Below are 130,904 nucleotides of genomic sequence, written 5' to 3'. Positions count from 1 at the left end.
AATTTTAACTTACAAAAAAAGGTAGCGTATAATATAATAATTATTTTTGAGAGAAATAATATAATAAAATTTTGATTTGTTCCTTTTATCACATTTTTTTTCTTCAGTAGTATCAAAATTATGTATACATATATCTGGCTATATATCTGTTGGAAAAAGTATGAATTGAAATTGCTTTCAGTTTTTTAAACGTCACTAACATTTTTGTGGGTTCAATTCCTCCATGCGTTTTTCATTATTAATATTTTAATGAGATTAAATCTCTCAAATTTGATTGTTTCCATCTATCTACATATATACATACACTATATAAAAGCTGAAGACTTCAACTCTCTTAAAGGTTGACAACTCAACTCAACAAAGATGATGACATGTCAAAAATATAAATGTTTTATTTTATAATTATTACAATAAGAAAAAAGGAAAATTACAAAATTGGGTCAAATGGGAGACCCATTTATATTTTTAACCAACTTACTCAGCTTACTACATATCTAGACTGTTTTTGTGTGTCTTTTTCATAATACCTTTAACCTTTCATCTTCCCCCTCCCCCTTTCTCTTCCTTACGCGAATGGTCTCTCTCCCCAGACCTTTGATCTTCTTTTATATTTCACGAAATCTGCACAATTTCTCTTCATCAACATGTTTTTCTCTTTTCCTCTCTTCATCTCTCGATTCATCTTCCTATTACTAGAAAACGACTCCGTGGTTCTTCATCTTCTTGTTTCTGCTCGTCTCTTGGTTTTTTCTTCTTGCACGGTTCAAAGCAATCGTTATTCTACGTTATTTTCATCGTTTTTCCCAGTTTATCATATCGTTATTGTCGATTTTAATGGCGAAAGACGCAAAAAATGTAAGTATCTACTGTTTTCTTTGTGTTTTTTTTCTAGAAATTCACTTAGCGTATTCCATTTTCGCGAAGTCTGCGAGGAGAAATGTGACAATTTTACTTCACAAAATGATGATTACGCGAAGTCTGCGATGAAAAAGTTCATGATTGTTCCCTCGCAGACTTCACGCAATCATCGATTTACAAAGTCAAAGCGTCACACCATATTGTTAGAAATCTTTTATGAAAATAATTTTGTTTGAGATACCATTTCTTTTATTTTTTTTCTTTTTTAGGCTTTTAGTCGGCCCTATAAATCTGTAAACTGTTGATTCAAGCGACTCTGCACATATTCGCTTACCATTTTGGATCTTTTTGAAGAAAGCCTCGAACCTTTTTAACCATGTTATCATCCAATCATGAGTGTAAAAAATATATGATGAAAATAAATATTAGCACGAGTCTTGAAGAACAAAATTTATTAAGGAAAATGGCCATGTATTGGTAGGCAGAAATCACAAAAGGACAATGAAGAAAAGAGAGAAAAGAAGGCTAAAAAGATAGATGATATATTGAGGAAGAAGGGTTCTTCCATAAATGCAACATGAGAGCTTCTAATCCATTTATGTAAATTAAACAGTTAAGAAGCAAAACTATGATGGATGAGAACGCACAAGAATTATAATGGATTAGGCTCTTTAGCTGTTCTTCGAGGAAGATGAGGTATATCTTTCTGAGTTTTATTCAAACAAATAAGTTCACTTATAGTTACTATTAACTATGTTTTATGAGCTTGACAATATGCACTTTAAAATGTTGAAATGCTAAATTTCTTATTATAAACACTAAATTTCAAAGAAAATTACAACAGGAAGAACTTATATAATTTTTGGTGTTTATATAATAATCATTTGCGGTATTAAATTTCTAATTTAGTTTGAATTGCATTTAATATCTCAAATTCATATAATAGATTAGAAATTCCTATAAATAAAAATTACATAATATGATAAAAAAAATGTTGGAATATAATTTTTTAGGTTTTACTAACAATAGAAATCTTTACGTATCTCAATAAAATTCTAAGAAAAACAATAATATAAAACAAATTTACTACGACATATGTAAAAGGACAAGTATATCGTTTTGTCTATGTAAAATAATAAGTTAATTTTTTTTAGGGAATTTTTTTTTGGATTAAATGGGAGACCTATTTACATTTTTAGACCCATTTGGAACCAACTTACACACATAGACTGTTTCATTTTGAAATACTCATAATACCCTTCATATATATATAACAAACTATCCACCATAAGAACTCACTTCTTTGCTCACTCTCTCCATTCTCTACAGCTCTCTCTCTTCATTTCATTAAGATCCTTCATTTGAATACCTCAATCCAAACCCAACCTTTTTCATGTAAGTATTAGGATAAATTACATCGATGGTACCTGAATTATACCCCAATTCACACTTTGATACCTAAATTACATTTTCTTACAAAAATATACCTCAACTAAGGGTAACTGGACAATTTAATATGTTTAACCGGTCAACACCGGTAAACACAAGAGTTTGACCTTTTTTAAAAAAAAAATTTGACCAAATTTTTTCTTCCATTCTCTCTCTTAAATTTTCTCTCTCTACACAGCCATGGAAACCACTCTTCTCTCCTCCTCTTCATCTACTTACCATCTCAATCTTATTTCAAAACAAGATTAAAAAACCCAATTTCTACAAACCCATTTCAATCCAATCCACAATTTCTAGCAACAAAAAAAGAAGCCGCAGATGCAGTGAAAAAATTTGGAAAAGAGGAAATCTGAATCTGCTACAATTATGGAGTTGAAATATCATTTTTTTTTTATCATTTGGTTACAAAAATCAGGTTCGCAAATACCAGTAATTCATTGATAGTCTAATATGAAGCATTTTTAGATCTTGTACACGACGATCAGATTTCGAGATCTCAATCCCATTTTTTGGTAGAGGTTACCACAACTGGTGTTGCTTGATCTTAATTAAACGAAATTAATTTCAAGAATTATTTTTTGTAAATTTCTGATTTGGTCTCTCATTTGAATCGATCCCTCCCTCTCTTCCTGCCTCTCCCTTTGCGTTCCTCTCTCTTTTTGTCTCTCCCTCTCTTTCTGTCTCTCTCCTCATCCATGGCTATTGTTGATTAAGAAGCTGCTCATGTTGTAAATAAATAAGGCAGCGAAGAAGGTGTGTGAACAGGGAGCCTGGTGCTTACTCCTCGTCGTCTAAACATTTACCCAGCTATGTAAATTATCCTTTCAATTTTCATTAGTTAGAGAGAGAAGGATTCTGGGAATTTGAGAAGATGAATGGACAAGATGAATAACGATAGAGAGAATTTGGGAATTAAAAAGATTAAAGGGTAGTATTTATTTTACTCAAAGGGTATTATTGTATTTTTATATAAGTGGAGTATATAATAGGTCCCTATTTTTAGTTAGTAATGGTCAAACAGCAGTTGACCAGTCATAAACCGGATAAACACACTTAAATGTCAGGTCACCCATATTTAGAGTATATTTTTGAGACAAAATGTAATTCAGGTACCAAAGTGTGAATTAGAGTATAATTCAAGTACCGTTGGTGTAATTTACTCGTAAGTATTATGTTAGTTTCACATTTATAAATCCCTTTTAACATATTGATGTTGTGTTTTTTAAGTTAGAAATTTGTAAAATCTGTATTTGAAGTTATTTTCGGGAAGCCACAGGCTTCGCAGATTACGATTTTTCTTCGCGAAATCATAACCTGCGAAGTCTGGTAGGACATATACATTCTTATATGAAGCGAATTCGCAAACTTCGTAGAATTCACAAATATTATGTTTTTGCGAACACTGTGAATTCGCAGACCGATTATATGCGAAGTCTGCGAAGTGTATGTTATTTCATTGTTTGACACACTATTTTGATGGTTTCCTTGTTGTTTATCATTGGTAGAAGCATGTCAACCGATAATTTATTGTGTGTGATTATGTGGAATGGCCGGTGGAAAACCATCGGAAAAGCCATGACATACGAAAGGGATGAATTGAAGTTGCTTCGGCTGTCAATGGGAATCAGTTTGGAAATGCTTCAAGAGAGAGTATACACTTTTGTTCGTGTTGAGCCAACATCATTTGACGTGCGTTTGGATTTTCAGGTTTGATCTCCCTTGTAAGGACCTCATGACATAAATGAGTGGACAACGAATACATATCCATGTCCACAAAATGCCCAAGGCATATTTTCCTCAACATGTCCAACTGCACTGTTGATGATATTTCCTTCACTTTTTTCATCACCTCAGAATCAAACCTAACTGTGATAGTAGCTTTTTGTATCCAATGTGTGGGGGTACATGAAAGTGATTCCTTTGGTACTCTTCTCAACTGATGTCCTCTTCCTCTTTTTGGAACCAGATTTAGAATGATCAGCCTTCAACAAAAAAGTGATTCAAATTAGTCCATGAATGAATAACTGATTACATTATGGCTTCGCAAATTGGGAATCTGCGAATTGAGAAGCACATTCGTGATACACTTCGCGAATTTATAATCTACGAAACATATTCAGCCACCTATTACCAATTCGTGGATGTGAATTTTCTTCGCAGATTGCGATATCTGCGAAGCAAAATCATCTTCTTGAAGTGGTCGTTTCTGCAAAATGAAGTCCGGACAACTGATTTTAACTATTTCTAAGTTTCATTCGTGCAAAACGAAGCTATAAACTAACCAAAAAACACATAAAAAGGTATAAATCCTACTGATAAATAGCAGGAGAAGTAATATACGATAGTAGAGACAGAAAAACATTAAAAGCTAATAAAAAATCACAAAATAACATACATTTTTGCCGGTTCTTGCCATTGAAATCGATTTGGAAGACTCTGGAAGAACAAATGCAAAGATGAGTGGCTAGAATTCGAGTTTGGAATTGGCGTTTCAAATTCGCAGATGTTCGCGTGATAGATAGGCGGGATCCAAATGCATAAGTTGTTATATATATATGAAGGACATTTTGAAGAGGTGGCCAGTATATAATCTATGTATGTAAGTTGGTTCCAAATAGGTCTAAAAATGTAAATGGATCTTCCATTTGACCTAATTTTGTAATTTTCCCTTTTTTTTTTATCATTATGCATCTTTACTATTTTTAATTTTATTTTTTTAATTATATGAATTTGTTTACCTTAGGTATCTAAACTATAAATTTTTATTTATTTCTTAAGTTTCTCTACTATCTTCTCTATTTTATAAATTTAGTAATAATTACTCTTAATAAATTGCTAAAAATTCAATATCTAAAACTCTCCATCTACTAATTACCATAACTACTAATCAATGAAATAATTTATCTCAAAGCGGCATTGAGTTATATAAATGAGTGAGTATTTTATGGAAAATTCGATACTAATGATAACTAATGAGTTATATGGTGAGTATTTTATGGAAAAGTCGAAATTACCTTATATATAATACAACTTATATATCATTTTTAGCATGCGTAAAATTGCCAGGAAATCATTTTTCCTTTAAAAGTAAAATAATTAAGGAATCACAAAGATAAGTGGATCATTCAAAACGTGCTTATTGTGTTAAAAAAAGGGTAAATTATAAAAAAACCACTGTGATTTGATGTTGTTCCAAAAAAACCATTGTGGTATGTTATTACAAAAAAAAGGACTGTGGTTTGCGCCGTTACAAGGAATGCAGAAATGGAGAAAACGCCGTTTAACTAAGTGACGTGTCAAAGGGTATATTTGTCTGAAAATGTTGGGAGACCTATATAAGCTCCAGAACTTGTTCTTCTTTCCCCAATTTTCTGCTTCTTCTCAATTTCTTCGTTCGTTCGAAAACCTAAAATCAAAATTCCTTCAAATCATGTTGAGTAATTAACATGTTCGTGTTTCTCTTGATGTTTCGAAGTAAACCCCAAGATTTGGAGTTCCAATTTCGCCTAATTCGTGTAGAATTGAGTGAACCCTAAAAGCTTGAAGAGATGAGTTCATCGAATTCAGGGTCTTCTCAAATTTCATTGGGCCAGTGGCAGGAATCATACTGCTTCTGTGGGTTTAGAGCTCCAATCCGCCGAGCATCAACAAAGGTAAACAATGGAAGGAGGTTCGTTGGCTGTGCGAAATATCCTGATCCAGCTGCTTGTCGTTATTTTGAGTGGATTGATCCTGATGAGTTAGAAGTTTGTCGTGCTCGCTTGGATGAACTCGAGATGGAGTTACGGTCTATTTCTGAGGGTAAGAAAAAGGTAGAGATGGAACTCTTGCAGGAGAAGGAAGAAAATGGAAGACTGAGAAAGGAACTTTTGCAGAAGAACGAAGAAAACAGAAGATTGAAATCAGAAAATGGGTGTTTAAAGAAGAAATTAATTGTTATTGGGATTGTATTGATAATTGGATTGATTGTGATGATGATTGCCAGCTTAGAACATGATAGTAGGGTAGATGGTAGATTTGGGTTGCCTTAGTGGTAGGCATACTACACTGTGTAGTTGGATTGTAATCCAAATTTGTAATGCCATTTACCTGTTTGAGTAAATGCTTGTGTGAAAAATGAAGTTGGATTGTAATGCAAATTTGTAATTTTGTGCAACTTATTGGCTTGTGATTTTGATTTTGTGCAACTTATTGGCTTGTGATTTTGTCCAACTTATTGGCTTGTGATTTTTGTGCAACTTATTGGCTTGTGATTTTGATTTTGTGCAACTTATTGGCTTGTGATTTTGTGCAACTTATTGGCTTGTGATTTTTGTGCAACTTATTGGCTTGTGTTAATTGTTACCCAAATGAATTTGGCTTGTAATTTTGTGCAACTTATTGGCTTGTGATTTTGTGCAACTTATTTGCTCCTAACTGTTGGGTTGTTACTTGTTCTTACACAAAAATGTTAACAATTTCATGTCACATAATATGTAAATTGCAAAGGACCTTAATTACATATAATGTCAAACAAAAGGTATTACATATAAGTCATTGGAAAGAACCTTAATTGTCAAACAAAAGGTATTACATATAAGGCATTGGAAGGTACCTATAATGCCAAACAAAAAGTAGTGTATGTATATATGAAGGGCATAAGTTGTGATTACCCTATACACAAAGTGGTGTACCATAAAGGTCACAATTCACAAAATATACAAAATGGGCAGCAAAAAGTAGTGTTCCAATATGCATATCAAACTTGTTAGTAGTCTTCAACATTTCCAGTGAAATGGTCATGCCTCTTGGCTAAATCAGCAAGGTTTGCAGCCCTTCTTGGTCTTTTTGGGACACTTGGCTCAGCTTCATTTGGGTTGGCTCATTTCCTGGAGGTAGAAATTGTTGGTGCCATGAAATTTCTGCCCCTGCCCCTACCTCTGCCTCTGGCTCTCACCACTAGTTCAGTTTGACCTATTGCGGAAGGTTGTGTTGGGGGTGGCTGTGAAGCACTTCCTCTACTAACACCACCAACATTTGCTCGTGGTTGTGTTGGGGGTGGTTGTGAAGAACTTCCAACTACATGTCCTTGCTGCATCATATTACATCAAGAAATAACTAAATTGCACTATTATTCCAACAATCATCAGGAAAACAGCAAATCCAACAAATCCAACCAACTTACACTAGAATGTACATGGTTGGAAGTGGTTGCATTAGGGACTTTTTTAGGCCTGCCTACCTTTCTAGGTGGACTTCCCTGCAAATATAAGAAAAGAAATGTTACATGGCCATATAATGTTGATTATCCAAAATTTGTATAGACTTACTTGAACTTGGTTACCACTCCTTTTGTTGTTTAATTTGCGCTGCCTTCTTTGCCACGGGGTTTCACCTGTAACTCCAGCTTTGCAACCCCTAGCATTATGGCCAAACCGTTGACAAAGCCCACACTTCACACCACCTCCTATCCTCGAAACCTTATGAGGGTTCCTTGGTTCATCAGCCCTCCTATTCCTTCTCTTCTTTAGTCTTCCAGGTGGTTTAAGTACAATTCCAGCATGAATGTCAGGTAGTGTTGTCCTTTCCCATTCCTCTTGTGATGGCACAGGCTTGAATACATGTTGATATACTGCCAAATACGTTGTCTTCAAAAAATATTCATGCACATATTGCTCTGGTTGTTCTCTTTGATACATGATGGTAGCCACTGCATGTTTACAAGGAATACCAGAAATGTCCCACATCCTACATGTGCATGTCTTATCATTAAGATCCACAGCAACATTCTTTCCATAATGACTAACCTCGTACAATTGATCACCTGCTCGAGTGCAGAAACAGTTTCTACTCTCCACTTTTACCTTCTCAAGTATATCCTGGTAATTTGGGCACACATTCCCAGTGTAGTTCTGCATACCAACGAACTTAGTATACTGTCTCGCCATGAAGGCTTTCCTGATCCACTCCAGCAGACTAAATATAGGCAACTCTCTACAAGGCAATATCATCCTGTTAAATGACTCACATATGTTGTTTTGAATTGCGTCACACTTGGTTCTAGGGTCGAAGTGACTCATTGCCCATGTGTGAGGATCATGGTCCATCACCCATTGATGAGCCGCAGGGTCAAATGCTTTTAGTTTCTCCATATGATTTTCCCATAACTTTTTAGTACCAGCTGATGCAGCCTGCCATAAATGGTCTTTGTATTCAACCCATTTGAATCTCATTTTCATGTTCTCGTACATGTGCTTGACACAGAAACGATGTTCCACATCTGGCATTAGCTCCTTCATAGCTTGAACTAGCCCCTATAAAAGAAGAACAAACCATAATTAGTCAATTATAAATCAACACTAACAAGTAAGTACTGATAGCTCCCATTTATATAGTGTTTTTAGGATTAATTTAGATTGTTTTTATTAGCTTCTAGTTAAGTTTTTGTATTAATTTGTTAGTTTTTAGTTAAATTTAGTATTTTCTGTTATTTATGGCATTTTTGGTGTTTTCATGGATTTTCAGGGACCTTTCGTGCATTTCCGAACAAGACCCAAGTCTATTGGAGCATTTCCGGATTATTCAGGGACCGTCAGAGCACTTTTGGGATTCATCAAGGACCATTAGAGCACTTTTCGGAAGCCTATGGACCTAAACGGATAAAAGCCGGAGCAAAATCGCCCCATTTAGGACCTGTCTCGTCGAGACAATACATGTCTCATCGAGACAGGCCCTCGTCTCGTCGAGACACTCCTTGTCTCGACGAGACGAGGCGGGGAAAGGCGCACCATCGCCTTCCCCCTTGCTGGAATGCGTGGATCGGGCCCTAAAAGCCCATTAAACACTTTGTAATTTTCCTTTTTACCCTTGAGGCATTAGGGTTTCCTCCCTAACTCTATAAATAGGGACCTAATCCTAATCTTTAAGGGGGGATTAGCCACTTAATAAATTGGAGAGCCGCTAGGGCTTTCTCTCCTCCACAATGTAGATTTAGCTTTTATTTCAGTTTTATTTTCCTGTTTCTAGATTAGATTTATTTTCTATTTTGTTATTTCTGTTTAAGAACAATTGATGGAAGAAGCTCCAGATCTTCTATTTTTGTAATCAGAATCGACAAGCGGGTTTTGGATTTCTATCTCTCCCTCTTATCTTTTCCTTTTATATTTAATTGAAGCTTTTCCCATTATTCTTATATGCCTATTGCTATGATTAATTTGTCTATGAATTAATCCCCATCCAATTTGGGATGGGGATGAAATTGATTGTAAGAATATGTATGATTAGGGATCTAGGACCTTTGATTGATCAGTTTATGCATTCTTAATGCCTAGAAATTGTTAGGAACAGGATTTATGCTAGAATGAACATTGATAATGATCAACTAGCATGTTTATGTATATAATGTGCTTAATGCTTGTGACCCTGACATTAAATAGGATTATAGATAGATGAGAACCTGATCACGGAATCGTCTATACCGAACTTGTGTAAATCTGACTTCGCTAGAGACCACTAGGAATGAAGCTTTGTGGCTGGGCTACGGCTTTAGCCTTAGTTGTCAATAAACCTAATGCTTTGAATGACCTAGGGTATATGCCTAATCAAGCCGTCACACGAATGCATGTGAATAGGTTAGACAAATCTCGTACAAATTTGTCTTTCACTTAGGACAATTACCTTCAATCATTGGTAAAACACAAATCTGAACTCCCTAAACCCATACCTAGGATTTAATCAAAGGAATCCTCAACCTATATTGTGCCATCCGTCAATTCACCTTCTACCCTGTCAATTGTTCACTTTATTTTGTTATGTATATTTCCTTTAATTCAATTAGTTAGTTATTAAAAACCCAAATCTTTATCCAACCTTCTAACCAATTAGATCATTCTAGGTAGATTTACTAGTTATAACGAATAGTCTTTGTGGTTCGATCTCGTGCTTAGCACAATATTACTTGTTGTGATAGGATACACTTGTCCTATTAAATGTTATATACTTTACGAGCATCAAGTTTTTGGCGCCGTTGCCGGGGACTATTTTGATTATAATTAGATTAAATTTGCTTGGAACTATTTTATTTATAATTAGATTATATTTCGAAATACCCGACAACAACACCATCAAGTGTTGCCGGGACTATTTCGTTTATAATCTGTGCAAACTGAATAGGTTGAAACATTTGTTTAGATTTGTATATAAAATTAAAAAAAAAATTCTCGAAAATTTTTTTCCGAAAAAAAAAATATATTTTTTTCGGGTTTTTCGTGTCGTCTCGTCGAGACACCTGGCTGTCTCGACGAGACACATCAAAAAAAAAATTAATTAAACATTTTTTTGTTTTTTTCTTTTCTGTTGCTTTCTCTATTCTTATGTTTGTTTTCTTTTTTTTTCTATTGGCAGAACCGTCTAATCGGAATACTCACCGACGCCGGATTGATTTTCAGGACTGCAGCTTGGAATTGAAAATTTAGCATCGGAAATTCGGGGTTGGATTGACAAGCCACCCCTGAGGGAGTTTTTCTATCATATTTCTTTTCTGCACTTTATGTTTTACTTTTATGTAATGATGGAAGTAAATGCATGTTGTAAGTGTGGGGGAGGAGATACTAGGATATGATGATTTTTGATTCTGCCATTTGCATGTTTTTAATTTCTTTTTGTTTTTCTATATTAGGTTGCATGTTTTTGTTTTAATTTTAGGATTTCATGCTTTTTGTTTTTGTTTGCTTTTTAATTCTAGGAATAAAAAGAATCATAGGCAGTTGAAAAAGATACATTTAGCTATCCCAACAATACAGTTGACAATGCGCTTAAAAATTTGCACATTCTAAATGAAATTTATGCATGCAAAAAATATTGAACAACGTTTGAGTCTCCAAGGAGTATTATTTGCCTAAAATTGACATGGAACGGAACGTTAGTTGAGGCTAGGATTGATACAAATAACCCTTCAATTGTGAGTTAGAGCCATAAAGATCAATATTTTAGACTCATGATTAGGAACAATTGATCTCTTAGGTGTGAGATTACATTTATTGTCTTTGTGTTCATAGGAATTGCATCCAATACTGGTTGAATTTTGTGTTTTTATTAAACTTGAAATGATTAGGCAACCTAGGTATAGCCCTTTGTGAAATTTAGCCTATTTCTTTGTTTAGCCAAAATCCCTTAACAATTCCACTAGATAAGCTCATTTGAGCCTTTTTACCCATTTCTTTGATCAACCCTGTTACAAACCTTAGCCTTCTTAAATACCATTTCTCACCCAAGTTAAATGACTCAATTTAGTTTTGATAAATCCTTAGACACACATCTCCTTCAAATTCTCGCTAGCAATCATTAAAAGGTTGTAATTTTAATAGAAGAAGCAATCCTTACCCATTTGATTTTCACTCTTTATCCCCTCTATTCTAAAAAAAATCAAAAAAAAAACAAAAAAATAAATAGAGGAAAGGATAAAAGACGTGTTTATATTTTTAGTTGCTTCCCGAAATCACAAACACAACCTTGACCTTAAACCTTCTTATACTTAGCGGATAAAGTGTCCCTTTTGGATTCTGACTTGCTTGAGGACAAGCAAGATTTTAACTGTGGGGAGGTGGTTTATAGCTCCCTAATGCGAAAAATGTGTCATTTTTGCAAAATTTTTAACTATTTGAGTCATTTAACTTTTTGCCTATAAATTCCATTTTTCCTACCCTAACCTTTAGCCCACGTTATAACCCTTAAAGACCTATAATTTTGTTTAATTTTAATGCATCAATTTTGACCGGATGGATGATGCAATCCCAACGTGACCACTTTGTGCAATTAAATGTAGAGCGTTTCCAAAAAAATTTTTACACCCAAACACTTGAGCGTTAGAGTGACCACTTGTGAGCTATCAATTTTAGTCATTTTCTTTCGTTTTCATGAAGTGTTGATCGATAAAACCAAATTAATCAGTTTTGGAGACTCGTCTGAGGTTCATTATGTTTTTAAGTGCAAAATGAGTAGTCTGAACTGTTGTGAATAATAAAGTGTAGTAGATTCTTGTTTTTGTAAGGGAGCTATTTGTTGATTTTTCTCTGTTTTGAATTCTGTCTTGCTTGGGGACAAGCAAGATTCAAGTGTGGGGATGTTGATAGCTCCCATTTATATAGTGTTTTTAGGATTAATTTAGATTGTTTTTATTAGCTTCTAGTTAAGTTTTTGTATTAATTTGTTAGTTTTTAGTTAAATTTAGTATTTTCTGTTATTTATGGCATTTTTGGTGTTTTCATGGATTTTCAGGGACCTTTCGTGCATTTTCGAACCAGGCCCAAGCCTATTAGAGCATATTCGGATTATTCAGGGACCATCAGAGCACTTTTGGGATTCATCAGGGACCATTAGAGCACTTTTTGAAAGCCTAGGGACCTAAACGGATAAAAGCCGGAGAAAAATCGCCCCATTTAAGACCTGTCTCGTCGAGACAATATCTGTCTCGTCGAGACAGGCCCTCGTCTCGTCGAGACACTCCTTGTCTCGACGAGACGAGGCAGGGAAAGGCGCACCAGCGCCTTCCCCCTTGCTGGAATGCGTGGATCGGGCCCTAAAAGCCCATTAAACACTTTGTAATTTTCTTTTTTACCCTTGAGGCATTAGGGTTTCCTCCCCAACTCTATAAATAGGGAGCTAATCCTAATCTTTAAGGGGGGATTAACCACTTAATAAATTGGAGAGCCGCTAGGGCTTTCTCTCCTCCACAATGTAGATTTAGCTTTTATTTCAGTTTTATTTTCCTGTTTCTAGATTAGATTTATTTTCTATTTTGTTATTTCTGTTCAAGAACAATTGATGGAAGAAGCTCCAGATCTTCTATTTTTGTAATCAGAATCGACAAGCGGGTTTTGGATTTCTATCTCTCCCTCTTATCTTTTCCTTTTATATTTAATTGAAGCTTTTCCCATTATTCTTATATGCCTATTGCTATGATTAATTTGTCTATGAATTAATCCCCATCCAATTTGGGATGGGGATGAAATTGACTGTAAGAATATGTATGATTAGGGATCTAGGACCTTTGATTGATCAGTTTATGCATTCTTAATGCCTAGAAATTGTTAGGAACATGATTTATGCTAGAATGAACATTGATAATGATCAACTAGCATGTTTATGTATATAATGTGCTTAATGCCTGTGACCCTGACATTAAATAGGATTATAGATAGATGAGAACCTGACCACAGAATCGTCTATACCGAACTTGTGTAAATCTGACTTCGCTAGAGACCACTAGGAATGAGGCTTTGTGGATGGGCTACGGCTTTAGCCTTAGTTGTCAATAAACCTAATGCTTTGCATGACCTAGGGTATATGCCTAATCAAGCCGTCACCCGAATGCATGTGAATAGGTTAGACGAATCCCATACAAATTTGTCTTTCACTTAGGACAATTACCTTCAATCATTGGTAAAACACAAATCTGAACTCCCTAAACCCATACCTAGGATTTAATCAAAGGAATCCTCAACCTATATTGTGCCATCCGTCAATTCACCTTCTACCCTGTCAATTGTTCACTTTATTTTGTTATGTTTATTTCCTTTAATTCAATTAGTTAGTTATTAAAAACCCAAATCTTTATCCAACCCTCTAAACAATTAGATCATTCTAGGTAGATTTACTAGTTATAACGAATAGTCTTTGTGGTTCGATCTCGTGCTTAGCACAATATTACTTGTTGCGATAGGATACACTTGTCCTATTAAATGCTATATACTTTACGAGCATCAAGTACTAAACGTGACTAACCTTTTGTTGTTCCGATATGAAGACCCATCCAGTTTCTCTAACAGTTCCATAATCATCTTGCAAAACTTGTAGAAACCATGCCCATGATTCTTTGCACTCAGAGTCAACAACAGCAACATCAATTGGAAATAGGTTCTCATTGCCATCTCTACCAATTGCCGCCAACAACTGCCCCCCATCATTCCTTTCAAATGACAACCATCAAGGCATATAATTGGTCGTAGGCCAGAGAAGAATCATTGTTTTTGGGCAGCCATTCTTACATACATGTGTTGAAACAGAACAATCTCCCTAGGAACTCCTACCCCATGGTCTAGCTTGAGCTCGGTTTTGATTTTCACAACAGTTCCTGGATTAGTGACTTTGAGAGTCTCTGCATAATCATACAACCTCTTATATTGATCCCTAACTTGACCAGATATAATTTTTCTCGCCTCGCTCTTAGTCCTATAGCACTTTCGAATACCTCATACCCCAAATCCCTCTTAATCTTATTCTTCAAGTATGCAACTTTCAAATCCTTATCATCCCTCATGTCTTCCAAATACTTTTCACAAAGGTATGAAACCTTGACAAATTTCTCATTGTATTGCCTAGGACATGTATGGTTGAGATTACATGTCTTTATTTTGAAAGTTTGAGTGTTTCTAACCATAGATCCTCTAATCCTGAACTCACAACCCTGGGAATCACATCTCACATGCACCAATGATGGTCCATTCTTACTAAAACAAAATGTATGCCCTCCCTCTATTGCCCAAGCCCTCAAGGCCTTTCTAAACTCCTTAGCACTCCTAAATGTCATACCCAATGCCAAATTTTTAGTCCTTGCATTTTAGTCTACATTAGGTGTTACTCCCTCATCCTCGGAACCTTGCAAACTTCTTAACTCATCATCTAAGTTAGGAGCAGCCTCATTGAACTCAAATTCCACCTCCCTCTTGTTTGATAGGTTCTCATTGCCACCCTCATTATGCATTTCTCTATTAGGGACATTACTTGTACCTATATTTGGAATTTCAGTGTACAAATTACCTTCACTATATAATGACACATCCGCACTATCTGAGTTCTCAGACCCTGAATGAACTTCAATATCACTATCTTCACTATCCTCACCATCACTACCCTCATTGTCCTCTTCACCATCACTACCATTATTGTCCTCCTCACCATCACTACCCTCATTGTCCTCCTCACCCTCATTGTCCTCATCACCATCATTGCCATCATTGTCCATATCAGGACTGTCACCACTTTCTTCCCCCCTACCAGCTCCCATATCATTGTCAAGCCCTACTGCATCCAAATCTATACCTATATCAAGCCCTACTGTTTCATCAAATATGTATCCTCCATCAACACCAAACTCCTCTATTACTTCTTCTCTAGCTTCCACTGCTTCATCCATTATTGCATTACCATCCCCATTTACTTCCCCAACCAGCTCTACATCTTCCCTATTTACTTCCCCAACTAGCTCTACATCTTCCCCATTTACTTCCCCAACTAGCTCTACATCTTCCCCACCTACTTCCCCAACTAGCTCTTCATCTTCCCCACCTATATTCACAATTCCTTCATCAACTCTTTCTCCTTCATGCACTATGGCTTCATCACATACATCTGGACCACCCTCACTATCTAATGACACATCATCACTTTCTGTGCTATCAAACCCTGAAACAAATTCAAAGTCACTGTCCTCACTATCTTCACTATCCTTACTATCATTACCTCCAGCCACACCTACATCCACGTCCTCAACTTGGTGATCTCCATCCACACCTACATTCACATCCTCAACTGGTTCGTCTCCATCCACACCTATTTCCTCAGCTACTTGAACTCCAACCATATCATCAACTAGAGTTAAATCCTCTATCTCCCCTACCATCACCAACTCAAGACCACCAACTTTAGAGCATAAGCTATTATCTGAGTTGGATGCATTGGACTCAGTTGGTGCATGTTCATCACCATCAACCAGATTGACAAAAACATCATCCCTAATCATTGACACGGGTTTAGGTAAAGCTTCAAAATATACATCCCAAGTATCCCAACCCCTATTAGCATCTGCCATGCTAAAACATGATTTATCATCTACGATCTCCCAATAACTCCATTCACCTCTAAGTCCTATAACATGCATCCACATCCTACAACCACCTGTATACTTTAACTGCCTATAATAGTCCAACAATCTATAATACCCTAAATAATCTTTGTCTAATGTAATCTCAGCTTCATCTCCCCCTAAATACTTCATGGAGTCATCAAATGAGGACCACTTGCCTCCATGGTGAAAAACCAGGGTCACATATCTAGCCATCTGCACCTCTTCATTCAACATACCAGCAACAAAACAAACAAACCAATAATAAATAGCTATTGACGACCAACAAAACCATAATATCAAACCAACAACAAACAACAGCCAACACTAATAGCGTAAATAGAAACAGAGAGATGTATCAAATGACACAAACGATAATATACACGACTCGATTCAACTAGAACCCTAACTATTTCAAACAAAACTCGACAAACGATAATATACATGCAATATAACTGTTGATGATTAATATACCCAACAAAAAAATCACAAATCCGATTATTAATCGTACAAAACAGAAAACCCTAACTATTTCAAACAAAACCCGAAACCAAGAACAGATGTAACATAAGAAAAAATCGATTCTTCCATGGATATTGTTAGCTTACCTTGGCTGACACGTAACCCCTTGGAGAGCCTTGAAATGTGGTTGCTCTACCCACTTTGAACAATCGATTCTAACGTCTATCTAATTTCCTCTCTTACGAAATCAAACCCCTTCAGTAGTAGAAACGATGATCGAAGTGCTTAGTGATGAGTTCTTCCTTAGCTAACACTTCGTATTCCGATTAGGAAATCATTCAATGCAAGTGAAATATGGAAAGTCACTGAAGATAAACTCTGTTAAAACAAGTTCTGGAGCTTATATAGGTCTCCCAACATTTTCGGACAAATATACCCTTTGCCACGTCACTTAGTTAAACGGCGTTTTCTCCATTTCTGCATTCCTTGTAACGGCGCAAACCACAGTCCTTTTTTTTTGTAATAACAAACCACAAGGGTTTTTTTGGAACAACATCAAACCACTGGGTTTTTTTTTGGAATTTACCCTAAAAAAATAATGGGTTAATTTCAAATAAATGGTATGTGATTTCCCATTTTGTACATATATGTATCTATGGTTGGTAAAATTTAATTTTTCTAAATTTGACCGATAACGACATCAAAATGAGAATTTTGAAGAATTAAAATTGTTTAGTATCATATTTAATATGGAACCATATTTTTTGTTTTTGAAGTTTTCTCTCTCTAAACATTAAATTTCTCTCTCATAAAAAACAACACCTAAATGACCTCAAAACTAAAAAGTTGAAGAATTAAAGTTTCTTGAAATATTATTCAATTCTTGAAATTTTTTATTTTGAGAATATTAATCAGCCAAATTTGGAAAAATAAATTTTTTGTCAACCATACGTATCGTATCGATCTGCAAAAAAAAGAAAAATGTGAAACCACGGGATTTTATTTGAAATTAAAACAAAAATAAACGATCAATGACTTAATGTCTACATTTAAAAGATTAGAGGTTTAATATATTAAAACATAATTGATCACAACTTATTATATCTATTTAAAAGATCAAAAGCTTTCAATAAAAATTAAATTGATCATAATATTAAAAATTATAAAGCATATTACAGTAACAAGAAGCTCTTGATGAAAATAGGGAAGATGAAGTTTCAGTATTTGCATGTTGATGGAAGACGAAATGGAGAAGAAGAGGAGACCTTTGGCTTTCCTTGAAGAGTTTCTCGATAAGTAAGATATCAATCAAGTACAACAGTTCACAAGAATTAATAATTGCCCAAGGGTTATTTTAGTCTTTGTACAATGACCCAAGGGCAATATAGTCTTAACACAACAATAGAGGATTCTAGAAGAGCACCACCTGTTCTATCATAGGATCAACCACACTCAATTGTTCCCTTAGATCATCACCACCATTCATCACAATGATCATGATGAATGGCTATGATTAAGCCACTTGTCCTATTTTCTTGCTCATTAAGTTTGCTTGAATAGCAAGTCTGCATTAGAATATAAATGTAATAGTTAGATTATCTTTCCTTTTTAATGAGAAATACAAGAAGTTAATATTTCTTACCTCATTCACTTTAATATGGTATCAAAGCAATTGTTTCTCTAAAGGTTCCACCTTTAAACCACCATGGCTGCACCTTTGATAACCTCTAGCAGCCCCTACCATCTGCCCCAAAATGAGACCCCCTCATTGGCCTTGGTATCACAAGTCCTCACCGGACCAAACTACCACCAATGGTCAAGAGCTGTTAAAGTGGCCCTGATGTCGAAGAACAAGTACTCTTTCGTCGACGGCACCATCAAAGCTCCGGCACTTGAAGACGCGATGTATAACCAATGGGAAAGGTGCAATAACATGGTTATGTCATGGATCCATCACGCGTTGTCGCCATCCATTGCTCGGAGCATTATATGGCTCGATAAAGAAGATCAAGTCTGGGCAGACCTGAAGGAACGTTTTGCACAAACGGATTCAATCAGAATTTTGGAGTTGCGCAGAGAAATACACAACCTTAAGCAAGGAAACGGAAATGTTTCAGATTACTATACATGTTTGAAGATTCTATACGACGAGCTCATGAATCTCAGACCAATGCCTAAGTGCACTTGCAGGCAGGCGTGCAGCTGCGATGCTTTCAAAACCCTCCGTGACCAGCAAGATGCGGACCAAGTTATCACCTTCCTCTAAGGGCTTAATGACTCTTACTCCACCATTTGCTCGCAGATCTTGTTGATCGAGCCTTTGCCCTCTCTCAACAAAGCCTTCGCCTTGGCAACCCAGCATGAACGACAAATAGGCCTTGCGCCTGTCAAAAACAATGAAGGAGATGAAAGCAGTATATTCGCAGGGTTCACTAACACTTAGAACAGGCAAAATAGCAAACAGGGCAACTCAAGGTATAACAATAAAAAAACAAATAGCAAAAATTCATCATTGTGCACATATTGTGGTATCACAAGTCATACGGAGGAGATATGTTTCAAGAAGCATGGGTATCCACCGAATTATGGCAATAGAAACAAAGGAGGCCCTTTCAGAACAAATCAACCAAAAGCCAATGCTGCAATAAACCAGAACAGGGATTATGGGGACTCAGGAGAGGGGGATAACAAACAAATGAACACAGAACCATTCTCACTCACCAAAGAGGAGTACAACACGCTGGTTGCCCTATTGTCACAGAAGCTCCCAGGGAAAGCTCCGGCCTCGGGAAGCAGTGTCAATACCTTCGTCAAGGGAGAAGGTTCTGGCAAAGCCCTAAATCCTAACTCTATTTCATCATGTTGGATAATAGACACCGGGGCCACAGATCACATCATTTGTGACACTAGATCATACAACTCATACACAGAGATAGACAACTGTTGGGTAAACTTGCCAAATGGGGAAAGGGTCAAAGCTCAGTATGTAGGCACAGTGTTTCTTAGCCCACAACTCATTCTGCATAATGTATTATGCATACCTGCTTTCGATTATAACTTAATCTCAACCAGCAAACTGTTGGATACAGGGAAATTGTGCATAGTTGTTGAAACACCTTTCCACATAATTTTGATTTGACAAAATGATTTAAGTTAATCCATGATTAAGAGGCAATTAAATTTAAGTTCTTTGATTTAATTGTACTAATATGTTTGTTCGATGTTGAGTATAAGTATAAATAAAAACAGAAGTAAAAAGTAAGACAGGACGAAGTCAGCATGAGAACACAGCACAAGCTGAGTGAAGTGTAACTCAATATAAAGAAAAGTCATCTTCAGAACAAAAAGCTTGAAGATGGAGCTAACCAAAGAAGCTGAGTGGAACACAACTCAGTATCAAAGAAGAGAAGTCTTCCTCTAAACTAATGCTTGCAGACGAAGCTGACCACGGAAGCTGAGTAAGAATATGACTCAGAAACAAAGAACAAAAGCAATGTCAATAAAGTCAAGCTGAGTGTTCGTCAGGACAACGTGATTGATCCGTTTGCTAAAAGACAAGATCCGACAACTGTCTGCACCAATAACAGAAGCTTTGGAATTACGCCCAGAGTCAATTTCGAGATGCATGGGTCAACTGTCCGTTAGCTAAAAGACGAACTGGCGCTAGAAGATGAACCTGCCGGAAGAAGACAAGCCTGATGCCTGCTAATTTCAGATGACAGGATTGGCCTGCAAATCTGAAGCTGACCAGAACAATGACGCAATAGATCCGTTTGAATCCAACAGATAAATCCAGATTCAAATCATTAGAGCTTCAAACCTCAACTATAAAAGGACTAGTTCATTCTTGGATCCTTTGCCGATTGCCGAAAGATACAAGAGAAAAATAGCATACATACAAAGCACATTCAAATAAGAAAAAGATCTTACACCAAATTTCCATTTCTGTGTAAAAGCTAGATTGATTTTGTAATCATATAAAGTGTTCTTCATCTAGAAAGAACAAGTTTGTATCAATTGTAAAATTGAGAGAGTTGTGCTGAGTACTCGGTTTTAAGTACTCAGCGGTAGAGAATTTGAGTGTTCGGTAATAGCGCTTAGTAGGAGTTGAGTAGACGAATAGAGGAAGGTACTCTTGCATATTCAACTGCCTTGTAAATGGTTTGTGCTCTACCTTTAAAGAGCTCAGTATTGGATTGAAAAAGCCCGGAGGAACTCTGGGGACTGGACGTAGGCGGAGAGGCCGAACCAGGATAAGTCTTGCTGAGTAATTTCTAACTCTCTCAATATATTTTTGTATGTGTTGCTTGATAAAATTGCTCAGGATATAAATTGTAAAAGCTGACACTGAGTAATTGTGGTGCTGAGTTGGAAGCTGACCTCGAGTGTTAATTCCCAACTCATAAGTAAAACAGTTCTAGTCAGCATCTGACTAAAACTGTCTTACATCTCTCGGCCGTGCTGACCAAAATAAAGTCAAATAACTTAAGAAATAATTAAGTCAGCATAATTAAATGAAAAAGTTACATTAGTTCCTAACCCCCCTGGAACTAATCACACGGGACCAACAATAGTGATAACAGGTTCTGTATGTGCAATACAGGACACAACAAGTTGGAAGAAGATTGGCTTGGCTAGAGAGCATGAAGGTCTATACTACTTGGAGTACCTAGTCCCTAATTTTCATTCTGTTTTTTCAATCAAAGCTGATGTATAGCATTTACGTTTTGGCCATCCCTCTTACGAGCGATTAAAAGGCCTTAACCTCCCTTGTAATGATTTTGATTCCTTCAAGTCAATACCATGTGACATTTGTCAAAGAGCCAAACAAAGAAAACAACCATTTTCATTAAGTCATAGCATGGCAAAGAAGTGTTTTGACCTAATTCATGCAGACATTTGGGGTCTAGTAAAAGAGTCACATGCTAACAAACATTACTTCTTAACCATACTTGACGACCATAGCAGGTATACATGGATTACATTAATGCAAAATAAGAGTGAAGCAAGCACTGCACTACAACTCTTTTGCAAGTATATCAACACCCAATTTGGCACAAATGTGAAATCAATCAGAACAGATAACGGGCCAGAGTTCATCATGAAGGAGTTCTATGCCATAAACAGTATTACCCATCAAACGTCTTGCCCCGAGACACCACAACAGAACGGCAGGGTCGAGAGAAAACACCTTGACATCATGAACACAACGAGAGCGCTCATGTTTCAAAGTGGTTTACCCAAAGAATACTGGTCAGAAGCAGTCAGTCATGCTGTTTATCTTATAAATAGATTACCCTCGACACCCATTCAGGGACAGACACCTTATGAATGCATATACGGTGAACAAAGTAGCCTAGAGGACCTCAAAATTTTTGGTTGTTTGGCTTACGCCTCGTCACTTGACCGGCACAAGACCAAATTCACAAACAGGGCAATCAAATGCATCTTCCTAGGCTACAGACATGGCACCAAAGGCTTCAAACTTTTAAATTTAACAACTAACGTCGTTTTCTTTTCCAGGAATGTCAAGTTTTTTTAACAACATTTTCCTTTCAACAATCAAACAGCAATCGCATCATACTGCAGTGAGGAAGAATTAGACACCTTGCACTTGGCATTTATGCAAGATGATGAAATTGACATAGAGGAAGATCATACATTGCAAGACACAATACAACAAGTAGATATCACACAAACAAATGAGAATCAGGGCACAGAAGATATCGCAACAGGCATCACAACCGAGCAAACACAACATGTGATAGACAGGCCTCAACGGGCACGACAGCCGCCATTTTATTTGAAGGATTATCACCTGGCCTTGGTAAAAGGCTCTGCTTTGCCTTGCCCCACGAATTCCCCGCATGGCCTCTCAAAGTACCTTTCTTATGAAAGGTTATCCCCCACCAAGTGCCTCTTTTCCATTAATCTTACATGCCACCGAGAACCTGCAAACTACACAGAAGCCAAATCAGATGAGAACTGGCAACAGGCCATGCAAAGGGAGCTTAATGCCTTAGAAGAAAATCGCACATGAGATCTAACAACATTACCTGCGGGTAAGAGGCCTATCGGATGCCGATGGGTGTACAAGATCAAGCACAAAGCCGATGAGAGCATTGCCCGTTACAAAGCCCACCTCGTAGCCAAAGGCTATTCACAGCAAGAAGGGGTCGACTTTAACGCTACCTTTGCACCTGTAGCAAAATTCACAACTATTAGAGTAATATTGGCAATTGCAGTCTCAAAAGATTGGCACATACAAGAGCTGGACATAGATAATGCCTACTTACACGGGGAACTCAATGAGGAAGTTTACATGCAGTTGCCTCCCGCGGTGAGCTCAAACGGTTCATAGCAAGTCTGCAGACTTAACAAGTCACTCTATGGTCTCCGACAAGCAGGCCGCCAATGGAATGCCAAGCTTACATCCACCGTCCGACACATGGGGTTCACTCAGTCCTTTACCGACCCATCTTTATTCACCAAGCACGAAGGTGACCACATTATAGCCTTACTATTTTATGTCGATGATGTTATTTTGACAGGGAGCAACATGTAAACAATCAATATGACAAAACAACATCTCGACAAATCCTTTAGCATCAAAGACCTCGGAAATCTCCATTACTTCCTTGGTTTCGAGTTCGCTCGCAACAAACAGGGCATTCACATGTCACAAAGAAAGTATATGTTAGAACTTTTACAAGAAATGGATTTTCTAGACTGTAAACCAGCATCCTCACCAGCACTACCAAACCACAAACCACCCCCAAACACAAATATCATCACCGATATCACATCCTACAGAAAAATTATAGGCAAACTATTGTACCTCACGAATACAAGACCAGACATCTCATACATCGTAAATCAACTCTCACAGCACCTCACCCAGCCAAATACCAATGATCAAAACAGAGTTCACAGAATACTACGGTACCTTAAGGGGACGGTCGGCTTAAGCCTCTTTTTTCCTGCATGCAACGATTTACAGCTCCAAGCCTTCACCGACTTCGACTGGGCCACCTGCCCGGAAACCCGCAAATCCATCACTGGTTATGCCGTCTTCCTCGACACTTCCCTTATCTCATGGAGATCGAAGAAACAGAACACTGTTTCCCGCTCGTCCTCCGAAGCCGAGTACCGAGCCATGGCGTCCACCTCTTGTGAGATTCATTGGGTCCGAAATCTCCTCAAAGATCTCCGACCAAGGCCTCTCTCCTCTTCTGCGATAACACCTCCGCCATGCACATCGCGCAAAACCCAGTTTTCCACGAGTGCACAAAGCACATCGACATCGATTGCCATATGATCCGTGAACTAGTTCGGGCTGACCTCATCCGTCTCATGCCGATCTCCACAGCTCTACAACTCGCAGACCTTTTCATAAAGGTCCAACACTCACCGTATCTCCATTTTCTCCTTGACAAACTCGGCTTGAAGAATCCCTATCAAATCTAGTTTGAAGGAGGCTATTACAGTAATAAGAAACAGAGAAAGCTCTTGATGAAAATAGGGAAGATGAAGTTTCAGTATTTGCATGTTGATGGAAGACGAAATGGAGAAGAAGAAGAGGAGACCTTTGGCTATTCTTGAAGAGTTTCTCGATAAGTAAGATATCAATCAAGTACAACAGTTCACAAGACTTAATAATTGCCCAAGGGTTATTTTAGTCTTTGTACAATGACCCAAGGGCAATATAGTCTTAACACAACAATAGAGGATTCTAAAAGAGCACCACCTGTTCTATCATAGGATCAACCACACTCAATTGTTCCCTTAGATCATCACCACCATTCATCACAATGATCATGGTGAATGGCTATGATTAAGCCACTTGTCCTATTTCCTTGCTCATTAAGTTTGATTGAATAGCAAGCCTACATTAGAATATAAATGTAATAGTTAGATTATCTTTCATTTTTAATGAGAAATACAAGAAGTTAATATTTCTTACCTCATTCACTTTAATAAAGCACTTAAAATGTCAATAAAAAATGGTCAATGACTAGAAAAATACTAATAAAACACCTAAAAGATGTTTGGGAAATATTTCTCCACTTTGAGGATAAAATAATTGAAATTAAATCAATACATGAGAGAAATAAGTCCTATATAGACACCTTTGGTAGATAGATTAAAATGAATTAGAGAAGAATAATGAGATGAAGACATAGATTATGGAAAAAGAGTGAGTTAAAAGACTCCGCATAGAGAAAAAAAGACTCAAAGGAAGATCCTTAGAGAAAGAAGACTCAAATGAAGATTTTTTATAATAGAAAAGTTTTAGACTACAAATTGAAAAGACAATAACTATGAAACAGTTTGGTTTTTATTTTGTACTTCAAGCGCAGAAACGGATCGGAACAGGTGAAGTCACCAGACGAAGAGTTGCTTGGGTTCGATGGCATTTACTGGAGTCGTCATGGATTAAAGTTAACACTGACGGTGTAAGTAAAGGGAATTTAGGCTTAGCATCCGCAGGGGGTTTAATTAGGGATGAGCACGGTCATTGGAGATGGGTTTTTTTGGTAAATCTTGGTGTGTGCACGACAATTTTAGCCGAATTATAGGAATTGTTTTTTGGTATGAAATTAGCATGGGAAAGAGGGTATAAAAAGGTACACATGGAGCTGGACTCTCTAACGGTTCTGGCAATGATGAAGGAAGAAACCAACTGATACCACCCGCTTGCTTGGCTTCTCTTACAGTGTCAGGAATACAAAAATCGGGACTGGGAGCTGAAATTAGAGCATTCGCTTCGAGAAGGGTATCAGGCTGCTGACTGGATGACGAATTTCGCAGGATCATTTCCGATGGGTCATCATGAGTGTGATGTGCCTCCTGTAGGCCCCCAGTGTATTCTTCGAGAGGATCGGATGGGCCGACACTCGCTTAGAATAGGTTGATTTGTTTTTGTTTTGTTCTCGGGTTTTAGGCCCTCATTCGATTACCAAAAAAAAAGTATTTAATTAAGAATGATAAATTTGTTGATAACTATTTTCAAAGAAAATCAACTAACAACTATACACAATAGAAAAGTACACATTAAGTTATCAACTAAGAATTGCTATTTGCTCTTTATTTGTATTATGTCTTTTAACTCTTAAACATATTTTTGTTGAAGACATGAAGCAATCCAACATAATTATGATATTTTACTATCATTTTAAGGAAGGAACTTGTGGAAACAATATTAACTAAGCAAAGGCATTCCAAACCCTATCAATACAGCTTTAGATTGGAGATATACGAGCATTAGCACATATACTTACACATTCAGTTTCATATAAATAGAATTATATCTTAAGTTAGATATAAAGGCAGGCAGTTCTATTTTCTTCATTAGCCACAAAATCCATTCATGTGGGTTCCCATATATATATATTTCTATCTAAGTACTCTTGCAGATATCACATCTGTGGGAAGTAGTGCTTATTTTTTCAGATCCACATGAATAACAGAAAGATGCTCCACACCTGACACAACAAATTTAATTTCACTATTACCAATTGTTAGGATTACAGGATCATATAATAAAAATAAAAATCTATCTATCAAACTCTCTGAGATCTGAATAATGCAATATCATAGATATTTGATTATATGTTTTAAATAAAGATGATAAGAAATTGCAAGTAAAAGAACATGAAATTCACTAGAACACAGCAACTCATCAAAGAACAGAAGATTAAAAAAGTTACCTGCATTTCATATATCTGCAACCAGCAATTCTCTCAACAAAGATCCTACATCTAGGGCACCTCCTCCATTTCTTGTTTCCTGCTAGCTTCAACAGCATCATATCTTCCTTCTCCCTCTCATCCTTATGCAATTTCTGAAACTCCGAACACTCAATCTCCGCATGCCAAGGGACTTTACATTGTGCACAAAACAATCTCCTGCAATTAGGGCACTCAGATTCCCTTACAATCTCGCTTCCATCATCAACTAACATCATTGAACAATCCTTATAAGGGCAGTAAAATTTTTGAGACCCAAGAATTAAGGCTTCACACAAAGCATTGCCCCACCTATCAAACACTTCCGGAGGTAGAATCGAACGACAATCCTGGGGTTCTAATAAGCCAGAACAATTTGGAACTGGACATGAAATTTTGGATATATTCTCTTGTAATTTCGACCCTATGTAATTGGCCGTACAATCCTTACAGTAAGAATGAGTGCAACCTTTGATGGAAAAGGACTCATCTTTAGGCTTAGGATCATAGCATATTTCACAGAGGAATTCCGGTTTTGGCTTCTTTCGGTTCATCTGTAGTTTTGGGAAAATAGGGATGTGTTCCGATTCCGAAATGGAGTCCAATTGCATCTATTTCATCCCAATTCTGGAAGCGCAGAAGTCCCTTTTGGATGTAAGTGAAAGAAAGACTCTTCAGTGACACTAGCCATTAATTTCATCTTGTTTTCACAACTTGTTTGGGTTCTCGAAGTAAATACAAAACATACTGTATGTATATAAGTTAAAATGGCATAGAATTAGAAGAAGTAATGAAAATGAGATTTAAGTATAATGACACATACTATGTTGAGTAATAAATAGTCTTTTGGGATAATCACATTTTTTTTGTAAGTATTAAAATTAGGGTTAATTAAAAAAAGAAAAATCTTCTAATTTTACGAATCAGTCATTGTGGTAATTTTCGTCGCAAAAAAAGACCAAGGTTTGCTCTGTTAGTAAAATCGCGGAAAGAGTCCTAACTCCATCTAATGTGATGAGTACATGACATATTTAGGGGGGGTGGTGTAACAACACAAAATTTTGGGATCTTATTTTCAATTGTTAAAGTATTATAGAGATTTAGAGTACTATAGAAATGGATATTGCATGTGGTACCATGTGGAGAGTTGGGGTATGAGGAAATAAAGGATGAAGGAAACATAGGGTATATGCTACACATGAACAAAAAAAAATGATGATTGGGACATATTATGAGGTCTCTATTGGTTGTGGACATGAGTGAATGGGTAAGAAATGTAGTAGTAGTTCAGATGAGGGTGAATTAGAATTAGAGGAGCTATGGTGGATGAGAACGAGGAGTTAGTTGATGATGTAGGGGATGATGTAAACGAGGAGTTAGTTGATGATGTAAATGACAATGTAGGTGAAGTTGGTGATGATATCTCAATCCCAAATCCTTATCCATTTATTTTTTGGCCTAGCCCCTTCTCAGCCCCTTAAACTTGTAACTTTTTTTCATTTAGCCACCTAAACTTAGAGTGTTCCCATTTAGCCGCTTAAACTCAACAAATGAGACACATTTAGCCCTTATAACCCTACATGGCACTTACGTGTCACTTGTTGCCTTCCCAGCCCCTTAAACTTGTAACTTTTTTTTCATTTAGCCACTATAACGGTAAAATTTCACCACTTAAAGTATCACGAAAACCCTCAAATTCGGAAAGATTGTTTTATGGATGTCCAAATTATGGGGTTAGTTGTTTAATAACTTAATTGGTTATGATAAATTAATAACTGCATTTGACGAATTGCTAATTTTTTAAATTTTGATTTGGAAAAAGAGGTCAAAAGAGTTACAATATTTGAGTTTAAGTGGCTAAATGGGAAGACCTAAAGTTAAAGTGGCTAAATGAAAAAAAGTTACAAGTTTAAGGGGTTGGGAAGGGGTTAGGCCTTGAATTTAAGTGGCTAAATGGGAAGACCTAAAGTTAAAGTGGCTAAATGAAAAAAAGTTACAAGTTTAAGGGGCTAAGAAGGGGTTAGGCCTTTATTTTTTAATTACATGTATCATTTCCATTATCCTAACGGGTATATGTTTTACATTCTATACCCGTCCCATTTAATTCACAGGTACCCTTACCCGTTAAAAATCAATAAATAAAACAAAAAAATATTACAAATTTAACAAAGTATAAATTTAATAAATCATCCATCTAAAAATTGAACAAATGAAACCTTAATCAATAAAAATAAAGTAGTTTAGTGGTATCAATTAATGGTCGAAAAACAAAAGGTTGATGTTCAAATCTCACATCTTACATCTAAAGCACAATAATATTTTTTAATATATAAAAAAGTTATGACGGGTACCGGGTACCCTAAGGGGTCTTCCCATATCCTTCTCATTACCCTAACGGGTAATGGGTACCTGCGGATAGAGTACCCGTTGCCACCCCTAATGTGGGGGATATAATGTGGAACAACATCAAAATGCACAATCTAATGAATTTGAAAATCAATCTCATAATGAACCAATTTATGAAACACATAAATATACATTTTATTTTTATTTCCAAAAATCAGTTTAATTTTTTGGTTTTATTTGTTGTGATAGCAACTTCCATAGTTGTTTCTATTTGATATATGATCCTATTCCGGTTATAAATAGAGGTGAGCATCGATTCGATTAACAAACCGAACTTATAACTTCTACACATGGTTCATGTTAATCTATACATATATTGTATCTTGGAAGATGATAATACATTGCAACTAAATTTATCCTAAAGAAACTCATATAATCAGGTTTCACATTACTCCATTCTATTTTCGATTCGTAAAAAAATTTAAATGTTTCTGTAATTTCTATTAATTTCTTGTATTTTCAGTTTTATTATATTTTCTTACTTTTTTTTTAACATATTTTTCTACTTTTAATTATTGTATTCTATTTAGGGGTGTGCAAAAACCGAACCGGACTGAAATAACCGACTGGACCGATACATTTTGATTTTTCGGTTTATTAGGTTCGGTTTTGTTTTTTTAATATTTCGGCAATTTCGGTCGATTCGGTTTTTAAATCAAAATTACCGAATTAATCGAACCGACCGAAATAAATTAATTTTAGTTAGAAATTATATTTATTATTACATAGTTTATGTACTCGTTTACTTTTTTTTTGGTAGAATTATGTACTCGTTTACTAATTCTAATATAATAAGTTAATTTTAGAATTACTTTTTGCTAATAATAAATAAGTTGTTTTAGAATAATAAGTTTCTTTCGGTTAATAAGTAATAAGAATTGTTAACAGTTGGTTTTTTTTAATTCCATTCATTTTTTAACAACATCTCACACACAGCTAAAGTGAAAATACAAAACAAAAGCATAAAAAGACATCATTTTCTTGTTAATATAATACTATACTAATACTCCGATCAAAACTTTAATTAAATATTTATTTGTTTTTGTAAAAATTAAATCCCACTATTATTCTCTTCATCTCTCACTCAAAACCACTATTTCTTATTTTACTTTTGTTGATAACACACTTTCATAAATATTTTCATACAAAAGAAAAAATTAAACGAAAAAAAGAAAAAAACCAAATAACCGAACCGAATAACCGAACTGACCGAATTATTCGGTTCGGTTATTTATTGTTATTAGGTTAGGTTCAGTTTTTATTTTTAGAGCTATTCGGATTTCGGTTATTTTGGTTCGGTTTTTAGACAGAACCGACCGATGAACACCCCTACTTCATTGGTTTTTTAATTAATAATTACTAACACATTCTACAATCATATATATTTCACGACAATGGTTAAATAGTCACATGATGTTATGGACGTGTATGGTACGTAAACTGCTATTACTCTGCTACATCAATTTGAGTGAACTTGATTATATTAATACGATAGTTAATTCATCGGAAATTGAAAAACTCAAAGTTCTAAACGTGACATAAGAATGGTGTTATGGACGTGTATTCAAATGTAAGCTGCTATTACTTCACTACATCAATTTTAGTGAACCCGATTATATTAATATGATAGTTAATTTCTCGAAAATTGAAAAACTCAAAGTTCTAAATGTGACATAAGAGGATTTTGTTGCAATTAAATTGTGACCTAATAAGATGTAATGTAATATGCAATACTAAATTAAATAAAAACAAACACAAAACATGTTTCCGAACAACTAAAATTGTTTAATTCCATAAATAAGCAAATTACATCATAAATATGAAGAGACATTCAAATCATTTCTAGTTGATTTTTAGCATTATTTATACATATTTTTGCTTTCTCTAGACGCTCAATATTTGCTGTAATATTGCTCCGAGTTTGTTCAGCAATAGAAGCAAGTGTGTTTAATTCAACCTCAAGTGCCGCAGTTGCTTCCATTTTCTCTGCTTTCTTATCTACTAGATTTACGAAATACATTTTCCGTCGTTTGAGTTCTAATTCATACTTTTCTAACAACTTTTTGGTATCTCCAATACGAGCTTGGAGAGGAAGCATGTAAATTTGGGCCTGAACTAACTCAATCTCAAGATCAAAAACAACAGTTTTAGCTTCAATTGATTGGCTAACAAGTTGATCATAGTGAGATACCAATTCTTCAGATTGCTTCCATTTATTCAGCTCCTGGTCTGCAGCATGCAATTCTAAACAATGGCCAATGTAGGCGCGGACATTGTTATAGAAAGCTAGGTATTCAGCGTTGAGGCCTTGGAGAAACCCAAAGATGTTGTTTGCTTGAGTTATTATGAGGCCTATATCACTTGGATTTGCCATTAATAAGAATGACTTGAGTGCGTTCTTCACTGAAAGAATTAAAGGTGTATCAACCTCAATTGCATCTTCTGTCAATTGAGGTGGTTTAGACAGTGTATACACCATGTTTTCTGAACGAAACGAAATATCATCAGCGGCTTCGTCAATAGTAGCACCATTTCCATTCAAATCTCCTTCATCGTCAGTGACCTCACTCTTGGGTACTGTCACAGTATTCGAATTAATCTCCACTCCTTTAATTCTGATTTTAATGGCTGGTCCGCTACCACTCCGAAGCAATTCCTTTCTCTTTCGTTTATCCTGAGAAAAAACAACAATAAGCAATTGAAATAATAATAATCCATTAACAGCCAAAATTTAATGGAAAAAAATGGAGTTATGGAATCCGAGGCGAAACAGGTGAAAGAAATGTTATCAGGATCAGGAAACAAGAAGTAATAATCAGAATTAGATCTGATGGTGAAGAAAATAGACGAAGAACATGAAAATTTCTTAAGCAGAATTTCGAAAAATCTGAGATGAAGTTCAATCAGATCTTGTCATCAACGAGTCTAATTAAATAAGAACACAACGATTGTTTCAAAAAAAAAAAAAAAACACAACGATCAAATTGTATAACAGGATAAATGATTAAGAAAGCTTACCGAAGAATCATCCATGGGTTTTGTGGATTCGCTCCTAAATCCAGGGGAGAGATCTTGGTTCCTCTCCATATCTTGAGAATTCCTTTGTATTGCAGCCAAACAGAAAGATTAGCAGAATATATAGTAGTTGGATACCCAAAACCTTCCCTTAAACCCCAAAGATAATACCCAAAATACCCTCCAAACCATTGACCAAAAAACTAACTTCTGCTCTTGCCAGCTCAGCCTCACCTCAACTAAGCTGTCATTTACTACTGTTGTTTCCACTCTCTACTGTGCATTCCAAAACATTGTTGTTCTTACTTCAAAAAAAAAAAAACATTGTTGTTCTTGATTTGTACACTGTTTTTTTATTTTTATTATTATAAATGAGTTCCAAATTTTCTATTATGGTTTTCACTTTTTTTAACATATGAAACTGTAAACTTTTACCATATCAAACAAAGATCAAGATTTACATCAAATAGCCTTTCCACATGACTATTGATAATACACAAAATTTTAATTTTATAGTACTATCAGAAAAAATTAATTAGTAAATTTTTAATTTTACAGTCAACACATGTTGGCCCTGTATGGTAAAGAGCGTTTTGTGATAAAAAGAGCGGTTTTGACCAACTTTAGCGGTTTGACCACTGAAACCGCTGATTGAAGTGTTTGGTGGAGAGAGGTTTAGGAGAGAGTTTTGGGATGAAAACGCTAATTTAGAAAAAGCTCATTTTAGGAGCTTTTTCAATTAGCGTTTTGCAATATTAAAATTAATGGACTTCTTTAACCCTAATTATTTTAAATATATTTTTATGTATTAAAAAAAGAAATGCCCTTATTTGTCTTTTTGCATAAACCGCTATTATCAATCAGCTAATTTTTACCAAACAGGTCTACACAAACAGCTAGTCAAATCAGCTAATGTAATCAGCTAATAGCTAACAGCTAATGTAATCAGCTAACAGCTAATTCCCAAACAGGGCCATTATGGTTAAACATTTCATATGATATGATAATAATGAGTAAAAGTGATTTTGGTAAAAAATATATGACTGTTGATAATAATTAGGGGTGCACAAAAAATCTGTAAAACCGAAAAACCAAACAGAAACCAAACCGAAAATAAGGTTAACCGAAATCAATGGATTAGTGTACGGTTTTTAATTTTAAAAATAATGGTTAATGGTTAATGGTTACGGTTACGGTTTTTGTATTTCAAAAGCCGTGGTTAACCGAAACCGACCGAATATCAATTAAATATTAAAAACATCTAAAATATATATTTATTTGTATTTATAGATAATTGTATATTATCACACTTAGAAAAAAAATACAAGGTCAATGATAAAAAAAATTTAATAAGAAACACTAATTATTTTCGATGAAAGACTCAACTCATACTACCAATTTGTCACAAATTAGATAATTAGTGAAATTAATATATCTGAATCAGGCTTAGTTGGTAAATCACGAAGAATAATAATTCTAGTCCAAAAAATAAACACAGTAATTTGATGTTGTATAGAGTTGTTGTAAGTTAAAATTTAAGGGTCTGTTTGGTTTACCTGTTGTTACAGTTTTCTATTTCTTGTTGTTGTTGGAAAAGTAGAGATTTTCTGCATTTGGAAAAATAGAGATTTTATACTTTTCGAAAAAGCTACTTTTCAGGTATAAAAGTCAAATAGTGTTTCCCTAACCAAACACCTAAAATTCTCATTTTTAATATGAAAAGATAAACACAAAGTGAAAATTGAGTAAACAAAAAACTCCCGATGTGTCCAAGCCATAGTCTATAGTCCACACAGACACAATGCACTGTTAATTTCTTCAATTCGTCATTGACCCACCATTCCGCTCACAATAAAAATTAGAATTCTCTTATTATTTTTATTTATTAATGATTAGAAACCGAAATAAAATGTTAACCAGCCGAAATAATTGGTTAACCGGTTAGTGGTTAATCGAATTTAGTGGACTAGTGTACGGTTAGCATTTTTTAAAAAACGATTAAATGGTTAACCGACCGAATTAACCTTAATGGAATGGTTAACCGACCACGTGCATCCACTAAAAAGTGATTTTGGTAAAAAAATATCTGATAATTTTTTAAGTCTTCAATGGAGAAGCTTAATGGATTTCTCTAATTTCTAAGGGGCGGGTAATGAACCCGGATCTAATCAATAAATTTAGGAGTAAATTTTAAATAAAACCCCTGTGGTTTCACTATTTTTCAGATAAAGGACTGTGGTTTATTTTTTGTCAAAACAAGGATTGATGTTTTCAACTTTAGCAAAATAAGGACTTTTTCGATTGATACTATTAAAATCACCCTTGACGACTTCAAAAATGACATATTTTAAGAACTACTAATATTCTAAGCAACTTTAATTCTTCAACTTTTTTATTTTGAGATTATTTAGCAAATAGAGAGAAAGTTAATGTTTAGAGAGAGAAAGTTCCAAAAAATATGATTTTAGAAAATCGAAAATGTAGTTCCATAGAAAATATGACATTGAACAACTTTAATTCATGAAAATTTTCATTTTCAGGTTGTTAAAGATGGTTTTAATAGCATTAATCCAAGTGCGAAACCTTAATCCTTGTTTTGACAAAAAGTAAACCACAGTCCTTTATTTGAAAATTAGTGAAACCACATGGGTTTTATTTAAAATTTACCTTAAATTTAATATGTATATGCAAGTGAAACCAGGTCATGCTAATCAGTTCATACATATTCATGCATAACTTGTTAATCTAACTTGTGCATATATATCATATTCATGCCTAACTTATTGAGTTCATACACAACCTTTTATTAGTCAGTTCATACCAATATTCATACAAGCTTCATGCACATATATTCAATCACATATATATACTCAATAAGTTAAAGAAATCTTCTCATGTTATAAGCATGAACTGATTAACCATCTCTCCAATCAATCTTCCTATGTACATAAACATTCTTATTATCCCTGCAAATATTATATTCAAATAAAAAGGAAATCAGATCAGTTCATAATCCCGAATGTTAATTTATATTTGCAAATAAAAAAAAGCAAGATTTACCTTTCTTAGCATCACCTGCAATAGCATCACTAAGCATATTGCCCACCTGTAAGATGAAAACCCACCCTTTTCATTAGTGAATCTCACAATGAATACAGTAAAATCAGTGTATCTAAGCGAGAGATCTAATCTTTTCAATGGTAAGTCTGAAAATTGATAGATCCTTATTCCGGCACCTGAAATCCACATCCACAAGAATAAATGAGGAAAATAAGATTAAGAAACAATAGAACTCTAATACATCGAGGAACTAAGTAAATATGGCTTACCACTACCGTGTTTCGATCTCATTCCCAATGATTTGGAATGTAGGAAGCAACCATGGAGATAGCCAAAGAGAGGGGTGAGAGAGATGAAGCCTGAGCTGAAGGCGAAACCTAATTTATTCTCTAGGTTATGGTTTTATCGTAAGGCCATATGTGAATTGAGCGTGTTTACAGTTAAGCTTTTCAGATGATATAATTTAAATATACTGTCACGAAAAAATTCAGATGACACGAAAACAAATGTTTGTCATATATCTTATGTCATGTGAAAGGGAAAATGGCAAAGTGTTGTGTTTCAGGTCATTTCCTCTATGGAGATATTAAGGTCAACTCTTGTGATCTGAACACACTGTTGTTTGAATTTGTCAATGTATTCCCTCAAGGGCTGATCTTCTCCTTGTACGAGGTCATACAATCTCCAACATACAATCACTGTGGGATGCATCCGGTAAATTTTGCATAAATTTCGCGGCTCAGCTGCTCCCATCCGTCAACTGATCTAGTTTGGAGGGACTGAAATTAATCGAATGTTGGGCCTTTGAGGGTTGTGGAAAAGACTCTACAAATAATCCCTTCGTTGGTGTCACAAACATCCATTAGCTCTTTGTATTATCGCACATAGGCTTCAGGATTACCTTCACCTTTATATTATGTTAATATGGGAGCTTTGAACCTTCTGTCTTTCTGATAACTGAGGATCCATGCAGTGAATCGTGAATCCCTGTTAGTGGGTCTTTGCTTGTTAATCAAATATCCTAGTTGCTCCAAAGTTTCCAATACCCGTTGGCGTATCTCATCTTTCATGCCTCTATCCCCACGTTATGGATGGGTGAAATATTAAGTTCCGCCACTTCTAAATCAATCCACCAAAGGTTGTCAAGGATTCCCCGTGAGGATTTGGGTGATCCCTATGTTGGGGTATTCTTTGTCCAGAAACTGGATCAAACTGCCATTGCTCTCTTGGTACCTCAAGTCTGCCTGGTTCTAAAAAAAAGGACTCATCGAGGGTTTTTTCCTTTGTGAGTGATAATCGTGGGGTTCACGTTGTGAGTTGTGGGAGGATTTGATGCCCAAGGTGGCATGAAGGAGCTATGATCCACAAATGAGCCTATAATTGAACCATCTTGTAGGACCGTAGGTGTAATAAGTGGTACGATTTTCCCACACTCTTGGGTTGGTACTTTTGGATCCATTGAGCATATTTCCTCTTGGGATATTATCTGTCGCTGACCGTGTTCAATCGTTGGCGCATCTGAAATGTTTCTTAACGTTTGCATCACGCGATCACTAGATTCTTAGTCAAGTGAGTTACTACTGCTATTCTGAGATCATATAAGAACGATTGGGGTGATGAATCCCCTTTATCCTGTATTTGTATGACGGGATCATTAATGCAATAAGGTGAAATTGGTCTACCTTGGGTGCCCGTGTTTGGGGTAACTCCTATAGTGGTGTTTCCATCAGTGACCCTAGTAGTGGGTGGTATTCCATCTGTGGCCATATTTGCTCATGAAAACTCTAAATATCTGAGAGTTCCACCTTCACCACACTAGTTGATAACTTGTGAAATCTCCTTGACCGGAATCCCTTCCCAGTAAGGTGTCGTTGAGATCGACGGGGGACACTCTGATGTCAAAGTTAGTATAGTATTTGAGAATGTAATAAGAATAATCTCAAAAGTGCTCTAGAGCTAATAAGTGTACCTTTGATCCCAGGAAATTGTGGTATTTATATAGGTTTCTGTAACCTATAGCATTGATGGCAGTGAAGATGAATAGTTGTGCCTTTATTGTTCATTTAATGTTATTTACTAACGGTGTAATTACCTTCAAGAGGCGTTGTGAGCACGAACTTTTTCCGACCCTGGTGATGAATCTATGTTACACTCTTGCTAACAATTTGTGTAGATGGGCTCCACACGTCACGTTGTGCGGGATGCGAGCTAAGACATGGACCCCGTTGTTTCTATGTTTCTTAGCTTATTTTATTTCGTTTTTATCAAAGTCAATAAGTTTAATCTTTCTAAGATTTAAAAAGTTCCCGCCTGACACGTAGGTCACTGATCGGTTACAAGGTCCCTGATCGGCGACCATGAACGGTTTTCGGGTGGCTTCTAAGCAGTTTTTTTTGCAGTTTTGAGAGGTTTCTCCACTATTTAAGTGGAAATAAACCGACATAACTGGGGGACAACAGTTTTTATCCAAAAAAGAAACAAATTTGGTGAAAAAGAGAGATATTCAAGCGAAACTACTTGAAAGTGAGTGAAACTACACAAAATTGCGTGAAAAAAGAGTGATTTACACTATTTTACACCAAATTAGCCCTTTTTGAATGTTCCTACACCCAAATGAAACACTATTTCAAGTTATATAGTAGAGAAAACACGTTTATCACAATTGTTTCTCGTTATTAGTCGATTCTGAAGTCACTACACTTCCAGAATTTATAGTTTGGGTTCAAAATCAATCATTTACTGGTGAATTTCGGTTCATACACAGAATTCCACTTTCTGATCCAATTAATCTTTTGTTGCATGGGTCCAAGTTACTGCTCAAGTCTCAATCGCGTGTTCATCAGTCTACCATATGTAATAAACTGGAAAAGTGCTTTAGAGGTAACTTTTGAAGAGATTTAAAAGCATATCCCTACTGCTTGCAATTTATTTATTTCATCTCTGTATCTTTCTATTCTTGTTTTGGGTTTTGACACGTAAAATAGGGGGTCTGTCCGTAGGACAGTCACCGATCGGGGACCCCTGTCACCGACCGGGCACCATGTGTTAGATCAGTGACAGGGCAGACAGACAAGCCCATGTTTTTATGTCCGGGTAGTTTAGTTTCGTTTCAGTAAATTTATTAGCTTATTATTTCTGTTAAATGGGGCTAAAATCAATTCCGGGATAAACGGGTATTTTCATCACTCAAATATTAAAACTGATTAGATGAATGAAGTAGGTTTTAGATATAATTGCATGTTGTTTGCTAGACTCTAGGATTAAATTACTCTTATTTGATTGAGTCCGGCGTTGTAGTTAAATCCGAAAGACGGGTCTCAATGTCCTGCAGCTAACGTTTAATGTCTTGCAGGTTTAATAGATTTTTTTTAGGGCTGGATCTGATGTAATAGGGCTATGTGTGCCATTTGTGTAATTGATGTAATAATTTTATATTTCCAGTATTTATTTATCGCTTTCGAACGTTAAACGATATTTAATTGAAACTGGATTAGAAATATTATGGTATTTTAATAAAGACAAGTCTACGTGTTTATTAATCAGACCCTTAAACCGTTTAAGTCACGAACCTAACTCTGAAGAGGTGGCATGTTGTGAGCCCGTGTGCTATCTAAACTTTTGACATGTTCCCGAACATTAAAACTTGGATGACGACTCTGAAATAATTAATCTAATCTTCAAACATGATAAAATGAGTTAGAAAAATAGTCAAAAGAATGCATACACCAAAAGGGACACGCTAAGGGTCATCTTTAAAACAGTAAGTGATGGTGGCATGTAAAACCAGAATCCCATTTGTCGAAATCCTTCACGAGAGTAGGGTAATCGGGTTTCGCGGCTGCTCACAGTGGCAACTCTGCGGGGGAAAAGTAAACGACTTAAACAACATACGGGTCTGGCGATTAATGAATCTAAAATTTTCTTTTATTAAAATATGTGTATTGCATGACTTCACTACACTTGCACGGTTTGCACCATTACCCTATCAGCCCTGTTTTGTCAATGTGTATATTCCATATGTTGATGGAAGCCTTGAGTGTACATGTTTGGAGCCAATAAACTCTTTCAAACCTCTATTCACCAAACACAACTATCAGAAGTTTGACTAGTCAAAACCGTTAAAGAAATTTAAACCTCTAATTTTACCAAATTTTTTTTTACCAAATAGAATTTTGGGCTAAATTGATCTTCCATGCCAACTTTGAGGACGAATTTCAACCTTTATTCAATAAAAAAACCATTAACTATTACTGTTGCAGGTTGTGCTTTACTTGGTAGTACTAATACAATAGTATAAAAGTATATTTAAGGATTTGAATAAATTAAGGAAGGGCAACAATGTAACAACATTATATTTCGGTCTTCTATTAAAAAAAGAGAAACAAAAAAACAATCGTTTGAGTTCAGACATACACTTTTGTTTTGTTGTTTAGGTTTTCTTTGACATAGATATATACATTTTATTTTGATTTCCAAAAAACAGTTTTAATTTTGGTTTTATTTGTTGTGATCCTACCATTATAAGAAAAAAGAGGTATTAGTAAGCAAAATTTTATAAGAGTATAAAAATCTCTTGATAAAAGTATATATAATAAGAGATAATTCTCTAATTATATTATTAATAAGCAAAATATTTTTTTGTTTGATTTTGTTAAATATACCTCTTATTAATTGATTTTAAATTAAAACCTTTATTGTGTTTATTTTGATAAAAAAAATAAAATCTCTTATTAATTGTAATGAAAATTTTTATCACTTATTAATTCTACTCATAACAATTAAATCCCTTATTAATTTGTTTTCAATTTTTTTTTCATTTCACCGCCAATATACATTGAGTATTTCCCTCCACAACTTTTTGGTAGTATCTACATTCCCTCCACAATTTTTTAATAATATCTACAGTATTCCCCCCACAATTTTTTTATTCCCGTAAAATCCTAGGTAAAATATTACTTTTACTTCTAACCTAGCTTTCTCTCTCCAACTTTTTGCTCTCTGAATTTCTCTCGTCTCTACTCTTTCGATGGAAAATTTCATTTGCCCTAAAACCCCCTTTATCAATCTCTGCAGATTTCTCAATCTTGTATAAGGATCACAAATTTAACTTGCAAAAACCCATTTCATCCACTTAGTCAATCTGGGATTCAAGCTTCTTTGTGCTGGAATCTTCTCAATCCGTACTCACCTGCTAACTGGTCCCGTAAACATCCATGGTGAACCACCAGGTCAACTCAACGGACATCACCTAAAGCTGGAGAAGTAGATAGTTCTTTGAGTAGGTACTTTTTCAACACTTATTGGCTATTTGTCTGTTTGGATTCCTAGTTTGTTGCTGTTTTTTTTTTTTTTTAATTTATTACCCAAACAATGGATGATATGCTAAAGCTAGAATTAGGTTGGTTCTTAATTTCTAACTCAGTATGACTGTCTATATTTTATGTTTTTTCCCCTGTGTATTTACATGACTTGAATTTTAGTTGGGTCTAGTTTTTTGTTTGCATAGTCTCTTCCTTTTGGTGCCATTTATTTTGGTGGTGAGACTTTGGTTTTGAAAATATGCCTTCAGAATCTTATTTGAGGTACTAGGTTATTTTAATTTGAATGATTTATTACCAAGTGAATGGAAGAGAACAAACGGAAGAAGTAGAGTAGTTATGCCACTTATATTACAAAATTCATTTGTTGTCCGAAAATTAGTACAACATAGTTGTGTTGTTATGGTTCTGAGTTCCAAGAAGAAGCAAAATTCTGCATTTCAGTTAGATTTCATTTTTTCTCAACAGTTTTGAATGGGGGATTGGAAGTGAGAGTTTAAATCCTAGTAATGTGGGTCCATTATCCTTCACACATTTGATAGGGACTTAGTCTTGCTTAATCATTGTTTATTTTTGTATTCTTATTGGGAGCAATTGGTAGTCGAAGTGATATTTCATGATTTTTGGTTCCATGTTATTCCAAATGATTGAAGATCTTGTTCTTGAAGTCATGTTTAATATGTCTATTCATTTTTTGTACTTCTATATGCTTAATTGTGTTTTAATAAAGCACCATGATTTGATTTGATAGTTTTTTTCGCTAAAAGTATAGTCATGGTTACTCCCTTGTATGATTGGTTATGTATTACAATACCTCCATCTGAGATGGATTGTTGTTTTTAAGTATTGACTTTTGGTTCTATTAATGCTTTGTGAGGCATCCAATGTTATGGTTTTCCCTTTTAAGAAATTTTGCTTGTCTAGATTGAACTAAAACCACCTAGTCATGCTAGGTAGGGAAACATTATATTGTTATTCTTTTCCAAGAAATTTGGTGTATCTAGATTGTATTGAAATTACATAGTCATCTAGCCATATAAGCACATGCTGCATTTGCTCAGTATATGTAATGTTACCTTCTAGACATGGTGATTGGCTTTGTAGTCATTGGTTTGTGCTGTTTGCAATTCAGTTTCACTAGACATTGAGATTTAGCTTTAGCCTTATGAAGTAATTCAAGTTTTGCAAGTGTTGGGATTACTCCAAATTTTTGCAGATTCAAACTCATGGCTGTTGGTTTGCAAATTGCAGTTTCCATGATTCTTTCTTTATTTTGTCTTTTTGTTTTTGGTTTCCTTCTCTTACATGCTATATCGTTGGTAAGTGTCCATTGCTTCATATACTCCCCATTTAATCCAGATTATGAGAGTGTAAGCTATGGCTTTCTGGAGTGATAAGCTCGTATATGATTGTTTGTACTATGTTTTCGTATTGACAACCTGACATGAATCATAAGTTTTTTTCTTATAATCATCTTTATGCATTTTTTCTTATCTTTTGTTTTCTATATCAATTTCAAATTATAATTTTTTCCAAGCAAAACTTCAGGTATGGTATACCAGTTCTGTTTTCAGAACTGCAGTTTAGGAGTTCTCCAGAAATGTGGTTTAGTTGTGTTAACAAATATAGGGTACTTGTTGTTGAACACGGCCTAAATAGTTAGCTTATCTTCGCCTTCAGAAACAGAGAAAGCATAGAAAAGAAGAGAGCTAAATATACACCTTTAATCTAATTTAAATCCCAACTTTTCAATTTATGCCTTTATCCTTGATCCACTTGCTGTGAATTTTTACTTACATATGCCTTAATAATATAGAGTTGATTTTGACAAGTAGATCAAGCTTCTCTTGCAGCATTATAAGTTCCCTTGCCAAGGACTTCCTGACCCTGAGACTTGGATGCAACCCCTGGATGGTGTCCAATTTCAGGAGGCGCATTATCATTTCTCCAATAACTATAGTTTGTTTGTCATATTTCTGGAGGTCCAGAGAAGACTCTAAACCATGAATCTTTTTTCTAAGCTCAACCGTATGCTCCTGGACTTCGGCAATTTGCTTCAATTTCTTCAATGGCTTCCATTTTCTCACTTGATAACCACGATAAACAGATTGAATGTGACAAGCAGCTTCATCAACTGATAGTTTCTTTGTCTCTTATTGCTGCATCCACGGATCTGCTTTCATCATTTGTCTCATGCTTTTCATTTGCTTTCTTAATTTTTTATTCATCAGAACTTCTAGTCCTTTTTCGCCTTGGTTAATGAATTTGACATCATTCTTTTCACTCTGCTATGTTGTTTGGTTACTTGAATCAACTGATGAACAAACAGGAATCCCCAATTTCCGAGTCATTCCTCAGCTTTTCATCCTTATTCTCATCCTTTTTCCTTTCAGCAACCTGTATTGCTGCTCCCTTGCTTTTCTTTTCTTCTGCCTCTTTGTTGCTGCTTAAAGTGTTTTCTTTGACTTCTGAATCCTGATAAGTCTGTACTTTGTGGTCTAATATAACTGGTAACTTGAGGGCTTCCTTTGTGCTCTCCTGTGACCTCCATATGCTCCCTGGAGGACTAGGAGACATTGAGCTCAAGCTGCTGCTCTTTTTGCGGGGTAAGGAATCAACTCTTAGGAAAACTAGAGGCAAATTTGACTTTGGAGGGGATGAAGAACCTATTCTTGCACCAGCTCTAGAAGATTTACCCATTCATGATCTCCTCTCTTTTTTGGAGAAACAGTTCTTCCTCTCCTTTCAGCACCTTCAGAATTCTCCCCTTCCTTAAATACCTCCATCTGTTTCACGGGAATGATTCACGGATTAGAACTTTTTACCTCCTTTATTTCAGAGGAATGCTTCTCTTATTAGTACTTTTTTTCCTCCAACTGTTTCACAGGAATGTTTCTCTGATTAGTACTTTTTTCCTTTAGCTCTGAATTAACCTGGTCACTGACATTCTCGTCGATTTCTCAAGCTTTACTCATGCCATGGCCATTATTAAGGAGTTTTATCGAAAAAACACTATTACTAGGAATTGGATCTTTGACAATGGTTGGAGAACCATGCATTCTTCCTTGCTCTTCCTTCTCATCTTCTTTTTGTTTATGATGAGGAGGGATCCAGATTATTGGAAATGGAAATTGTTGCATCCTTTCCTTATCCTGCTCATCTTGAGTTCTGCTCCCACCGTCAACTTGCAACAAAGGTTGAAGGCTTTTCATGTCAAGTGGAAACCAGTTATGTTGCTCTTTAGGTTTTTGTTCATTTGGCTTTACATTCTGAGGAGGCTTCATATCATGCGAAGATTTTTCCTGAGTTATTCCATCTGATTCCAAAGGCTTTTTGTGCTCTTTATTTTTCATATACTCAGGTGGCATCCACAAAACTGGATGTGAATAATTTTCCAATTGAAATGGAATCTTAGTGTGGCCAAAATTTAGGGACTAATTTTCTGATTTGAGGAGAATAGGAAGCTAATTGATTTTGGCTAACATTAATTAGAAATTTCAACTTTAGGTTTGGCTAACGACCATCTTAAGTAGGTTCAAATACTCATAAATAGAGAGAATAAATAGAGTGTACGTTCATTTGGAAATTTAAGAAGGTCAGCCAATTTCTTTCTTGTATCTCTTTGCCACGGCATCTACACCTGTCTTGTACAAGCCGGCTATTATGCTTTTATGATTTTTTTTTAAAATTATGCCTTCTGTTAAATATGCTTCATATGTGCTTATTACCTATGGACTTCAGAGTATATTACTGGAATGTTTAAACTTCAAAACCCTTTCATTATTATCATTCAGATAAATGAGTGGCGAATACATGACTAGTTTGCTGGGGTTGCTTGTTAAATTGAACATCTCACTCAATTTTTTTTTTATGTATATATACATGTTATGCAGGAGCTACGGCAGAAACAATTTAGTAATTAAATATAAACAAAACAACAAAAATGGTTCGATATGTTGCACAGAACATGAGCCACATTGCTATAAATTATATATTGATATATATGGATGGTTTTAAGTCTTGTTTACATAGGCAAGCATGTTGAATTTATGAACACAAGGAAGGGAAGAAGCTACACAAAGCAAATATTTATTTAAGGGATAAGGCACTATAATAGGCTTAAGGTTTTTGGGAAGTACCAATTTAGGCTCAACGTTCAAAATAGCACCAATATAGTTTTAACGTTTACAACATAATATCAATTTAGGCTTAACGTTTACAATATAGCATCAATTTAGGCCTCACTTAGAAAATATCACCAATATAGGCTTAACGTTTACAAAATAATACGAATTTAAGCTTAAGGTTTACAAAATTGATTAATTTAATATGACATTTAGCTTAAATTGTATATATTTTGTAAACGTTAAGCTTAAATTCGTATTATTTTGTAAACGTTAAGCCTATATATTGGTGTTATTCTAAATTGATACTATAGTGTAAACGTTAAGCCTAATTGATATTATGTTGTAAATGTTAAGCCTATATTGGTGCTATTTTGAACGTTGAGCCTAAATTGACACTTCCCCAAAAACCTTAGACTTATTTTGGTACCTTATCTCTTTATTTAATAGAATTCGATATAAATATATTTGATTCAACCCGTGTGTATAGCTAAGTGTCAAAACAAAAGAAATGTCCTTATATCTATGTCATGAATTTCTAGGAATTAAGGGTCAAATTATTCACTGGTTGCTGAATTTAAAAGATAATGATTTTAATAAAAGTGATATGATTAGTAATAAGGTTAAAGTTTGATAAGGTTGTTTTCTCCATCACTAGGACCTTCTAGATCATCTGGACCACTGCTCGGTCATCTCGATCCTCCGAATCTTAATTGAAACCAAATCTTGATTGATAGTCTAAATTCAAGCTGAGTAGGAGGACTTTGCTTCGTGGCTCTTAGGTATGGTATCCCGCTCTTCATCTTTAAGCTTTTTTTTTATCTCTTGCGTTCTATCAATTTCAAATTACTGAGTCTTTCCAAGAAAAACTTCAGGTATGGTATACCAGTTCTGTTTCAGAATTGTGGTATTAGAGTTTTCCAAAAATGTGGTTTAGATGTACTAACATATATAGGCTACTTGCTGCTCAGCAAGGCCTAACTATGAACTATTTGCTGCTTCTTTGATCTACTATATTAACATATATAGGCTACTTCTTTCTCTGTTTTGCTCTGTTAGCCCTATGGAAACTACGTAGATGTGCACACTGTCAATTTAAAGTTTAACATGGAATCATATTTAAACTTAATTTGAAAAAAATGTATCACTTTTAGTTTTCTTTCTGAAAATTAATTTTTTTATACATTTGAGTTGTGCAGTAATTTTTTAGAATTAGAATTTACAAATACTTAGAAACAGAATTAGAATTTAAACCTTAACAAAAACATATGAACAAATACTTATGCATTTTTCAATAGATTTCAGTTTGAGTTTCATTATTAGTTTTTGATATTGTTGATTGTTTTTGTTAATATAAATTTATAGATTTCACTATACTCTTTTGTTTAATTTTTTTAGTGTACTCTTTTGTTTATTTAGGTAAGCCATTTGCTACTAATTTTCTTTTGGTTATCAAAGAAAATAAGACCTAGCAAAGAGTGGATGAGTTTCTATAAAGACCGTTTAAATGAAAAATACAAAGTCGGTGTTCAAGAATCATCAGTTGCACCATCAACTACAAATACAGACCCTTATGAGATATGTGATCAGTTGCATTTCTCTATTTCTTTATCTAATTGTGTGAGTTTCAGATTGGAAATATTTATATTAAAATAACATGGACTTATATTGAAATTGGTAGTGTAAATTGAGACAAAAATAATTGTGCTTACTTTTTAGCTTGTTTGCTTATTTATTGCAACAATTGTGCTTATTTTTTATTAGTTTTTCTCAATGTGATTATCCTCAGAGTTCAGTTTAATACCAACAATCCTTCTGTTATGGTCCTAAGTTCTAGTCATAGGAAGGGTTAATTTTCTGGTTGATTGCTTTTCAACCTTTAGGACTTATTATGGCTAAAATGCAAGGGCTAGAAGCGATCCCTTAGATCGCTTGAAGTTAAGGACTCATTTAGAGAGAAGCCTTTAATCTCTTTAAGGACTTGCTCTTGATGAAAATACGGTTTGCATTTGTTTCGGAATAAATAATAGGCATTGACTAACTTAAATATAAAGTGCCATCTCTCTTGAGATAAACAGTAAACTAACACATGACAAACAGAAAGAGGGTTTTAAAAGTTTGAGGTTAAGGTTAGAAATCTCCAAAAAGGAGTAAATTAAGACATAAACAACTATAGCTTTTTTGGAATAAGCATATCAGCCATGTTTATGTGTTAAAAATTATAGTATTTTTTGGTAACTTTTTTGTTCAAAACTGGTGTGATTATTGCTAGTGGGGTATGTATTAACAAGTTTATACTTGGAGTACATTAGGAAATGACAGAGCTATATGTGAATATAGATGTGATGTTGCAACTCACTTTTCCATTGTTGTTTTTACTCATTTATAATGGGAAAAGTACAACACAGCTATACCGAAAATGCTATGACTCTTTACAGACTGACTCAACTTTATTCTTTTTTTGCTACTTCTTGCAGGGTATTTGACCGAACAACCTTTTGCTGCATGACCGAACAACTTTTTGGACATTAATTGAAATCATGTCTCAACTTTTTGTGAACATATTAGTTCAAGATAGAGATTAGAATTCCAAACTACTTTTTGGATATATTTTGTAAGGTAAATAGGCAATTGTTTCCATATTTTGATGAAACCAACCCTACAAACAATTTTTGTAAATGTACTAGAATTACATATATATTGTAATTCTTGAATAGTTCGTCTTTAAATCTTTTTATTATATGAAAGCTTTTTTTATTTAATTGTGTTTTGATGTTTGAATTCTAAAAATATGGATTTAAATGCTATTATATATGTTTTTTTTAATAAGAGGTCTTTTAATCATTATAAATATTCTTTATTAAGAGGTTTTTTTTATCATTATATATACATTTTAATAAGAGATTTTTTCATCATTAAAAATATATTTTAATCATTAAAAATATATTTTAATAAGAGAATTTTAACATTATAATTAGTTTGTAATAAGGGTTTTCATAATCCTTTTAAACAATTTTTAATAAGCGTATTTTGGGTTATTAACTAGTTTATAATAAACGGATATTTAATTATTATAAATATTTTTTAATAATGGTAGATTCACCATTATTATAAGTTAACTAATAAGAGGAACACATTCCCCTTACTAAAAACAATTAGTAAGGCCACATTTAGTAAGAGGTCCATAAGGGGCTTTTCCACTTATTAAAAACTTTTCATAAGGGTATTTAGACTTTTAATAACAATTTTTCCCATTATTAAAAGTTATTTTTTTTTTGCAGTGTACAACTTCCATAGTTGTTCCTATTTGATATATGTTCCAATTCCGGTTATAAATAGAGGTGACAATCGATTCGATTAACCGAACTGAACTTATAATTTCTACACATGGTTCATGTTAATCTATATATGTATCTTGAGAGATGATAATCAATTGCAGCTAAATTTGTTCTAAAGAAACTGATATAATCAGGTCTCACATTACTCCATTCTATTTCCGATTTGTTAAAAAAATTTAAATGTTTTTGTAATTTCTATGAATTTCTTGTATTTTCAATTTTATTATATTTTCTTACTTTTTTTTAACATATATTTTCTTACCTTTAATTATTGTATTCTACTTCGTTGGTTTTTTGAATTAATAATTATTAACATATTCTACAATCATATATATTTCACGACAATGGTTAAATAGTCATACGGTGTTATGGACGTGTATTCAACACCAACGTAGATAAACTGCTATTACTCTACTACATCAATTTTAGTGAACCTCATTATATTAATACAATAGTTAATTCATCGGAAATTGAAAAACTCAAAGTTCTAAATGTGACGTAAGAGGATTCCGTTGCAATTAAATTGTGACCTAATAAGATGTAATGTAACATGCAATACTAAATTAAATAAAAACAAACACAAAACATGTTTCCGAACAACTAAAATTGTTTAATTCCATAAATAAGCAAATTACATCATAAATATGAAGAGACATTCAAATCATTTCTAGTTGATTTTTAGCATTATTTATACATATTTTTGCTTTCTCTAGACGCTCAATATTTGCTGTAATATTGCTCCGAGTTTGTTCAGCAATAGAAGCAAGTGTGTTTAATTCAACCTCAAGTGCCGCAGTTGCTTCCATTTTCTCTGCTTTCTTATCTACTAGATTTACGAAATACATTTTCCGTCGTTTGAGTTCTAATTCATACTTTTCTAACAACTTTTTGGTATCTCCAATACGAGCTTGGAGAGGAAGCATGTAAATTTGGGCCTGAACTAACTCAATCTCAAGATCAAAAACAACAGTTTTAGCTTCAATTGATTGGCTAACAAGTTGATCATAGTGAGATACCAATTCTTCAGATTGCTTCCATTTATTCAGCTCCTGGTCTGCAGCATGCAATTCTAAACAATGGCCAATGTAGGCGCGGACATTGTTATAGAAAGCTAGGTATTCAGCGTTGAGGCCTTGGAGAAACCCAAAGATGTTGTTTGCTTGAGTTATTATGAGGCCTATATCACTTGGATTTGCCATTAATAAGAATGACTTGAGTGCGTTCTTCACTGAAAGAATTAAAGGTGTATCAACCTCAATTGCATCTTCTGTCAATTGAGGTGGTTTAGACAGTGTATACACCATGTTTTCTGAACGAAACGAAATATCATCAGCGGCTTCGTCAATAGTAGCACCATTTCCATTCAAATCTCCTTCATCGTCAGTGACCTCACTCTTTGGTACTGTCACAGTATTCGAATTCATCTCCACTCCTTTAATTCTGATTTTAATGGCTGGTCCGCTACTACTCCGAAGCAATTCCTTTCTCTTTCGTTTATCCTGAGAAAAAACAACAATAAGCAATTGAAATAATAACGTAACAGCCAAAATTTAATGGAAAAAGATGGAGTTGTCGAATCCTAGGCGAAAAAGGTGAAAGAAATGTAATCAGAATCAGGAAACAACATGTTATCATCAGATTTAGATCTGATGGTGAAGAAAATAGACGAAGAACATGGAAAATTCTAAAGCAGAATTTCGAAAAATCTGAGATGAAGTTCAATCAAATTTTGTCATCAACGAGTCTAATTAAATAAGAACACAACGATCAAATTGTATAACAGGATAAATGAATAAGAAAGCTTACCGAAGAATCATCCATGGGTTTTGTGGATTCGGTCCTAAATCCAGGGGGAAGATCTTCGTCCCTCTCCATTTCTTGAGGATCCCTTTGTATTGCAGCCAAAGAGAGAGTTTAGCAGAATATATAGTAGTTGGTTGGATACCCAAAACCTTCCCTTAAACCCCAAAGGTAATACCCAAAATACCCTCCAAACCATTGACCAAAAAACTAACTCCTGCTCTTGCCAGCTCAGTCTCACCTGTCATTTACTACTGTTACTGTTGTTTGTTCCTTCCTAGTTAATTAGACCTTCCACTCTTTACTGTGCATTCCAAAACATTCTTGTTCTTAATTTGTACACTGTTCTTTTATTTTTATTATTATAAATTTACTTTTAACCGTATGAAATTATAAACTTTTACCATTTACCATTTTATCTATATCTAATTAAAAAGATTGAAGGGCAAAGAAAGATTTACATAAAATAGCCGTTCGACATTACTATTCATAATACACAAATTTTCAATTTTATACGGACTATCAGAAAAAATTAATTAATAATTTTTTAATTTTACAATTAACTCATATTATGGCTAAACATCCCATGTATCTGACTATTGATAATACTGAAAGTGGTTTTGGTTAAAAAATATCTCTGATAAAAAAATTTCATTGATAGCTCGCAATGAAAGTAAAAGTAATAAAACTAGATTTTAAATTTACGGCAAATGGTAGTGTGTAGTGAACATGTAAACCTAGATGATATTTGAATAAATATAAAATAACCTCACACCCCTTTTCAAGATGGAAATGAGGGAGTAACAAGTTCTATTTTGGATAAAATAAAATAAAATAAAATAAAATAAAATGAAATGAAGATGAGAAGCGGATAATGATTTAATGAACAATTTAGAGCTGATGTTTGATAGAAATATGAGTGGTAAAAAAAAACTCATAGTAATATATATGATCATGAACAACATGACAATTAATGTCTAGATGTTTGTTAGGTTTGTGAAAGACTAGATTAGAGGTAATGTGGATGTCAGTCTTATAATCACCAAAAATAGTGATGAGTAAAGAAAGAGGGATGAAGAACATGTAATTAATAAAAATTCCACTTGAATTCGCAACTAGCACTCCTCATATTTTGGTATCCAACTTCAGTTGAAGTTGAAGAATGACTAAGGCTCTGTTCTTTATCGCTGAAAAAAACTGAACTGAACTGAATTGAACTGAATTGAACTGAATACTGAACTGAATTTAACTGAATAGTACTGAATACTGAACTTAACTGAATGCTACTGAACTTAACTGAATGCTACCGAACTTAACCGAACTTAACAATAATGATGATATTAGACTTTAAAATAATTTTCATGATAATATTGGACATTAATGAACTTATAATAATAATAATGGTTCTAATAAATTTAATAATATCAATAATAAATAAATATATTATTAAAGATAAAACTAAATTGAATATCAAATAAAAGCCCGAGATGATAAAATCTTGGCTCGATAAACGCCTATGAAATTAAATAAAAATAAGTCTAATTTAAATTAAAAATACAAATTGCATACAAACACAAATTTATATATAATTTAAAGCCTATGAAATTAAATACAAATCTTCATATGAATACAAACTCTTAACTTCTTATTTTAATTAAGGGTTAAAGTGTAAAAATAACCTTTTGAGTCAGAAGTAATTTTACCTCTAACGTCTAAAATGGTGAAATTTTATCCCTAACATTGATAAATTGGATAAATTTAGGAAATAATTCATAATATGGATGCAATTCCTAATTTTTAAATATAGATGCATACTTTAGTTTTATTTTTTTTATTAAACCATATATACTTTAATAAACTATCATTTCTTGACTTTTATCTAATTTATAGATAATGATAAATTATAAATAATAATAATAATAATAAATAATGATAAATTATAGATAAATAATAATAATAATAATAAATTATATATAAATAATTATAATATAATAAATAATGATAAATTACTGAATACTGAAACTGAATGTTGAAACTGGATGCTGAAACTGAATGCTGAAACTGAATGCTGAACTGAACTGAACTGAACTGAACTGAACTGAATTGAACTGAACTGAACTGAACTGAACTGATTGCTACTGAAATTAAGTGATAAAGAACAGGGCCTAATAGTGGTTCAATTCATAGCTTTCCAAGAGATAAGTGAGTTGCACAAAAAATGCAATGACGATGGAATGACGAGTTTGATTGCAACAACCGCAATTCGCATCACGAAAACCCTTAAGACGAAAGTCGTTGATGGAACTGTAGTATAAACTGTAGTGCACGATACCTTTAAGATATCTAATGAGATGGATAACAATCTCCGTATAATGGGAACATGGGTTATGCATAAACTGTCCAAGTTGTTGAATAGCAAACCCAATGCCCGGTCGAGTAAAATTGAGATAAAGAAGACATCCAACTAGACCTGTCCATGGGTCGAGCTGGGCCGGGCCTGTAGGGTTTTTAGGTAAAAATACTCTGTCCAAGCCCAGCTCAGCCCACTATTAATTTAGGTGGGCTCGGGTCAGACTGGGCTCGGGTTTAAAAAACAAATCCCAAGCCCAACCTATATAAGCCCACCTAAATATAAATATAAAATTATTAATTATAAAAAATAAATATTATATTTAAAAATAAATATTTTTTTTGGTAAGATAAAAATAAATATTTAATATATATATATATATATATTTGATTGAAATATATATATATATATATATTAATTAATATTAATAGATGGGCCGGGATGGGCCGTGTTATTTTTATTAATCCCAAGCCCGCTCAAAAAATAGGCGGGCTTTAACGGGCCTGGGTCTATAAACAATTTTTATTGTCCAAGTCCGGTCCAAGGGACACGGGCCTGGACGGACCGGGCGGGTACCCAGACCCATGGACAGGTCTAAATCCAACAAAACGAAGATAAAGATTGGGAGTAGAAAAAATAGTGTTAATCAAAGGATCTAAATCGATGTCAGGACACACAGGGCAAGAAGTAGACGTATTAGTAAGTCGGACATCAGAGATTAAATCAACGACGTATTTACATTGAGATAAGAAGATACCATAGTAATTTCGATTTCGAGAAAATATTTTATCAGACCAATGTCTTTGATAGTAAAAAGTGCATGAATGTGAGTTTTAAAACAGAACATAGAAGTTTCAGAATTGCCACTAATAAGGACACTGTCCACATAAACGATAAGCACAACAAAAATATTATTATATGTGAATGTGAGCAAATAGTGATCTGAGACAGCTTTGGATGAACGATACGCAATAATTTGAGATGCGAACTCCTTGTTGTATTGACGCTCCGCCTATTTTAGAGCATATAAAGACTTTTGGAGTTTATAAATGGATTGAGTGGAATTTTAGAGTAGCCTTGAGCAAAGTGTAAATATCAATGTTATCAGAACCGGACCGAACATCAACCTAGACTGGATGACTGGGTCACTAAAAGGCATTTGCCTGGATCACTTTTGATATACTGTAACACCCTTCTAGCTGATTGCTTCTGAATGTTTATAGGTTTAGAGAGGAATTGACTTAATGTGTTGACAACATATGCTATGTCTGGCCTGGTATTAATCATATAAATCAATCTGCCTATCAACCGTGGGAATCCGTCATCACCGTTACCCTGTCCTCAAATGTGAGAATAGCGTGGTCATCTCAACTTCCTTTTGCTTGTGATGCTAGCTCGTGCCAACTATTTTCTTAGTGGGAGTAGAGCCCGATTGGGGGGGTGTGTTTCCGCCATGCTAACAAAAAATTTAAATGATTCCGAAGGAGTTTTAAGTGACCAGTCTATGCTCACCGTATCAAATGATGAGAAGTTGGGATTAAAGGACTCCCGATGTGCTTGAGCTTTTATACTTATGCTAGGAGCGGTCCTTGGGAAACACTCTGACGGTTAAGTCAGTAAAGAAACATTGGATATAATAAGAGATGCATAGAAAGAAAGTAGAGAGAAGAGTCATAGAGAATAAAATGAGGGTTCCTTTACTATGGAAAAAGTCTTCCTATTTATAGGCAACCCTGAAGGAGCGAAGGAATGTCTTAAATTCCCCTATTGTGCCTTATAATCTCGTTGCAATCTCCGTGTCCTGTTGACTGCAAGGGGTACTATTTCAGCGCATGGGCTAGGATCTTTGTGTTGGGCTGAATGCGTGCCTTAGGCCCATATCCTTTATCATATATTAATACGTACACTTTAAGTAAATTAATTCTGAATGACAATTTCGACATTTTTACTGCTACTCTAATTCGACCCATATTGCAACGTTATAAAAGTACGTACAATTGCATCATTCAATTGTCACTCATTATTTATTCAAGCAAGGTAGTACAAGTGTCATCATGGAATATTAATTGTCTACTTTTTTATATAATTATATTTCTTATTGATGTTATGAAAAATTTGAGCCTCGGTTCGTCCGGAGTTCTGATTCCGCCGTTGAATGCAAATGTAATCCGCCGCTAAAAACCTCTATTTTCAGTCTCATCAAATTGGTGGGATTTGAAAGTAAATTTCCATCTAAGCAAAATTAATTAATAACTTTTAATTCAGTTCACCTGGCCCTTTTGTACCTTTTAAAATTCTTGGGTACCTCCAAACCAACAGTCCCTCAGTCCCTAAGGAGTAACTGTTCCATCTTACTGTGAATATTTCAGAACACATGATTGAGGCAAGAACTAATGCCGGGGCTGAATATTGGTATTTCCCTTTATTCACTTTCCAGTTTATTATTTTTCATGTAATACAAGTCTTGATATAATACTTCTATTTCAATGACCATTGCAAATGATACTTACTACTAAAATACTGCTTAATATCAGTATTTACATCATATGCAATAATTTAAATTAGTAGCTAAATAAATGGCCGAGTAAAATCAAGCACCACACTTGGGGTTAGGGCAGACATGAGAGGTAGTGCTCGAACAAGTACCACATCTGTAACAGAAAGCATATCCACACCTGCAAGTCAAAACAAAAGACAATCCGCCATGCCTTATTCAATTATCATTTTTATTGTATTTATATCATATATAACCATGTGGAATATATAAAATAATATAACATGATTACGACACGAGAACCCATTGTGAAACTCCTACTCAAGATTCAGTTGTGCATAGGATTAATTAGCAAGTCAAACTCTAACAAAGTTGCATTGTAATTGCATTCATAATTAAGGTATTCACTCCTTAAAAGGGTAAAATTCTCATAGAATGGCTAAATCTGTCATTTGCATCAGTCTGCCGCAGTTGTTATATACACCAATTTCAACATTCAATCAAGCATATTTTATATCTAGTTTATATTAGCCAAAATTGTACATCAAGCATTTATTTTTGTTATTAATAGTATGTTGTGCATAAACATATATAACTACTATCTATGTTGCAAATGTAAATAATTAGTATAGCTTCAAAACGTTATGAATGTGACAGAGTAGAGTAGATACAACAAATAGGCATACAATTGAAATCACATTTCAACTCTCATGATGCTGCTTGCTAACCACACATCTAAACAAAGAAAAGATATAGCTGATTTTATTAGTAAATCCAAGGGAATAATATCTTGATTGGCAATCTGTCTTCATGAGTAAATTGAGAAAAGGAGGAAAAAATGCTTGGACTCTCAATTTGTAGAAAACAAAGCACCATCTTAACAGCCCATATTGCAAATTAGAGTAAGAGTATCAATTTTTGACACGACCGACACTATACTATTGACACTATTATCATTTTTCTTGAATTTATGTCATATAGAATATGTAGATAACATAATAATCCGAATTTCCAACTCTATTGCAAATCAAGCTTTTACATGGCTTAGAGGAAAAATTACCAAAAGAAGATTCTAACAATAACTCATCTTACCATTTAAGATATCAACAATGAGCATTATGTTCAAACAAGGAAGAAATACTGAGTTCGAAAATTGAATGTGAATTAAAACCTAAGAAAATTTTGAGAAGAAGAATCATTTTCCTTGCATTTATATCCTATATCATCACATTGAACACATATGTAGATAATATAACGTAGATAATATAACACGATTTTCACATGATAATCCGAATTGCCACCTCTATTGCAAATCAAGCTTTAGAGGAAAATTACCATAGAAGATTCTAACAATCACTCAACTTATCATTTAACATATCAACAATGAGCATTATCAGTTCAAACAAGGAAGAAATACTGAATTCGAAAACTGAATGTGAATTAAACCAGAGCAAATTTTGTGAACAAGAAGAAAAAGTGATGATATGTACCTGCACTTGATGTAGAAACAACCGGTTGATTTTTCAACATAAAAGTTGCACTTAGGACACCTTCTCCAGTTCTTCCTCTTTGCAAGATCAATCATCATAACATCATCGCCTTTCTTCTTCAACTTTTGAAACTTTTTACAATTGACCTCTGAATGCCAAGGAACTTTACACGAGACACAGAAAGCTCTTTTGCAAGAAGGACAGTATGAACTTTGAATCTCCATTCCTGTATCATGAATAAGCAAGGCAGAGCAGTCCTTAAAAGGACAATAAATCTTCTGCGAAGTCTGAATCACAGACTCACATAAAGCAATGCCCCACCTATCAAACAATTTTTTGGGAAGGATATCCTTACAATATTCAGGCTCTAATACTCCTTCACATTTAGTTACCGGACAAGAAATTCGAGTAATACTATCATCGAGCTTGGAAGCGACATAACTAACAACACATTGAGTGCAGTAGAAGTGCGAGCAGCCCTTGAGACTGAAAGATTCGATTAAAGCCTTCGGTTCCACACAGATTTCGCAAACAAAAGACGGAGAATCATCAGACTGTAACATGACCAGATTCTCTTGGTCATCGGAAACAGATGAATCAGGGGTGCAGAAAACATCGTCGTCGTCCTTGTGAATGAGTAGCAATCGTTTTGATTTCTTATGTTTGGGGAAGCGGAACATTGTGGCGACCTTGTTTCCCATATTGAGTAGAAATTTTCAGTATAGTGTAATTTGGGGGAAGTGTGAGCGGCAGTGGAAGAGAGTAATGAAAGAGAGTTTGTTAGGAATTGTATTTGAAGTTGGGCAAGTTTAAAAAGAGCAACAGAGCACCGCTTTCTTAGCTCTTTTGAACAAGAGTATTTGACAAATATCAAAATATAAGAGCACCTATGCCAAATGTGTCACATTCAAATGGATTGATATTAATGTCAAATATCTACTATGATTTTGTTTTAAATTAAATTATAAAAATAATGTAAATAATAAGGATACGGTGTAAATTTATTTTATAACAATAAGGATACGGTATAAATTTGTTTCTATAATTTTCAAAAAAGTGTAAATTATTAGGTACGAAATGGTATTATTTTAAGTTTTCAAATAAGATTAATTTTACATCTACCTAATAAAAAATTTAAATATACAGATTTACTATCATTTGACTCGTTATTTAATTAAATCATCAAACCTTTCAATCATGTATGCCTTAAATGTTTATTTTGTTATTATTACACTCACAAACGATCTATTAAACTGTCGATATTTTGAATATATCAGATACAAACAGTGTTCAAAATCGGCACAAGCAACGCCTGGGCAGGGTGGTTAGAACACCGTCCTGATATTATCAAGTCGGGCAGTATAAAATCAGTTAACTGGTTTTTTTGTCGCCTCAACGGCCCCAGACAGATCCATACTGCCCAATGCGACCTTTTTAAAAAAACTGATCCTTTAATTTTAATTCATTTTTTCAATTTTAAATAAAATATTAAATAAACAAAACTAAAAGAAAAGATTTAAAACTATTGAAACGTTATTTTTAATGATATTAATATTATTTTGTTAATACATTTAATTATTATTGTTTTTTAGCACATTTTTATTTTTTTAGTGACATTAATATAACAAATATTAATATATATACTAAATGCTTTCTATTATTATTTTTACAAAGTATAATTAGTATTTTAATTGTATTTATATAATAATTTTTATTAAAATTATAAATATATAAAAATACAAACCTGAATAATCTCTAATTAATTTTCAATGTTATGTCCATCCGACTAGCGTCTCACTTTTTTACAACTTTGGATACAAGTTAATTACAAAACCTTATAAAAATAATATAAATAATTAAATCAAAAAATAAAAAATAAAAAAATAATAAGGATAGGGTGTAAAATTACTTCTATCATTTTTGGAAAGGTGTAAATTTATTATTAACATATGAAATGGTATTATTAGGTAAATTACATATGTGTATACCATTTTTACCTTATATAATACTTTGATATACAACCTTAAATTTTATACATCAATATATACTATTTTACGGCTAACTTCCCACTAAAATTTACAACTAGGAAAAATGATAGTTCAAAATCGATCAATATACCATATCACGATTTTAGTTTATATTTTTTAATCAATTTCTCTTTTTTATTTGTTTAACTAATCCATCTCTTTGTTTTACCTCTATCATTCTCTCTCTTCCTTTTTTTTTTTTTTTGGCAAATCTGTAAATAACTCATTTTCTTCCTCCTCTCATGTGTCTCTCACTTATCTCAAACTACCATTAACCCCAAAAACCTCTCTTTTTTATGTTGGAACAATGGCTTGTTGTAAGCCTTTTATTTTCTCATACATCGGATATTTTTAAATGAGTATCAAATATATTAATTTTGGTAACCAACCATTTATTATGGTAACAGTTTTGTATTAAAAAAAATTTGAATTGTGTAACCGACTATATATTATAGTAACAATTCTGTATTTATAGCAGGTTTAAAGGATGCATTTAATTTCCTGCCTATTAATAAGTTTTCTAATTTTTCATTTTCGTTAAGAGAAGAAAAACTTTTCTTTCTGATTCCGTTCTTTCTAAAAACTCTATGGTCACGTTTGGTAAGATGTAATGACTATTATGACCCTTACATTTAAGACTCGTTACCAAATATCTCTCTATAAGAGCACCTTTGCCAAATGTGCTATAGGAACAAGTTTTTTTTTTTTTTTTTGACAAATATCTCCCTATAAAAGCACCTTTGCCAAATGTATCACATTCAAATTGATTGATATTAATGTCAAATATCTAATATGATTTTGTTTTAAATTAAATTATAAAAACAACTTATAAAAATAATGTAAATAATAAGGATACGGTGTAAATTTACTTCTATAATAAAAAGGATACGGTGTAAATTTGCTTCTATAATAATAAGGATACGATGTAAATTTACTTCTATAATAATAAGGATACAGTGTAAATTTGCTTCTATAATTTTGGATAAAGTGTAAATTGTTACGTATGAAACGGTATTATTTACGCTTCCAAACAAAATTAATTTTACATCTATCTAATAAAAAAATTTAAATATACAGATTTACTATCATTTGACTCGTTATTTAATTATACTATCAGACCTTTCAATTATGTATACCTTAAATTTTTATTCTATTATTATCACAGTCACAAACGACCTATTAAACTGTCGATATTTAAGTGTATCAAACACAAACATTGTTCTAAAAATAGGCACAAGCAGTGTCTGGGTGGGATGGTTAGAACACCGTCCTGATATTATCAAGTCGGACGGTATAAAATCAATTAATTGGTTTTTTGTCGCCTCAACGGCCCCAAACAGATCCATGTTGCCCAATGCAATCTTTTTTAAAAAAATTGGTCCTTTAATTTTATTTCATTTTTTCAATTTTAAATAAAATATTAAATAAAAAAAAGAAAGATTTAAAACTATTGAAACGTTATTTTTAAAGATATTAATATTATTTTGTTAACATATTTTACTATTACTGTTTTTTTAACACATTTTTATTTTTTAATGACATTAATATAACAAATATTATATATATATATATACTTCCTACTATTATTTTTACAAAGTATAATTAATATTTTGATTATATTTATATAATAATTTTTATTAAAATTATAAATACATAAAAAATACAAATTTGATTAATCTCCAATTAATTTCGAGTGTCATATCCGCCCGACTAATGCCTAATTTTTTTACAAGTTTGGATACAAGTTAATCGCAAAACTTTATAAAAATAATATAAATAATTAAATATAAAATTCAAAATAAAATAAATGATAAGGATAGGGTGTAAATTTACTTTTATCATTTTTGGAAAAGTGTAAATTTATTATTAACGTATGAAATGGTATTATTGGATAAATTACATATGTGGTGTACCACTTTTACCTCATATAACATTTTAATATATAACCTTAAATTTTACACATCAATATACGCTATTTTATGCATAACTTCCCACTAAAATTTACAATTAGGAAAAATGATCGTTCAACATTGACCAATATACCATATCACCATTTTAGTTTATATTTTTTTAATAATTTTCTCTTTTTTTTATTTGTTCCATTAATCCATCTCTTTATTTTACCACTATCATTCTCTCTCTTCCAAATTTATTTTTAAGTCCGTAAATAACTCTTTTTTTTCCTCCTATATTGTGTCTCTCTCTTATTTGAGGCTACCATTAATCCGAAGAACCTCTCTTCTCTATGTTGTAATAATGGCTTGCTGTAAGCCTTTTATTTTCTCATACATCGGATATTTTTAAATGAGTATTAAATATATTAATTTTGGTATCCGACCATTTATTATGGTAACAGTTTGTATTAAAAAAATTGAATTGTGTAATCGACTATATATTATAGTAACAGTTTTGTATTTATAGCAGGTTTAAAGGATACATTTATTTCCTTCCTATTAATAAGTTTTCTAATTTTTTATTTTCGTTAAGAGAAGAAAAACTTTTCTTTTTTATTCCTTTCTTCCTAAAAACTCGTATTTTTATTCCGCATTTTTAAGTTGTTTAGGGTCCTAATCTTGAGTGCACGAGTTTAGAGCTCGTTGTGGTAACCTTAGGAAGCGACATATCGTTGAGATTGCACCTATATCTGCCAAAAAATTCACTTCTAAGGCAGTGGCCCGTTGATGCGCATAAAATATAAACGTGCTTCTAGAGTACCCTATCATATCAAGTAATACAATGTACTTTAGTACAAAGATTGATTCCATAAAGATTCTGCAAAAAAAAAAAAAGCATTAGTATTTAACAAATTTTTGAAATCTAATCGAATTGATTTAAAAGGATTGGTTGTGATTTAGACTAAAATGAAAAAAATGACTGTTTCACATCCATCGATATGCCATGTCACTATTTTAGTCTATATTTTTTTAATTAAATTCTTTCTTTTTTATTTTTTCAATTAATCCACAGAGATTTACCTTTCGTTCATTTTTTTTGGCAAATATGCAAATAACTTTTTTTCTTCCTCCTGTCATGTTCCTCTCTTATCTCATCTCAGGCTACTATTAATCCCCAAGAACCTCCCTCCCTATAATGGACTAATATCTTATTGTAAGCCTTTTATTTTATCCTACATTAGATATTTTAAATGAGTATTAAATGTATTAATTTTGGTAACGGACCATTTATTATGGTAACAATTTTGTATTCAAAACAAATTTTGAATTGTGTAACCGATTATCTATTATAGTAACAATTTTGTTTTATAGCAAGTTTAATGTGCATTTTTAAGTTCTTGTTCTAGGGTCCTAAGCTCGAATGCACGAGTTTAAGGCTCGTTGTGTTAACCTTAAGGAGTGAGCGGTCGTTGAGATTGCACATATGTCTACCGAAAAAATCACTTTTAACGAAGTGCCCTGTTGATACGCATGTATGTGTGCTTCTAAAGCAAGTGCATAATATCGTATCAAGTAATACAATGTACTTTAGTATAAAGTTGATTCCATAAAGATTCTGTAAAAAGCATTAGTATTTAACAAATTTAGTCTAGACGAATTGATTAAAAAGGATTTGGTTGTTATTTAGACTAACATGATTGTTGTTTTGGAAAGGTTAATGAAAATGTCAGGGATTCGGGGATTCGAGGAATTAAGCACCATAAACAGTCACACATTGCTTGTAATGATAAACACTTACCTTGGACGAAAAGATTATAGAGACACAAAAACAGAAAATAATCATGCCTAGAGAGTTCACCTTGTGTGGTTCTAGAAATTGGTCCCGAGCTTTGATAGCAAGAAGGGGAGTACTGGTAAAGGTGAAACATCTGCATCAAGAAGTTCTGAAGACACAGTGCTAATCGAGACGAGGAAAATCAATCAAAGGCTCAATGATTTGATTAAAGAGAGGAACGATGATGCAATTGAAGTGAGAAACTTAAGTAAAAGGATTGATGATTTGAAGGTAAGGTTTGATAATATGCTATTTTAGGGCATTTTGTCTTTTTTGAAGGGGGATGACTTAATTATTTCGCATTCAATTTTCTTATTTTAGCTGGATAATGAATATTTAACCTATTACTTATTGCAATATTGGGTGAGTTAATCTTGTTTTGCTGGAATATATTTTTCTTTATGAAAGTCTAAGTATAACTTATTATTAGGCTAATTTCCAACAATAACATTAATACAAGTACTATATATAACTTATTGGATCCAAAATGAAACTGTAGTTTCGGTTAAAAACTATATTTATTTGTGACATAAAAAAGCATTGTATTTCTTATACATTTTTATTTCATTGAAGTTGAATATTCATTATAATTTTTTTTAGATCCAACTAAATTTTTTATTCGTTTATCACTTGGGTCATCGATCGGTTACCGGTTGGATCATCCCTAACCATTACCATCCAAAAGTTGACATAAAATTATATATTAGTTGGTTTAAAAACTAAAAACAAATATGTCTTTACCTTTATGTCTCGTATACGCACGTCTGAGTCCTTAAATGATTTTTATGTATTATGAACACTTTAATGTTTCAGCTTATATTTTTTTGTTAACATCAGTTTATAATTAAGTAATCAAATCTAATATACTATAATTGCTTAAAATCTTCCTAACCTGTTGATTTCCATTTCGTCTCTTCAATGAAATAAAAATGTATAAGAAATACAATGCTTTTTTTATGTCACAAATAAATATAGTTTTTAACCGAAACTACAGTTTCATTTTGGATCCAATAAGTTATATATAGTACTTGTATTAATGTTATTGTTGGAAATTAGCCTAATAATAAGTTATACTTAGACTTTCATAAAGAAAAATATATTCCAGCAAAACAAGATTAACTCACCCAATATTGCAATAAGTAATAGGTTAAATATTCATTATCCAGCTAAAATAAGAAAATTGAATGCGAAATAATTAAGTCATCCTCCTTCAAAAAAGAAAAAATGCCCTAAAATAGCATATTATCAAACCTTACCTTTATCAAACCTTACCTTCAAATCATCAATCCTTTTACTTAAGTTTCTCACTTCAATCGCATCATCGTTCCTTTCTTTAATCAAATCATTGAGCCTTTGATTGATTTTCCTCGTCTCAATTAGCACTGTGTCTTCAGAACTTCTTGATGCAGATGTTTCACCTTTACCAGTACTTCCCTTCTTGCTATCAAAGCTCGGGACCAATTTCTAGAACCACACAAGGTGAACTCTCTAGGCATGATTATTTTCTGTTTTTGTGCCTCTATAATTCTTTTCGCCCAAGGTAAGTGTTTATCATTACAAGCAATGTGTGACTGTTTATGGTGCTTAATTCCTCGAATCTCCACCATTTGCTAATCTAGTTCAAACTCAATCAAAAATGTCTTTTACACATGGTTATAATGTAGGTTTAGGTGAGGTATGGATGGGGTATAATGGGTGTAAAGTGAATTCACATTTATCCTTGGTGCATATGTTGGGATTGTTTTATTGAACTAATTATTAAATAATAATATGTAAATGGGTTTATTTTTGGAAAATAATATACCGACAAATTTTCTTGGTAATTTCGAAATTTCCTACATGGTGACTTGTAACACCGATAAAAATCACTCGATAACACCTATGCAAATCACTAACACTATTTTATCGGTCATATCACCGACCCATCAAGAATAACTGTTCCATCGGTGATTACTATCACCGACACAACTCTTCCTCCAAATTAATGTTGCAGTGATCGAATGCACGAGTTTAAGGCTCGTTGTGTTAACCTTAGGGAGTGAAGTTCAGATTGCACATATGTCTACCGAAAAAATCACTTTTAACGAAGTGCCCAGTTGATACGCATGTACGTGTGCTTCTAAAGCAAGTGCATAATATCGTATCAAGTAATACAATGTACTTTAGTATAAAGATTGATTCCACAAAGATTCTGTAAAAAGCATTAGTATTTAACAAATTTAGTCTAGACGAATTGATTAAAAAGGATTTGGTTGTTATTTAGACTAAAATGATTGTTGTTTTGGAAAGATTAATGAAAATGTCAGGGATTCGGGTTCACTTCCTAAATCTCAGCTAAGTGAGATTGCTTAAGTTAAACACAACGAAAGTAATTGTGACTAAAGATGGTGATTTCTCCGAATGAAACTCGATGTCAAGATTTTGGTTCATCAATTTTTATTTCTTCACTCTTATCTATCTAATCGGGGCCAATGATTAAATAAATATGACAAGAAAGCTTAACTTCAATGAGAAATCCTAGTAATAGGGTGCTAGAAACCACACCAATTTGCTATCGATTCTAAGAATGTAATCTTCTGTTAATCACTTATCGCTATGGTGAGTAAGAAGTAATTAACTGAAATATAGATTTAAGCCTTGCGTTCTTAGTTCCTTGAGACAAATTCTTTTGGATGTTTAACTTAATAAAAACTCTAACTCAATTCAAGATTCATTAGAAAGATTCCCCTCATCCCTAGTTGGGAGTATTGGTTCATGGTCATTGTTAAATACTTACTGAAATGAATTAGAATTGACTGAAATTGATAGAAAGTGGGAGATGGAAATGGAAAACTTTTACTTCAAAATAATAATCTCAACTTACAAACTTAACTTAACTCAAACAAATTTGAACTTTAAAGCTGGAAAACAATGTTGAGAACAAGTAACTATAGAAATTAACTCAAGAGAAAGACAAGTAGAAATTTCACAAAAGCTAGGTTACAATGGATGGTTTTCCCTTACAAACAATATCTATTTATAGATAAGAAATTGCTCAAATCTAGACATAGAATGTTGAAATCGATGATTGGTAGCCTCTAAAATGATTGATTTGTGCATTAAATGGTCTTGGGTATCCAATTTGAAGGAGTATGGGCGTTTCTTGAAGTGAGGAGCCGCTCATTTTTAGTGCAGAATTGTATAGGTCTCACCAAGACCAAGTGATGGATCCTTTTTTCTTTGTGCGATTTTTGAACGTCTCACCGAGACCTACTCCTAGAGTTTGATTTTTCTTTTTTTCTTCATTTCTTTTCTTGTAACGTAATGAGGTCTCACCGAGACCTATGACTGTGGCCCCTTTTCGGTGATTTTTCCCATGGTCTGTCCCCATTTTGTCATGTAGAGCTTTGTTAATTTGTGAGGTGTGTGTAAGTGTGAAAATTAGATCGAAAATCTATGAAATCATGTGAAAGTGTGTGATAATGAGTGCAACTACCGTTTAAAGGGAAATCTAATGAAATTTATAACAAAATGCCAAGAAAATAGATAAAACTATCAAAAATGTGCCTACGAAATACGGTGCAAACATATGACAACAACATCCCCAAATTTTAACATTTTGCTTATCCACAAGCAATTTAAATTCAAAAACAAATGTAGCAGGCCAAATACTAGAATGGATCGACAAAGAGACATAATTTATTTCAAGCAACAACATAGAAGATCCTAATTCCAAACCTTTTGAAACGCCTTAAATAGTTGACATTCTTGAATTCATACTTTGATCACCAATTAGACATTTTTCTCATAGTCTACGTTTAATGAACTTATTAAAATACCTCACATGGAGTTCGCTCTTTCACTCAAGTGTTTTAGGCAAGGTGTTTTTGTCTCGATTTCCCAACACCAAACGTAACTAACATAGGCTTGCACGGTTATCCAATTTCCACCACTATGATGCCTTACTAAAATTTGATCAAAATGACTTATTTCGAGTTCTATTGTAGGGTTAAGGTATGGGTATGAATGCGAAGGTAATATGGCTTAAGAATGTGTACAGAGTTCCCGAAATTCAAGTGGCTACTAGGCTCTTGAGTTAAAATATTTATTATTCTTTCTCTTTTTCTTTTTCTTTTTCTTTTTTTGTATATATATTACCTTCTTTCTTACTTGTGAGGAAGGTGTGTGTCTATTTTTCCTTGATGCTCCTTTTATTTCTAAACTCTTAGTACCCTTAAATAAAATAGTTTTTTACGAAACTCGTAAATTCTGGGAGTTTTGGATTGAAATTGACGGCATTGGCTTATATCATGGTGGAAGAAAAAGAAGGGAAAGGCTCAACTAGGGTGAACAACGGAAGTTGTATTCGGGAAAGGCATCATCTTGTTGAGTGTGAGAGACTTTGCAGTCAATTACATGTTTTCCCTTATATTTTTTGCCTTATTCTCTTTGATTATTCTTCTTTTCACCCTCCACATAGTCTGTGGCCTTTTGTTATCGTCATATTATATGAAACTTTGGCCAATCACCATCCATTCTTCAAACATGTGGGGGACATTAGTGTAACATTTCTATCGGATGGGTTCATAGCTTGTTCCTTTTGGTAAAGCAGCAATGTCTACCTTCAACTTCAAGGAATTTACTTGTGAAGACATATGGTAGAAGTAGGCTAGATAGACCTTTAGATTCTTTTATTTGACATTGTCCGACGTTATTCAGGTTCGAGCTTATTCTTCTATTCTAATGGCATCTATGAACCTGGCAGTGGACATATATTTAAAGAGGTCGGAAGAGTCTATCATCAATTCCACCCTGACTAAAGTTATCAAAAAGACCTTATATATGATGCAATCTTCCTTCAAGTATTGGTTGACCATACTCATGAATGTGGTGTAATGTTCGATAAGGTCTTTGATGCCTATATAGGTATGCAATTTGGGAGTCTTCCGATTTTAAGAGAAGTCAGACTTGAGGATTTATTGGATCAGAGGTGTTCTACTAGATGTAATAAGCCCACCAACCACTCCGTCCAAGGCCTTCTTATCTAAGAATCTCTGGAGTTTCATGTTCCACATGTCATTGTCTTTGAGCAGTCTTTCGTTTGGAATTTCTAGTCTTTAAGGAATGTTGGCTATTACGAGATCTCTTATGGGTAGGTCTCTTGTGAGGAGTTTGTCACTGTGTGGGACCTTGATCGATCAAGCCCATGGGCTTGTCATTCCCACTCTTGTGGGTTCTTGGTTCAGAGAAATTTCGATAGTTTTTTATTGTCCTCCTAGATCACTTTTTAGACTTTAATCATCTACCTCTAAATCTCTACGTATTGAGCCTAAGTGGCTGAGAAGTTTTGAAGAGTCTCCATTACTATTGTGGTGGGATCAATGTTTTTTTACTCGATTTCGTCCTAAATGAAATACAGTGTTTTTCGACTTCGATTTTGTCATGGATGAAACACAATATTAATATTCTATTTATCAATGTGCTTTCCTTTTTCTTATCTTTCGATTGTTTAATATTGCTAATGACCGTTTTTGTTGGGGTAGGTCCTAGGAAAGAAGCTCTTACCATATTTTATTATGTTTCAATCTACATTCATGGCACCAAATAATGAGGTATATCAATAATCTCCTGTTAGAGCTTATCAAATTGTTTGTCATATATGAAGAACAGTCCCTTGGATACACTCTAATGATCAAGTTAGAGAGAGATTGCAAAAAGAGTTGAATGAGAGAATCTGAATCCTTTATTTTCTAAAATTGACATTATTTAAATTAGTATTTGATATAATTGTAAAGATGATGTTTGAATTGAGCAATCGTATGGGCTTGATTTGTATTGGACCCTCTTTTATATGGAATCCATTTGCAGCGTCATTTTATTTCACCCACTACAATCAAATTAACAATTTTTTAGTAATTTCAGTACTAGAGTACTGATTAAAATGACTAGTAGCGTCAAATGCCAAAAAATAACATATCTATCTTTTTAAATAGTTCACTTTTCACACCTATATATAGGCCACATTATCAATAAAAAATTTAAGAATCTTGAAATACAATGATTTAATACTAGAATTTAGTATGTGGAAATGACATTATATTAAGCTGGTTATTCTATAGCCAATTGAAATTGCAAAAGATTGTCAGTTTGTTTTATTGAATTTGAGTTAATTTATGACAAATTAAAATTTTGTAATTATATTTAAATATTATCAATAATTGAATGATCATCTCGAGCAATCACCTAAAACTTTTTGGGTGACCCTTCTTCATTTGTAATTGGTTACTTCGATACTAAACAAATGGCTATTGCCCCAAGTTCCATCCAAACATGTAAAAAGAGGCACATTGCTTTGCTTTATTGATTTAACTTGGCGGGTGTGTAGATATTGCTTCATTTAAAAGGTATCTCTTTCTCCCAAATTAGAAAGTCCCACCATCTACTCCCCTTGAGATATGTAATTGCTATTCTTCAAAAGATGCTAAACTACACTAATTGTCCTGCCTAAACTGATTACAAACTAGAGTCTAGTGTCACGTCTGGAATTCTACGGTCCGTGACACTAAGCTAGCCTATTTAAATCACCCCACCGAACGAGACATGACAACAATCAGTAAAAAGGTAAAAAGTAAAAATCAATTACGTACCATAGACTTAGAATTGTCTTCTCACGCTTTCAAATCCCAATATTCAATTGTGCATTTACATAATCTTAATTTGTTCTGTCGAAAATATGCATATGTACATTAATTTAATTGAATGTTGACCCTGTCGGGGCATGGAATCTATACTTTAATTACAGTGTAAAATTCTCAAGTTGAGGAATGAGGAGCAATTTCACATATTAACTGAGACAGAACAGGTGCAGGGACAACTTTTATGAATGGATTGAGTCTTCACAACCGAGACATGGCATGAGGGAGCGAAGAAGGATGGCAACTAACACCTGAGACTAGAGTAGAGTTCTTGAAGTGAAGCATACAAAGGTTGGGCTGCTTTTGGCCTCTCGACTGTACCGAGCAGAATGTCATTTGTAGTGAGATAAGGATCACCATAGAAATTCAGATTCGTATCCATTCTTGTTGCCACAACATTCCCTTCTAGTGATACTCCAATAAATGCCCCTGTTTCATTTCCAACAAGAATTTCAGTTTTTTATTTAGCCCAACTCCACAACATTCTCATCAATCGCATCATATGAATGTGGAAATCAGCAAAATATCATACTCCAACTAATCCACGCAAGCATACAAACACACAGAGAGAAAGTGTTTCTTTCTATATTTAAGAAATACAATTTATCTAGTCTCGCTCCCTGGAAAATGATCCTAATTTTATGTGCACACAAGAGCATCAGTTTACAAATGATAGGCATATTTCCCCCACTCGCCAAATTGATGTAGACAGGCCAAAAAAGGGTAAGAACCAACAGTATCAGGCAGAAGACTGGTACACTAAAATATCCGTCACCATCAATTTCACTGAGGCTTTGAATGAAAGGAGGGTTGGGATGGTTAATAAAGTAAGGGTTAGTAAGGGAAAATAATGGTTTGAGTAGGAATGTAAGGGATCGACATTACCCTTGTTTGGGAAGAAGGTATGAGTTCATAAGGGTTAATACCTTGTTTCGTTTGAAGGGTTCATAATGGAATGGTAAATAATAAAATTACTTAAATATCCATCATATAAAGGAGAGAATAAGGGGTTGTGATTTGAGTTAAAAGGAGAGGTAAGGTATTAACGAAATTGGATAATGGTCATTTGTAAAATGAATTCTTAACCCTCCTAAACCTCCCAATTTGGAGGGTTAAGAATTTGAAGATATATATGACCCCTCATAAAACCTTCCATACCCTTACCCATCTAATTGTCCTTCTTCCAAATAAGGGTTATCATTAACCCTTACTAACCCTTCCTTTATAAGCCCCTCCCAACCTCCATCCAATCACACCCTAAACCTCAAAGTATTACTGTAAAGAAATGTTTGCCATAGAGAGAACCAAATATATATTTTATGCAAAACAAAAAAGGAAACGCAGGTGAAAATTAAACCTAGATCACAATTTAATGACTTTCCTACCCCCACAATACAACCACCATGTTGAAGCCCTCCCCTTGAACACACCCCTGGGGACTTTTCATTCATGAGCGAATAATTCCACTCCAAACCCTTTTGTACAAAAGATGACAGTTACTTGTGTCCAGTAATTAAAGGTGCAAACACAGTACCTTTACTACAACTGTAAGTGTAGCACATGCCAGAACCTCTATCTCCAGCCCGAAGATCTGCTTCTAGTACTCTCCCAACAGGACCTGCTGCAGCACTACAACCAGCACCAAGAGAGAAATGCATGCGGCTACAAAATGTCTTTACAGCTTTCATGTCATGGAGGACAATGATAAAGTCCATCAGCTCACCCCCAATCTGAAAATGAAGATGGAAAACAGAATTCATGAGCAGCAATAGAATACAGCATTGCCACATACATCTGTGAAAGTATAAAGATCTACATCATTCAAATATCATTTTTAATAAAGGACGAGACTTAATTAATTGACTCTAACACAAAATTTTACACTCTAAAAGTACCCTTCAGTTTCAAGAACAAATGAATATCATGGAGATCTCTCTCTCTTTCTAATTGCATTTTCAATAGCAACCCCAATTTGTCAAAGAAAGTAGAAACAAATTGCAGCATCTATTAAACAGTTAGATTTTCATGAAATTGATTATATGCAATTATATGTCACCTGTGCACCCCATCCTAAACCAACTGAGCATATGGCAGATGGAGCAGACCATGATCCATCTGACCTACGAGCAATGACTAAACCAGTTCCGAGTTTGTAAGCAACTAATATGCCAGCTTTAGCAACAGTTAATATTGCCAAGCCTTTGGCTCCATTTAGAACAGCTAGAGGTATGGACCTCTCAGGATTCAATCTGGCAACCTGTCCATTTAAGACAACAAATATATCAGATTTTTAAGACATAACAAACAGTACATCTGGATTTTAACAAATCAGAACCTATTTCAAATTAGGTTCTTTAAATACGAATAACATACAGTGAACTTGTTAAGAAACAGAAATCACACCTGACAGTAGCTTCTCAATGTATTGGATGCTTTATATATCTCCTGTTCCATTGATATACCAACAGGTAGATTCAACCATCCTCTTGCTGATGTCCAATCCATTACATCATGTTTTGCTACTTGTGTAGCGTTGCTGATAGAATGAATGAGAACTCCTTGTATAGGGTCAAGCCTATCATAGCAGGCATCACAAACTCTTTGTGGATTCCTTTCCCTGAATTTAACTGGCATCAAGCACCGACCCTTAGTGCATGCTCTGCAAAATATGCCACCACAAAATCGACAGTGATGCCTCCCACGGGTTATTGCTGTGAATGGAGCAGTGCATTGCATGCAACCTGTAGTTGAGCTATCTGGAAGCCACTCAGGGGGGTCAGCTTCCAATACTTGTCTGTATAAACTATGATTAGTCCCACTTGATTCCAGAAGTGGAGGAGCACTTGGTATGTATACAGAGGAATGTAAATACGTATCACCATTCTTTTCAGACCCAAGAAAGGAAACATTTGAACTAGGAAGTTGTCGATTCGTTGAAATGCTTGTGGTCTTATTTCGCCCAGTCAAAATTGCAACTATCCCACCTATAACGTTTTTCACATTGACCTCTGGAGGTCTGGTACTTTGAATGGCACCACAATGTTCCTCACTTGAATCGTATCCATCATCATCAATGAAATCTTCGGAATCAAGTGGAAACTGGAAGGAAAAATCTTCTTTGGCAGATTTTGAGCTTAACTGTGTTGTTATAGCTTTTGTGACAGGCCATACAGGATCACTATAGTCATCAACATGAGGGTACTTATTTTTCTCCATATGAACCCAAAAATAGGAAACCAGGAGACTGCACTGCAATTACAAACAGATTGCCTATTCAGGTACTTGAAATAAAAACCAAACACTCTACAACGAAGAAAACACAGCTCTTATCAACTAGAGAAAAGAGACAATTCGAGAGGCTAAACAAAGTAAAGCAATTATGAAAGCTCGAATTAGTATATCATGAATACAGAAATAGAAAGAGGGGAAATTTTTTCAAGACAGAAAAAAGAAACAAATTAGAAAATTACAACCATTGTCAATCAAGGTATATATTAAAATCATCAGATAATTGCAGAATCTATACAAAACCGATCAACGGCAAGCCATGAAAAGAGCATTAATTATCCAGCAATTAGGGTTTGTAAGGTTAACACGTGTTACACATGTAATCGAATTAAAGGAAAGAAAAAGGCATAAATGAAGCTTACAAGATAACTTATGGTATTACGATGGAGATGCAATATGTTTACCGAATGGATAAATGAGAAGGACGATAACCACCACCAGACACCAAGACGCCAAAACGAAGAAGGAAGATAATCCAACCTGTGATTGCTTGCAATGAAGACAGGCGACGGGCTTTGGAAATTATTATTGTTATTATTAAAAAAAGTTATTTTTATGGGAAAGTATAAATTTTATTATTATTATCCGAAGGGTATGCTTGGATGGGGTTAGAGGAGGTTCATTAAAGGGAGGTTATTTTCCTAACCCTGCTTGAGAAGGAGTTTAAATGGAGGTTATTTTTTTAATCTTGTCTAACATTGTTTGGCTAGGAGTTTAAGTTTAAATGAAGGTTAAATGAGGGTTAAATAGAGGTTCAAAAACCTTGAAATAACCTCAATTTCAGTCCACCAAATTGGTGAGATCTGGAGGTTTTATAAATAATCTCCCCTCCCCTCCATTCCCTTCCCTTCCCCTTCCATCCCCTTTCCTCCCCTCCCTTTAATGAACCATGTGAAACCTTCACCCAAGCAGACCCGAAAAGAATTATTATCAGTATTATTTAGTGGAAGTTAAATGGGCTCATGTTAAACAGGTGCAGTGATGTACACGCTGTTTCGTTATAGATGGTAAGATTAAGGTTTTGTTTGGGAGTTTGGAAGTTAATGGAGGTGAGAGTTAAAGGAGGTAATGGGGAGGGAAAGGAAGTGATGGAGGAACAAAAAAAAAAAGTTAAAAAATAACTTGTTTGGGAGTTTATAGAATGTAAATGAGGTTAAATATTTAACTTCGTTTGGGAGTTTAAATACGAATGGGAAGGAAAGCTAAATTTACTCCGTAGAGATAAAAAAAAATTTAAAAATCTTTATGTTACTGTCATTAAGCTCTAATTTGGAGGTTAGAGTTTAGAAGTTAAAGGAAGTAAACATTTAACTTCCATTAACCTTCATTTACCCTAAAAAAACTTCCAAACAAGATTAATTTAATATTTAACCTTCCATTACTCTTATTTATTTCCATTAGCCCCCTCCCAAACAAGGGCTAAGAGAAAATTATCTGAATCTAGTATAAGACGGGCAGGATATGGGATAGAAATGGAATTAATCTCTTAGCATCCGCTACTCGTCAGGGTATATTAAATGAACTATTTATTAGTGTTTTAATTATTATTAATTTGGATTATTTTGAACATTTAAATTCATTTGTCAAATTTGTAAATTATTTATTAAATTTGTAGAATACTTTATGTTAATTCACTTTTTATTTTATTTTTTTTTATACAAACGCTTAAATTTTTAATAGATGAAAAATCAAGTACAATAAAAAAAACATATAATTTGAGAAATTTACTCTCTCTCTCGGCTAGGGTTTATGGTGAAGCGAGTTAGGGATAGATCTAGGGATAGGGTGGCTGTGGGCGGTGAGGGGTTGGCGGCGGCTGGGTTCTGGTCAGATCAGGAGGGGGATATCGGCAGGGAAGGGGGCGGCGGCCTGGATGGATGGGGCGCAAGGAGTGAGGAGGGGCTGGAAGGTGGAGGGCACGCGCATGGAGTGGATCTGGGTGGGGCGCTCGGCGGTTCGGCAGCAAGGGAGGTTAGGGGCGTCGGGAGGGGGATCGTGGGAGAGGATAGGGCGGTGCCGCGGGAGGCGTCTTTGCGGCTGGGGGCGGATCTGCGGGATCCGCGGGCGGTAGTTGTGACGGATGCCGGGGGCAAGGCGCCCCTGATCTCCGGGGGAGATGCTGGGCAGGGGGTGCCTGGCGCGGGGCTGTGCGCCGATAGTGCCGGGCACTGCCCGAGTTCTGCCGGCTCCTCTGTCGGGCGGTGGGATGGGGCTGTCCGTGCAGTGCCTAGCGCGGGCTGTAGGATTCCGGGCAGCGATGGGCAGGCTGGGGCAGCGACAGGGGGGCAGGCTGTCACGGGGCAGGATCATTCTAATAAAACGGCTATGGTTGGTGTTGAGGGTGGAGTTCAAGGTCAGGGGAACGCGATTTCCCCCAGACCTAGGGTTCTTATGAATGAGATTGGTAAAAACTCTTGGAAGGATACGGTTATGGGGGTGGTTGAGGAAGAGCCGGGTATAGAGGAAGTTTTAATGGTGGGAGAATCTGATGATATGTTCTCGGATTCTGATGAGGAGGAGAGTGGCTAGGATGATCCTCTCTGTCCGGTTATTAGACTTTCCACTGCAGAGAAGCGTGAGCTCAGAGAGAAGTGGAAGGTGTCTTTAATAGTTACTGTCCTGGGTAAGAGAATTAGCTTTAACTATTTTGCCCAAAGGATACAAGCTCAGTGGGCAAGGAAAGGTAAAGTTAGTATTACTGACCTGGAAAATGACTACTATGTCATTAAATTTACCAGGGTTGAGGATTATAATTCGGTAATCAAGGGAGGCCTGTATATCATCTCCAACCATGTTTTGGCCTTACGGCCTTGGGTTCCTAATTTTAATCCTCACGACTGTTCGGTCAACAGGATTTTGACTTGGGTGAGGTTCCCGGGCCTTCCCATTGAGTACTATAGTGAAAACTTTCTCAGTAAAATAGGAGGTCAGGTTGGGAAGGTCCACCACGTGGACAAAACTACAATTGGGGCCATTAGGGGCAAGTTTGCTAGGGTTTGTATAGATGTGGATCTGGTTAAACCTTTGTTGTCAAAATTCTGTGTTCGTGATAAAGTGTTTTTTATTGAGTATGAAGGCTTACATAACATTTGTTATGATTGTGGCATGTATGGTCATTCTCAGGAGGGGTGCCCTAAAAGGGAGAAGGTTGTTAAGGAGATTGTTGAGGATAGTGTGGGGAGATCTGAAGGGAACCAGGGGAACGGAGGGAACTTTGGTCCCTGGATGGTGGCGAAGAGGCCCGCTAGACATAGAACTCAACCTTCAGTTGTTCACAATCGTCCTCCTGACATCAACACAAATTTCAAGTCCTCTCCATTAAAGTCTACTGTTCTTCGAAATGTCAAGGAGAAGCCTATCCTCAAAACTAGGGAGGAGCCTGGTGCTTCTTCAACTGTCATGCCTGGTTCTAGATTTGGAGCCCTGACGATTGAGGAAGTTCAAGATTCAGACCAGGATGAGGATCATATGGATCAAAGCATGCCAGGTTTGGAGTCTGTGGATCCAGTCGAGAAGGTGGTTGAATCTGTTAACCCGCTTTTTGTCTCTAAAGATGAAGCCCAGGGGGGACCCTGGCCCTGGCAGCTCGAAGGATGAAGAAAACAAATGAGGTTAGTAATCCTATTCTTGGTGGTGATCCTGGGATTGGGAAGTCTATGGGAGTTAACAAAACTAGTATGAAAAAGCTTAAAGGAAAGCAAAAAAGTGTCCAAAACACTATGGCTTTTCCAGAGAAGAGGGGGCCTGCGGGTACCTCGGCAAGGCTCTCAGGAGCCCCTAGTAAATACCTGGCTTAGGTGTGGGGGTGCGGTCAGTTTTCCTCCTTTCTATGGATTTGTTGTGCTGGAATGTTAGGGGTGCGGCTAGCAAGGCTACCCGTATCCATGTTAATGATCTAATTAAACAATTTAATCCTTCTTGTTTTGCTTTAATGGAAACTAAGATTAGTGGAGATAAAGCAGATGAGGTGGTTAAAAAGTTTAAGAACTGGAATTGTATAAGATCGGAGGCTACTGGCCGGGCTGGTGGGATTTGGCTTTTCTGGAAGCCAGATCGGGTTCATTTTGATGTTATTAACATGGATAAGCAGTTTATTCATTGTAAAGTGAGTGTCTCCGGTAATAAACCTTTCTTAATTACCTTGGTGTACGCCGACCCTATTCTTGCCAATAGGAAACGGCTTTGGGAGGTTCTTTACTCTTTAAGTGTCAGCAGTTCTAAGCCTTGGTTTGTGGCGGGTGACTTTAATGATATTGCTTTTATGAGTGATCAGAGAGGGGGTTCGAATCATTATGTTAATCGTTGCCTTCATCACAAAAATAGTATGGATTTATGTGGCCTTTCTGATCTTGGGGCCTCTGGTCATAAGTTCACTTGGAAGTGCAACAGTACTTTTGTTCGTTTGGACAAAGTTTACGCGAATATTTTAGCTCAGACTACTTTCCCTGAAAGTTCTGTGTTGAATCTCCCTTTCCGTCATTCAGATCACTGTCCTATTTTATTTAGGCTGATGAGAGGCAGTCATATTAAGGGTGAGAGACCGTTCCGTTATCTTTTGGCTTGGGAGTCTCATCCTAATTTTAAAGAGTTCGTCCATGATAATTGGAAACCCCACTCGAATGTCCTTCAAGCTGCTGAAGGATTCAGGAACAATGTGCTGGGTTGGAATAAAAATGTTTTTGGGCATATTATTAGGAGAAAGAATAAATTATTGAATAGAATGGAGGGCATTCAGCGTAGGTTGGAGGTTAGGTTTGATTATGGTTTGAATGGCCTGCTCAGATCCCTTCAGAAGGAGCTGGAAGCTGTGCTCAAGCAAGAGGAGCTTCTTTGGTTTCAAAAGTCTAGGAAGTCCTGGATCAGAGATGGGGATCGAAATACCAGGTATTTTCATCTCTCTACCATTATCAGAAGGCAGAGGAATAGAATTGATGCTATTAAGAATTCTAATGGTGAGTGGGTGTATCAGGATGAAGATATTCGGAGATTGGCCCTGGAGTTCTATAAGGATCTGTTTAAAGAGGAGCCTGTGCTTCTGGAGAGGGCTCATTCTGTCACTACTTTCCCTATGGTTGGAGAGGATAGCATTCGGGAGACTTTCCACCCTATTTCCATGAAGGAGATTGACCAAACCATTTTTAGTATTGGGGCTACCAAAGCTCCTGGGATAGATGGTCTGCCTGCTGGTTTTTACCATAAGCACTAGGAGGTCGTGAAGGAAGGTATCTATAACTTTATCATAGGGGTTTTTAATGGCTCTCAGGATATAGAGCTGGTGAATAGAACCCTTCTGGTTCTGATCCCTAAGATTGAAAAGCCCTCTTCTTTCTTACATATGAGGCCTATCAGTCTTTGTAATGTTCTTTATAAAACTGTTACAAAGATTGTGGCTAATAGAATTCGTTGTATTCTTCCTGAGATCATATGCCAGAATTAGGGAAGTTTTGTGCCTGGTAGACAAATGATGGATAATGTGGTGATTGCCCAAGAGATGGTCCACACTATGAAGATCAGGAAAGGGAATAAAGGCATTGTGGCTCTTAAGTTGGATCTGGAGAAAGCCTATGATCGCATCAACTGGAGTTTCCTGATGGAGAGTCTGGAGAGAGCAAGGATCCCGGACAGTTGGAGAAGGTTAATTAAGGTTTGTATCTCTTCACCTGTTTTTCAAATTATGATTAATGGGGACATGTCGGAGGAGTTCTCTCCAGGCCGGGGTATCCGTCAAGGTGATCCTATGAGTCCCTTCCTTTTCGTTATTGCGATGGAGAGGTTGTCTCATCTGATCCAAGATGCTGTTGATAATGGGAGCTTCAAACCAGTGGCTATCAATAGTTTTTGTCCCCAGATTACTCACTTATTCTTTGCAGATGATGTGTTGATTTTTCTGAAAGGCAATGAGGAGCAATTGAGTACTACTATGGATATTCTTGACTGTTTCGGCTCGGCCTCTGGTCAAAATCTTAATGTCCAGAAGTCTAGAATGATGTGCTCTAATAATATGAACCAGGGTATCTGTAAAAGGCTTAGTGATCTGTCGGGTATTCCTCTGACGAGATCTCTCGGGAAGTACCTGGGTATTCCCCTCCACAGTGAGAGAGTGTCCAAAATGTCTTTTAAAGATACTTTGGATAAAGCTAACTTGAAGTGTGCTACGTGGAAAGCTAAGACTCTCTCTCTCGATGGCCGTCTTACGTTAATTCAATCTGTTAATTGTGCTACTCCCAATCACATTATGCAGGCTTGTCATCTTCCTGATCATGTGCTTAAGGATCTTGACAAGATTAACCGTAGATTCCTATGGGGGGAGGCTGAAAAGGGGAGGAAGTTCCATCTTGTCCCTTGGAGTGAGGTTTGTCAGCCTAAGGATTCTGGAGGTCTGGGCATTAGAAAGGCCAAAGATAATAACAAAGTCTTGAAGGAAATTAAGGCTAAGGTATAGCAGCGGAAATATAAAATTTTAGCCTACTTCCTTTTAACCATAGGATCCGTTAATCGTTATTTCATATAAAGAGGGATAAGAAGAAATACCTTTTGAAGAACAATCTACCGTTGTTAAAGAAGCGCCCACAATTCTTCTCCAAGTTCCCAAGCACGAAGTATAACACGGTGAGGTTAAGTTAGAATCAACCGTATGAGATGCAACCAAAATAGATTGCCTCTAATTAACCAACACAAGATCAAAGAGAAAGAAAGATAGATGAAATTAATCGATCGATGGAAAGCCGTATGAATTCTTGTCCACGAACTAGGGGATGCGAATTCACTTTCTCTCTCTAATTGTATGTTTCGAAAATCACAATGAGGGGAGGGGTTAGGCTTAGTCGAAATTCATGTAGTAGGGGGGTATATATAATAACTTGTATCTAAACCCTAGTTAGATAGGAATAGGTTACTTAATAGGAATTCAATTCGGAATAGGATTCCCAATTATTATCTTATAATACATCTAATATATCTAGGATAATAATAAATAACCTAATTGGATAATAATAGGAGTATATTAATCTAATTAAAACTCCTAACTTAATTATCTCTTAATTAATTTAATTCATAAACCTAATCAAATTAGGATTAATGGAATTAAAATAATTCATTATTTATTATATATAAATTTCGGCCCCCCTCTATTTAAATGGGCCTTACTGTGCTCAATTGGGCTTCCATCTATTAATGACATCCATCTCTCTTTTGGTTCCAAGTCTTATGTGTGATCCATTAGGTTCTTACTACTTCTGGCCGTATGCAACTATTAAATTAATTTCTTCAAGAATTATATTTAATCCTTGCATAACGGAATGATGTACTGAGTATGTTATTGGCAAGTCTGTAATCATTCCCCCAGAGTCCGTTAAGAAGACAGGTTGATTATGTCGTTAACCCTTCCGTATTAGTTACAGTATAATTCGATCCTTTATCAACTACATCCTTGAACTGAATCTTATGACTATGGGTGATGTTAAGTCACATATAGCGAGACGTTCATTTTACTTGTATAGGCCGAGTCAACTCAAATAGATAGGTTAAGTGAAATCTGTATTTCTTACTCTTAAGCTATCACCTTGCAAGGATTTAGAGTCGAGTCTTCCACAAGCGATCCTTGGATGTATCTCCCATTAATCGGGAGTGATAAATGCTCAATCCAATGTATAACTACCCTGACATTACCTCCTGTGACACCCAACCTTTGCAGTTCACACCCCAGAGTCATCTCTGTTAAGGATCGTGGGACCGCAGGATCAAAGTCTCACATTCAGTAATTCAGGATGACCAATTAACATTCCTTTGAGTCTGAGGATTAGTTATACCTATTAATACCAATGAGATGAACAGGTGACAAGGATGAATCTACCCATCCTGTTATCTCAAATCGGATCCCCCAATCCTAATGAACGACGTTTCATCGGATCTATGTAACTGTCCAGATATCTATATATATGAAGCTTGTGAGATCAGCTTTCTGTCGGACAGAAGACATTGTTACATACAAGTCTCAACAGTGATATATCAATCCTAAACATATCACTTGACTTGGGGTGGTTTTAAGTTTATTAGTTTATTATAAAGTTTTGTCTCACTTCATGCTTGTATGAACACTTTATAATCACTTTAAACAAACTTATGGATTTCCTTTTATTAGACTTTATTTAGTGCTTAAAAGGGATTGCCTTTATATATAGTTATAAAACATATATCTCATTAAAACAAATGATATAAAGAACAATTCATTTACATTAAGTTTGTATCCTGCAACAATTGTCTATAGGACACTAAACCCCAACAAGTCTTACTTATGAAACTCATGTGGCGGATGTGGCAGTCTCCTTCTGCTCTTTGGGTCAAGCTGTTGTGCGGGAAGTACCGGAAGGATAAGGTGTTTGGGGGGCCTAAGGATAGGGTGGTTAATTGTTCCTTTCTTTGGAAAGGCATTAGTGCGATTTTTGCTGAATTTTGTGCTGGGATTGGGTGGAATGTGGGTAATGGCAGGTCCATCAGTTTCTGGAAGGATACTTGGATAGGTGAGAAGCCTTTATTGGAGGTTTGTACTTCCTTGCCCCCAGTGGACAGTCAGGACTGGAAGATCGCTGATGTGGTGGACTCCGAGGGTGAGTGGATTTGGGATAAATTTGATTCCTACCTCAGCCTTGAAACGCTCCTTACTATTAGAGGGGTTCACATTAGTAACCTTAATGATGATAAGGACAGTTACTGTTGGGCTCTGACTAACAATGGGACCTATTCGTGTAAATCTGCTTATTAGGCGTTCTTTCAGAATTTGGATCCTTCCTCCCCTGGGGTGTGGAAAGCGATTTGGGCCTTGAAAGTGTCATTCCGCATTAGGAGCTTCCTGTGGCTTGGGGCTAGGAATATGTTTCTTACTAATTCGGACAGGAAAAGGAGGCACCTGGTGGATTCTGGAGCCTGTAGCAGATGTAGAGGGTGTGAGGAGACTTTGTGCCATGCTCTCAGGGATTGTGAGAAAAGTAAGGCGGTTTGGAGGGGAATTCTCCCTAGGAATGTGTTACCTTCCTTTTTAGCCCATCCTGAAGAGGATTGGTTTGTTGATGGAATTAAAGGGAGTCTTCTGCCTGGGGATAAAGGTGTTCTTCTTTTTGTGGTGGCTTGCCATCAGATTTGGAGATGGCGGAATGAGGATATCTTTGGAGGAGGAGCGGTCTATCAGTCTAATGTCCTTGATTTCTTTTCAAAGAAGACTAGTACTATGATTGAGAGTTTTTCTGAAGACCCCTTAGCTAGGGATGTTCTGAGGAAGGAGGTCAGTCTTTTAGGCTGGAGTAGGCCAAGTGAAGGTGTGGTGAAGCTCAACACTGAGGAAGCTTTTGGTGGAATCTGATAACCAGGAAGCGGTTAAAATGATTACGGAGGGCAATGCTGTTTGCAGAAACAGTCTGACTATTATTAAAGGCATTAAAAGGATTAGTTCCTCCTTTGATTCGATTAGGTTTGCTCATATTTATAGGGAGCAGAACCGCGTTGCGGACCGTCTGGCAATGGAAGGGCACTCTAGTTTGCTGGGTCTTTCTACCTTTTCTTCACCTCCGAACTTCATCTCCTCTTTCATCTTGGAGGATGTGGTGGGAGTCAGTTTTCCTAGGCTGATCCCGGGTTGAGCGTTTCTTTGTTTTTTTTTTGTTTTTCTTTTCCTTTCTACCAAAAAAAAACAAAAAAAACATAAGAAATAAAACCTTACAAGACTTATAAAGGCACTAAAACGACTACAAAAAGCAAAAATAACCATAAAATATATTAAAAACACAAAAAAAACAAAAAAATATATACTTCTTGTAAATCCAAATCCGTAGAAAAATATCTGCAATCCAATCATCATCATTTAAACCGATCTGAACATTCGGATGTGAATCCTTTCTTTTGTTGCTACTACGTAGATCCATTGATCCACGAACAAGATAAACCGTTTCCGCTCGTGCTAAATTCGAAAAAGGTATAAACAAAAGAATAATAGAGAGCAGATACAAATTCAGACGAATAAAGAGATCAGATGAAGTATAAGAACATAGAAAAAATAATAATAAAAAAAAACACAGCAAATCTAACCCTGTGGGAGGAGAAAGAATGAAAACAAACTTCCATTTTCCTTTTCAAAGTAGATTCACAAAATAATAATAAAGAAACCAAAATTATTATTAGTCTATATTTTAATAATAATAAAACATCTATGGAAATACTTGTGGGTGCGAGTTTTAAAAGGGAAATATTTCCCATCCACGGATATCTTTTCAGATAGGCCAAAGCCTCGTCATTGCTCCCATGTATGGAGAAGCATGAATATGGTGATCTCAGAGTTTAAACAGGGAATCACTTGGAGCCTTAGGGACGGAAATAACATAAGCTTCTGGAATGATGAGTGGCTAGGAAACTTCAGACTCTGTGATATGGTACAACTGATCCCGGAAAACCAGATCGGATGCACAGTCAAGGAATATATAAACAGTGAAGGGGACTGGAACTGGAATGAAATTGAGAAATGGGTTCCTATGGAGTTATGCCTACATATAGCAGCTACAAAAATCGATATATCTGGACAATGCAAAGATGAGTTGATTTGGAAAGAAACGAGCAATGGCAAATTCTCTACCAAATCAGCATATCAGATAATTGCGAAGGACCGTTGGGAACTCGCTACCTGGAAGTGGGAGTTCATTTGGCACTTGAAAATTCCTCAAAGAATTAAATTCTTCCTCTGGACAACAATTCACGATAAACTCTTGACTCAAGCCGAGCGGTGTCGAAGAGACATCTCCGACAATCCCACCTGCTCCCGCTGCAACCAGAGAGTGGAAAATAGCCTCCATGCTCTAAGAGATTGTCCGGCGAGTCAAAAAATCTGGCGGTTTATCATCGGGTTTGGTAACCATGAGTTCTTCGCACTGGATAGGGAGGTTTGGCTTTGGAAATTCTTACACAATGACTCAATTACGCAGTGGGAGATAAGTACTTCCATCATTTTTGCTGTGGCTCTCTGGTTCATTTGGAAGTGGAGGAACTCGATGGTCTTTCAAAACGCTATAACTGACCAGAGAGACATGGGTGAGGTAATTAAATCTTTCTGTTTACTGGTAGCAGGGGCCACAATTGAGGAAAGAATGGCCATGGGGCAAGATAGAAATGAGTCTATGGCTAAATGGAGGAAACCAGAGGCATTATGGTTTAAGCTGAACACAGATGGCTCCTGCTGCACAGCTGGGAACTACGTTGCAGCAGGAGGGTTATTGAGGGATGAACATGGACAGTGGATGTCCGGGTTCTTACACATTATCGGAGTAGGAGACAGTGTTAGCGCTAAACTGTGGGGGGTTGCTACTGGTCTTCGGCTTGCGATTGATCGGGGATATGAGTGTATCCTGCTAGAATCGGACTGTCTCGAGGCTATTCGACTGGTCAACGGACCAATTGAGGAAGCACAAGTCCACCCTGGAAGAGTGCTTGTTATGACAATTAGAGAGTTAACAGAAAGAGAAAACGTGAAAGTTCAACATACCTACCGCGAAGCAAATATGTGTGCGGACTGGCTCGCAAAGAAAGCCCAAACGGCTCCCCGTGGAATTAACGTCCTGTTGGAAGCACCCCTAGATATAAGAGGTCTGATGAGTGAAGATTGTTCAGGACCTAGCATTAGGAGTCCCAACTCTGTTGTCCTAGGATAATTCCCAGCTATGCTGGGTTTTTTTTATTTTTTTGCTGCTGTTTTTCTTTTTTGCTGTTTTGTAATTTTCTTTCGAATCAAAAAAAAATAATAAAACATCTATTGTTTCCATTTTATATATTTTTTTTCATACATAATTATAACGTGTCTAATATGTTCGGTCGACCTCTCACATACTTCATCAAGTAGTATAGAACTTATTCATTAAAAAAAATTAAAAATTATCTAAATATTTTTGGGAAGGGTCAATTTAGCCTCCCACGAACAAAAAAGTGCAATTCCAATCTTCGTGTTTATAAAATGGCATAATTAAAGCTCTCACTAATAAAAATTGACACATCATATGATATAACATTTGTCAATTTGTCATGCTGAAAAATGAAATTAATCTTGGAACTAAAATATGCGGCGTCTAAATGTGGAGGATTAATAACATAGTCATCTAATGTGTCAATATATGTTAGCTAGTGAATATTTTAATTGTACCACTTGATAAGTGATTGAGACTAAAATTGGGTTGTTTTATATGCAGGGCCGGCCCTGGGCATAGGCCCGGGTGCGGCCGCCCAGGGCCCAAAATTTTTAATTTTATTGAATATATACTATTTTTTTTGTTATAAATTTAGTTATAATACCCATTATGTTTAAAAATCGATCAAATAATATGATATTTTAGGTCTAAAAAGGGCCCAAATTTCTAGTTTTAGAATTTTAAGTACAATTTTTTTAATTAAGGGTCCATTATTTCTTATTTCGCCTGGAGCCCCTAAAATATCAGGACCGACCATGTTTATATGTAAAGACTAAATCGGTTCTTTCTTAAAAAAAATTGAGACTATTTTGATAGCTTTTTACCCATTCGTAGTAACTTTATGAAATGAATAAAAAAAAACTATATTTTTTTTAAACTATTAAAAACTTATAGTAATTTTAATATTAATTTAAAAATATTATAGTAAAGAACAAAGAAAAATAATAATAATAATAAATTTATAATAAATTTATAATTAATATAAGAATTTTGGTGTAATAATAATAATAATGATAATAATAATAATAATAAATTATAATTAATATAAGAATTTTGGTGTGTATATATTATAGAAAGTTCATTAAAACTATTTCAAATAAATTTAAAAAAGTAAAAGATAAATGATGTGGTTGAGTTCTGTAAGTCCAGTTGTAAACTTGCAATTGTACAAAAACAAGATTAAAAGGGGACCTTGTCCAGTTAATCCGTTCCGATACCTAAATCAGTTTTAGGGAAAACTTGAGGATGAACATAACAGCAAATCAAAACTAAAATGTAAGCTTAAATGAATAAATGAAGTATTATACCTTGAATTGTGTTTACTTTATTTATACGTTGATCGAGTTGTAGAAGACAGTTATAAGGAGCGACATGTGCTACGTGTCACCTATTCATAGGTGAACGTGCGCCCGGATATCGAGGCTTGCTATCTCTTAAGCCCACTAGGTTTGTGATTCACAGGATCAAACGTGCTTGCTGTCAATCACGGGTGGATCCTTGATAGCATCTTTTGAGACTTCCCAAGCAAAGGCCTTCAAGATGGAGTCGTATTGAGCAGCTTTGTTGTGGTGATCCCACGTGTTCTTTTTTTCCGGGCAATGTTTCGGATTTCATAAATGCCACATGATGAGTTTATATTCGCATGATATCAGATTTGTATCGGTTATCTTTTCCTGGCTGACAGATCGGGACTCGGTAGATTTGTGTTGGGTCCTTATGTGGTTTGAGTCTGGGGTCCTCCTGTTTAGGGATGGTCATTTTTCTTCTTTTATCTGGGTCGATATCTCGAGAGACTGCTTGTTGGAATTCCTTACATTTCGTGCAAATGGAGTTTTGGAGAGTCTTCTTCTCCCCTTAACCAGGCGCCAAAATCCCTCAATCAGTTCCTTGGTGATCCGTCCTGATCACGACGGCAACTTCGAACAATGTGGTGTTCAATTGAGCAGTTGGTATTCCCAGGATTGTTCATGCACCAATTAGTTTCTTCTATTATCTCCATATTCTCTTTGACTTTTGTCATTTGGATGACGTGTTCTTATAGTAAAATATTGATGATGTTATGGACAGATCATATGTTTTCTACTAGTCGTCACGAGATTATGCCTAAGAGATTTTGTTGTTGGGCGACTAAAACTTAAACATCCTTCACCATCTCCAAATCTAGGTCATGTTGGCCTGAAACTGTTGGCGTGTTTCTTCTTCCGCCGCTCTTTGGACTCTAGACGCATGGAGTGCACTAGAGGATGGAAATTGGATGAAATAGTTTAAGCTAGTCATTGTTATGTTTAATCTATGCTCACTGCACCAATTTTACGTGGTTGAACCTTGTAAGTCCACTTGTAAACATGCAATTGGATAAAAACAAGGCCTCATTTGTCCAGCTAAACCGCTCTGATGCCTATGTTAGTTTCAGGAAAGACTTGAGGATGAACACATCAGTAAATCAAACTAAGATGTAAAGCTTAATGAATGAATGAATGAATGAAGTATCGTACCTTGAGTTGTGCTTACTCTATTTATAATATGGTTGAGACGTAGCAAACGGTTATAAGTTTAAAAACGAGACGTGCTACGTGTCACATGTTGATAGGTGGACATGCGTCTAGATATCGGGACCTGATATCCCTTAAACTCGTTAGATCTGTGATTCACGAGATCGCGTGTGATTACTGTATCGGATGGATCCTTGACTGGATCTTTTGAGACTTATCGATCAAAGGCCTTAAAGACGGGGTCGTATTGAGTAGTTTTATTGTAGTGATGCCATATGTTCTCTTTTTCTAGATGATGATCCGGGTTTTTTTAATGTCGTGTGGCGAGTTTATATTCGTGATCTTTGTAAAGGTGGGCTTGCAGAGACTGGAAAAGATTGTGTCATACTAGGTTGTGTCAGGAGGTTTTGTTCTCTCTTGAATTAGTATTAAATAAATTTATTAATTTGATATCTCAAATTATCATGAATGAATTAGTATTAAATAAATATTATAAATAATATAATTTTTATTAATATTGTTGATATTTTACTATGTTATAAGATTCAATATGAATAGAAATATAATTTTACATTATTTTTTGAACCCCGGTTAAAACCCTAACTCTTGACCCTCTATGCTTTTCGATTCTTTAACGGTCTGATTTTGACATGAGAAGGACTAATGTCTATATTTTGAAAAGTATGGAAGTGAAGGCTTTACAACTATAAATATTGCTAAAAGTCTTGCATTTAAAATGGATGTAGGGCCTAACTTTTCCATAAAACGTTGTGTTATTAGAAAAAATCATTTTGGGGAGAATAATGAAAATGAAGAGGTTCAATCACCTGAAAAATCATATAATTTTTGTTGTGATGGATATGGCAATTACTTCTAATAGGGAATTTAGGGAATAGATTTTAGTAATCAAAAACATTTGAAAATATTTTTGAATTTTTATATGATCAAATAAGTTAAAGTCATTATAGATGATAATGAGTTGAATGTTTGTTCATTTTCACTCTACCATTTCTCATGGCAATTTATCGGATGTTGATTTGGATAATATTTTCTCTGAATTGAAAGTATTGCTAACATAATTGTTATCCTCCAGTAAAATTCCTATATTTGTCAAATCTACGGATTGTTATTTAAATGTTTCAATTACTTATAGGATTTTATTAACTATGTTTGTGACTGTAACATTAGTTGAAAGAAGTTTTTCAAAGATTAAATTAATAAAAATATACTTGAGATCATCAATGTCACGGAAAAGATTGAATGGTTTAACAACTTTAGCTATTCAGGAGGATATGTTAAAAAAAGATTGATTTTGATGTTATCATTAATGATTTTGTATCTCGAAATGCTAAAGGAACTCGTTTATTATAAGAATTTATATGTCTTGTATTGTAGGTGAGACCGTGAGAAGCGACGATTTTCTAAGAAACTTTTTATGATAAGTGATAGTAATAGAATAAGAGTGATTTGAATGGAAAGAAAGTGTGAAGCATCCTTTAGATATTGGTAAAACTAAGTATTTGGTGAATACAATAATACAATAATACGTATGGTATAATTCTTAATAATATACTTTGTTTGTTCTTTATTGAAATTTATTTTGAACTTTAAAATATAAATTTTTTTATTAAAGGGATTTTTACCTCTTATTTCACCAAAAGCCAAGACCAGGGCTTGAAGAAAATGTTAGCGTTTTAGTTATGTTGAAAAATCATATAATGCTAATTACACCAAATAAACTGGAGATATGAAGGCTTATATATCATGTAGCCGACTATTTTATTTGTAACTCATCTTTTCATGTATCAGAGATATCAAGGCTCTCAGATCGTAACAAATGTGTCATCCAAACATGAATAAAGTATAATTTAGTCAAAACAATGTACAGAAATGATAACCAACTATTAGAATGGTTGTATCTAATTTTAGTTTATTACCAACATTAGTAACAAACAGTAATTGTTCCTCATGAAATAAATAAACTGATGCAAAAAGGGAAGTGAAGACTACGATGACGGTACCAGATGAGACGGGTCTGGCGCAGAAGAAAGCATACATTTCTGCACTAATTACATTTTCAGTCCAGCTTGTTTGATTGATATCTTTTTTACCCTATCAAATCTTAAAATAACAAAAGGCTCTAATGGGACCTAAAATTTAGGTGTCATTTTTTACTAGATGTCACCCAAAGTTTGTAAACCCCCGTAGAGATACTCTAACACCACAAAGAGAGACAGCTAACTAATATGTTTTGTAATCAATCAGTCCCAAGTCCTGCAACGAGCAACCTTGGAGTAAACAGTTTAACATTGTTCAAGGCAAATTGCTCACATTGAAAAAGCCTCAACTGGCAGCAAAAGATTTGGATTCTGAACTATATTTACAAGATTTCATCTCCAAGGAAAAAAACTAGCATTGAATTAGATAAACAAACAATTTAGTAAGTAAAAAGCTAATCACGGACTGTTACATTTATAGTGCCTTTCATTTTACAAAGGCGAGCAGATGATGGTGACGGACTCCTAGTAGAAGTTGAAATCTGAACCTCTAAGTCAAAAGTCCAATATTGATATATGCTGCTCAATGAAAATTTATCAATGTTCTGATTCCAGACATCATATTCTTGCCTTCTTAGTATGTTGCATATCATCATCTAAATGGCCTCCTCCTCCTCCTCCTCCTCCTCCATCACCATTTTCCTTCTCCATTTTCTTTCTCGCTAGTATTTTGTTAATCTGGTGTAACTCGTTATTGAGTTTCTGGTCCTTGTTTTGCTTCCTCGTCTTCCTACCATCTTGCATCTTCACACCAAACTGGAATGCAGCTTTCGGCATTGCTTCCTTCTGCTCATTATATTTCGCCCATTCTTCTTCCGTCTCAAAGTCCCATCTATGAAGACGACCTTTTGCCTGTTAAACAGAGTTTTAACAACAGTATTAGCACTAAGTTATCAAGTCCCTCGGACTGATGATACATTTTAGCCAAAGATCTTCATTTGCATCACACAACCACAGGGCAACAACTCTAAAATAGCCCCGGGATGAGAGTTACTGTAACATTTTAAAGTACTTAATAAATGACTTCACTTAGGGTAAAAGAGGCAGAAATGGATCAATTTATTGGCAGTTAGATCACTTACCCGTCCACCCATATCCATTTTTGACAAGTCATCTTCATCATCACTGTCAACGACCTCCCGGTTATACTCTTGATACCCAGGGTAACATTCAGAATAACTCTCTGAGATAAAATTAGGATCTTTTTCTCTGGCATCTTTCTCTCTCAATTGCTGAAGCCTCTGATCATCTCGCTTGAACACTGATCCTAAGCCTCGATCCTTCTCTTCCTGAGTCATGAATCGAGGATCTTGAATGTTTGATGCCGCCTGCATGTCATATCCCTGCATTGTTTGCTGGAGATACTGTTCAGGATATGCCAATTGCTCAGCATATTGATACTCCTGCCACTCTCCCTGGTATCCACCAGCCAATGCTTGTGCTTGCATTGCATCATATCCATTCTGAAAAGACAGCACAAAGGTAAATTTTAAGTGATATTTGAAACAATTTCTCAAAAACATGATAAATCAGAAAACATTATATATTCAGTCCATTTACTATCATTAGAACTCCTTAAAGACTATCCACTCACCAGGTCTTGCCATTCCTGAGAAGGTCCAGATGGAGGAACTGGACCATAAACAGGCTCGCTGACATAATTTCTATCCTTGTTTCTAGGAGACTCTTCCATGTCCTCTGAAATAGGGCTTTGACTCATGTCTTTGCCAGGGACATCATACTCAATGCCCTCTCCCAGAAATATGTCATCCTCTTCTTCTCTGGCAACTGTTGGGCCCTGCTTCTCTCTTGAATCTGGTTGCAATTTTTTGGGAGGTGGTGGTGGTGGTGGTGGCAGCAGAATTTCTCTTTCAGTTTTATCCTTAAAGATTCCACCATTAGGTTTTGAATGCTTATCTTCTTCATTCCCAAGTGCTGAAATTCTTCCTGAGATAAATTAAAAACAGAAATAAAAACCTTGTGCAAATGACTGGACAAATAAAGAAGTTCAACAGAATGAAGGAAGCATTGTCAGAATGATTATCCCGGCCAGTGTGAAATCAAATATGGATTTGAGAGGCTTTTGATCCAATTCTATCCTCGAAAGCTAAAACTGCAACATAATATTGCTCAAACACTAAACTAATCAGAAGCATATCCAGCTAGGATACAAATTGCATTTTCTTGTACGTATAAAACAATATTTAGCAACAAGATGAATGTGCAACACGCAGTAGCTACCTTTTGCATCTTTCTCCTTCTTTTTCTTCTTAAGAACCTTTCCAGAAGATCCAAGGCGAAGATATGACATAATTTTAGCGATTCGATCCAGAACAGATCCATCAACACTAACAGTGACCATTTCCTGTACAACATATAAGAGATCAGACTTGCTTTCCACCATTTATCCAACAAGATTAAGGCATAAGATAACAATAAACAAACCTCTGGGACTGGACAGTCAGCTTTACTACGATGCAATGTGGTTGGTATATCATTAGAGTATCCACCCTCCTAATAAACAGAGAAAAATAACCCAGAAGAATTAGGACCTGAGAAATTTATATATGCTCAATGGTAAGAGGTAGGGAGAATAAATAAATAAAGGCAATACTATCTTGGTGGTCATAATGGTGGTTTCAAATATCTGACCAAAGTAATTTCAGACCATAACGTGCGGAATTGTTAGATTTAATAATCCTAATCTATACCATATACCTGTTGCTCCTTACAATTTGTATAAGCAAAAAAGGTACACCTGAAACATGTGTATGTATATATTGAAGATGAACAATAATCATACTAATTCCATAAATATATTATATCCTACATCTATATTGTATTACAGTAAATAGGCAAGTCCAAAAGCCATGAAGCTCCAAACAATACAACAAAAACACAAACTAATTAATCTATGTCTACAAATTCCACTCACAAAAAGCAGATACCACAACCCTAGCAATTGAAAATCTAAAAGTACTACAGGCAGTAAAAAAGAAGTGGTATAAAAGCCAAAAAATGTGTGTCATCAACTCAAAGTAGCTTCCTTGGAATATCCTACAAGTCATATTTTCTCACCACGATATTGCAATCATATTGTGGTAAGTGAAATTACACAAATCAACATCTTCCCTTCTGATAACCACTCAAAGATGAAACGAAACAATGCAAATTAGACTCAGAAGAAAGAAGAATCTAAAGGTCAATACTAGCATAACTTGAACAGTTCTTCCACCGTGAGAAGTTAAATAAACATAGGGAAGCAATTAACCCTTACCATGTTAAAAATAAATGCCATTCGACCAGGAAGAAACATCTCATTTGTCTTCAAGATAGTCTCAGGCTTCACGATGCATTTATAGACTGACTGGAATAGTATAAGACATTCAATACAAAAGATTAAGAGAGAAGGTAGTTTCACATTAACAAAGCTACACAATAATCCATCCAATAGCACCATTTATAAACAAAAATATTGGCACACCTTCGCAGTGGCAGTGCGAAATGACAATTGTTGGTCTTCCTTAGATGTCCTATCGGCCAAAAACAACTGTGTATTAATACCATATTTGTCAAAAAAGAAAGAAAAAAAGAATTACACACACGACCAAGAATAGAACCTAAAACTAACACTGAAAATTAAGAGTTGAAAGGATAACACTAAAGCAATACATCAAATTAGGAGATGCACAGCACAGGCTATGTTGCCTCTCTTCCTTTCACTACACTTATACACACTATTCATGAAAAATTACAATTTCAAATCAAATGCTTATATCTCCAACAACAAACAACAGTAAAAAACAAAACAAATTTTTGGACTTTGAAACAAATTCAGTTACCTGGATTTCCCATCGGCATCATCCGCGGCATCTGGCTTCTTATCAATCTCACTTCTAACTTTATTAAGCAATGCATAATCCAATCCTTTCACCAAATGAGTGTGCTCGACATCACCTAAACATCGTTTTTCACTCAGACAAAAGGAAAAAAAAATCGGAAGAAATTTACGGGAATCTTGTGGGTAAAGAAAACACAGACCTCCAAGGTATTTGCTCTTCTCAATGGAAATCTTGTGGGCCTCAGCTGCCCGAATATCAACGGCACCTGGAGGAGCAACCGCGTGGAAAGACCCCAATTCAGTGGGTTCATAATCAGGATTTTGATCTTCTCTTCTCTCCTTTGCACGGTCCCTATATTTCGGTAGCTCGGGTTCCTCTGGTTTCTCCTCTCTGCAAAATTTCCATCGTTACAATTACAAAGAGAAATTTGATCTGCAGAATAATGTAAAAAATGACCAGTCCAAACTTGTAACTTACTTTCGACGGGCGACTTTTTCCTTGTAATGTTTCTTTGACGATGTCATTGATGAAATTATGCAAAAAAAAAAATGACGCTAATAGATGATAAACTTAGGTTTCCGAATCAGAACTGCAACTCTTATGATTAATTAAATTGTTAGAATTTGAGAAATTTAGGGTTTCGATTGAGAAGGCGGAGGAGGGCAGGACGATGATGAGAAGGGAAACCTGTGCACAGCAGCAGACTGTAATTTTCCTTAGTTATTCCACGAGGGGATAAACGATAATTCTATTGGTCGTGAGATTGAGTACATATGTGCTTTCGTGTTACTGAAAGTACGAGATACTTCCCCTCATCTGATACATAGGGTCCATCATTTAGTTGATATGGTGTTAGAAAAGCATCCAAAAATCTAAAATTTTCATTTTTAATATATGATAATGCAAACATGAAATATGAAGTTTCTGGAGGGATAAATGGTTGAATGGTGTTTCGCTCTTTGATGTTGCGAGCAATAAACCGGATTTAAGGGATTGTTTGCGCACTATCTCTGAGTATATCACAGATTCGGGGGTTTGGAATTGGGTGGAATTGGAAAGGTTCTTTGATATTGAATGGTTATTGCGCATTCGAGGAGTTTGCATTAGTACGGATGACCATGAGACAGATAAACGTTGCTGGGGTCTGACGAGTAATGGGAATTTTACTTGTAAATCAGCATTTTCTTTGATTTGTAACATGTCGGATACCCCGAGTGACCGTAAGTGGAGAGCTGTTTGGGCTATGAAAATTCGTCAGCGTGTCAGATGCTTTGGTTGGCTGTGTTTACATGGCAAATCGATCACAAATAAGGAGTGTGCTCGTCAGCACTTACTTTTACATGATAAGTGTGGTCGCTGTCATAATGTGGCAGAATCGCTGACATATGCCCTCAGGGACTGTCCGTTTAGCTTCAGTCTGTGGAAGCAGATTCTTCTGGCTACTGCTCAATGTGACTTTTTTGCTCAACCAGATACGATATGGTTCAGTTGGAGCCTTTTAACTATGCCACAACCCTCCCCAAATTGGCAGATTACTTTTATGGTTACATGATGGTTTGCTTGGAGATGGCAGAACTATGTGTGTTTTAGCAGAGGTGGTGAAGTTCCTGGAAACCCAATTGAGATTATTCGCAGGACGGTTTTGGAGTTTTCGAATGGTTGGGTCAAGGAGGATGGGACGGTTACTGACACAAGCTATCAGACGATTGAAGTTAGTTGGTCCAAGCCTAAAGATGGCTGGTTTCGGTTGAACACTGATGGATCTATGAACCACGATAATAACATTTCTTGTGGTGGTGTTATCAGAGATAATTATGGCTGCTAGAGAACTGGTTTTCTGGCCAATATGGGCAAGGGCAATTCATTTGAGGCAGAGATATGGGGCCTGCTGTATGGGTTGAAGCTAGCCAAAGACATCGGAGTTAGTTTGTTGGATGTGGACTTGGACAACTTGGAGCTTGTTAATTGTGTGAAGGGGTCGTGTGCTCTGATTGGTTCCTCTCGGAATATTTTGCAGGAAATTCATTCTGTTTTAAGTAACTTTACTAGTGTTGATATACGACATGTCTATCAAGAGCAAAACAAGGTGGCGGACAGACTTGCAACTGAAGCTCATTCTGCCCAGCCGGGATTTATGAAGCTGAATGATAAACTGAGTTAAGTGGTGGAGCTACTGAGAGATGATTTAGTTGGTATTTCTTTCCCGAGGTTGATCCCGAGCTAGTCTCTGTTTTCTTTTCTTTCTTGTATTGCTTCTTTGTTATTAAAAAAAAAAAAGTAGAAATGAAGTAAACAAACACCCCTTAAGAATAACTATAGTGGTTGCAAAAGGAATCAATTTATAAATTATAAGTGACTTGCAATCATTAAAATTACTTAAATTCAAATCGCTGAAAAGCAGAGAGTTTTTGGATGTAGCTACTCTCTTGGGAGAAAAAGGCATAGTGGGTGATGGGCGCACGAGAGGGAGAAAGAAAGGGACATGCAATGTCTATTGAAAGGAGAAGTCAGCGTGAGGTGGAATCATGCGGCTGCACCTAAGGGTAACCAAAATAATCGATAATTGATTACCAAATTGTTCATTTTAACATTTTGATTCGGCTCGATTTTAATTTTCGTTTAATTTAGTAACCAATTATCGATTCGGTTATGGGAAAAAAAATTGATGCAACCGATAATCGAACTTAATATATAAATACAAAAAATATAGTTTTATCTTTATATATATTATAAATAACTTTTATTCTATTTCGGGCTCTAGGAGTGGTTCTTCGGGGGTGCCAACATAGTTGGGATGTCTGAAGCCCGCATTTAATCCTCCGCTTTCAATCAAAAATATTATAAATAACTTATAAAATATATAACTTAACTCTTAAAAATATAATTTTATCTTTATATACATAAATTTTGGTGTAATTACCTTTAATTTTTTTTCAATTGTAATTTTCTTACAGGTGCATTATTTGAAAACCAATAAAATAAAAATATACAAGAAATAAAATATTGTGAGTTTTCAATTATTTGGTCTGTAACCAAACTAAATTTTTTTGAATACTTGGTTCGGTCAATTTTTTAAAATATGACATATTTCGACTCGGTTAACTAAAAGTTTAATTCAGTTAATGACCAAACCGAATCGATGCCCACCCCTAGCTGCGTCTCTCAATCTTGAATTATTAAATGATTTGAAATTTTATTTGAGTTGCCTTCACTGTTACTACCAGAATAAAAGCTTAGAGAAATAAGCCTTAGCTACATCACCGAAACCCTATGAATCTGAAACTCAATTGCCACCCTCATTCTGAAGCTTAGAGATAAAATTCATTTTCCTTTGACATGAGGCAAACGAGTGTTGCTATAGCCCTCCTAAAGCCAGATAATCTTTGCTCTTTGTCTCCAATGATCTTCTTCACACAATAAAATATTGAGAAATTTATTTCGAACCATCTAATACTCCTGAACATCCATACTAGAAGAACTTTCATGCAAATACTCTAACATGACATTGCAATCTTTTATTTCTTTAGAGAAAATCATATTAATACCATGACCCCACTTTGAAATTTTGGAAGCTAGCAATTTTAATTTATCATTAACAGCTCCTTCACCTTCAAATTGCCAAACCTGCATCACCACATCACGTAAGCCCTCCTCACGAAGCCACTTGTTTTCAAATTTAAAATTTTGCATTGCCTAATTTGATCGTCCGTTTGTAGCAGAATAGGCGAGTGGTCTAAAATCAATGTAACGATATTATAAGAAGAACTATGAGGGAATTGAACCATCCAACTTTCGGAAACAAAACATCTATCAAGCTTCTCCTAAACTCCATTTTGCTTCCCCCGATGCCTAATCTAAGAGAACGGATAACGCGACAACGGAAGATCAATAAGACCACAAGCAATAATAATATCTGTGAACCCTTTCAAACACCACTCTAGATGATCCACTAAACCCATTTCATCATTATGCAATAGGAGATCGTTAAAATCACCAATAATGGCCCATGAAAGGGAGGAGGCACTAGCAATATTAGCAAAATATTCCATAAAACCTTTATACAAGCACACCCTGGACACCCATAAAACCCAGTGAGCGTCCAATTCCCAACACCACTATCAACCTTCTCAATATCATTATGATTACTAGAAAATGAAAGCAAAGAACACCAACTAGTAATTTTCCACATCACACAAAGACCCCGCTATGACCAATACAATCCACCAAATAACAACCTTCAAAGCCAATTTTATTTCGAATAACTTCATATGAGAATTACAAATGAGAGTTCAAAACAAAAAATAACATCAAGTTTATGAGTCCTAACAAGCTCACACAATACATGAACTTACTTAATCCCCGACAGTTCCAACTCATAATCCATATGATCTTGGGTAGACCCGAATAACGAGAAAACCCTAGCTCTCAAAAAGGAGATAACCAATCACGAAACGCAAAGGGGTCAACTCCTCAATAGGGAGACATTCTTACGAATCTTTAAGAAATTCAATGGAGGAAAATGGGGAAAATCGATAGGAAACCCCTAAAGATAAACCATAGAAATCATTTGATGTAGCGCAGCTAACCCCTCACGCTTTAACCCCATATTATTTTTAAGATGTATTGTTTCATGTTAGCATGCTTGGAATAATTCGAAATTCCATTTACTGTTAGGGAAATAGAGATTCCTCATTCTCATTCTACGGTATACAAAGATAAGAGGGTCAGCGAACCATAGAAATGCTTTAAAAACCCTAAGATAATAATAGAAGGCCAAATTCCTAAATCAATCCCCTAGAATACATGAAAAACAACGAATGGGGTTTGGATTTAACCCTTAAACTCGTTCAGATATTGCAACCAAAACCATCCAAACACCATAAGGAAAGGTCAAAGAGTGACCTTAATGGCAGAGGATAAGAGGAGAGTAACTTAGAGATCTCAGATCTCGAAACATCGAACCCTTCACCGGTGAGAAGAGGATGATGGAATCACCATCGGAGAACCAAAGTGTAGTGGGTGTCACCATAGAAACCCATAAGATAGCATAATTAAAATGAGAGAAACATCTGCAATAGGAGAAGACAAGTGAACAGGTCACCGATGAGTCTAGCTAATAGAGCGGTCGTGAAACAGTGAGCTGGTGACCGGAGAAAGAGAAGTCATTGGGAAAACGGTGAGAAGAAGGAGAGATAGGATCCACAAACTAAAGATACTAATTTTTCCCAATAGATCAGTGGATTTGAACTACGTTCACTGCCTCTCATCCCCTTGTCGGACATCGACGTAACTATAGTTCACCAGAAACCGCATCTTTATTGTTGGATCTATACTCGAATCAGTGATGCCGAGAAGTGAAGTTGTCGGAATGATGGAAGAAACCGTCGTCGGTGTCTTAGAGAGGGTGGTGGCCATCGGTCGCCAAAAAGAAAGGAAGGGGGAGGCTGCCTTTTTCAGTTTTAAATAACTTTTAAAAACTGTATTTCCCGGTAAATTTCCCTTTAACTTTTAATACATTTTTTTCTTTTTAAATGAAAATCGTATTTAATTATTAAAATTACAATTAAATCATACTACAAAACTTAATTCTCAGCATGTTACTATTTCCTATATATCATAAGTATGATTTTATGCCTTAATTTACAAATTCTATACCCCAATTCATAAATCCTATACCCTAAAAAAAATATCTTAGACCCTTAATTTATAAAACTTAGGTAATGTTTGATAAAACTTAAAATTAAGTGCTGAAGAAATAAGTGTTGAATATTGTAAATGCTGAAAGTATTTGAATTATATAACTTTTATAAAAATATTAGTTGAAAGTGTAGTTGTGTAGATATTCTGCTCACTGTGTCTATTTTCATGTGCTCCATGAAGATGGTAGTGGGAGAGGGGCGGGGATATATGGTAGCTGGGAAATGGAACAAAACATCTGACATGTGAGTTAATGTTATTTTTAAGCCAGTTGGATCAGCATCCATTTCTTATGTTTGGCGATTTTAACAAAATCTTGCACCTTTCTGAGAAGTGGAGAGGAAGACAAAAAGAGCTAAAAAAGATGGAAGATTTCCAAAATTGTATCGATGTTTGTCAACTTAAATATTTTGGCTATTCTGGTGCTAACTTCATGTGGAATAATGGTAGAGAAGTGGATCAATTGATCCATGAGAGACTCGATAGATTCCTTGCTGATGAAGCATGGGATCGAAACTTCCCCGAGGCTCAAGTACAACACTTGGTCCATATTGCATCTGTAACATCCCTAAAACCCTAACATATGAGTCTTCCCACATTCATATATGTTTTCATGATTGAATACATGCATTTTAGATTCATCTCATTGTCATTAGAAGTTTCGTATTCATAATGCGATTATGAGGCGATTAGTGTGTCGTTAAGATGTAACGATTGGTTAATTGAGTTTGGACTTAAATGAATGAATGCACATGTCCTTAATTGATTAAATTAGATTTATGGATGGCTGAAAATTAAGTTTAGTAAGTAGCACCTCACAAAGCATGATGTCACTCAATAGTAAGACAAAGGATGCCTCTTCACTTTTAAAAAGATGTACACAACTCATTCTTTATCTATTCCAACCACAATTTCGACCAAAGCTTCAGCAAAACCTTCCTTGTTCATACCCTAACACCCTCCAAACAAAACTCTTCCAATTTCTTCCATTTTCAATCCAAACAAGTTAAGTTAGGAAGCATACTAGGTGATAGACACAACTTGAAGGTTAGTATGTTGTTTTAGCTTGTTTTCTATGAGTTTGAGATTCTGAAATACCTAGGTATGATCATAGGATTTGTTGTGGATGAGTTGTGATTGGGTTTTTTTGAGTTTTGGTGTTGTTTAAAGTGGTTATAGGCTGTCCAAATGAAAGATATGTATCAAGTGCCCTAAACAGAAATCTAGGGTACTACTTTCAGTCATTTTGGATCATGTTTTTCATATTGATATTGTACGAATTTGAAGATACACAAAGAATAAACTATGTTCCTATATGTGTTATGAAACCCTCTGTAAAATATGGGACTTTAATTCCATATATAGAGGAAGAAAACCTAGATGGAACATGACTGCCTCGAAATTGAATGTCATGTGAGGCAGCCATGTTGATGTAGCCTTTTGAGGACCTTAGAGTCATAATTTGGGAAAGTTTATCTATAAAAAAGTGTTCCTAACTACTTGAAGTATATGTCTGTAAAAGGATTTGGCAATCCATTGTGTTTAGTATGAGCTAGGTTGACTGAATTATGGTAGATGCAAATCTGGATAGTCTGTTTCTTGGCTGGAAACATGACAGAATCATTTTGCATGCCATATATTGTGTAGAAGTTATCTTAACATGAATTTTGGATATGTTATACCCATTATGTCTAGTTGCAGTAGGTTCAAGAAACAGGGCATTTGGATTCATATAGAGAAAGTTATGGCAGAATGTGTGCAAGTAGGTCATGTGATGATCTAAGACAAAAGGATTAGATTGCATGAACTTTGTGGAGTTAGTGTCTTGTAAATCATATAGCATTCATTAGTTTATAGTTTCATTAAGTTTATATTAAGGCTAATTGTATAAATGTTATGTGACATTAGGAGGACAAGGTGCAATTGAACGCACACCCGATCGTGTTGAGATATCATGTGATCCAAGTGAGGGGGTTACAACATCGGACCATCTCCCTATTCTGATTGATTTTGATGGGTGGCGAGGCGGTAATCGGTTTAATAAACGATTATTTTGATTTGAGCAATGTGGCTGAGGAAGGATAAATGCAAAGATATTAACAGTTCTGCATGGAATGAGATCTCAAGCGAGATGCAAGGAAGTGGTGTCCAACAGAAAATTCTTCTCTAAACTATTTGGTTCTTCTAATCCAAGTGAAATTGATAGAGTGGTTCAGAGTGTTATGATAAGTCCAATTTACATATTTTTGTATTCATATTCACGTTTATATTTATGAATTTAGCTTAGTTTATTTAATGTTTTGGAAAGATTTCACGTGGTTGTTTATGATTTGAATAGAGATAGGTTAAATACAGATGACAGCTTAATATAAAGAAATATCAGCAAGAAACGAGCAGAAGACGGGAGAAGAAGCCTGAATTGGGGCAAAAACACATGTCACATTCGTGACCCGCCTGTCACGATCGTGACATGCACTCAAAAGCATCCAATGAAGAAATTCATTTGTCGTGATCGTGACAGACAATTCCATCAACTTTGCATGATTCCTCATGTCACGAATGTGACACCCCTGTCTCGTTCGTGACAATCATTTTTACAATAAAAGGACATGATTCTTCACATCCAAGGCATCTCCTTTCATCTGGATTAACATTCCTCTTCACCATTGGCTGTTACTATTCATCATATCTATATGAAGGGTTATCATATCAAAAGGACACAATCTTTCACCAACTATAAGAAGGATCTTCCTCTCCGTTCAACATATAGATCGATAATTACAGAATTTCATAAGAAATATTTAGAGTTATATTGAAGTTATCAAATTACAATTATTTCTAAGGATTTAGTTCTAAGCATTGAAGGAAGCAAGATCGAGAGATAAACTTCCTCGAGATACAAAGAAAATATACAATTGAAGAAGATAAACCAGAGGCTTGACAACCTTACAGAGACAGTAAAAGGATTTACAACCCATATACTTTCATCTGTTATAGTCTTTATTCCCTGTATTCTTTACTTTTCACATATGATCAACACTGCCAATACTTGTTTATCAAGAATCAAATCAATCTAATGCAAATTATTCTATATTCATTATCTTATTTCATTATTGCTTTATGAATGTTCTAAGGAAATCCATATAAGCAAGACATAGGAATAATTATCATTTTATGAAGTTAGAAGAGATTCAATTTATAAAAAGATAATTGTATCACATTGTTTACTTATTCCATTTTTAATTATTAATTCTAATTCACTACGATAGGTCGAGGAATTAGAATTATCTATCTAAAAACTCCTAAGTTATTTAATCCTAGATCGAGAGATTGGATTAAATATATTCTATCTGATACAACTGCAGAAAGATTGAAGAAGTATTAACATGGTTTATAATTAATAAAACCTTTTGTGTATCCTGAGCTATGCATGGAAATGAACCATAGAAATCTAGTTTAGATTTTATATTACTTACAACAAAACCATTTTACACCTTATTCATTTTCTATAATCAAAAGAAAGCGAATTAATAAATTAATAAATATTTAACAGTCAATAGCTTTCCTTGTGGATCGATATCTTTTATTACTACAAGCGAAACCGTGCACTTACGAAATTTGCCTAACATGTGCCAAGTGTCTGAGGAAAACAAGGAGCTGTTACCGGCTAATTTTAGTCGTGAGGAGATTGAGGCTGTTGTGAAGAGTATGAATCCGAGAAAAGCCTTTAGACCGGATGGGATAACAGGGCTATTTTACCAGGCAAATTGGGGGCTGGTTGGGAATGATGTGGTGGAATTCGTCCTCAAGTTCCTACGGTCTGGTGAGATGCCCGAAGGGATTAATCACACATTCATTACTCTTATCCCTAAGGTAAAACAACCGACCTTTGTTAAAGATCTTAGACCCATTAGTTTATGTAATGTTATCTACAAAATCATCTCCAAGGTATTAGCCAGTTGGTTGAAAATGGTCTTACCTGAGATCATCCACCATACTCAAAGTGTTTTTATACCTAGGAGATTGATTACGGACAACGCGTTAGTTGCTTTTGAGGCCTTTCACTCTATGCGAAATCGAATAAAGGGTAAGGTGGGTCAATTTGCTTTGAAGCTTGACATGAGTAAGGCTTATGATCATATTGAATGGGGATTCTTGAATCAGGTTATGGTGAAAATGCAGTTCCCCGATCATTTCCAGCATCTTATTATGGCTTATTTGTCTTCAGTGGCGTTTTCTTTCCTAGTAAACGAACAGCCTCGGGGATTCATGAAGCCTGGACATTTGGAAGATTGGACATATACCGAGATACTTGAGGATTCCTATTGTGGCCGTGTTTTGTTGATGAAGACGCCAGACAGATTCTCAGAATCCTACTAAGTGCTAGATTGCCATGTGATCGACTAGTATGGCTCCATTCGAAGAATGGTGCTTACGTCATGAAGACGGGATACCACCTTACTGAGCATCTGCGAAAAAACAGATTGGCTAGACCATCTTTATCGTCAAACTCAATTTATGGGATGTGGAATTTTATTTGGAGACTTAATGTTCCGGCAAAAGTGAGACATTTCCTCTGGCGGTGCTGTAAAGGTACTCTCCCCTGTTTTGTTAATTTGGCAAGGCGTCACCTGGAAGTGGATATTTAATGTTTGGGGTGTGGCTATCTTATGGAATTCGACATTCATTACCTTAAAACTTGTAAAATAGCTAAATTGGAATGGAGTCGGTTCCCGTACGGTATGAAATTTGCTTTTATTACTAGGGATGATATGGTGGAGTGGCTGAATAATGTATTTACTCAGATTTCTAATGACCATGCCCCAACCTTCGCTGTTATAATATGGTTGTTGTGGTTTGATAGAAATCGAAGGACCCACGGGTTGAATGTTGACAGTGTGAAGTCGTGTGCGGAAAGAGCATCATCTTTGATTCAAGACTGGCTTGTTGGACAAGAAAATGAAGTTGGTACGCCTACTATTCATGTTTAGACGGTGTGGAAACCACCGCCTCCATATTTTTATAAGATGAATGTGGATGCAATCATTTGGGAAGGACGGTGAGAAGTGCGGAGCTGGAGCTATTGTTCGTGATGAACACGACACGGTACTTCTATCTGCTAGTCTACCTATCGGAGGATGTATTTCGCCTGAGGTGGTTGAGGCTGTTGCATTGCGGGAATGTTTGCGGATCATTGCTGATGCAGGTTTCTTTGGACTGGTGGTGGAGCTTGATGCGAGCAATGTTGTGGACATGATTAATGGCTATATACCACCCTCGGCTGATTCCATTTTCATCATCGAAGATATTTGGGAAAAGTCAGTTATTTCCCCTCAGCTGCTGTTTGTTTACAATAATCGTTGCTCCAACAAGCCTGTTCACGCCTTAGCAAAGAGGGGATCTGATTTTGATGTTGATGATATTAGAGTGGAGAAGGTTCCAGATTTTATTTTACTACTTATTTTAGCTGATAAGCCTTAGTTTGTTGCTTTCATCGTTTTTCTGATCATAAAAGAAAAATGTTAAATTAAATATTTTGACTTACCAAAGTAAGTGATTTTTAACTTAATTAAGTAATTTAAATGGTGGAGAAACAACTGTTATCAAACGCACTTAAATTAAATAAGTAATTAATATTTTAATTTAAGTGAGTAAATGGATTATAAAAAAACCTTAATTTTTAAAATATATTAAAAATAATAATTTATTTAATTTTATATTATTTAAATTATTACTTGACATAACTATTCAAATCCAAAATTTCTATCAATTTTTTTGGGTAATTAATTTATTAGTCCCTATATTTTGACAAAACACATTGTTTAGTCCCTGTATTTTCAAAAACACATGGTAAGGTCCCTAACCTTTTTCTCAGTGAACTATTTAGTCCCTAACGTTTTTCTCGGTGAACTGTTTAGTCCCTGCCGTTAGACTCTCATGAAGATTTTGTGTCACGTTTGTGTCCTTAATTTTTTATTTATTATACCCCAAAACCTAAGTTATATTATATTTGTTTTAGGATTAGTCGATTAATTAGGTGTTACGGGTATAGTTTTGAGGGTAATTGCACATTTTTATAATAATTATAAGTTTAGGGTAAGTTTTTAAAAAAAATTAGATTTTTGGAGGACCAAAATGAATAATTATCCACTCAAATCAAGGCCTATATATAGGATAAATTCAGAATTATGGATCATTTTGATCAAAACACTACCTTCTACATTGTTCTTCCTCCATTCTCTCTCCACCTTCAACCACCACCAAAAACAGGGTAGCTCCACCGTTTTGGGTGTTGACGGAGATCTAACCGTCCAAATCACCTCAACCTTTAACTGGAGACTCTAGACACATAGAAGCAACTTCTGACCGGAGGGATTTTTATTTGGAGTAGTGTACAGCGAATACGAGCTAGGCAGATTTGGGACAGATTTAGGGTTTTGGTGGTGTTGTTCTCAAATTTAAGCTAAGGTAAGTAACTATCAACTAGTTTTTGGTTTGCATTTATAAATATATGTATATTGAGCTATAAATTTTCTTGAATTTGTCTCCTAAGGGTTTTTCTAGAAATGATTTGAGTATTGGTTGTTGATTTGAGTGTGTGATCAAGTTTGAAGAAAATGAGTTCACAATGGTAATTTTTGGACTATTTTGATTCATACCTTCATGTTGAATTGTTTTTCTTAAGAGTTTGATTATGATTTAGTTCAATTGATGTTGAATTGGTTTCCCTAAGGGTTTAAGTGATATTTGGGTTCAATTGATGTTGATTTGGATTTCTTTAAGGGTTTTAATGTTATTTTGGTTTAATTAGTGTTAAATTGGATTTCTTTAAAGGTTTTAATGATATTTTGTTCAAATGGTGTTAAATTGGATTTCTTCAGGGGTTCAATTGCTATTTCGGTTCAGTAAACGTTGGATTTCGATTTATTGATGATTGTAGTAAAGTTTGATCCATTTGATGAGAAAATATATGCAATTGAAGTTTGGTTGGATTTTGGGTAAAGGTGTATCCATCAGGAGTAGTCCGGACGGGTGGTTTGATATTTGAAGACCATGTTCAGTGAGGAACATGGCCTGTGTACACAGTCTAAAGACCTAGTCGGGTATTGGCAGCGAAGTGTTGGGTAAGACCAATACAGGATTAGGCATGGTTAAAGAGATGTCTCAATTATGTTTGTGTGTTGTGGATTGATTTACGATGGGATACTCGGTGATGGATACAATGTTGAATTTGATTCAAACTTTGGTTTTTAGTAAACGTTTATATAAGAATCATTATATTTTGATTAAGTTTGATTTGAGATTATTGATTAAAATTCCATTTTAATTGGATGTTGTTTACAAGTTAATAAGTTTAAGGTTTGGTTTGGTTAAATGTTTTCACAAATGTATACATATAGCTATTTTACGTAAAAACTAGTTTCTATAGTTGATAGTTACTTACTGAGATTTTTGTCTCATATTTTCAAATGTTTTAATGTTTTTAGGCGAAGAAGTACGAGGTATTGAGGGAAGTGTTCGATACTAGGGCGAGGATTGGATACGGCCACGATTATCCAAGTCATCTTCTAGTGTATTGCATACCATTTTGTACATGTAGATATAGGTTTGTTTTGTGCTTATGAATGTTTAGGCACCCGAGTTGCCAATTTTGAAAGGGTAAAGAAGTTGTGGTATGCCAGATTTTGGTTTGAATGTCCAAGTATGGTGTAAATTTGTGAGATTAGGCAAATTAAAAGTTAACATGTTAGAATTTGAGTAATTTTCTATGTTTCAAACTCGTTTTGGTAAAACGCACGAGAAAAGGATTCGTAATTGGAAATTTATAAATAATTTTTGACCTTTTACAAATGTAAAAGTATATGTAGAAAATGTTTTTAAGTTCAAAAAAGATTTGTAATTCTTAACATTTGATTGTGAGATGTTACTTCCGACTCGTTCACGTCTGTGGTAATGTCTCACTGTCATATCCGATTCTATTTTGGATCGGGTTTGACATTTTGGTATCAGAGAAATAGGTTGGTCCATATGTATATGTGTATAGGTATATATATGTCAAGTATATAATTTCCTAAAGTGTATATATCATATATTAAGAATGTAATAGTTTGTTCATCATATAGATGCCTCCAAGACGACAACGTGGCCGACCACCTCTAAATAGGGGTAGAAGTAGAAATGCAGAAATAAGAGAATTGGGACAGGGTCCCGTGAGCACAGAGGATAGTGTAGCCTCTAATGCTAGAGTTCCACCTGTTTCCCAACCTCAAAGACAACCATCCGAAAATCAACCAGTGAATCCTCCACCAATACCACCCGAACCTGAACATCGCGTACCACCTGTGGCTCCACAAGCTGCAATGCCACAAGTTGCACAAGTTCTGCAGCTTGAACCCCGAACCTTGGTTGAAGCTTTAGTAACTATGATGGAAACACGCGAGGCACGTCGAAGGCCTAGTGAGTTAATTGAGGATGCCAAAAATTGTGGGGCATTCGATTTTAGGGGTACAATTGAACCTGAGGAAGCTGATAATTGGTTAAAGGCTACAGAAAAAGCCTTTGGTACTATGCAATTAAGTAATGAAGATAAAGTAAAAACCGTGTTTGGTTTATTACATGGGCCAGCAGATACATGGTTAACTAGAGTTAGGGGTTTGTATCCTGAAGGTTTGAACTGGGATGTTTTCAAACGTGAATTCATGAAAGAATATCTGACTGAATCATTTCAGAAAGCGAAGAGGAATGAGTTCTTTAATTTGAAACAGGGAACTATGACTGTGAGGGAGTATGTGGACAAGTTCGATGATTTATATCGTTATGCAAGTCAGTGGTTTCCCACTGAGGAAGTTAAATGTGAAAGGTTCAAAGATGGTCTGAGTGCATTTTATCAGAATGAATTGAGTTTGTATGAAGGTACACATTACTGAGGCTGGGTGGAAAAAGCATTGCAGAAAGAAAAGTTGAAAGGCAAGTTAGAATCTGAGAATAGTCAGAAGCAGTCAGGGGATATTGTGAGATCCAAGTTTGTGAAAGGGGGATCATCTCAGTTTCAAGGTGGTCAAACTCAGAGTCAGAACACAAGAGGAGCATTTGTGAGCCGTACTAATTTCCGAGCATCTGATACTATTAGCCAAGCTTCGTATAGTCCTTCCATTGCTAGTAGTGGTAATGGTCCAAAATGTGTTCAGTGTGGGAAATTTCATTCTGGAGAATGCAGGAAAAGATCTCTAGGATGTTATCAGTGTGGAGGAAGGGGTCACTTGAAAAAGGATTGCCCGTCATCAGGGAGGATAACAGAATCTAAAAGAAGAATTTCATGTTACGAGTGTGGTGAAGAAGAGCATGTATGTACTAATTGTCCTAAATTGAACACTATTGGGAGAGGTCGAGGATCACAGGGTGACAGAACAAGTGGAGGTAATTCAGTTGGAAGAGGAAATGGTCGTGGTAATGGTAGAGGTACCAATATGGCTAGAGGAGCTGGTAATACTTCTCAGGGAGCTAGAAATCAGGATACTCAGTCGGATAGAGTTGCAACTCAACCTCGAGTTTTTGCTATGACTCCACAAGAAGATGTTGCATCTCTAGAAGTTATCACTGGTACGATTTCTTTATTTGGAAAAGATGATTATGTGCTTATTGATCCTGGTGCTACACATTCCTTTGTATAACCTTTATTTATGTCTGATGTAATGTGGGAGTCGAAATTGATGCCTGGATGTTTAATTGTTAGCATGCCTATGGGAGAATCTTTAGTATGTACACATGTCTATCCTGATTGTGAAGTAAAGTTAGGAGAGTCCTTTATACATGCTAATTTGGTACCTTTAATGGTTCAAACATTTGATGTGATATTAGGCATGGATTCATTATCTAAGTGTCAAGCCTTGGTAGACTGTTGTAGGAAGAAAGTTAATATGTTATTAGCTAATGGGGAAAAATATGTGTTTTAAGGCGAGAGAGGTGTACATAGAAATATAGTCTCTGTTATGACAGCTTTGAAAATGTTAAGGAAGGGGTGTGAATCTTTCTTAGCATATGTGATAGACAGCATGGAAAAACCTCCTAAATTAGAAGATGTGCCAATTGTGAATGAATATCCAGATGTGTTCCCAGATGAGATACCAGGGTTACCACCTGAAAGAGAAGTAGAGTTTGCAATTGACTTACAACCGGGTACTGCTCCTATATCCCTAGCACCATATAGAATGGCACCAACAGAAATGAAAGAATTAAAAATACAGTTGCAAGAGTTGTTAGATAAGGGATATATACGACCCAGTGTATCCCCCTGGGGAGCTCCAGTGTTGTTTGTGAAGAAAAAGGATGGAACAATGCGGTTGTGTATAGATTACCGTCAGTTGAATAAGGTTACAATCCGTAACAAGTATTTGTTGCCTAGAATCGATGATTTGTTTGATCAGCTGCAAGGGGCAACAATATTTTCAAAAATTGATCTGAGAACCGGATATCATCAGTTGAAGATCAGAGAAGGAGATGTTCAGAAAACATCTTTTAGAACTCGATATGGGCATTATGAGTTTTTGGTAATGCCATTCAGGTTAACTAATGCACCTGCAGCATTTATGGATCTGATGAACCGAATATTTAAACCTTACTTAGATACATTTGTAATTGTGTTTATTGATGATATTCTTGTGTATTCTAAGAGTAAGGAAGACCACAGTAAGCATTTGAGAACAGTTTTGCAGATTTTGAGAGAGAAGCAGTTGTATGCCAAATTTAGTAAATGTGAGTTTTGGCTTGATGAAATTATGTTCTTGGGGCATGTGGTATCGGCTAAGGGAATTCTAGTGGATCCTAAGAAAGTTGAAGTTGTAGCTAACTGGAAAGCACCATCGAATGTACATGAAGTGCGCAGTTTTCTGGGGTTAGCTTGGTATTACAGAAGGTTTGTGAATGGATTCTCACTTATAGCTTCTCCAATGACGCAGTTGCTGAGAAAGGGAGCAAAATTCAAGTGGACACCCGAGTGTCAAAACAGTTTTGATACTTTGAAGTCAAGACTTATTAGTGCTCCAGTGTTGACACTACCTGTAGTGGGTGAAGGGTATACAATATATAGTGATGCTTCAAGGCAAGGTCTTGGAATTGTGTTGATGCAGAATGATAAAGTAATTGGTTATGCATCACGACAGTTAAGACCACATGAATTGAATTACCCGACACATGATCTTGAATTAGCTGCTGTTGTGTTTGCTTTGAAGATTTGGAGACACTATCTTTATGGTGAGAAATGTCGCATTTTCACTGATCACAAGAGTTTGAAGTACATAATGAGTCAGAAGGAATTAAATTTGAGGCAAAGAAGATGGATTGAGCTACTGAAAGATTATGATCTGACAATTGAATATCATCTTGGTAAAGCTAATGTTGTAGCTGATGCTTTGAGTCGCAAGAATGTTGGAAGTTTGAGTTATATTAAATCTGTAAAAATGCCTTTGTTACTTCAAATGAGGGCTTTAAATGTAGAGTTGAATTGTGAAAATGAAGGAGTGTTATGTGCAATGTTGAAGGTGAGACCAATTCTTAGGGATATAATCAGAGAAGCTCAAAGTCAAGATGAGTTCTTGGAGCGGATTAAAGATGAAGTTGTGCAAGCAAGGTGTACTGATTACAAGATTTCAATAGATGGCATGCCAATGTTTGGAGATCGAATGTGTGTTCCAAATATTAGTGATATTAAGAAGGAGATATTAGAAGAAGCTCATGATTCCTCCTATGCAATGCACCCTGGGAGTACAAAAATGTATAGAAACCTTCGTGATCATTTTTGGTGGAAAGGGATGAAAAGAGAAATAGCTGAATATGTGAGCAGATGTTTGAGTTGCCAACAAGTCAAAGCTGAGCATCAATGACCTGCTGGTACTTTGCAACCACTTCCTATTCCTGAATGGAAGTGGGAGCACATTACAATGGATTTTGTCAGTGGATTACCTCGTACACAACATGGTAATGATGCTATATGGGTAATTGTAGATAGATTGATGAAATCAGCCCATTTTCTACCAGTGAAAGTAACTTTCTCATTAGAAAAGTTGGCACAATTGTATGTCAAAGAAATTGTGAGACTTCATGGTGTGACAGTTTCTATTGTGTCTGACAGGGATCCTCGTTTTACATCAAGATTTTGGCCTAGTTTTCAAAATGCATTGGGAACTAAATTGAACTTCAGTACTGCCTTCCATCCACAGTCAGACGGTCAAAGTGAGCGTACAATTCAAACTTTGGAGGATATGTTAAGAGCTAGTATTCTGAATCTCCAAAGTAGTTGGGATGTGCATTTGCCTTTAATGGAGTTTACATATAATAACAGTTACCAGTCTAGCATTGATATGGCACCTTATGAGGCATTATATGGAAGAAGGTGTAGGACTCCGTTATGTTGGTCCGAAGTGGGTGAAAGATAGTTATTGGGGCCTGAGATAGTGCGATTGATGACTGAAAAGTACAAATTATCCAGCAGAAACTGAAAGAAGCTCAAGACAGACAAAAGAGTTATACAGATTTGAAATGTAGACCGATTGAGTACAATGTGGGAGATAAAGTATTTCTGAAAGTATCACCGTGGAAGGGTTTACTCTGATTTGGCAAGAAAGGAAAGTTGAGCCCTAGATTCATTGGTCCGTATGAAATTGTGGAAAGAATTGGACCTGTTGCATATCGTTTGAAGTTGCCTCAGAATCTTTCAAACATTCATGATGTATTTCATGTGTCAATGTTACGGAGGTATAGAAGCGATCCAAATCACATTATCCAGGAGCAACCAATCGAACTTTCTGAGGATTTGACTTATAAAGAAGAACCAGTAGCAATCTTAGCTAGAGAGGAAAAAGTGTTACGGAATAAATCAGTACCACTGGTGAAAGTATTGTGGCACAGACATTCTCGGGAGGAAGCAACCTGGGAAAGAGAAGCGGATATGAAACACCAATACCCTCATTTGTTCACTTCTTCGGGTAAGTAAAATTTCGAGGACGAAATTCTCTAAGGTGGGGAGAATTGTCACGTCCGTGTCCTTAATTTTTTTATTTATTATACCCCGAAACCTAAGTTATATTATATTCGTTTTAGGATTAGTCGATTAATTGGGTGTTACGGGTATAGTTTTGAGGGTAATTGCACATTTTTATAATAATTATAAGTTTAGGGTAAGTTTTAAAAAAAATTAGATTTTTGGAGGACCAAAGTGAATAATTATCCACTCAAATCAATATCTATATATAGGATGAATTCGGAATTATGGATCATTTTGATCAAAACACTACCTTCTACATTGTTCTTCCTCCATCCTTCTCCTCCATTCTCTCTCCACCTTCAACCACCACCAAAAACCGGGCAGCTCCACCGTTTTGGGTGTTGCCGGAGATCTAACCGTCCAAATCACCTCAACTTTTAACTGGAGACTCTAGACACATAGAAGCAACTTCTGACCGGAGGGATTTTTATTTGGAGTAGTGTACAGCGAATACGAGCTAGGCAGATTTGGGACAGATTTAGGGTTTTGGTGGTGTTGTTCTCAAATTTAAGCTAAGGTAAGTAACTATCAACTAGTTTTTGGTTTGCATGTATAAATATATGTATATTGAGCTATAAATTTTCTTGAATTTGTCTCCTAAGGGTTTTCCTAGAAATGATTTGAGTATTGGTTGTTGATTTGAGTGTGTGATCAAGTTTGAAGAAAATGAGTTCACAATGGTAATTTTTGGACTATTTTGATTCATACCTTCATGTTGAATTGTTTTTCTTAAGAGTTTGATTATGATTTAGTTCAATTGATGTTGAATTGGTTTCCCTAAGGGTTTAAGTGCTATTTGGGTTCAATTGATGTTGATTTGGATTTCTTTAAGGGTTTTAATGTTATTTTGGTTCAATTAGTGTTCAATTGGATTTCTTTAAGGGTTTTAATGTTATTTCGGTTCAATTAGTGTTCAATTGGATTTCTTTAAGGGTTTTAATGTTATTTTGGTTTAATTAGTGTTAAATTGGATTTCTTTAAGGGTTTTAATGATATTTTGTTCAAATGGTGTTAAATTGGATTTCTTCAGGGGTTCAATTGCTATTTCGGTTCAGTAAACGTTGGATTTCGATTTATTGATGATTGTTGTAAAGTTTGATCCATTTGATGAGAAAATATATGCAATTGAAGTTTGGTTGGATTTTGGGTAAAGGTGTATCCATCAGGAGTAGTCCGGACGGGTGGTTTGATATTTGAAGACCATGTTCAGTGAGGAACATGGTCTGTGTACACAGTCTAAAGACCTAGTCGGGTATTGGCAGCGAAGTGTTGGGTAAGACCAATACAGGATTAGGCATGGTTAAAGAGATTCCTCAATTATGTTTGCGTGTTGTGGATTGATTTACGAGGGGATACTCGGTGATGGATACGATGTTGAATTTGATTCAAACTTTGGTTTTTAGTAAACGTTTATATAAGAATCATTATATTTTGATTAAGTTTGATTTGAGATTATTGATTAAAATTCCATTTTAATTGGATGTTGTTTACAAGTTAATAAGTTTAAGGTTTGGTTTGGTTAAATGTTTTCACAAATGTATACATATAGCTATTTTACGTAAAAACTAGTTTCTATAGTTGATAGTTACTTACTGAGATTTTTGTCTCATATTTTCAAATGTTTTAATGTTTTTAGGCGAATAAGTACGAGGTACTGAGGGAAGTGTTCGATACTAGGGCGAGGATTGGATACGGCCACGATTGTCCAAGTCGTCTTCTAGGGTATTGCATACCATTTTGTACATGTAGATATAGGTTTGTTTTGTGCTTATGAATGTTTAGGCACCCGAGTTGCCAATTTTGAAAGGGTAAAGAAGTTGTGGTATGCCATATTTTGGTTTGAATGTCCAAGTATGGTGTAAATTTGTGAGATTAGGCAAATTAAAAGTTAACATGTTAGAATTGGAGTAATTTTCTATGTTTCGAACTCGTTTTGGTAAAACGCACGAGAAAAGGATTCGTAATTGGAAATTTATAAATAATTTTCGACCTTTTACAAACGTAAAAGTATATGTAGAAAATGTTTTTAAGTTCAAAAAAAATTTGTAATTCTTAACATTTGATTGTGAGATGTTACTTTCGACTCGTTCACGTCTGTGGTAATGTCTCACTATCATATCCGATTCTATTTTGGATCGGGTTTGACATTTTGTTAGTCAATTTGGATTTGCGTTATTCTTTTCCTTTATTTTCCTTTCCTTTAAACTCTAATGCATCTGAAATCAACTTTGAGTGTTCTTCTTCTTGATTTTCTTCTTAATCGTTCAAATTCGTAAGCATTGGGTCTGTTCTTTTTCTTATTCTCCATACAAATAGTTTCTTCTTCTAAATTGGATTTCCTCTTCTAAAGTTTGAAGGTAAATAGTAAAGGGTAATTTAGTCATTTACAAAGTCATTAACGGTAAAAAATCTAGCAAACAGACGGAAGGACTAAACAGTTCAATGAGAAAAAGGTTAGGGACCTTACCATGTTTTTTGAAAATACAGGGACTAAACAGTGTGTTTTGTCAAAATATAGGGACTAATAAATTAATTATCCATTTTTTTTGTGAATTACTATACCTAGCCACAAATTCCTACCTCTAGCCTCGGGAATTGACCGAACTACCCTTTGCACAAAAATTGAAAAAACCCAAAACCTCTCAAGAACCCTATACAATCTTCGATCAAATCCGGACTTATTTTTGAACCGAATCATGGATGGTGACAAAAGCCGCAAAGGGAAAGCGAAAATGGTAAGATTTACGGTTTTATTTCGTTGATTTACACTTCAAATTTGAATCTGTGGGTAGTTTTTGAAAATCGCCGGAATCGCAGTTGGGCGTATGAACATCACGCCCGACCACTGGTTCCGACATAAGAACATCACGCCCGACCAGTGGTGCGGGCGTGATAGCCACATGCCCGCACCACTGGTTGGGCGTGATGTTCAAACGCCCGCACCATAGGTCGGACGTGATGTTCATACGTCCGACCAGTGGTGCGGGCGTGATGTTCATACGCCCAATGGTGTTTTTTTTAATTTATATTTACATTATTTGTATTTAAATTAATTTAGTGTAATTTATAATTTATATGTTACAATTTTATATTAACTTAATGTAATTTTTTTGTAGACGGAGCGGCCTACTAGGGGTGGGAAATCCATCCCGTCATCTGCTCGTCGTCTAGATATGGACGACGAGGATGATACACCACACCATACGAGATTACGTGGTATTGATCTATCTACTTGTAGGCGGAGAGCGGCTGCGACGGAGCAGGTGAGGAGGGGGCCGATTGTGGATCAGCCCGTTATTCATGGATCGGAGGGGCGACGGATTTTGGTGACAGAGAGCCTGATAGCGATTCTGTGGAGGACTACCTGGATGTGGTAGCCCAGGTACTGCGACAGTCTGCAGCTGTACGTGATCACGAGGGTGAGGATATCGATGAGCAGCCGACCCCGGTCAGACAGCCGACCCCGGTCAGACAGCCGACCCCGGTCAGACAGCCGACCCCGGTCAGACAGCCGGTCCAGCGCATAGGAGGTCGCTTTGCGAGTACATGTATTTTTTAGTATAATTTTAGTATAATTTTATAACTTTAGTATAATTTTATAATTTTATAACTTTAGTATTTTTTAATATAATTTTATAACTTTAATCTAATTTTATAACTTTAGTATAGTTTTAGTATAATTTAATAGTTAATTTTATAACTTTAGTATAGTTTAGTATAATTTTATAACTTTAGTATAATTTAATAGTTTTAGTATAGTTTTAGTATAATTTTATAGTTTTAGTATAATTTTATAACTTTAGTATAATTTTAGTATAATTTAATAGTTAATTTTATAACTTTAGTATAATTTTAGTATAATTTAATACCTTTAGTATAATTTTATAACTTTAGTGTAGTTTTAGTATAATTTTATAACATTAGTATTTTTTAATATAATTTTATAACATTAGTATAATTTAATAGTTTTAGTATAATTTTAGTATAACTTTAGTATAATTTTACAACTTTAATATAGTTTTAGTATAATTTAATAGTTTTAGTATAATTTTAGTATAACTTTAGTATAATTTTACAACTTTAGTATAATTTTATAACTTTAGTATAATTTTATAACTTTCAGTAATTGTATATGTGTCATTTTACAGCTGAAGGAGATGATCGAGAAGACTGGTTTGTCTCACCTTCCACATATCATGTTTAGGAACCTCGACACTCCGCTATTGACTGCGTTCGTGGAGCGATGGCAGTCCGATACGAACTCCTTCCACATGCCGTTCGGGGAGATGACTATCCAGCTGCATGATGTATGACAGATTCTTCGGATCCCGGTCGATGGTCCGATGGTGTCCGAGTCTCCCACTACTAACCAGCTTCATGCCATATGCATGATGATGTTTGGAGTGGATCGGGAGCAGCTTCTGTTGCCGACCCGACATTTCTGGAGTGGTGGAGGTGTATTTGTTGAGGCTGTACACAGGCTTGTCATCCAGGGTAGGGATGACGCTACTCGGGCCACATCGTGGATGTGGCTTATGCTTGGATCCACTTTGTTTGTTGACAAGAGTGGAGATAGGATTAGACCGGCCCATCTTGATGAGGTTTGCGGCGGTGTTAGAGGGGCTGCTGGATTTTCATGGGGGTCTGCTACACTTGCCACGTTGTACCGGCAGCTGGGGATAGCAAGCAGAGGAGACTGTTCTGGTATATGCGGATGTTTGACCCTACTATAAGCGTGGATATACGAGTATTTTTCGGTGTTCTGCCTGCATAGACTAGCTCACGTGATCCCAGCTGACGATGCCCGTGCACTAAGATGGGAGGTCGGGATACCAGGCAAGACGACCGCCCGACTAGATACCATACGCGGGCAGCTGGACCGTATGACGGCAGCAAAGGTATTTTATAAAATTTTAGAATTAATTTAAGTATTATTTATAGTATATTATTATTTATTATTGAGTATTATTTTTTTCAGGTGACGTGGTTGCCTTATGGTCCTGTCCCCGATGATGATCGGCTTCGAGTGTCCTACGCCGATTGGATACGGTGTAGAGACATCGTCGAGCCGTATATGCCCGATCGAGCGCTGCGACAGGTCGGATATACTCAGCTTATCCCATCTGAGCGTATTAGACCTGATAAAGCAGTACGACCATGGAGGTCTTTATTGTACAAGCTCACGCATTCCTCTGTCACAGTTGAAGATACCTGGCGGAGATTTCCATCGGCTCGAGGCATTGATCGGAGGAGATGCCGACCAGTTGGATACGATCCCACTGCTTGTGATCCTGCTTATATGGACTGGTATATGCGATATTCGCATCTCCTTCATGCACCACAGGCTGGACCGGTCCAGCATGCTCGCGCCAACAGCGAATTTGTAAGTTTATTATTATTTAATATTATTATTTAGTATTAGTTTATATGTGTTTATTTTTTAATATTTTTTTTTGCAGTGGGTTAGCTGGTTGTGGCGTGTCACCCAACTAGCGGCTACCCACCGATCTGACGAGGATGCTCCACACATTAAGAGGGAGATGGATGAGTTTATGGACGCGTGGCGTCGGGCGAACTAAATTATTTTTGTAGAACTTCATACATTTTAACACTTTTGATATTATATGTACTCTTTTATGTTTATTAATTTTTATTTTAATGTTTATGTTTTTAAATTTTATTTGTTAAAGGGTAATCCGAGTTAAAATGCCGTAATTTTATTTCTAAACGGATAATTCGAGTTAACCACAATCATCAACAATTTTTTTGTGATTTATTCATGCGGGCGTGAGGTAATCATGCCTCACCACAGGGTGAGGCGTGACATGTGCCGGGAGAGTTTTTTCCCCATTTTCCACCTCAAAGCCTCAAATGGTACTTTCGTCCTTTCACGGGGCTAAAGGTGGGAAATTAGGGCTGGGTTTAACAATACCTTTTTTTTCACGTTGGAGGGCCCTTTATTTTGTTGGCAGGCCTTGGCCCCTTCTTAGTCTTAGTCTTGCATGTTACTAGGCTTATTCCAACCTAGAGTTATCATTCATTTTTAATGATATTTATTTCATGAATTGTTTTTTATTGTGAAATTCATAATTAGATATAAAATTATAATTAAATTGTCATTTTTTATATATATTATAAATAAATTATGATTTTATATCCTAATTTTTTAAACCTTAATTCATAAATCCTAAACTTTAAAAATATATTATAAAAATTCTAAACTTTAAAAATATATTCTAAATTTATAATAGTATTTAGAATATATTAAAAATAAAGATTTAATTAGTTTAACAGAATTTAATTTACAATGGTTGTAAATAAGTTTTAAAAAGTAAATTTATATGTAAATTTTCTTTATAAATTCCTCTCAAGTCTCAAGCTTCAAGCTTCCATCCAATCACACCTTTTAAAAAGTAGTCCATGGCATTTAAAAGTTTTAAATTTATTTTTGTTGAAATCGAATAATTTTGATTGATTTGTGGATATTCTTGTTGGATGATATGGACCGGCTGAAATGCAATTACTGAAATTTAGTTTTGGTAATTAACCGTCGAAACGACAAACCGGCAGCTCAATTGGTTGAAGGTGATTATTTCAAGGTTACCTTTTACCATCCATGATGTTAGATCCAATTTAGCTTTCACCTACAAAAAAAAAAAAATACTAATCAAGTCTAAGCTATTATTTTACTTATATATAATTTATCCTATTTCTCGATTTCAACATCGTTGGACATCTTTTAGATGAATGTTTTTCTAATTAAAGCTTTTTAGCGTATGTTAAAGTTCAAACTTGATATCTAGTTTAAATGAATGAAAGCCTATAACCAATCAATTCAACCTTAGTTGGTAAGTTTAAACGTTAGTTTGTGTATTTTAAGTTTAATCGATAAATAATAAGTTTTTTTTTTTTCATTAGTAAAAAAAACTAGGTTCTCTCTAAACAAACTAGGTAGTTTCGAGCTTTAATTTTTTTTTACATAGTTTGTCTAAATTCTCGGTTCGAGATTTGTCAGTCTTTTATGTGGATTTTCTCCCGATTAAAGTTTTCTACATACATTAAAACTCAAATTCGAAATATGTAGCTTAAACGACTTGAGGCACTTAACCACTCAAGCCAACCTTAATTGATAGTTTCAAGCTTTATTTAATAGTAATTGAAACGTTGGAAAATAAAGGATAACCAAAACATGAGAAAAGAAAATCAAATTTTCATTGATTAGGTTAGAAATTTCACGAATTGGTAAGCGTTAGGTTTAAGATTAGGATATTTTTGTAATGTGAAAGTTAAATTCGTTCTCTTCAAATAACCATAAGGTTAAATTTGTACCTTATCCAAGTGACAATTGTGTGACTCGAATTTAGTGAGTTATTGTTTATTAAGTAGGCAATTATTGATAAGAGAAACAACTAAATCAAAGCTACTTTTGTAGTACAAAGATCAAAGCAAACACTTGGGGTAAATTTCATGAATGATGTACAACATTTGCTCTATTTCACATTTTAGTCTACAACCTTCAATTTATCTCACTAATATATACAAATTTATAGGCGACCTCCCAATTTGGTGTATAGCAGGTAAAAATGACCGATCAACGCGCAACATCATCATTTTTTACCGGTCAAAAAAGTCAAAATTTGACTACCTAATATGAAATTACTTCAATACCCCCATCTTCCTTTTTCCTCCTTTCCCCTTTCTCATTCCCTCTCCTTTCTCTCTCTAACTCCTCTCTCCACCTTATTTCTATTTCTACCAAAAACAGAAATAATATTTATCAACTAAATATATAATGAATTTAAATTGAAATGACATTCACAAGCTGGAAAATAAAAACTAATCATCTGTCGTCTCATTATCTAAAAAATTTAAACTTTCTTGCATATTAATCTGTTCATCATCTAAAAAAAATTTAAACTTTCTTGAACATGAGCTAAACACCAAATGAGCCTCTTTACTTTATTCTGAATGATGAATTTAGAAATATAAAATGCTATATGAAGTTTATTTTCATTTTCTTAAGCATACACCAAATAGCCATTATCGAGTTTTAACTGGTTTAAACAGGTCCTAAGAAGAGTAAATTCTCACCGCTCAAACAATGTAACAATCAGTAAATTGGGGCATGAGAGTAAATAAATAGAAAAAAAGCAAACTAAACTCTATATTCGGGTCGCTATTTCGACCGGTACACAATACTCGGTGATGACATTGTCATCGCTGATGATGCAGTGGTAAAAGGATATGAGTCAGCGTTGGGCAGTCAAGGAGTTCTGATAATGAAGGGCCTGCTTGTAACAACGATTCTTGCGAAGTAGCCTCACAGAGTTCTGCAGATCAAATAGGTTTACGTTTTTTGCCTTCGTCAACCCATTGCTGAAGAATTGGAACAATCGAGAAGGAAGGATTTACTGCCCTGGAGATTCTACGCATCAGAGACAAAGATTCCGCAGGAGCCAAAGAGGAAGAAAAGGAACGAGTTAAAGTATCAATGGGAACTGATTAGGCCCTCAACAATCGATGGCCACGATGCCATAGGTATGATTTCAACCGCACAAGTAGGTTCATCTTCATTAGATGGTCAACAATCGATGGCCACGACGCCATAGGTATGAATACAATCGCACAAGCAGGTTCATCGCACAAGTTGGTTCATCCTCAACAATCGATGTCCATGACGCCATATGTATGAAGTTAGATGATTAGTTTTTCTTTTTCAGCTTGTGAATGCCCTTTTATTTTAAATTGATCATCTATTTGGTTGATAAGTATTATTTCTGTTTTTGGTAGAGAGAGAAATAAGGTAGAGGGAGGAGTTAGAGAGAGAAAGGGAAAAGGGGAAGGAGGAAGAAGGAAGAAGAAAGAGGAAGGAAGATGAGGGTATTGAAGTAATTTCATATTAGGTAGTCAAATTTTGACTTTTTTGACCGGTCAAAATGCTGATGTGGCGCATTGACTTCGCGTTGACCAGTCATTTGTACCTGCTATATACCAAACTGGGATGTCACCTATAAGTTTGTACATATTAGTGAGACAAATTGAAGGTTGTACACCAAAGTGTGAAATGGAGCAAATGTTGTACACCATTCATGAAATTTACCCCAAACACTTGGAAGGCACAATCAAAAATTGACAAGAGATACAACTGAATCAAAACTATTTTATATTCATTGAAGTATAAAACTTTTTTACATCAACAAAGAACAACAAAACAAAGCTAGAGATGCAAGAAGAACACAAAAGGAACGTCAACAGAGATTCACTCATGATCCCACACACGACATATTAATCGAGTCAAAAGGAAAGCACACCACTTTAAATATGGTAAGCAAAGGGGTACAATGGAGGCTAGATTGCCAATCATACTCGCACACTCCCATTTGCGATGAAACTCAACGAATTAAGCCACGATTCCCTGCGCAGCTTCAATCAGCTCCATCCTTCCCTCTACCCACTCCCCAGTTTGGACTTCCAAAGACGGAGAAAGATTGCCCCACAACCCATATTAGGGATAGTGTTCGCAAAGACTAGAAGTTTCATTCAAGAATTAGGAGAAATCTGGGAAAGACAAAGTGAAAATTCTTGAAGAATGTCTGCAGTGCTGCTCATAAAAGGAAATTGCAGTCCTAACTTAACATTTTGGGTATAAATACCCAAGTAACCGCGGTGACCGATGTTCACTCGGTAAGAAGGGGATGGGAGGCGCACATCCATCCTTTATAAGTCAAGATGATCATTAAGAAGTGACCACAATATTTCGACAATCAAAGTGGAAGGCTGCTCCTCAGTTCCAGGATAAGTTTTCTTCCCCTTATTAACTACTTTTTTCCCATCAGATTTATCAGCTTCAGAAGACCTCTTAGGGTTCTGTTTCTTAGGAGCCATAACCAGAAAATAACTAGAGAATAAGAGAAAGATAAAAAATTACTTCTGCTTCAAAGGAAATCTCCAAAAAGATGAAATCGCAAGAAGCAACAAGAAGGCAGTGGAGATGAATAAGGAGAAAGAGACTCATCTAACACCTTCTTCCTTTTATATTGCTGGAGAAGCAAGTGAAACGACATGCATCATCATTACTAACAAGTAATGATCAAAGAGCATTAACTGCTCCTGACATGTCCCCTCAAAAAACACGAACTATGACATGCGGTGAATAGAGACGAACCACTGTCAACTCACAAGACGTCCAAAAGTATAGAAAAACATGTTTGTGACACTTGCATTTATAAGCAGACTAGGGACGGGCAAATCAATCGTCAGGAGCCCGTATAAACTTCTTATCGGTTCCTCATTTCTCAAAAAAGTCCAAAATTATCAAGATCAAATTCCCCTTATTCAACTTATCAAGAACGCAACAAGTACAATGCTCCCTGAAGTTGATGTTTTCTCATCCTAAAGAACGACAAATTAGATCCGGGAGTGTGCATCTGATATCAGGCGAATACAAACTCATCACGTGGCACTTACGAAACCCGAATCATCACCAGTGGAAAGATAACATGTGGTACCACTATAAGAAAGCTGGTCAATACGACTTCTAATTGGAGACCTCGGCTCGGAAAGTCTCAAAAGACTTAGTCAATGATCCACTCGTTACAACAATCATGGCTGATCCTATGAATCACGAGTCTAATAGGATTAAGAGATATCAAGTCCCGATATCTGGGCACACATTACCTATCAATAGATGACACGTAACACATTTCGTTCCTAAACTCATAACTGTCTTCCACATCTCGATCATGGTATAAATAAAGTACATACAACTCAAGATACACTATTTCATTCATTCATTAAACTTACATTCTATCTTTAATTTACTATGTGTTGATCCTCAAATTTTACCTTAACCTAACTTGTAGACAATAGAACGGATTAGCCGACAATGGTGCTCTTTACAAATGTAAAGCTTAAAGGCTTTGTTTGGATATTCTAGATGGATGCATAGTAGCATTCCATTGGATTCAACGCCTCCAATGAGAAGCCATACTAAAGTCAAAATATAAGAATATAAATTGAAAATCAAAAAATCATTATTCCGCAACTTTAGATCTCTGCTCCCTGTGAGCGATATGGCTATGAAAGTCATTCTCCATTCTTACTCACTCTTTCTCGTATTTATATCTTCTCTACTCTGTTTCAAGGCATCTGCTACTAAGAATGGTGCTCTCTTCATCTTCGGTGACTCCACCGTTGACGCCGGCAACAATAACTACATCCAGACTTCCCCTAATAATCGAGCTGATCTAAACCCTTATGGCCAGAATGGCTTCTTTCCTGGACCTACCGGTCGCTTCTCCGACGGCCGTCTCCTCATTGATTATATCGGTATTTTATATCTTCAATCTTCTATTAATTAATTAAAATATAAATATTCTACTTGTCTTTATTGATATTGATATTGAGAGTTCGTTAATTGACACAGCTGAATATGCAAAGCTGCCATTGATTCCGCCCTTTCTACAGCCGTCTGCTGATTACAGTCATGGTGCCAACTTTGCCTCCGGTGGCGGCGGAGTTCTCCCAGAGACGAATCAGGGATTGGTATGTATGTATAGAGTGCAAAAAGCATTCAAAGTCGCTTGATTATTCCAATTTTATGGGTTGAGTCTTTATCTGTTACTTCAGCATCATTTATCTTTTTTTTTTTTTTGGCTTAATACCGAAAGACTAGTGATTTGATCCACCAAAACTAAAATGATGAGGAGATGGGATATTTTTTTTTGCCAAATCAAAATAATATGTATGCTAATGCATCTAATTAAGATGAAACCTAATTAATTAGTATTATGAAACTGCTGCAATTAGGTAATTGATCTACCGACACAGCTAAAGAATTTCAAGGAGGTAAAGAAATCATTAAAAGAAAAGCTCGGAGAAGAAGAAGCTGAAGAAATCATAGAGGAAGCAGTGTATTTCATAAGCATAGGAAGCAATGATTATCTGAGAGGTTATTTGGGCAATCCAGAAATGCAACAAAAATACCTTCCAGAAGTGTATATTGGAATGGTCATTGGAAATTTGACCAATTCAATCCAGGTAACTAATTATTAATCACCCCCTCTTTTTCTCTTCTTTTATTTTATTTGGATTAATACATTAGGATCTCTATATTTCACCAAATAATCCAATTGTTTCCTGCATTTTGAAGAGATGTTTCATTACTCAGTTGAACTTGCTTGAAGTACCAATTTGAATAAATTCGAACGCTGGTTACTTTAAGCAAGTTCAAAAAAGCCAGAGTCAAAAGACTAACGAGAAATCTCAAAAGTTTAAAGTTTAGGGGACAACCGAATTATGTGGAGTATTTGAATTGGGTTTTGTTATTGAAATTGCAGGAGTTGTACCAGATGGGTGCAAGAAAGTTTGCATTTTTAAGCCTGTGCCCATTAGGCTGCCTACCAGTGATGAGAGCATTGAACCCAAAAGCAGAGGAAGGTGCCTGCTTTGAGGCAGCTTCTTCTCTAGCATTAGCACATAACAATGCTTTGAAAGCAATTCTTACAAGCCTTGAGTATTTGCTAAAAGGGTTTAAATATTGCAACTCCAATTTTTACATTTGGCTTCACGACAGGATAACCAATCCTTCCAAATATGGTATGTATTGATTTAACTCCACACTTATTATTAGCTGATCCATAAGTAGATTATCCTGATGATTAATTATGTATGAGCAGGTTTCAAAGATGGAGTGAATGCTTGTTGTGGAAGTGGAGCATATAGAGGTACCTATAGCTGTGGAGGAAAGCATGAATTAGAATTCGAGCTGTGTGAGAAAGCAGATGAGCATGTTTGGTGGGATTCTTACCATCCAAGTGAAAGAATACATGAACATTTTGCAAAGACATTGTGGAATTCGGGATTGGAGATAGTTGGACCTTACAATTTAGAACATCTCTTCTTCAACAAAGAAAAGCTCACCATTGCTGATATTGTTGATGTTCCTCAGGATACTATTGGATACATTTAACTGAACACTAAATTAGAAAAAGTTTAGGTTGAATAAGGTTGTTTGGCTTAGGGCTTAATTCCTTTTTACCTTATTGCTGTTATCATGAAAACTACGTATTTGTTGACTATCAACATTTAGGATTAACTAATATAGATGTTGGTTCCTATTTCTTCCTCCAAATAATAAGAATATATATATGAAGATGGATGCAAAAGATTTATAGTTGATAAAAGAATTGTAGTTGGAATATGTATATAAAGCAGTTAAAACATTCCTAAAATATCAATTATTAACATTTTTGAACTATTAACGATATATAAAGTAATGAGAAGTTGGGATTGAGGAGCCGTTAATCCTTGGTACTTGCATCGGGAGGGGTCCCTGAGGTACACTACGACTGTCAAGTTAGTGTCTAGTAAGGGTAAAGAAATAATGTATGTAGAGAGAGAGTAGAGAGTGAAAGATTGGATGATTTATCATGGGGTGGGATCCCTTTATTTATAGATTTGGCATGTGGAGCGAACAAAGTCCTTAATACCATTGGTACGGTGGGTGGTGCCTTCGTCATCTTTGAGTGCGCGCCGACGCGAAGGGTAAGGAGGTCTAGCTGAACGATTGGATTGCGTCTGTGCGGGACTTTTCCTATATGCTTCATCAGAAGTCCCCCTCTTGATGGTCGAGGTGAGTCACTGTGTGCGAGCACTACTTAGGGGCGGCGAGTGTTTGCTGGTGGGACTTTGTTGCAGCCGAACTAACTAGCAGCGAGGCTCCGTTGTTTGCTTTAACTGAGGAATATGCACGTATCTCATTTTGGAGGCTATTCGTAATTATGTTGAGTGGGGTGTTAGTGTGTGTCAGGCGTGTGTCGCCATAATGCTGTTTCTCTTTTCAAAGCCTACATATTTAATTGTTGTGACGGTTGGAATTTCGAGTTCAGCTATAAATGGCTTTTCACTTTTTCATTCTCGTTTAGTTTGTCTTTTCTTCCTCATATTCTCTACGTCTGACATTTTCCTTTCTTCACATTGTCTTTTTGGGTGTTGCTATTTTTTTGCTTATCCAGTGAAAGGGAAATAGTGGTGTTTTTCGGCGGTCTTGAGGTCAGTTTTCTTAACTGTCTTTCTTGAGAATTTTGTTTTGTTTTGTTTTCCTTTTCTTCTAGCGAGTGTCCACCCCCATAGTTGGCTGAGAAAACCTTTTAGGTGATTATGTGTAGGCCTAATACATCCACCGACGATTTGTATGGACCAGTGAGTCCTCAGCTTGAGATGGAAGTGCACTTACAAGGCGAGGAAGAGTTAGAGCAAGTTAGGTCTGATTCTATAGCGGAGGAGATTCTCAGAATCTGTCGATCTCAGAGGTAACTAGAAATAAGGGAAAGAAGAAAGAGGAGCCCAAGTTGCCGTTTGTTATTCCAGGCCCTAGTGTATTAGTTATTCGCGATAATCGGGTTGTGGTCATGATTGGTTTTCCCAAGGCATAGAGGATGGTCTTCGTATGGGAGCTCTGTATCGTGGGATGAGGGACCATATGTGGCTACATGGACTTGGTAGTAACAGTTTATCCGCTGGGCATAGGTATGATCCATTTGCTAGGCCGTTAGCACTGAAGTCGAAGAAAGTGGAGGGCGTGTATAACATCATTATTTCGAAAGTTCTTGGGGCCATTGCGAATGCTTATAACCTACAGAGGCCTTTGATTCTGGCTGCACCGTTGAGGTTGGAGCGGGTGAATGACTATTGCATGCCGAACGAGATGATGGTATATGAGGATTAATTGGATGCGGGAATGAGGTTACCCCTACTTCCTTTCTTGATCGAGGTGCTACATGATTTCAACTTAGCTTCGTCGAAGATAACTAGGAATGGCTGGAGATTTATGGTTGGGTTGTATGCGTTATGTAAGAAGGATATTTATCGCCTGACGGACTTGGTGTTTCGGTAGTTCTTTACCCTGATGCACTCGGCAGCATCGCATCGCATCAACTTTCAGCACCCACACTTTAAACCTATTGGAGGGCTCCGCTAGTAGCCACTGGAATGGGGACATCATTATTTTAAAATGAAGACGGTGGATATGGCCTTCCCTTTTGCGATTAACCAGAACCCAAAGTCGACTTGTCCAAGCACTTGGTTGGTTTGGAGGGATCTGACGGAGAGTGAGCGGGAGCTGGTGAGGTGACTAAGTGTGATGGAGATCGAGCCAAATTTAGGTTGTGAGAAGTTGATAAGTGATTATCTTGAGAGCGGGTGGTTGATGTTTTCCACGTGGAAGGCTGCCCATCTTAAAGGCTTGAAGAAGGATTTGTTACGCAAGTATTTGGAGGGGAGGGTCTGCCAAGCTTGGATAAGGATGTGTTATGCAAGTATTTGGAGGTGATCGAAGTTACTATGGCAAAATACATGTCTGATTAGAGTAGGAGTTTTCCCAAGGATGGATTGGTGGGGGCGGGCCTTTTTCCTGACTTCTAATTGCCAATTGTACTCTTTTCTTTTGTTGTAGATACGATGACGGAGGACGGAACGCCGAATTGGTCTATAACTTGGACCATCTTGAATTTCCCTTTCACATCGAGCCACTAACGGTGGATTATCAAGGGGAGGATCCTAATGTATTGTTAAACTTGATTCCTTTAGTTTGCATTTTGGTTATGTTGTACAAATACTCCTTTTATAGTCGCGTTTCTTTGTTTCGTATCCATGTCCATACCGTTTTCGTTTAAAGGCTATTGTATGAAGATTATATTTAAAAACAATGTTTCTCATGCCCATTTTTGTATAGGTGTCATGTTTGTGTTCATACAACACAACCTTCCCATGATGAAAGCATTAGACATCCTAATGCTTTTTGGCTAATGTATTTCACCACATTTTATGGATGTTTAATTTATTTTTATTTTTTAAAAAGTCTGAATTGTGAAGTTGTGATGTTAAATTAGCCATAAAAATTGAATTTAAAGTAAACTATATATCTCCCATTATAAATAAGTAGTGGGAAAATCGTGGAAAAATCTCAAATAAATAGGGTACAGATTATGACATTTAGGTGTTTCTCAAGTATGAAACTAAAGGAATGATAAATCTTGGTCAAATACACCAGAAGAAAAGCAGCCATACATGACTTCTTGATTTCTACCTTTTCTAAAGTCAATATATAAACATACAATCTTCATCAATTTCATTATCCGAATTCAAAATGCTTCTTAATTCCATCTTCTTTCTACTTTCAATCGCTTCTACTGTTAATGCTGCTGCTCTCTTCATATTCGGCGATTCCCTTGTTGATACCGGCAACAATAACTACATCATTCCCCATAACAGAGCTAATTCCATACCTTATGGCCACAATGCCTTCTCCGGTGAACCTACCGGACGCTTCTCCGATGGCCGTGTTATCGTCGATTATATCGGTATATACATATACATATCTATATTTTGATTAATATTCTTATGAATTAGAGAATTAATAATTAAGTAATTAATACAGCTGAGTATGCCAAGTTGCCGTTAATTCCTCCATTCTTGCAACCTTCTGCTGATTTCACACACGGCGCTAACTTCGCCTCCGGTGGGGCTGTTGTTCTTCCTCTCTCCGATCAAGAGACGCTGGTAACTATAAATACATGGTTCATTATGTTTTTTTCATAACTAGTTAACGTTTAGTGAATTGTAAAGATGCAAACTTTATCATTTTTAATAAGAATGAAATTAATATGGTAAATTTTTAATTAGGTGATGGATCTGCCGGCACAGCTAAACCATTTCGGAGATGTGCAGAAATTATTGAGGAATAAGTTAGGAGAAGAAGAAGCTAAAGATATGATTGAAGAAGCGGTTTATTTAATTAGCATAGGAAGCAACGATTATATGGTTAATTATTTGGGTAATCCGCAAATGCAACAAAAATATAACCCGGAAATGTATGTTTCTATGGTTATTGCAAATTTGACCAATGCAATTTTGGTAAGTCTTTTTCATCCTAGTTATTATCTCCCGCGAGTTATCGGTCTAGAAATGCCCACATGATCATGTGACGCTTACATGACAAAGCTAACTTGATAAAACATTCTACTTAGTATCTCCCGTTAGAGGTCTGTCTAGAAATATTCAAAATCAACTTTATAAAGACGAATTATTTATCGTTTCAAAGTTAAGTGATTTTCGATTAACTTGTGGTGTTGATTAATGTTAATTGAATTCAGGATCTATACGATAAGGGAGCAAGAAAATTTGCAATTCTAAACCTCAGTCCTTTAGGTTGCATTCCAACCCTACGAGCAATGAATCCTGACGTCAGTGGCTGCTTTGAGGCAGCTTCTGCCCTAGCATTGGCTCATAATCATGCTTTAAAAACTGTCCTCGTAAACACACTTCACCGATTAAAATCGATCAAGTTCTCCAATCCTGAATACTCTTATAACTGGCTCAACAACAGAATAATGAACCCCTCCAAATATGGTACGTTGAAACTAACATAGTATAGTATAATTTCTCGTTGTTCAGGTAATTATTTGTGTAAATTAAAATTGTTGTAATTATAAAACATGCATATGTTATGGTAGGTTTCAAAGATGGTGTAAATGCATGTTGTGGAAGTGGAGAATATGGGGGAATATATAGTTGCGGAGATAATGCAACGGACTTCAAGTTATGTGATAATGCGAATGAATATATTTGGTGGGATTCATATCATCCCACTCAAAGAATTCATGAACAATTTGCTAAAGCTCTATGGAATCAACTTCCTCCACCATTTGGTCTCAGATCTTACACTCTTCGGCATCTCTTCTTCGAAAATACAAGGCTTTGATTTCTGTTTCAACCTACATTTTCATTGCTGGATTAATGGAATTTTATCTAAATTCTTGTGACTCCATCTAAATTTTTTAAATTGTATTTAGTTTGGTACAACAATAATGAAAGCTATTTACATTCGAATGCTCATATATATGCATATCCCAAAAGCACAAAGCATCAAAACTCTCCGCACAAATAAATAAGCAAATGACTATTGTTTACATAGAGCCGGAAAACATAATCATTTTCATAGTAGTAGGATTCACTTAAGAGGAAGTTTTCATTATAATTTGGAAAACCAAGCTAAATAGAACTTTAGACGTACCTTAACACTCATTTATAATAAGATATAACACAAGTAAAAAAAAAAAGCGTTATGTAAAGATTCAGTCTTAGGTTGCTAAAAACAGCTTGGAAGGCAATAGTCATGTTTCTAATCCTCCAAACTACCGATAATAGAACTATACCATTTTATCCCTCTATTAATATTAACCAAAAAAAATTGTAAAAAAAAATATATCATGGGGGATTGTGCCCCGAATTCATTGATTCTCTATGACTTATTACCACTCCTTTCCCATTTTGTTTATTTGAACATGGAGTCAGTAGTAGTTTTTTACTTCACAAATAGTCATACTAGATCCGACATCTGTCTATATATTATAGATATATAAATAAACTTATCGACTCATGTCTAATTTATTTTTATAGTACAATGATAGCATCAACTCCTATGACCATTTCTATTCGGCGGAAATAAAATAAAATAGTAAAATAGAAATTATCTTTCGGTGAGATGGCCGAGTGGTTGCTAGATCCGGTCTTGAAAACCGGTATAGTTCGCAAAGAACTATCGAGGGTTCGAATCCCTCTCTCCTTTTCTCGATGAATAAATTTATGCGTTTAAGAGAAACTGTTCGACTATCCCACCTAGCAGAGCCAGACAAAAAAAGATTAAATCTAAATGAATTGAAAAGAAAGGAAAAAAAATACTTTTTATTTAAGTATGACTTAAGCCACCCAATCTATATGTATTATAGAATCAAATCGATTTCCGATTTAAGTATTTGATCTCTTGTCTCAGTTTGATATCATAGTAAAGACCTGAAAGGAATAATTCCAAATAAATAAACTGACGAATAATATTTTAAGGTTTTTTTTTTACCGTTTGAAAAAGTTTGGCACTAAGAAAATGTATCATGTATGCTTTTTAACCATAAAATAATTGGTATTCATTTCTACTTTTTAGAAATTGAAAGTCTAACCACATTCACAACGAGATCAAGAATTAATGAGTTTAAGCAGTTGACTTGAGTTGATTGAACTCAATGATAATATATATATATATAACAAAAAGAATTAAGAAATTAATTTGGTATAATATTTAATATTAAAATTAAATTAATACACCGTTTAAATTACAATAAACACAAATTATATACTAGTGAAAAAAAGTCTTATTTGTGTCGCTTCTTTGGATAAGCAACACAAATGACAAAATAAGTCGATAATTTTGCAACATAAATGATTATTTTTAATTTTCATTTGTTTCGTATGTTTTAAACGTGCGATGCAATTGTGTATTTCGTTAGACCTTTAAATAGGCCGACGCAAATAAAACCTGCCATTTACATCACATTTAAAATGTGCAACACAATTGTGTGCTTGCGCTGGGCCTTCAAGTGGGCCGACGCAAGTAAGATCTATCATTTGTGTCGGTCTCTTAAGTCGGTGAGGGAAATTGATTGATTAAAAATAAAAATTTCACCTAAAACCTTTAATTTGCGTACGAGTTATTTAAGCAAGGAAGAGCTGAGATGATGATTTGAATAGCTTGCTTTGTGGTGTTTACTTCATATTTGAATCAGATGTCTCCCATTTTGCTTAGCATTAACATCCGTAGCCCCATCCTCAATTCTTCACAAAGTGTTCGGTTGAGTATAATTTAAGAGATATTAATTTGCTGTCCTTGCTGAAGACCTAGGTTATATGTATTGAGGAATCATCACATGTTTATCACATGTTTTTTGTAATTTCGTACTCTTCTTTCATTATGTTAGATAATGTGATAAAGTAATATAGTACTAAAGAGGCTAATCAAATATAATTACTGTTGTTTCGTATCGTTCTCAGCACTGCCTCGGACATGTGCAAGTAGTTTAAAAACTGATTGCCTCCAGAATTGTGATTCTGAATTGTACATTATAAAAATCAGTCTAAATACATTGAAGAAATGAAAATGAGAAAAAATGTGAAAAACACGAAAAGAGGAAAGAAGAAAAAACACGAAAATGAGAAAAACAACAAAAAATGAGAAAACCCAAAAAATGAAAAAAAAGGTAAAAAACATGAATACACGGAAAAAAGTAAACGGAAAACTGCGAAAAATGAAAAAAAAACGACAACCACGCAAAAAAAAACATGAAAATTGCATTTAACTAATATAAACATGCATATTGTAATGATAATTTCATTTTGGCCCTTTTTGGGAATTAGCTGTTAGCTGTTAGCTGTTAGCTGACATTAGCTGATTTGACTAGCTGTTTGTGTAGATCTGTTTAGTAAAAATTAGCTGATTGATAATAGCGGTTTGTGCAAAAAGACGAATAAGAGAATTAATTTTGGCGCAGGAGAAGAGGGAGTCTATCTATTAGGGTTAAAGAAATCCATTAATTTTAATATTCCAAAACGCTAATTGAAAAAGCTCCTTTTAAGAGCCTTTTCTAAATTAGCGTTTTCATCCCAAACCTCTCTCCACCAAACACTCCAATAAGCGGTTTCAGTGGTCAAACCTCTAAAGTTGGTCAAAACCGCTCTTTTTAT

General features: G+C 35.4%; 8 protein-coding genes, 1 long non-coding RNA gene and 1 pseudogene across 10 annotated transcripts; 3 read left to right on the top strand and 7 right to left on the bottom strand.

The window, feature by feature from the left end:
- Window positions 1-22,808: 22,808 nt before the first annotated feature.
- Window positions 22,809-26,930, bottom strand: LOC136203905 (E3 ubiquitin-protein ligase RSL1-like). Its single transcript, XM_065995129.1, has 4 exons — window positions 26,359-26,930; window positions 26,057-26,133; window positions 24,060-24,126; window positions 22,809-22,848 (listed from the first exon to the last, which is right to left on the bottom strand). The coding sequence occupies exons 1-4, from the start codon at window positions 26,928-26,930 to the stop codon at window positions 22,809-22,811; spliced, it is 756 nt and encodes a 251-aa protein (XP_065851201.1).
- Window positions 26,931-30,503: 3,573 nt separating this feature from the next.
- Window positions 30,504-31,857, bottom strand: LOC136203767 (uncharacterized). Its single transcript, XM_065994989.1, has 2 exons — window positions 31,801-31,857; window positions 30,504-31,456 (listed from the first exon to the last, which is right to left on the bottom strand). The coding sequence occupies exons 1-2, from the start codon at window positions 31,813-31,815 to the stop codon at window positions 30,614-30,616; spliced, it is 858 nt and encodes a 285-aa protein (XP_065851061.1). The 5' UTR covers window positions 31,816-31,857; the 3' UTR covers window positions 30,504-30,613.
- A 7,935-nt stretch (window positions 31,858-39,792) lies between these two features.
- On the top strand, window positions 39,793-47,061 carry LOC136203669 (uncharacterized). Of its 2 annotated transcripts, XR_010674939.1 has the most exons (4): window positions 39,793-40,139; window positions 44,958-45,081; window positions 45,719-45,919; window positions 46,777-47,061. It is a non-coding gene; the product is annotated as an uncharacterized lncRNA (long non-coding RNA). The 2 variants fall into 2 exon arrangements; XR_010674940.1 differs by lacking the exon at window positions 45,719-45,919 and having other exon boundaries at window positions 39,796-40,139.
- Window positions 40,149-43,699, bottom strand: LOC136202649 (BAG family molecular chaperone regulator 6-like; annotated as a pseudogene).
- Window positions 47,062-48,232: 1,171 nt separating the features above from the next.
- LOC136203776 (uncharacterized) lies at window positions 48,233-49,505 on the bottom strand. The gene is made up of 2 exons (XM_065995004.1): window positions 49,444-49,505; window positions 48,233-49,136 (listed from the first exon to the last, which is right to left on the bottom strand). Exons 1-2 carry the CDS (start codon window positions 49,456-49,458, stop codon window positions 48,294-48,296), a joined length of 858 nt encoding a protein of 285 aa, XP_065851076.1. The 5' UTR covers window positions 49,459-49,505; the 3' UTR covers window positions 48,233-48,293.
- Window positions 49,506-54,189: 4,684 nt separating this feature from the next.
- On the bottom strand, window positions 54,190-56,580 carry LOC136203474 (E3 ubiquitin-protein ligase RSL1-like). Its single transcript, XM_065994632.1, has 2 exons — window positions 55,772-56,580; window positions 54,190-54,462 (listed from the first exon to the last, which is right to left on the bottom strand). The coding sequence occupies exons 1-2, from the start codon at window positions 56,470-56,472 to the stop codon at window positions 54,378-54,380; spliced, it is 786 nt and encodes a 261-aa protein (XP_065850704.1). The 5' UTR covers window positions 56,473-56,580; the 3' UTR covers window positions 54,190-54,377.
- An 11,577-nt stretch (window positions 56,581-68,157) lies between these two features.
- Window positions 68,158-72,011, bottom strand: LOC136202876 (uncharacterized). The gene is made up of 5 exons (XM_065993834.1): window positions 71,852-72,011; window positions 70,605-71,450; window positions 70,258-70,458; window positions 69,736-69,931; window positions 68,158-68,630 (listed from the first exon to the last, which is right to left on the bottom strand). The coding sequence occupies exons 2-5, from the start codon at window positions 71,415-71,417 to the stop codon at window positions 68,446-68,448; spliced, it is 1,395 nt and encodes a 464-aa protein (XP_065849906.1). The 5' UTR covers window positions 71,418-71,450; window positions 71,852-72,011; the 3' UTR covers window positions 68,158-68,445.
- Window positions 72,012-88,007: 15,996 nt separating this feature from the next.
- On the bottom strand, window positions 88,008-92,311 carry LOC136203005 (suppressor of mec-8 and unc-52 protein homolog 2). Its single transcript, XM_065994033.1, has 10 exons — window positions 92,075-92,311; window positions 91,797-91,987; window positions 91,598-91,712; window positions 91,240-91,288; window positions 91,033-91,122; window positions 90,201-90,269; window positions 89,997-90,120; window positions 89,350-89,702; window positions 88,838-89,218; window positions 88,008-88,607 (listed from the first exon to the last, which is right to left on the bottom strand). The coding sequence occupies exons 1-10, from the start codon at window positions 92,119-92,121 to the stop codon at window positions 88,314-88,316; spliced, it is 1,713 nt and encodes a 570-aa protein (XP_065850105.1). The 5' UTR covers window positions 92,122-92,311; the 3' UTR covers window positions 88,008-88,313.
- A 29,022-nt stretch (window positions 92,312-121,333) lies between these two features.
- Window positions 121,334-123,492, top strand: LOC136204204 (GDSL esterase/lipase 5-like). The gene is made up of 5 exons (XM_065995417.1): window positions 121,334-121,661; window positions 121,759-121,877; window positions 122,142-122,372; window positions 122,672-122,930; window positions 123,011-123,492. Exons 1-5 carry the CDS (start codon window positions 121,406-121,408, stop codon window positions 123,301-123,303), a joined length of 1,158 nt encoding a protein of 385 aa, XP_065851489.1. The 5' UTR covers window positions 121,334-121,405; the 3' UTR covers window positions 123,304-123,492.
- Window positions 123,493-126,465: 2,973 nt separating this feature from the next.
- LOC136203120 (GDSL lipase-like) lies at window positions 126,466-128,228 on the top strand. The gene is made up of 5 exons (XM_065994186.1): window positions 126,466-126,694; window positions 126,772-126,893; window positions 127,017-127,247; window positions 127,487-127,742; window positions 127,847-128,228. The coding sequence occupies exons 1-5, from the start codon at window positions 126,481-126,483 to the stop codon at window positions 128,092-128,094; spliced, it is 1,071 nt and encodes a 356-aa protein (XP_065850258.1). The 5' UTR covers window positions 126,466-126,480; the 3' UTR covers window positions 128,095-128,228.
- Window positions 128,229-130,904: the final 2,676 nt, after the last annotated feature.

The sequence above is a fragment of the Euphorbia lathyris genome, chromosome 8, assembly GCF_963576675.1.
Source record: "Euphorbia lathyris chromosome 8, ddEupLath1.1, whole genome shotgun sequence".
NCBI classification, from domain to species: Eukaryota; Viridiplantae; Streptophyta; class Magnoliopsida; order Malpighiales; family Euphorbiaceae; genus Euphorbia; species Euphorbia lathyris.
The sequence above is the reverse complement of the archived record's forward strand: the minus strand, read 5'-3'. Positions and strand labels throughout refer to the sequence as shown.

Bases quoted from the DNA above. Each gene is read 5' to 3' on its own strand.
- LOC136204204 (XM_065995417.1), top strand. From the start codon at position 121,406: ATGGCTATGAAAGTCATTCTCCATTCTTACTCACTCTTTCTCGTATTT. The intron at 121,878-122,141 runs GTATGTATGTAT...TGCTGCAATTAG, and splicing joins CAGAGACGAATCAGGGATTG to GTAATTGATCTACCGACACA. The intron at 122,373-122,671 runs GTAACTAATTAT...TTGAAATTGCAG, and splicing joins ATTTGACCAATTCAATCCAG to GAGTTGTACCAGATGGGTGC.
- LOC136202876 (XM_065993834.1), bottom strand. From the start codon at position 71,417: ATGGAGAAAAATAAGTACCCTCATGTTGATGACTATAGTGATCCTGTA. The intron at 70,459-70,604 runs GTGTGATTTCTG...TTAAATGGACAG, and splicing joins CATTGAGAAGCTACTGTCAG to GTTGCCAGATTGAATCCTGA. The intron at 68,631-69,735 runs GTACTGTGTTTG...GAAATGAAACAG, and splicing joins CACTTACAGTTGTAGTAAAG to GGGCATTTATTGGAGTATCA.
- LOC136203005 (XM_065994033.1), bottom strand. From the start codon at position 92,121: ATGACATCGTCAAAGAAACATTACAAGGAAAAAGTCGCCCGTCGAAA. The intron at 90,270-91,032 runs GTAAGGGTTAAT...TCTGTTTATTAG, and splicing joins TGGCATTTATTTTTAACATG to GAGGGTGGATACTCTAATGA. The intron at 89,703-89,996 runs GTAGCTACTGCG...AATTTATCTCAG, and splicing joins GAAGGAGAAAGATGCAAAAG to GAAGAATTTCAGCACTTGGG.
- LOC136203905 (XM_065995129.1), bottom strand. From the start codon at position 26,930: ATGAACCGAAAGAAGCCAAAACCGGAATTCCTCTGTGAAATATGCTAT. The intron at 24,127-26,056 runs GTACTTAGATAG...TTACTGTAATAG, and splicing joins CAGATGTGATATCTGCAAGA to CCTCCTTCAAACTAGATTTG. The intron at 22,849-24,059 runs GTGAGTGTTGGA...ATTTTGCTACAG, and splicing joins AAGGAGAAAATGGAGATACG to GTGCAAAGGTAGCGTTAAAG.
- LOC136203474 (XM_065994632.1), bottom strand. From the start codon at position 56,472: ATGGGAAACAAGGTCGCCACAATGTTCCGCTTCCCCAAACATAAGAAA. The intron at 54,463-55,771 runs GTACATATCATC...TTTGACTTGCAG, and splicing joins TGTTTCTACATCAAGTGCAG to GTGTGGATATGCTTTCTGTT.
- LOC136203120 (XM_065994186.1), top strand. From the start codon at position 126,481: ATGCTTCTTAATTCCATCTTCTTTCTACTTTCAATCGCTTCTACTGTT. The intron at 126,695-126,771 runs GTATATACATAT...TAATTAATACAG, and splicing joins TGTTATCGTCGATTATATCG to CTGAGTATGCCAAGTTGCCG. The intron at 126,894-127,016 runs GTAACTATAAAT...ATTTTTAATTAG, and splicing joins TCTCCGATCAAGAGACGCTG to GTGATGGATCTGCCGGCACA.